Source organism: Liolophura sinensis, chromosome 9 (genome assembly GCF_032854445.1).
Source record: "Liolophura sinensis isolate JHLJ2023 chromosome 9, CUHK_Ljap_v2, whole genome shotgun sequence".
In the NCBI taxonomy this organism is placed as follows: Eukaryota; Metazoa; Mollusca; class Polyplacophora; order Chitonida; family Chitonidae; genus Liolophura; species Liolophura sinensis.
Window position 1 is genome coordinate 22,386,425 of NC_088303.1, and position 144,179 is coordinate 22,530,603.

At 39.7% G+C, this 144,179-nt stretch overlaps 6 protein-coding genes across 7 annotated transcripts; 2 read left to right on the top strand and 4 right to left on the bottom strand.

The window, feature by feature from the left end:
• Positions 1-5,187: 5,187 nt before the first annotated feature.
• Positions 5,188-7,044, bottom strand: LOC135475706 (vitelline envelope sperm lysin receptor-like). Its single transcript, XM_064755638.1, has 4 exons — positions 7,016-7,044; positions 6,144-6,295; positions 5,565-5,640; positions 5,188-5,353 (listed from the first exon to the last, which is right to left on the bottom strand). The coding sequence occupies exons 1-4, from the start codon at positions 7,042-7,044 to the stop codon at positions 5,188-5,190; spliced, it is 423 nt and encodes a 140-aa protein (XP_064611708.1).
• A 25,563-nt stretch (positions 7,045-32,607) lies between these two features.
• Positions 32,608-36,686, top strand: LOC135475707 (sialin-like). Its single transcript, XM_064755640.1, has 6 exons — positions 32,608-32,661; positions 33,270-33,419; positions 33,786-33,915; positions 34,452-34,602; positions 35,773-35,863; positions 36,249-36,686. The coding sequence occupies exons 1-6, from the start codon at positions 32,608-32,610 to the stop codon at positions 36,684-36,686; spliced, it is 1,014 nt and encodes a 337-aa protein (XP_064611710.1).
• A 3,381-nt stretch (positions 36,687-40,067) lies between these two features.
• Positions 40,068-49,079, bottom strand: LOC135475269 (snRNA-activating protein complex subunit 5-like). The gene is made up of 7 exons (XM_064755105.1): positions 48,931-49,079; positions 48,548-48,643; positions 46,636-46,714; positions 45,864-45,959; positions 42,454-42,542; positions 40,826-40,873; positions 40,068-40,177 (listed from the first exon to the last, which is right to left on the bottom strand). The coding sequence occupies exons 1-6, from the start codon at positions 49,024-49,026 to the stop codon at positions 40,856-40,858; spliced, it is 474 nt and encodes a 157-aa protein (XP_064611175.1). The 5' UTR covers positions 49,027-49,079; the 3' UTR covers positions 40,068-40,177; positions 40,826-40,855.
• A 746-nt stretch (positions 49,080-49,825) lies between these two features.
• LOC135475380 (60S ribosome subunit biogenesis protein NIP7 homolog) lies at positions 49,826-56,747 on the bottom strand. 2 transcript variants are annotated; one of them, XR_010445041.1, is made up of 6 exons: positions 56,647-56,747; positions 54,743-54,829; positions 53,794-53,932; positions 52,554-52,694; positions 50,482-51,175; positions 49,826-50,448 (listed from the first exon to the last, which is right to left on the bottom strand). XR_010445041.1 is itself a non-coding variant. In XM_064755252.1 (5 exons), exons 1-5 carry the CDS (start codon positions 56,700-56,702, stop codon positions 51,056-51,058), a joined length of 543 nt encoding a protein of 180 aa, XP_064611322.1. In that variant the 5' UTR covers positions 56,703-56,747; the 3' UTR covers positions 49,826-51,055. The 2 variants fall into 2 exon arrangements, 1 of the variants encoding a protein (XP_064611322.1); XM_064755252.1 differs by having other exon boundaries at positions 49,826-51,175.
• A 318-nt stretch (positions 56,748-57,065) lies between these two features.
• LOC135475859 (uncharacterized) lies at positions 57,066-61,660 on the top strand. The gene is made up of 5 exons (XM_064755804.1): positions 57,066-57,764; positions 58,346-58,969; positions 59,186-59,232; positions 59,732-59,878; positions 61,036-61,660. The coding sequence occupies exons 1-5, from the start codon at positions 57,128-57,130 to the stop codon at positions 61,120-61,122; spliced, it is 1,542 nt and encodes a 513-aa protein (XP_064611874.1). The 5' UTR covers positions 57,066-57,127; the 3' UTR covers positions 61,123-61,660.
• Positions 61,661-65,553: 3,893 nt separating this feature from the next.
• On the bottom strand, positions 65,554-80,070 carry LOC135475708 (sialin-like). The gene is made up of 10 exons (XM_064755641.1): positions 80,028-80,070; positions 78,284-78,549; positions 76,875-77,108; positions 74,783-74,870; positions 72,080-72,210; positions 71,062-71,211; positions 70,307-70,439; positions 69,518-69,668; positions 69,065-69,155; positions 65,554-65,835 (listed from the first exon to the last, which is right to left on the bottom strand). The coding sequence occupies exons 1-10, from the start codon at positions 80,068-80,070 to the stop codon at positions 65,554-65,556; spliced, it is 1,569 nt and encodes a 522-aa protein (XP_064611711.1).
• Between the last annotated feature and the right edge of the window lie 64,109 nt (positions 80,071-144,179).

The window sequence follows — 144,179 nt, forward strand, 5'->3', positions numbered from 1 at the left end:
CCATGCTGGCTTCCTCTCATGTCGTACGTTGGAAAGTCTGCCAGCAACCTGTTTAATGCTTGTGGGTTTCCCTACTATAATGCTGAGCGCTGAGGTATAAGTGCAATATTCTCGTAAAACACCAATGGAATGAAATATATGTAGATCCGTAATTCTCGTTGACATGGTTCTCACATCCTAGAATGACGATCAGTTCCATTGTCGAGCGCTGGTTGTGAAAAGTTCGACGTTGTACAAGGGATGCAATACTGGACCTACACATCGATTGTCTTTGGCCAGATCTGTTGGGAAGCGTTTCATTTGCGGTTTGGCGAATTAAAGAGCACCCTCAGATGTGAAGTTAGAATTGATTGTATATAGTATTATTAAACTCCGAAATTGAGGTGTATGAAAATTTTACATTAAAAGAATTTAAAACAGAAATGTAGTAGGTATTGAAAACCTCCAGGGTTGCGCTGTGGCCATTTTTATACACATGCGATTAATGTGCTGTATCAAAAGGGTGAAAAATGTGATTGGTTGTGAACCGTGTTACTCTTTGGCTAATGAAAAAGGACAAAATGATGGGCATCTGTGTTTTAATGATAACACACGTCATCACTGGTTTTGATGTGAAATAATGACTTTACAAGTATGGTTCAGGAGTGAGCAATGATGAAGCAGTGGTTGAAGAACAAAAAAAAAACGTATCCCTTACAGCGTTTTACATCAATATCGGATGTATCCGCCGTGTGCCTGGATGACAGCCTGAATTCTTCTCCTCAGACCGCCTGTCAGCCTGCGGATACTCTTAAGGCGAAGTCGCTGCTATTTCTCTTGCAAGGCAGCTTACAACTGAGCCATACGGTCGTCGTGTGCAAGCAAAGGATCCACCTGTACATGATCTGGCCGAAACCGAAGGCTTTGGAACAGGAAAAACTTCTAAAAGCATTGTTTCACATCAAAATCAATGATCATAGAAATGCATCTATGTTATCATTAAGATACATGGATTCCAATCATTTTGTGTACTTTTTCATTAGGCAAAGGGTCTTACGGTTCACAACCAATCACATTTTACACTCTTTTGGTACAGAGCATTAATCGCATGTGCACAAAATCGCCACAGTGAAAACCAGGGCGATTCGTAAAGGACAATACCGTACCGGGCTAAAATATTTTTCAATTGAAAGCAGGATACTCAAGCTTTCTAAAAAGTATCAGACGTGATTATTTTAGTGAAATTTCACCGAATAACATGTAGAACAAAATGACAGTACTTCACAAATGGCTGGTGTGAGTCGAGGCAGCTATCTTGAGAATTTTATCCATTCAAACACGTTGCTATCAGATTGCACAGCCTAAGCTAGCCTTTACCCATTTACTCCATGAAGTGACGTGATAACATAGAAATACTGCATATTCCCTAGTACAAATCGATCTCAACCGAATGGTCCCAATTATCAACAAATCTTTTCTGATTCTCTTTTGGTTCGTTGAGACTCAGAACGGGTTAGCTGATTATGGGGCCATTCGGTTGACATCGATTTAGGCTAGGGAAGACTTAATGAAGATGCGGTAAATGTGACTTACCGTCGGTCAGACCTATTAGAAGCAGTTATTCCCCGTAACTTTCCCGAGTTACATTCTGCAACTAGGAAATGAGAAAACGACATCTCACTGGACAACGTTTAAACAAATCTTACGATATATTTTATTCTCTGAATATATTACAACCGATGAATTTAAATTTTACTGTTGTCTTCTTCGAATACAATTCTTTTATATAATACAGTAAAATTATTTATTTTTTTTTTTTTTGATTGGTGTTTTACGCCGTACTCAAGAATATTTCACTTATACGACGGCGGCCAGCATTATGGTGGGTGGAAACCGGGCAGAGCCCGGTGGAAACCCACGACCATCCGCAGGTTGCTGGCAGACCTTCCCACGTACGGCCGGAGAGGAAGCCATCATGAGCTGGATTTGAACTCACAGCGACCGTATTGGTAAGAGGTTCATCGTAGAAGACCGCTACAAAATTGAAGCATGAAATCCAGCGACAGTCGAATGCCTAGACCAGCATCAGCGCTTAGTGCTTAGATTTATTTCCATTTGTTTCAGAATTGAGCACGAATCCAGTTGCACAACAATCCTGTTGTAATTTTGTATTACATTTAACCGAGGTCAAAATCGCCAGCATAACCACTCCAGAGGCTACAACCTGGACCAGGACAACCCCGGCTGTGCATTTGCATCTAGGCTATGGAAGACTCGAGGACGAGCTTCACAGAAGGCCTAAGGGATAGTAGAACGCGTAGTTTTTTTTTTGTTTTGTTTTTTTATAACGTTGCAGTGCGTGTGTACTTACGCATACATATTTTTTATGAACGCACGTACACCGATAATTGTGACGTAATAAAGCAAACAAGTGAGTTCGCAGCTTTGGACCGTTTAGATAAAAGCGGGAAGTTTTACGAGAATCCCCATTGAAACTGGGTCGCTGGAGTTCCTCGTAAATTACATAAAAGGCCTGCTGTATCAACTGTTCAAACAGAGGAAGAAGTCTTCCAGTATGTCCAATATCGGAGAAAATTATATTTATCTCTTGGGCCTTCCTCGCCTAAGTCGACAACTTTATCTGCCATAGGCTACTGCTTAGACTGTTATACGGAAAATGCCTCAAGACATTAGAGAGCGAAAGTAAACGTTACGTCACCATGCCCTTGATAATGGAGACGTGCTGGTACAGTGTCAAGTTTTACTGAGCTTTTAATGGGTTGAAAATTAAATGTCAAAAATATATATTTAATGCCGGTTTAAGATACTTTGAACGGTAGTTTTTCAGTGGACAAACATTAGCCAGGTGCTGTCTTTCACTTTAATCAAGTTCTTTTACGTGTAGGATCAGGGTGTACATTTCTCGTATTAAGTCCGAATTTATCCAAGCAAATTCCGCATGGAGGTGGAGGAAAGGGTATGATGTGGGATTCAAACAATGCAGGGTAGGGGTTGTGTGTGGTCAAAGAATTAGGCCCTCTGCCATAGGCCGACCTGAGGCTGTAAACTGCATGTACTCTGCCTATACCTTCAGCAGGTTCCCGGTCCATACCAAAAACTTACATCTGTAGTACAAAGCCGAGCCCTAAATCTTGCGCATTCAGGTAGGTCCAATCCCCGCTTTACAGGCAAGCAGTCATAATCACCCAGGTTGGCTATCCGTATTCTAGCTGGGTTTATGCACTAGGTCTAATCCCTACTTCATATGTGTCTATCGCCACGTTTGACTAGTCCTTTTGTAGACCTCCTCGACCAAAACAGGATCATAAGGAAACCTTATTTTCTCAAATGTGGCTTTATCGACACCAAAAAGGGACCGAAAAACATTTCTAACCTACCTTTAACATAAAAACCTAAGAAAAATAAGTATTATTTGAAAGAGCGATAACACTTTAGTCTACAAAATCTGAACATATTTAACCTTGGCCCATTTCGGGAGATGGGTGGAAACGGACCTTAAACGGCCACCGTAATTTTGTTTGGATGTTCTTGATAGTTCTATGAATTAAATTTTAATAGCTATGAGATACACCATTCATTTTAGCCGTTTGTTTGGCTTTAATGTATTTATGAAACTAGATGTCTGTTTACAAGAAGACTAGGCGGCCCTCTTGCACCATCAAATCCAGTGCTTACACTTTCGATTAGAACTAACAATGTTATAACCAAGTTAGGTTACCTTTACGCACGCGGACGCGCGCGCACACACTAAAAATGGCAACGAAAGCTCAATTGGCACTGGAATTTAAATGAAAAATAAAACACCAGTTCAGAATTGTGTCGATGGGTTCTTGAAGATGCCAGATTCAGAAGTTTGAAGGCTTTTAGATTCAAATGTTAACAATCCAATATGGCCTGGATCAATGGATATTTGAAACTGAAGTTGTTCAGTGAATCAATCCGGTCTTCTAAAAAAGACCGACTGCAGGGCCGCGACACATTTGATGGATACGGCTTCAGGCGTTTCAGGACAACACCTAATAGCTATTGTTTCAGACAAATCACTGGGTTTACCTGAATTGTTTTTTAAAAAAAAAATACTAAAGTTAAAATATAATCCGGTATATTCAAGGAATTTTCCTTGAATTTAATTAAAGACAAAGTTCTGTTCTATTGCAGGAATTGATGGCCCAGGGTGTAATCAGCACTCCTATAGTGGCAAGCAGTGGAATGCAACGTCGGCCATACTGGCATCTTAGACATGGACAGACCCAGGATAGACTTGGGGAGTCTTGTTTCACTTTGAAAACCTGTTTGTAAATGGTGTGGAGCTGAAGCCTGATGCATATATACTACATTTTCTTCACCTAAGTTGAAGTACACTGGTTTCGAATCCGCAATGTTCAGATTTACTCATTTGAACATTCCATGTACTTTTAGTACCAAATTGCCATCGTATATGGTGTATACCCTGTAGGTGAGGAAGGTGGTCTTCAATACAAGAACTTCCGGTAGTTCTGGTACCCATGCAGACATGGTTCAGTGGAACACGAATTATACACAAGTAAAGACAAAGAAATTGAAGTTTCATGGAAAATTTAATAGTGCAATAACGAGAAAACACTAAATGGCAGATGTAACCAAAAAGAAAATTAACGAGTTTTAAATTTCCCGGATTTGGCAAATATGGATGGCTGCCCCAGAACTGCTGCAATGAACAAATACATGTATATGTATAAAGTGCGATTGTGGATAATGTTAATTATGGCAAAAAAGTGGAAATTTTAAAGTTATGCATATAAAAAAGGAGAAATGTGAAAAATAAAAATAGGTTGTTTCATGGTAGACTTCATTTTGTCTGAAATGGACTTACTTTGAAGTGAACGTCTACGCCGTGCCGATGTTTCAACAGTACACGAATCCTTAAAGAAAAATACAAATGGGATTCCATGTTAAAGCCTTAAGCATTAAGGAAATAAAAACATTTTCGATAACTTAATAAATTAACTTTCCTGTATTCATGTAACATACAAAAAGTGCAAGAGAGGGTATGTTCGAAAATATAGAACCGGAGTAAAATCCACATGGTTGGATACCAGAATAACCTGTTCATATATTTGAGACGTCACCTGTACACACTAAAAATTTATTCGATAAAGCTTTTACATAAATGAACTGGTTGAAACGACATGGGAAGGAGTGAAAATGCTATCTTACTCCATTACAAGTCTCTTCGCACTGTGTAAACCTGCACTCAAATTCGATGGTGTCTCTGCCGCCGGCTAGCTTGAAGGCTTCAAAGTATGGGCTCAATACCACATTTCCCGTAGTTTCGAAACCGTCACTTTTCTTGAAGACCAGTCCATCACCACATCTGAAAATAAATCGTGGACGATTAACTTCCCGAAGTTAAATCGAGAGTGCATTTTCAGAATTCAGTTCTGTCAATCAGAGCGTATGCAAAAAAAAGTCTTGTAAACAGGAAGGAATGTATTCTTGCCTTGTATGCAATACTGTGAAAATCATTACTTCATTTAATTATTTTTCCCTCCCCCACAATCGTGAGGTACACTCGTGGTAATTACCCAGCTCTTAATATGTAGTATCTGCTAACTCCGTTCTGTGCTGCACAGCTCAATGCCCTAAATGCTATGATGGAACCTGGAAAGTTAAAATATGAAAAACGATTTAAGTCATTAACAGGTTAACAGATCTGCGTGCTTTCTAGGAGATTTCCATTTCAAATATCCAGGCATGAGGAAAATAGCGCATACAGAGTCCTATGGATACTATTCGTATCTACTTAATTTCCATACATAGCATAGCCATCAGTTACCCTTAGGTGACCAGCGTAAACCACCATCCTTTGCTAAATGTGAATAACTTGCCGACCTGGAAAAACAAAAAAAAAAACAAAACAAAAAAAGTGGAGTTTTGATGACGCACTGCACAAGACAATCACCAAGACCTTGCTAACAGCGATTCGACAAATTCCCGGCCTGAAAACCAGGTTTGAACTCACAGCTGTGCCTCACTTAAACTGAAAGCCCTGTGTTCTAATCTGAAGTTCTATTATAGGATTTGTCCAAATATAGACGTTTTGTGGTTGAGATTATAAACCTGTAAGTTGCATGATCAGAAATGTGCCATAAAATGTATATTACCAGATGTATCTTCTGCCATCAGACGGATCTTCCTGCCGATGGAAATATGGTCACTGGTGATTTCATTGCCCAGTACATCAACGACCTTTAACCGGAAATCGGCTGAGGAATTGCCACCGAGCAGACTCTGGGCTTCCCAGGGTGCCAAATACCTAATAAAAAAAACAAGAAACAAGTCTAAAAAGGGACATATGGGACACTAAAAATAAATTGTTAATTTTTAATCACACATATATACATATATACATATATACACATACACACAGCCATTTCTGCAGCCATTTCGACGTCGGCATATTAAAATGTCTGTCAATCTTGATTCTGAGTAGTACCATGGAGATAGTTTATGGTTTCAGTCGACAAAACTGAGCTTAGATTTAAAATGGGCTGGATCACTGAGTTGTTCAACACGAGGGGGAGAACATTCCCAACTCTAACAGTGCGAGGGAAGAATGAATTTCTGAACTGTTCTGTTCGGCAGAAGAAAGGGGTAATTGCTCCAACAGAGCGCAACGGATAGGGATTTCTATTACAAAAAAAATCTGGATAAGACCATATTAAGATTATCAACCTTAAGATTCTATTACACTAACAAGATATGTTTAATATGACTATTCTGTTATAAACAATACAGTCTAGAATCACTGTCTCAGTTTAAGATGAAGATTTTATGAGTTCACCAGTTGCGGTGTATCATTTGCTCAATGGGGAAAGCGTGTACTTTCTTCATTGCTTAAATATGTGGACAGATTTTTTTGTGTGGAAAAACAATTATCTTGAGGGGCTAAATTTGCCACCCTTGACGTCCATGCCACTAATAAGACAGACTCGATTTTGTACATATACGAATGCATGGGTTTTCGTCTACTCACCAGTCTCCAATGGTTTCCGATTCGGACATTGCGTCACCATGGTCATCATAGGCACAGGTAATGGTGTGAATCTTCCGTTGTTGGACAATCTGGCTGATGCGCTCACCCCAGCCGACTTCACGTCCACCGTGTAAGTGTTACTGCCCTTTTTTTTCTAAATATAAAATAAAATTATATATATAATATGAAGTTGGCTGTTGTCGTCGTAAACTGGTTTGGAAAAAAAACATCTAAACCTTAAAAAAAAAAATATATATATATATATATATATATATATATATAAAATACCCACTTAGAACTGAACGTACGTAAAACTGGCAGACTCCAACATGGGCGGTCACCTGATCAAATGACCCCAGCAGGGAGAAGTTCACTTCGTTCGTTTCGGCCAGCGGAAGATCGTGGTTCCGGCACCTTGCCATGGCGAAGGCCGGCACGTCGGTGGTCAGATGTAGAGTCGGAGCGCTTGTATTCTTTGACGGACACTGAGCAAACACTGAAAAAATACAATACAAATAGGAGTTTCGTGAAACCAGTTCAGCCGTTTACTAGTTCTATTTTAGTCAATGACAACTGTTTTGTTTTAGTGCTATTAGACTACATGTAGTTTGAATTGTAGCATTGGATAGAGCTGGGAGTGGGTTAAGGTTGGGAGAAAGTTGGCGGGTGGATGGGGTCGAATTCAGACAAAGACGTTAAAACTGAAAACTAAAATAGCACGTTAAAACTGGAATTCAAGTAGCCTGCAGTCAAGACGGTAATGACAAGAGCTTTAGTCGTTAAAAAAGTACTAGGATGGTGTGGGGGAGGTGTTGGGGGGAGGTGTGGGTGGGTGCGGCTGCTGCTGAGAATTTTTGGAAAAATGTATAATAATGTAGTTTTACTGGGTACACAAATAGGCAACACTCACGATGAACTATGGGCTCATCCGCCAAACCCATGGACACCTAAGATAAAAATGGAATTATTAAAAACACCGGTACATACGTCAGGTCCTATAATACTTGTATTAAATATTTAGTACGGATAGGACTTCTAGCTTTCACGCTTCTGGGGTACTACATGTTGTCCAATGCACTAGAACGTTTTCTTGGTTTTCCTGTAATTTAACTTTCTTCCACAAGTATACGGCATACAGATTTAGTTTTACATGTGAACATTTGTCGGAGGCTTGTGGAAAACTGGACTAGCCAGCCAAAGGCGATTTTACACTCTTTTTGAAACGTCCCCATGCCCCGGCCCAAACACCGGTTTAAAAACCCACCCCTTTAAACTACAATCGACAGTCACGGAGTGAACTCTCCAAGTACACTACTTACCAAACAAAGGAGTGTGAAAGTAACCAACATGCTTGGTTTTTTGGAACTGCAAATAAACAAAAACGAAAATAAAAATGGATTTTATAGCCGGATAAATTTTGGAAAATGTTAGTTTTACAGAGAATTGCAACAATGTAGCAACTGTATACAAGACTTTCGAAATTGCAGAGACTCTCTAATCATCCGCGTGTAGCCACACTTAGTATCGAACTTTTGTAGCTCCTACCCTAGATCCACATCAACACCGGCATAGCGTAGAAGAGGGAGAGAGAAGATCCCAAGTGGAAAACAAAAAAGTCGAACATGTCTTATGGATATGCCCAAATCTTTAATTTGTGAAAGACGGACTTGAACTTACCTTAAATATCCAGACAACCGAAAAAATATAGGACTGGAAATAAAAATAGGACAGAAAAAAACAAAACAGTACAGAAAAACAAAATAGGGCAGAGAAAAACAAAATAGGACAAAAAAAGAAAGAAAAGTGAAAATAAATGACAAAATACTACATGAAAAAAGAAAATAAAATAAAACTAAGGAAACTGAAAATAAACTTGAACGGAAGAAAACTAAATCATCTGCAAAATGCAGGGACGTGACCGAGTTTTTATACTATCCACGTGTCGCCTCGTTCTCATTAGTCCAATCAAAATGGTCAAGTATAATGATGACTAACAAAAAATCGTGGGTTCGTGTAGAACGACACCTCAGTGAAATTGATCTTAATATGAATATAGCAGTATGACAGCCAAGAGAGCGATCAGTGTTCCATGCATGTCAACAACTGACACATGAAGCCACTGCTGCCTCCAGTATTAAAACTTTGCATCGTCTTACACGAAGGAAGGATGTCGACTTCATCATCACTCTGTGCACCGTGTCGGGTTGTAAGAAAATGATTTCAAAACATAATTTCAAGCCAGACGAATTAAAAACTCTTTCACAGTAAATATTTATTATACATCTGCGAAGTAATTTATGTGGTGTACTTTATTCTCTAATAACAGAAATATTATTATTTCTATATATTTTGTGTATAGGTTGTATTCATGCACACATATGGCTATTCCGGGAGCATGTGTGAAAATATATTCCGAAGTCAGAAATCTGAGATTGTCTTAAGTTACACAACCTTAGAGTTCAGGATATACAGAATTCTGCTGTTATCATCTACCGTTTTACTGTTGCCATTAAAATTTATACTTGCACTCCTGCATTTACGATCACAGAAAACTTTAGCTAACAACTTAGTATTTGTGGGTTAGCAAAGCGTGTTGGTAAATAAAATGAATGAATGGTTAAATAAGGTGGCTTATTAGTGCCATACAATTTCATTTGCTCTGTGTTTTAAAACGATTGATGTACTCAAGAATATTACACCAGCATCATGGTGGGAGGAGGCTTTGAACTCACAACGACTGCATTGGTGGAAGCAAGCATGCTAAAAGTTCGGTCACGAAGGTTCCCTGCTGTTTCATGTGAATTCTTTCTATGTTTTCTATATATATTTATTAGGCTTATCAAATAGTGTATTAGTAAAGCTTGCCAGTACATTTGAACATACTCTTTTTATACAGAAATTGATTTTTTCAGTAAGAACAAGATTCTTTACAAAATAAGGCTTTTTTTTTACAAGAAAATATATTTTTTGTCACTTGTTTCACATAACATTATGCAGTTGAAATTATTTCCACCGAGGTGCAAACTTATTTTTATCACGGTAGAAACTACTTTTACCGCGGTAGAAACTATTTTCACCGAGGTGGAAATAATCAACCGTGGAGAAAATTATTTCCACCACGGTGAAAATATTTCCATATGAAAAAATACTTTCCGTGTGAAACAAAACTTCTGTGAAAGAAAGTAATTTTCTGTATAAAACAATGATTTCTCTGAATATTGATTGACAACCTTTCCCTATAAACCATTTATGAAATGCAATGTCATACTAACACATACATGTATGTGTAGAAACATGCAAAACTACTAATGGTTAGAAGTCGGGAGTCGGGTGATACCAAAGATTTAAAAAATGATACTTGTTGCCGCGTGGAGCTCAGAAATGGGATGTTAGCGCAAGGAAACAGGACTGCATGCTTCACCCGATGTCATTATATGATGTGATTGGGTGGGGTGTCATGTCTGGTGTCTTCGGCACGATACTTCAGTGGCGGCAGCACTTTGGCGGCATGCACTCACACTGTCACAAGAATACACAATACATATGCACATATGTTCAAAAGCGTGAAAAATTGATAAGTACTACGCAAAAACCCTATCACAGGCATATGCATTTGAAAACAACTTTATAATGGTTGTAATTTATTTCTTTCATTCATGTTTCACGTCAAGAATTTTTAATTTTATAAGATGGCGGTCAGTTTTTAGGAAACCGAAATGACCTGGTGAAACCTGGGATCTTTGTCAATTCACTTACGACATTCGTCATCTGTGGCGAACTGATATACACACCACCATATTGGTAAAAGACGAGTGATTTTAACCGAACGTTAGCTTGTGCACTTCAACCACCACTTATTATCAACAAGGCTTTACGAACATTAGTGCGGGGGATTCTGCAAATTCCCATAAGGCTGGTCCAGTAGCGGTGGTAGACCGGATGTTCAGAATGTTCGTTCGAACTTTTTTTTATTATACTCGGAAGCCTCTGCTAAAATATTTAACTTCCTTTAACCAAATCCGTCTGACAATGGAATAGTACGCATGCGCCAGAATGTGCCTGAAAAGAAACAACAGGAACTCAGCACTGTCGGACAATTGGTGGTAATAGTTGTGTTGCTGTTGTTGTATTTGTTTGCTTGGGGGTTAACACAGCTTTTACATTACCTTTGTTATTTCATGACATTGTAGCGAGCTACTTCCCGTTCAGACACATTTTTCTTTTTTATTTACTTAATTGTTCTTTAACGCTATATTCAAGAATATTTCACTTTAACGATGGTGATCAGCTTTTTAGGTGGAGGAGGTTGGATTACTCGTGGTAGACCACCGACCTTTGACGAACTCCGTCACATGTGACATACAGACATGAACACTATTTTGATGAGACAGCCAGCGGCTTCACGAGCGTCGTCTAGCGCGTTCAGTCACCATGCTTCCCGACTTACTTATATTGCGGTTCTCCTGTAAATGTTTATTAAATGTTACATGACAACAAATCACTTTGAGTAATTCTGGACACGTGGCGTCTGATACATCGCTATTGACATCACTGCATTTCCTTTGACCTAGTTTTACTTAAAGCCATATACAGGATCGTTTCAATATCGTTGAATCAATATTTAGTCTGAAACCCAACGTCACCATGGACGGATCGATTGATTTAGCCATTGTCATAACACTTTCAAGTCTAACGATAGGGCAGAAAAAGCGTGGAAGGTGAACGAAACGGTGATTTATCCAGCATGAAAAATTTGGCCACACCAGCCTACTTCGGGAAATTCGACAAAACCGACCAACAGATTATAAAATCTATTTTGGTCTACTATAGCCTTACGATTTGATAATTCATATAAGCAGCGTAGCTCACGGTGTGGTTCAGTACCTTGTGATCTTGTGGGTAAGGCGTGAATTCTGGTGTTATGATGTATTTATTTATATATTGATTTATTTGTTTGTTTGAAACGGGTCGTGGTCTGTTGGTTAGAGATGCCTTTCAATGTGCCAGAAAACACGAGGAGCGGGTTCAAAACCGGCCTTGAATAGGGAGTTTGTAGATTCTCACGTCTTAGCACCAATAAGAGGTCGACGACGCTCGTGTGGCAATTTGAACAGTCTAATGTTTCTGGAAGAACACCTGTCTTCCATAAATATGGTGTGCATATTGACGTCATATATGGGAAAGTTTGTCTGTGACGTGACCAAGTTCTGTGGTTTATCCCGGGCTCTCCGGTTTCTTGAGTACTGCGTTAAACAACAACCGAATATATTAGTTTTTTATTGTTTTACGCCAAGCTCAAGAATTTTTCACTTATACGATGGCAGTATAAGATTTTGTGGAAAACTACGTGTCTATAAATATGACAGTACGAGTCTGCACATAAGTTATACCAGGTTGTTACGTGGGTATATGGCTTGATATTTTGTCTCGAAAATCAATATTTCCATTCGCTCGAATTTATGTGAATGAAACGACAAATCGGACGACTTTTATTGAATTAATACCGGTATTTCGACCGACGCTTGCTGTGTTCTCACAGACTCACTTATTCACTGACGTTTCGCCGCTGACAGACCGTCGTCACAGCACACCCGATGAGGAGAACTCTACTGGGGACCTTGGTTGAGCGAAGAGAAAAATACTAGACTTAGACAAACTGCAGGTTAGTCGTTTTCTATTAAATTTGGAAGGGTGTGCAATTTAATTGTTTCAAAAGATCTTACCGGCATTTTTTCCACGTGAACTGTCGTGAAAAGGAAGGCAAGAAAAGTTGTTGACTCGTACATTGTCGACCTGCGTTGCTGCCTGCGAGCTTGTGCCTTATTAATTCCTCAGGTATATAGAAAAAATATCCTCGGCGAGTACGGTAACTTATCCAAGGCGGATTGACCAATTGCAAGTCTAGAATTTCCTCTGAATTGTGATAAGTATATATAAATGCCATAATTCTTCAACGTTTTCCACCGCCTCTGCGCCCAGTATTTTGAAGCATTCTGAGAGAACTATAGGGTGTATAGAAATAATTTGCTCAGTTTTATGAAGCTTGCATCTTTAGTGACATAAAAAAGTCATTTTAGCGTCAATTTCGTATGTATGAATAAATTTCACTGAAAAAAGTGTGCTAGAGCGTGAAAAGGTTGAACTTTTCAAAAGAGAATAGAATACCAGTAGGATCGTTGTAGAACTTACATATTTCATTCCAGGGAAAAGCACGTGCACAGATTTCATCTACGGTGGGTGAACCGTACGAAAAGCCAGTCAGTCGAACTTCAAACCCAGTTTTAAGTAATAACCTTTGTCTGGTGAATAGCCAATTGCAGGGTCAAATAACACCAATCAATTATATCTAAACAGCAATAGAAAGGTGTTAAACGTTTTTAACAATCAACGTACGATGTTCATCACGACGAACTCAAACACGCTTTTCACCCAGAATCATACATACGTGTACATACACAATGCATATGGTTTTGCTTAATTGTACAGTGTTCCTTGTGAATCATTTGTTACGCCAAATTGTGTGACAATATTTCATCAGGAATAATTATGTATTTTCAAATTCACCTTGCAGGAAATGTGAATGGGGTCTTTTATCACCTTTAACTTTTTCTTCGTTGTTCTCTAGGTCTACATGCAGATATGTAAACCGAAATGCACCTTTAATTCCAGCTGTCTGAGTCAAGTTTTCATTTTTATAAAATTGTCTTTGGACAATAACATAAAAGTTTTCTGTCGGCTATGGAGTATGTTGGCGTGACGGAGACATGTTCAAACATGTGGTACATAAGCAAGTACACGATCGTATGGTATCCGGTAAACAAAACGAATTTCGTTGATCCTGGTCCTAGCAGGCTGGAGTGCTGTTCAACAGCTGTGACCGTCACGGTGTGGAGCGTTGTGTCGTGCACAGGTTTCACAACTGAGAGACGTCGGGCTAGTAGCTATATAGAAATGAGCGCATGAGAAGCATTCATTCCAACTGGATTATTCCTAATCACTCTTAAGATAAAATCGAGGCTAAATTTTGCGAAGAGACCAAGATGGAAAATTCGCCCGTCCAGAAAGTGCAGTCGTTCGTCAAGAGCGGTATGACCACGGAAAATATATACAAGGCCTACGACGACTGGGCGCGGAATGGAGCCTACGATGAAGTGAGTTGAGGGTTTACATTTAGATTGTTTGAATTCATTCACCCATGAAAACATTTGTTCAGTCTTAAGAACGAGTATTAAGTAGTTATCAGATATGGATCAAATCATTCAAATACTTTTGAAGTTTTAACTGTGGCTTTGTCCAGGTGTTTCTGTCTAAACGATAGACGTTTAATGTAAAACTCTCAGAACACAACTCAACCTGCGGATGGTCGTGGGTTTCCCCCGGGCTCTGCCCGGTTTCCTCCCACCATAATGCTGGCCACCGTGGTATAAGTGAAATATTCTTGAGTACGGCGTAAACAATCAAATAAATAAATAAATCAGAACGCAAGTCGTAGGCCTGCGACACATATGTTAGCGATGTTTTGACCAAAAAGAAAAAAAACACATGTACAGCGATTGTGTTTTATTTCTTTACTATTTTATTCAGTTTGATAACCAGTTTAATGTCTTGTGCTTTTTTCAATGTATATTTGACTGTTACCACGATAACACGGAGTGGATTTGCTTTGAGTGTCAGGGTGAGTGAATAGACAACCTGACTAAATCTGTCCCAAGAGAGAGTCGAGCACCTTGAAATTGTGCATGTTAAGGCCTTTTGAGGTAAAGGCAGAAACTCTAGGCTTGCTGGGTTGATACAATAGACCTCGTGCTAATGGCCAAAGGCGATTTAAACCTGTCAAAACCTGTCATGCAACAAGGATGGAGGCATTTAAAACTCCCATTCTCTTTGTGAACGTGTGCAGCCATGCACTGATCAGCTAAACATAACATCCACACATCAGCCGACTGCCTATAGTTACATGTATGTGTTGGATGAAACTCACTCGTCCTTATTATCTTGATTATCCGGACATTATAACTGAGAAGAGCATTGGTTTGGGGTTATTCACCTCGATGAAATCATCGGTTTATATGTATGACATTGTTGCTATAAACAAACAACTATTGCACGACTACTCGCTATACTGAAACACAGCGGGTGGCATTGTACCCGTTCGCGGCTGGAAAACTGTGCGCAAACCATTTTACGTCCAGCCGGTGAAGTGATGGAAATTTTCCATACTCCTTACAGCGAATGCTTGGTTTTCTATCTTTTGCTTTACATCACTGCTACCAACAGACAAACTTGACCTTTGCAGCCTGTGCGACGCACGAATGCTTGTTTAGGCTTAGCCCCATCACTTGTCTTCTCTCGCGGAACTAATTAATCGGCATTCATCCATACAATTGTTTCAGGTTTTGGTTGGAACGATGTTGTACACACCTTGGATAAAGAGAGTGCATGTGTATAAAGAATTGTAATAGAGACAAAGGTTGAGACAAATTTTTTTCTGACATCACTTGCTGCCTCATCACCATGACCCCAGTGACCTCGGCGTTGTTCAATATTTCTGTACAAAATTTGCTATTGGTGGCAATGATGTAAAGCGAACGGTAGAGAGCGACGCATTCGCTGCAAGGAGTATGGAAATTTCCGCGTTTTTTAGACAATATTTCGTCACATGTTTGCAGAATATGACAACTGCACCGTTATGACAGCGTTGTCTGACTCAGAATGACAAAAATGAAAACAACGAGATACAACATTACATGCTATTACAAGTGTGTGAGCCCACCATGCGTGTACAAGAACTCGTACTGTGTCTTGGACGCACTGAAAGCTATTCTAGTTTTATTGTAACCAATGTAACTTACAAACTGTTTTTTTTAAGACAAGCGAGTGTAAAGGGGGCGGGGGCGGGGGTAGACTTAACTACACTGCCTTTAATAAACAATGTCAATAGAGGCACATAAGTAACGAAATTACTGTGTATGTCTGTTTAACACTTTCTTGGTTTACTTTGGTTTTATAGCAAATGGCCGCCGTGGGCAGCAAAGGTCCAGTTATCTTGGCTAATGTTTTCTCAAGCTTGTACCAGGAGAACAAAAGAGATATATCTATAATGGACGTGGCGGCCGGAACCGGAAGGGCTGGAGAACAGGTGTGTAGGAGCCTTGTTATGATCTCGTTTTGTCATGTAATGCTTGTACTTCCAGGCGTCTAACCGACAGCGCTTGAAAGAACAAAAATTGTGTTGGACACTTGATATTCGTTAGATGTTGCCAAAAGTATTACTGGATCGGGGTGGAGAAGAGAGGCAGGCGGATGTCTGGGGTGGGGGTGGTGTGGTGTGGGGTGGTGTGATGCATGTGGTATGGTTTGACAGTAAAGTAAACAGACACATATTTCTATGGATTCTTTTGAATGTAGAAGGATATTCCATCTTGTTTTCAAATTTATCCTCCCAACCTTTAAAACATGTCAAGATACGGTGAATCGGTCTTGCTGTTTTTTAAGAATTTACATAAACAGAACAAAATCATAACTGAGGTACGTGTAAACTGACGTGGGGCTACATGGGACATGTAAACTATTACTCTGTCGTCGCTGCTTTAGTTATACCGTTCATGCTGATAACTTTTGTATTGTATATCTGCATAAACTAGGATTCTACTAGTGGACCAGTAATCCTCCAGACCCCTCGCTTTGCATTGTTTTCCTGCAAATATTTATTAAATGTGATACTACACAAAATTTTGAGTAATTGTTCACCAGCGCATGATAAATTGCAATGAACATCGCTGAATTATTTTAACCTAATTGTGCGCAAACCATGGAGCTACAAGTTGCTATACTTTTAGAGTTGCTAAACTTTTTAAGTATTTGCATCAACGGTTAGAATAAAACTAATTGCTGTAGTTTTACTATCCTTATGCTAATTTTTTTTTTATTAACAACTGCACCGTTAATCTGTTAAGTGTAAAAAAAGTCTGTTAAGTGTAAAAAAAGTCTGTTGTCTGAGTGATGCTGGAATGTATTTTGCAATATAGCGGAATACATTTTAGAACCACTCAGACAACAGACTTTCTGTGAAAATTAACAGATTATTTTTTTTGAGTGTAGTGTTTGTTGCAAACTTTATATTAATATTGATCACTTATATTTAGTAAAAACGAGGAGCGACGCGAGGGTCAGTGGTAAGATGCAAGAAAACCACGAGATATGGGTTCAATAACGGCCTTGATTGGACAGGTAATATGTTGATTGCCTCATAGGGCTGCTCATAACATGCGGTCAATAGCACTGGTGTGGCCCTTGTTCTTCATTTCGCGTTATTTGATGATCATTTGTACGCCACCAATGACATGTTCGTCACACACACGAGGTTCCTCTGTAACTTTTCAAACTTTGGTGGATTACCCCGAACTCTCCGGTTTCTTACACCCACAAAATTGACTGCCATCGTGTACAGCAACAATTCTTGAGTGTGCATGGTGTTGGACAACTTTAAAATGTAAAATGATGAAAAAGACCAAACAATGCGCCAGAAAATTTACGACAGATTGCACACATGTTTATCTGGAACATTTAGGCCGACATGTTCAACTGAACCTGATTGTATATCCTCTAAAGTTTCGTGGCTGCAGTCGTCCTGGTACATCCTCTCAGAGCTAATTTTTTAAACAGGTTTGTCCAGAATGTCTAAACATGCCACTGGGAGAAAAAATGGCATCACATCAGTTCCACGTTGCTTGAAATTCAGGCAGAATTCAAAAGGACAAATATATTTATTTGTTTATTTATATGATTGGAGTTTTATGGCGTATTCCATAATATTTCACTTAGGCCTATACACCAGTGGTCAGCATTATGGTGAACCTGACAGAGCCCAGGGGAAACCCACGATCATGCGCATGCAGGTTGACAAATAAACATGTTTCATATATATTATGGTTCCAATGATATTAAAGTTATATTTTTCTTTCCAGTTGTCAAAAAAGGGATTCACTACCATAGACGCAGTCGATCCTTCCAAAAACATGCTCGAGCAAGCCAAACTTAAAGGTGTCTACAGGAACTTCTTCTGTGCCCCAGTTGGTTATAACCCACTGGAGATAAAGGAAGGTAAGTGTGGAACGCTTGATCGTATGGTAGGCCGTAAACAGTAGACACAGGAAATATGGCTCAAAGGTTAAGGAATCTGTTCATTTCAACCATACACCTTATCCAACTCCAGAAATCCTGACCTAACCTCTTTATATTTTTCAAAAAGCGAAGCGGAAGTTAAATGAAGAGGTGATAAGCGGTTTGTATGTACTTGACACCATTGACAAGAAGAAACGGCTCAAATAAATATACTTTGGCAGAGTAAAGCTTCATGTCGTTCATTTCAGCACAGATTTGGTGGGTCGAAAACAGTTTTAGGTCATGATGAAGTGGTAAAAATGACGTTTATGTAACATCTACTGTTGTAAGGCATCTTTTCCTATATAATGTCAAATCACAAACACGCAGAACTGATGTAAGCGAAACACAATGCTTGAAGATCTCTCACAATATGTCTCAACTGCTTAAACGAACATAACATTTCTATTTCATTATAACCTACAGGATACCATAATTTGGGGGTTCATAATGTCCAGGTGGTGCAAGGAATCGCCATGATTACGATTTGTTCCAGGAAAATAGTCGTAAATTGCCCACTCCATTTAAAGAGAATTCCATTTAGCGCCCTAGAAAGGCACCCTTTGAGAATAAGATTTTCCTATTTTTATCACACGAGATTCCCGTTGTCCATCTGATAATTAAGCAGCTTTTAAAGTAATTTTATCAGTCTATGTGTCGGTTGGTCAATTTTATAAATCCTCTTTCTGTTACTGCCTCTGCTATTCACTTAACTACATGTCTGGGCGCAAGACGACATAGTTTTTTTGTGGGTTTTCGTGGCTACATTACGAATTTGGACTTGTCAAACGAATGTTTTAGGAGCATCGTCTATTACATTATATATAGGGTACAAAAAGCAGAAACTGATAGATGAACTTTCAAGATATAAATCTACTTTAGTTCAAAGTATACTGTAATTAGCTTATTGTCTACGCTATCATTACCCACCAAGACACAAAATAAGAACGTCAGAACGTCTGTCAACATAAAACAAAACAACAGAAACTCATTCAGCCATGACACCAGGTCATACATACTCCTTACAGCGCGCTTTACATCACTGCCACCACTAGACAAGCTTCCATGACCTTTGGAGCCTGTGAGACGCACGTAGGCTTGTTCAGGCTTGGCCTCATCATTTTTCTCCTTCCGCGTAACTATTTAATCAGCATTCATTAATAAAATTGTTTAAAGTATTGGTTAGAATCATGCTGTACATACTCTAGATAAGGAGAATGTATGTGTATAGAGTAATATTAGAGACAAAAAATGAGGTGGATTGTTTGTTTTTTCTGACATCACTGACATCGGCGTTGCTCAAGATTTCTGTATAAAAGTGGTAGTGGTGGTAGTAGTGATGTAAAGCGAAAGGTAGAGAACGACGCATGCGCTGTAAGGAGTATGCAGGTCACACGTTGACGCTCATCTCAGTATCTGGTGTTACCATTGTTACCACGTTCTGACACCAACATCAACGTGCCTTGTCAATGGTTTGTCTGCCAGATAGCTGGTCACAAAAGGTTATAGGTTATCTGTTATGTCAAATATCAATAAACACAAACTATTTTGAAACAATATCAAACCGAACATCAGTCAGAGCTAACAATCCAAAGTCCTCATAAACGTGATTCAAATGAGGAAGAGAAACATCACTGCCCGTTCCTCAACATGAAGAGCCAGACTGTTGACATGCTTACATTTACGGATTATTAATATTCAGAAAAGCCTCCCGAAGATGGCGCCCTTTTTTTCAGAAGTTTGTTTGCTATTAGTATGTTTCATCTCCATCTCCAGGTGAATTTTTGTGGTTTGTTTCAGTCTTTGATAATACTGCTAGTTATGGCCTCAAAAAGAGGCACTCAGAGCTGAAAATACCTACGTCTGTATTTAGAAGACTTGCCATTGTTACGTATTCCCAGACACACACTGTAAGCTGGTTAAACAAAATTCCTAGTGAATGTTGGCCGAACAATTATTGCGATTTATAACATCGGTTAAAATCACGGGATTTATACAGTTAAATTTTGGAATGAAGTCAAATGCCTCACCATGTTTCTGTCACCTACTTTCGTACAGGCACATTCATATCAAAGAGGCAAGGAAATGGTCGTGGGTTTCCTCCGGGCTCTTTTCCTCCCACCATAATGCTAGCCGCTGTCGTATGAGTGAAATATTCTTGGGTACGGCGCAAAACATCAATCAAATAAATAAATTGCAAAGAGTGTATGTAAGTTGACACTGCTTGCATGTAACTACGATAGAAGCGAGATGTACGTCAGTAATGGTAATTATGTCCACGCGGCTTTCCAATACCAAGGGGTCGTGGGGCTCCCCAGGTGCCTCTGTTGTGGGGAGGTCGTGGAGCTTCCGAACAGCACTTGCTACATTCTGTCAGAGAACGTCACAGTGTGAACACAACTTTTGTACGTGATCCATCTTCCACCTTATTCGTGCAAACCATGCAGGTGCCTTATTTCATGACTGGCATTGTCTGACCGTTCCATAGTGGCCGATGCTGTCCAATTACGCACTTCTAAATTCTCTATTTTGTCAGGAACTTATGACGCGGTGTCGTGCGTTGGGGGACTAGCTGAGGGACATCTTCCGGCCGAGTCACTGCTGGAAATGATACGTCTCGTTAAAATAAGTAAGTCACTCCCTTGCAGAGCGAAAGTGTCGTTTCTGTTTACTTTGACAACTCTATTATTACTGAGCAACTTCATCGAGAGTTAAACTGGATGAAGAACTTTTTGTCTGAAGTTTGTCTCATTTTTTTGGCCACGTACAAGACCTAATTACCGCTAAATATCATGTCGATAGCGAGTAGCCGCAACCGGCTTCCATAGAATAGACTATATTATTCGCCATGACTTTGTTTCAGACGGCCTTGTCGTGATGGTTTCCAACGCCAACACATGGAAAGGTTTCCCAGAATACAGCGTCAAAATGGCGAACATGATTGACGATCTGGTGGATGAGGGGAAGATTTCTGTCCTGAAGAGAGAGTTTTTGGAAGGTTACCGAATGTGTTCCGAAAGTGAATTTGCTAAAGCAATTGTGTTAGTCTTCCAAAAGCAATACTGAAATATATGAAAAAGCTATTCTGTGATTACGTTTGTCTTACATACACACTGTGGAACAGAGGGATTTCTAAAAGAGGTAACCAGTCGGGGATTTTTTGGTTTTATGTTTTCCTTTTGACACATGTTCGCCTTTTTACAAGATATTCCAAGTAACTTTCGTTGAGCCCAGATAATAAGTAAGAGCACGTTGCTTCAAGCGCTGAGAAGTCAGAGAGAGAGAGAGACAGAGAGAGAGAGAGAGAGACCAGTGCTGAATCTCAGAGCACTATAGGGAACGTGTGGACAGCTTAATGGCACTTACAGGAACAAGCATATTGGGACGTTTTTAAGCTGCTCGACAAGTTTCACTTACGACACCCGTTTTTCAGATATCTACGGACAACTGGCGGACATTCATACTCTTCTGTCATATAGAGCCATCCTGCGTTTAGTTTAAATCTGCTCAAGTACAGATACTCACTGATGTACATGAACTCGAACTATATTGTTGTTTTGCTATTTTCATTTGTATTAAACGCTGTTTGTTGACATACATGTGTTTGATTAAACATCACGTTTGTCCACCAAATGTCTAAACATGCGGGGCCCGTGCAGGTCCGTGTGTTCTGGTATGCGGGTGTGGTATGCGGGCATGCAGTGCAGGCCTAGCTTATTTTTTGCTCTACAGGAATATATCAGGCTTGATATAGAACACAGTTACCTGGTAGTGTTACACTGTTTCGAGAAATTTAATAAGTTTTAGGCTTAGTTGGAATAAGTTTATCTAGAATTATCTTCAGTTGGATTACGCTTTCATTACACTCAAATATTGGCAAAATACCAACTCATTTCATAAACAACACGTGTGTATAAGACTGTTTAGAGAGAATATCCTATCTTATGTCTCAGTTCTGAACGCCAAGCGTGACAGCAACAAACACCATTTTTAAAGTATTTTGTATGACTCCACCCAGTTTGATCCCTGTCCTATACCGACTTCTGTTCAGTAAATGTATGAATCTATACACCAACACGTAAGCAGTAAAATACATGTGTTTAGGGCTGCGTCCAATGAGATTATCCTGCTAGTGTAGTCAAGTAATGCGTGAATAGACCAGCATAGTGTCTAATACTTATTCAGTGAGATTAACCTATCAACCTTGCATGCGCAGGCCAGCATGTATGTGTAAAGCACGTGTGTATATATGACTTATCTAGTAAGATTATCCAGTCAGTATATTCAAGTAATGGATGGATAGATAAACACGTAATCTGTACAGTATCTGTGTTTGGCGCTGTAGTAAATGTGTTCAAGTCACATATGCATAAACAGGTTAAAAAGTTATACTTGTAAAAAAAAAATAAATTTGGCGAAATATGAATGACGTATTGTAAGTATCATTTACACAATATCTATAAAACTTTTACAACCTTTTTACCAGACATTCTAACAGTGTGGGCTGAAGCCACCATGGCAATATTGCGGCAGTGATGTAGTGGCTAGAACGCTGAACAGCAGTGAACTTACACCGAACAGCAGTGAACCTACACTGAAGAGCAGCAGTGATGGATGGATGGATGTATGGCTGTCTTGTTTATCAGTTATATACAATCACAAAGTGCCATCACTCGTGTCTGATATCGAATCGCCTCTGATAAATTCACAATTCAAAGGAGCTAGCTTATCTTATTTATTGCGAACAAGCATCAATCAGATGTCATCTGCCCTCTCACTTCCCCTTAACACAGAGCAACAAACACTTTCAAAGCACGATAATTCTGCTTTGGGTCAAAACGGAATAATTAATTTAACAAGCTAGGTTATACAATGCGATAGTATAAACAAGAACGCGGGTAATCATATGTAATAAGCAACTTAAGCTTATATACTCAGATATATTCATCAATGACACAAGATCAGGCACTGGAAGTTCATCTCGACATCTCGCGTCACCACAAAGTGTCACCTATGCGTTACTTTTGGGGAGAATATGTTTTGGCTTCTTGTATTAATATAACCCATGCCTGACAAGTATGTACACATAGATTGATTTCGTCATTGTATTGGTGTTGTTTTACGATTAGTAGCAAATGAGAACTTTCACTTAAAGCAAGTATCAGGTTTATTTAGGAGATCCCCAAACCTTTCCAAATACCAAGTGTTTTGATTGAAAACAGCTGGGTTCGCCCAAACACCATGAATTTAGTGCAAAACCAGATACCTAAGGCATCGATTCATATCAGATTTTCTCGAGTCAGGCACACAAGCTCCGTTCAGTTCGGCCTTAGACAGGGGATTTTTATATTCCCCACATTCATCATTGTGAAGCCTTGGTGTCAAGCGGTCAGCGCGTTCGTACAACTTGGCATTAGTTGAAGCCTACTTGTCTTTCACCAGTGACCTACAGTGAGGAAGCTCGCCAGCAATGGTCAAAAATGGGTGGTTTACCGCTTTCCCTAACACATAAAATTGACCGCCATCGAACAAGAGCAAAAAATCTTCAGTGAGAACGGTAAACAACAATCAAATAAATGGATGACCTTTACTAAACTGATTTGCTTGCTGATCGATTTACTCAAATGTTCAGTTAAGTAAAACAGTACAAAATGAAAGGTATGTGATAAGTCAAGTGAAAACGGGAAGCTAAAAGACCTACCTTTGCTTATTTTATAGGGCATTTTATTTAATCATAATACATATAAAAATTAAATGAAAAAAAGTTTTGGATGTAGTTTTTAGTGTAGCTTCTAATGTGGCTTAATGCATTTTGTGGGAGTATTTTATCGAAATTCACCTCGTGTCTGCAAAAAAGTGGTAAGAATGTCAATTTTGTTTCGATATTTGGTGTCATAGTAGTAGTTTGTACCCATGACAGCACGAACCCATTGTTGAGCCAAAACATACATGACATGCGCAGTGGCCATGTCGACCGTGTATGAATCTACTGTGAACCTGAAACACACGCAGTGATCAAGAATGAATGTACTGTGAAACGGACGCAATGATCGTGCAGTAATCCACTGTGAAACCGACGCGCGCTATGGTCGCGCATGAACATGTTCGTGCACACATCCACTTTGAAGCCGACTCGCATGCACTGACCGTGCATGAATATACTGTGAAGCCGACACACACGCACACTGCGTGACGACACTGTTAGCTTCTCACATTTGTACCTCATATCAAAAAGTCTCATTCCAGTCCAGCAAACTCTTCCCATGAAATCTTTTTGTAACTTAGGATTCTAGGACTGATTTGTGCTACTGTAAATCGAATTTATTTACATTCTAAGGATTCGTCCGGTTTTCAAGAATGTACAATTTATAACTCTTAATATCAGTTCAAATGAACGATGTGTCCAAAAAGCAGGCCACTGGACAACTACCGTACATCATCTCAGATAACATTTTTGCTGTCCCATAAGCCTCCATACTTCTTCACTATAGTTTGTCGTGCTGCACAGTGTAAAAAGGCTTGACATGAATGTCACATGGGTTATCTGTCAACTCGGATAGATATATATATATAAGGACGTTATTGGTTCCCCCGGCTTCGTGTGCACACTTTGACACAAAGCACCTTCGATAAGGTGAGACTGTGGATAGCTTGAAGTCGAGCAAAAGCCTCAACCAATATGACAGACGGAGAATCCAAAGTGACTCCTGGTGGAAAGTCGACCAAGAAAGGTAATCAGAGCCGTATTCTTTTCGTTACATAAAACTTGTTAAAGTTATTATATTCCATGGTAATAAAATTTCAGAATGTCTTAAGCTGCGCTCATAGCTGTATAATTGCTCAAGAAGGAAATGGATGACAATAATAATAATAAAAAATAATATAAACGAACGCGGATGGAAAAATTACAGGAACGTTACATAAAGAAAGAAAAGGTTCACATTACTGTAGCCTACACATATCAGGTATTTACTAATTTATAGAATCCACTGAATTACTGTAAAAATTGTCTGCAACTTTACAGTATGTTTGTGTGTCACAGCATTCCACTGTGAACAACACAAAACCCATCCATCAGCTCAATTATTACAAAAACTAAAGCAAATCTATAAGGCAAACCGACTTGAAAATGTAGACTAAAAGGTGTTGGCAACAAACTTGCCTGCAGATTTTGTTGTAAAATTACATCATCATCATTTGTTGACAGTTCGTAGCCGAATATGCATCAACAAACGGGGAAATAAAAAAGTCATCAATGAGTTGTTTTAAAGGATAACGTTATCCTAAATATTACTGTTTTTTTTATAAAGAGAAAACATAAATGTCCAACAGAAAGCTTAATTATCAGGTAAGGACATCAAATAATGTAAACGCTCTCATAACAAGCGTTTCTTAATGCGACCACGTGTATCCATGAGTAGAAGGAAGGATTACGGTGTGATTTAAGGTACGATCAAACTTGCTGATCTAACAATTCTCTATCTAGTGTCCGTTAAATTGACAGAGAATGTAGTCGCTTTAGCCCAAATTACATACAAGAGATATGTAAATTGACAATCTATAGTTTTTAGGTCACTGAATGTGAATTTATACCAGTTTTTTTCCCGTTTCAATAACGAGACATTTATTTCAAAAGTTCTATACATATTAATATTAATATATGAATATTAGAACCACGAAGGAATAATATAAAGTAAATACTCTAATCTGCTAAGGTTGCCTTTGTCTGCATCTTGAGAAAGTTTTAGCTTTTTTAATGTTTAGTAGACTAAAAAAGTCAGGGTATTCTCCATTGTAAGATAGCCGATCTGAACAGACACGCCCACATTTTCTGGCAAATTCCCGGGAAACACTCTGATTAACCAAATAAAGAAATGACAAAAACTAAGGCTAAAAACTAGAATCTAAGTGTCAAATTCGACATTCGTGTCTCACTCTTAGACCACGCAGGGGAGTTTCAATACAAACAGGCATTCCGAGAGCGCAATGCGCCAAAACCAACGGTACAAATACCGCATTACTGACAAAGGAACATTGTGACGTATTTCAAAACAGTGATGAATCGTTCAAAGAAATTTGTCGTTGTATAAGTGAAATATTCTTGAGTACGGCGTAAAACACCAATCAAATGAATCAATGAAACAATTCCTGCCATGACATGTATTGGAGATTGTACCAAAGTAAGGGGTGCATGCACCAAGTTTCATTAAAGCCCGTGCATATTTTTAGCCGTAAAGTTAACATTTGACAATTGTGAAGAATAACTTTTAGAGTTGAGTTGGATAACATAACAAATATGTTATCACAATTTCTATTTATTCAGTGGTACGTGGGAAGATCTATCATCAACCTGCGGATGGTCGTGGGTTTTCCCCAGGCTCTTCCCGGTTCCCCCCAATATAATGCTTACCTCCGTCGTAGAAGTGAAATACTCTTAAGTACGGCGTAAAATACCAATAAAATATATAAATAAATTTATTCAATGAGCGACATTTCTTTATACGTATACTAATACCGTTATCAAGCATAATGATGAATTAAAGACAACAATAGGTATTTAAAGAGAGGCTAAGTTGTTGATTTCAACATACGAACAATAGATAAACTTACAATAGATGGACAAAATTGACAAGAGAGAGTGTTGATTAAACAGATGCACAATAGAACATACAATAGACGAAATATACGTCAGATAAACGATAGACGTTAACAACTGTGTGTGAAGGTGTGAGTCAGAAATACTGGTGTCTGTCTGCTGAGATGAGATCACTGCAGGCTGGATACTTTTAGTTTGGTCTTAACAATCTAGGTCACTTATGGTCAGCCACAGGCGTGTTTGTTGACCGCGGCAGTTTGATTGACATGCGGCTGCGGCGATTGTTTGAGGTGAATCAGCGACGCTGAGGCAAGTAGGACAAAATTCAAGTCCCCCGCCCATTACTAGATTGCTGATTGGCCTCATTTCATCCAATTTTATACAAAGCCGCCCGTAGCGTTTTCAGTAAAGTTGCTGATAGAGGGAAAGAGAGACAAACGGCCAGAGACACAGGCAGACAGAACGATAAATACATACCAAAACATAACGGTTACCATCATTGGCGATAAATGATGCAATAAAATCCATGAGCGCTGAATTACAAACAAGTAGCGCTGTAATTAAAGCTTGGAGTGTGACATGGAGTTTTGCATCATGACCAGGGTGTGACATCATAATCAGAGTGTGACATCATAACCAGAGTATGACATCATAACCAGAGTGTTGCATCATAATCTAGAAATGTGACGTTACACAATCAAGGTATTCGTCAAGTGTGCAGTATCAAAAATCACACCATCCCATTACGGAAAATTTTGAATTGATTTCTGTCAATTTGACTTTGCCTTCATTCAGTACGAACATATTTCTCATCAGAGCTGCTCTACACCAATTTTAAATAACTCCTTATCAACGATAACATGATTTTATAACATATTTAACTGGCCTGTTATCTGGACGGAAAGCTGCACGGGAAAAATGCTTAAGACAACGAAGATATTCATTTATTTGATTGCTGTTTTACGCCGTACTCAAGAATATTTCACTTATACGACGGCGACCAGCATTATGGTGAGTAGAAACCGGTCACAGCCCGGGGGACACCCACGACCATCCGCAGGTTGCTGGCAGACCTTCCCACGTACGGTAAAAGAGGAAGCCAGCATGAGCTGGACTTGAACTCACAGCGACCGCATTGGTGAGAGGCTCCTGGGTCATTACGCTGCGCAAGCGCGCTAACCAACTGAGCCACCAAGACAACGAAGAAGTAACGGGAACTTCATTTCCTATTGTTCTACATGTTGAGTGTACCATACGTTTATTTATTTATTTTATTGGAGTTGCACGCAGTATACTCAAGAATATTTCACTTATATGATGGTGGCCAGCACTATATGGAAAGAAGAAACCGAACAGAGCCTTGGGGACACCCACGACCATCCGCAGGTTGCTGGAAGACCCTCGTAACCCAGCTGTACTCGAAACAGGCATCAGCTTTAATTTTCATGATATACTGTGATACAACACACGTGCCGTGAATTTGTACAAGTTACTGGTCACTTTTGACTTGTTACAATTAGGTCTACCAGATACGAGCAAGGTATTTCTTCACAAGCATCCATGTGACGTTTACTTCTACAGTAAATTAATTAGGCCTAATCACACTTTGTCTCCCACAGTTGTCAGCTAAAAAACATGTGAGTGGCACATGAATGTTTATTTATCTTTTATTTATTTGATTGGTGTTTTACGCCGTACTCAAGAATATTTCAGCTATACGACGGCGGCAAGCATTATGGTGGGAGGTAACCTGGCGGAGCCCAGAGAAAACCACGACCATCCGCAGGTTGCCGACAGACCTTCCCACTTACGGCCGGAGAGGTAGCCAGCATGAGGTGGACTTGAACTCACAGCGACCGCATTGGTGAGGTTCCTGGGCCATTACGCTGCGTTAGCGCGCTAACCGAGCCAAGTACACATGAATGTTAAATATTGCCAGAACAAGAACTGAGAATTTGTATTCTGTCACATTCACCTATAATTGACCAGCATAAAGGACAATAAGCATAATTTGAGGTTTGTCTTATGACCTGTTGACCAACTTAAACTTTTGGAAGTTCTTGTTATACATTACTTCAGCACTGGGAAAATGAATCACACTCTTTTTTTTATTTTGTTGGCTCAGGCAGTTTCTCTCTGTTATCTGCAGATAAAAAGAACTTGGTGGAGCAGACGACGAAAGTCCCTGTTCTGACGTCGTGTCGCCTCGTGACGTCATACATGTGTTTTGGTGGCATGGTGCTGGTGTTTGCAGCGCGTGCAAACATCGTCATGGCTCTCGTCTGTATGTTCCCGAAAGAACCTGATGTCGAAATTGATGATATTCTGACCAAGCACTACAATCTGAGCAAACACATCCACGAGAATGAAACGTATGAGGAGGACACCTTTAACGAAACATTGGTTGGTTTTGGTTTTATTTGTTGTGCGCGACTCTTGCTTAAGATCGCTCGATCAGTGAGATCGAGAGTTAAGACTAATCCCTCGGTCGACCATGGGGCGACGGGTTTTTCTCTAACATTGGGTTTGTAAAAATTCATAATTAAAAGCTGATGTAGAGAGTGACAAAAAAACGCGTTAGAAAAAGGTCGTTTAGGTCAGTTTCCACCTTCTTCCTAAATAACTCAGGTCGTATTATTTGTTGTCTTTTCCTTTAAAATAACATCACAAATACAACGCTGGCCTCCCTGTTTCTAGTTGGCTCACTGGAATGACAAGACTCAGGGCCTGGCTTTGGCCGCGTACAACTACGGCTACCTGATTTCCCCCATCCTGGGAGGTTATATCGCCACGAAGAGTGCCAAGTACGTGCTGTTCCTCAGCATGCTGGTGTCGGCTGCAGCTACCGTGGTCACCCCATGGGCTATGACCACTCACGCCTACATCACCATAGCCCTGAGGGTCGTCATCGGTATATGTGGGGTGAGTACCTGAGTACTGTCTTTGTCATTTGTGGTCATCTCGTTGAATTGGCCTTCTTAGAAGATACTGTTGAGTAAAGCGGTTGCAATAATGCAGTTATATATTGTGAGTAAGAAATTTGAAAATGCTTCTATTATATAGCATTACTTTTTTGAACCAATAAAACAGGGCACATTAATCAGAGTAAGATGCCACTTAAAATCACAAGATAATGAGGCTGGTTTTATGCATTTTTTCCCGCCAATACTGGGTAGTTTCCACCGAATTACGTCATACAAGTCCAACCTCAAATTCAGTTATTGAAAACAATGCAGTCTATTCGCTTAGACAGTTAGGGTAGGCTGTGTTACTGCGTGGAATTTGTTCTAACCACATGTCGGTACACCTATTGTGAAACAAATTACTCGCCACGCCAACTGGCGACCATGCCACTTCTTTTTTAAATAATTATGACGTCAACCAAGGTAATGACTTATTGCCGTCGAAACCAGGCTGATGGAGTTTAATATTATGAATGTCGTGCTTAACAATTTTTCAATCACATGACGGCGAAAACCGTTACTGTTTTGGCAGGGAGTGTATGAGCCTTCCATGCAACACTTGGTATCTCGCTGGGCCCCGAAACAAGAAAGGGGGAAGCTAACTGCCTTAACTCAGTCGGGTAAGATGACTGCATTGAAGTTAAGGAATCAAATTTTCCACAAATTCCATGATACTGATCATTCGTATGTATTTAGTTGGGCTTCAGCTCTTCACGTAAGGCACATACACTCTTCAAAAAAAAGAAAAGCAAAATGAAATTCAAAAATGATACTTACAATTTTGTACACATATGTTAACTCAAACAGTTTTGTAGGGTTGCACATTGTTACTGGAATGTTTCAGAAGATCATCCTTGACCAAACGCAACCAAAAATGATTTTGAACGGTTTTATCAATTAGGATTGTTATGATGTGCGTTGATGTCGTGCAGGACGAAGTTCAGGCACAATGATTGTTTGTCATGTGCAAAACATGAGTACAGCATGTGACTATAAAAGACCCAAACGAATCTCACAATTTTATCCAATATCTTTGCAAGAGTGAGGTGGCAAGGATCTTCAACGTTCATCCCAGCACAATAACTCGGTTGTGGCACCGATTTCGTCAAACAAATTTGACAAATGACCGTCCAAGATCAGGAAGACCTAGAGTCACCACACCTGCCCAAGATCGGTACATCCGGGTAACCCACCTACGTGACCGCCATCGTACCGCCCGGGACACAGCACAAGAACAGTTTGGAGCCCAATCAGACAATCAGGAACCGTCTCCGAGAAGTAGGAATACGTGCCAAACGTCCAACAGTTGCCCCCTCCTTGACACGACTACATCGACGTTGACGAGTGAGATGGTGTACCACGGTGCTGCCATGGAACCTAGCAAACTGGAGGCGCATATGGTTTAGCGATGAATCCCGTTATCTCCTCGGGCGACGTGATGGTAGAGACCGTGTCTACAGACGACGTCATGAACGTTTTGCTCCTCACTGCATCAGACAGGTGGACAGATTCGGTGGAGGGAGTGTTATGGTGTGGGGAGCGATCTCATACTCCCTCAGATCGGAGCTTGTGCTTGTCCAAGGCAATCTGACGGCCAATCGATACATCGACTAGATTCTCCGCCCACACGTCCTTCGCCTTGTTGACCTTCAAGGGCAGCTCTTCCAACAGGACAACGCCAGGCCCCACACAGCACGTGCCACCGTGGACTACCTGGCCAATAACAACATCAGTACCCTTCCCTGGACCTCCAAATCCCCGGATCTAAACCCAATCGAACACCTTTGGGATCAGATCGATAGACTGGTGCGTCGACGTCGTATTCCACCATAGAATCTTCAACAGTTGTTCCACATGCTGCAGGAGGAATGGAGAAGGATTCCACAACAAAACAATCCAACGACTGATTCGATCTGTACCCAGGAGGTGTCGGGCGGTGGTACCAGCTGGAGGTGGTCACACGAGGTACTGACTTCAACACCACCTGGTGGACAGCAGTAATGACAGTGATGACTGTTATTCTCATGAAATATGGACAACATAGCAATGCATTGCTCCACAAAATTTCATTCTTTGTATCTTGTATCTTTGTTTTCCGCTGATCTACACGTCCTTGGATAACATCAAATTTACATTGGTATTTGGGTTTTGCGTTGGTTTTTTTGAAGAGTGTATGTTATGGATGGGCGGCCTTGTGGCTGGCTGATACAACTGCTGCATTTGTGGATTAGTGATTGCCAGCTGAGTCAAAAATAAGCACTAAGTGAAATAACCTAATATGATATTTTTAGACGAAGATTAAAAATCGTTATAATACCTTGTACTAACCTAAACGATGTACTATAGAGGTGTTCTGCGACTAATCAGCCAACGTCCTTTTTCGTCAGGTAAAGTTGTTGGCAACGTAATCTCATTCGCCTTGTCTGGTGTTCTCTGCACTATCACATTCCTTGGGGGGTGGCCGTTACCCTTCTACGGGACAGGTGAGATAGTCTTGGTCATTGGCATCATCGTCATCATCACCGTTGTCGGTATCTCTATCACCATCATAACAGTCGTAGTCATTACCATCACTACCGTCGTCATCATCGTCATCATCAATGTCATGGCCATTGTCGTCATCACCATCATCATAGTCATCATTATCATTGCAATTATCATTGTCATTGTTCGCCATGATCATCTTTAAACTCTGATTAAACACTAATGTCGATTCGTTGACGATGTTGCTGTAAAATCACTTTTAACATCTTCACTAAGAGATGGCTTAGCTCATACTTTATAGTCTCAAATCAAAGACGGTTACCTGTTTTTCGTTCATGAGGTGTGGGAGTCTCAAGGCGGTACAACTTTAACTCGGCCAAATTGTTATGCATATCGATGTATATTTCTTCGCTGTCAGACAAGAGTTCAGGGTACCTCTGGTAAGCGTAATTTTATATTTGCAGGGGTTCTGTGTGTCCTTTGGTCCGTTCTTGTGTTGTTTCTCATATACGATTCTCCGGAAAAGCATCCAAGAATTTCAGAAGTTGAGAGAAAGTACGTCATCGATGGTTTGCCCAGCCTAAAAATTCCATCTGGTGAAAAGGTGAATACAAGAGCACGAGTTTCACGGAAGACAATATACAGCATTCCACAAATGTAAACATCTGCTTATCAAGATGAGATTGTACAAAATGACATTGTTTCATGCAAGAAAAACTAGCCTAAACTTGAAAACCCACATTTATTTATTTCGCTTGATGATCTGCATTTTAGAACAAGAATCTGTGGGTAATGACTTAGGATTGTCTTCACCATTCAATACTGAACACGAAATACTGCATACACGTCCAAGCATGTAAAACCTGTTCCCATGTAAATAGGAGAGCAAGGCAAAAAAAAAAAAAAGAAATCTGAGCTGGCAAGCCGGTAGTTTCCGAATAAGACATCTTTGAATAAGTCAATCTTCAACGATCAAATATGACGTTAATTAATGCAATGAATCGCAGTGTCAACCATTAACAATACGCTGTTTGTTTTCTTTTCACAGACACCCAGGACACCATGGTTTCAGATCATGACGTCATTACCTTTCATTGCCTGCCTCGTGATTAAATTCGCAGGTGCATGGGTGTTCAATGTCCAGACACTTAACCAGCCGATGTGGTTACGAGATGTCCTTATGTTTGACGTCACAAATGTACGTGGTCTTAGCAGATAAGCAAAATACATAAAGTTGTTTTTATGTTTCCTTAACAATTTAAGCACCGTAGTAAGCGACTTGCGTATTGTTGACGGTTTCACAGATTCAAATTATGACAGATTTAGGTCTAAATTTTATTATGAGTTTCCAGTTTTTAATCCAGGAATGAAAAGCGTACATGTTACCTTTCAAATTTTGACCAAAGTCAAAGTCTGGTTTTGTGGAATCGGGAGTGGTTTTGTACAGAAAGTTTCACTCACATAAACTTCTAATATAAGCTACTATATTCCTACTGCTGATTTAAGTTTTCTGAAGGAAAAGTAAAATAAACACATGATAAATGCTTATGTTTTTTCGATGCAGAATGGCATTTTCTCCGCCTTGCCGTACATTGGCCAGTTTGTGGGATCTCTGTTGTCCGGCGTAATCCTGGACGCTGCCAGTAAAACAGTCTGCTCAGCTACAAGAGTCAGAAAAATCACCTTTTGTGTCTGTAAGTATAAACGCTACAGCCTGCGTCATTTAGGCTCCGTGGATCATAATAGCCACAGCAGGGAACGTATGGGCCACAGCAGGGATTACATATAAGCCACAGCCTGGATCATGTAGGTCAGAGCCTGGATCATAAAGGCCACAGCCTGGAGCATATGGGTCACAGCCTGGATCATGTAGACCACAGCCTGGATCCTGTAGACCACAGCCTGGATCCTATAGTCCACAACCTAGATCATAAAGGCCACAACATGGATAAAGTAGGCCGTAAAATGCCTAAATGATAGTCATGATACAAGCAGCAAAACGTGTCAAAGAAATTAGAAAGGGAAGACGAGCACAGCTTTTTGTACATATTCGAACATGTTGTAACCATTTGCCATTAGGCTAGACCAGGGGAGGGTGGAAGTGTGTTAAATCCCATCCTAAAACAATTTCCTTTGATTCAATAGATAGATTAACGAAGACAATTTCATTTTCTCAGAAAAGTCACATTTCATGTATGGAACTGACATTCCTGTGTGGGATCTGTTGCAGGTTTGATCTTTCCCGGAGCCGCCATTTTCTCTCTAGCATTTCTCACGCACGAAGAGCGGGTGTTGGCCATTTGTCTCACGATCTTCACCACGACCATCTACTCGGCAGTTCCTGTCTCTCTCCGGCTGGTTGTCATAGAGATAGCTCCAAGGTAGCGGAATATTAGCAAAGCAACTCAAGACGTTGTCTTCAGTTACCTTCTTTATATACATCTAGATTAAACAGGGTGTCACTATGTGGTCAGTTGAATCAGATGCTTTTGTCAAAGGTAAACTTTGTTGGTAAACTCCCTAGTTGATGGGCAGCATGTTGTGTACCTTTACAGGCACATGTGTTGTCCCTGTTTGGATGCATATTCCTTACTGCAAATGTGCCACTCTCGACGATCGCTAAACATCACTGCCACCACTACAAACTTGATCTTCAGAGCCACTGCGACCCACGTAGGTTTTTTAATCTTAGCCTAAATGTGGGTGCCCTTGGGCGGAACTATTTAATCAGTATTCATCAATAAAATTGGTTTAGGTGTTGGTTAGCGTCATGTTGCAAATATTTTAAATAAATAGAATCATGTGAGCAAACTACTATTAGAAACAGAGGTTGAGGAAGAGTTTTTGCGCTTTCTGACATCACCTCCTGTCTCATCACCGTGGTTCAATATTTCTGTACAAAATTTGCTAGTGATGGCAGTGATATAAACCGATCGTAGAGAGCGATCCAAGTATCTTAAGGAGTATGGTTTGGATTAAGTGAATAAAATTCAATTCGGTTCGCAACCCCCCCCCCCCCCCCAGCGGTATTTATTTATTTATTTGATTGGTGTTTTACGGCGCACTCAAGAAGATTTCACAATATTTCAGACGTGCAGCTGAAATTCAACCGCTGGTGCACAAGGTACAGCATCAACTGCATTAAATACATAATTTCCATATTCCACTCTCTCTCATTGTTGTTGGTGCTTTGGTGGAAATAAGCTGTCAACGGAAATCGTAGGGTGGCTTGCGCAGGCTTACCAAATTTCTAAATCACACGTGGGACAGTTTGTCAGTAATCTGCCAAAGGGTTCTGGTTGAATCCGGGACTCTGGCTTACTCTACCAATAAAACAGACCGCCATAGTATAAATAAAAAAAACCCTGGTGCTAATCAACAATCAGATAAATAAATTACCAAATGAAGAATTAAAGCATCAATCGTAACTATTTGCTTTCTGGCTCAAAAGATGAAGTAAAAATCAAATCACTAAAATAAATAAATCAAACGGCAAGGTGACAGCATTTCAACTTCAGATGTTTTCATGCGTGCAACGACTAATACTTCAGGTATACGGGCATCTTGATGGGCATTGTAACCACACTGGGCAGTGTACCGGGCATGGTGGCTCCTTTGATTACATCTGTACTTACATACAAGGTAAGTCTTCCGTTCGTTGGGAAGTGAACTCGGCTCTAAATTTCACTTCATTTCAAACATTTGTGTTTTGTATATAAACGGCCATTTTATTGGTGCTTACGTTTGACCTTTCCATTCAAAGCAGGGTTATATATTGTACGAGCTTGAAGCAAGAGTAACTTCGGATTTAGTTACCCACTTAAATCAGCCTAGAGTGAACTATATCTGTCCTCAGTGAGATTAGGTAGGCTACCTTAATGGTAAGGATTTGGCACTAAATAAGCTTCATCGGCTCCTTCGACATAGGGCCTGTCGATTATAGATTCATGTACACGAACTTTTCAAATGCTTGATCAATTTGGATGGTTTTCAATCAATAAATCGGACACTGTTGAAATTGTTACAGGGGTCGGTTGATGAATGGGACGAGGTGTTCTTCATGTGTTCCGGGATGTACGTTGGGGCAGCACTCTTATTCTTGTTTTTGGGCAGTTCCAAAGAGCAGTCATGGGCCGGAAACTCTCAGAACACCAAGGTGACCACTGATGCTAAGAGTGACCTTAAAGAAGGCGAAGTCAAAAACTCGAAATCTGACAAATTCTGCACTGAAGATGAAGGCGGGAAAGGCGGTGTGAGAACAGAGAGTCTCAATTCTCAAAACAGTGACTTAACCTCGGATACCGAGTCCGCTCTAGCTTTGAAAGTAATAGACGATCCATGCTCTACAATCCACGGGCTTGAAAACCCGGGATTCACCAGCACGGAGGACGATGTGAGTTCTGCCAGTGAGCAGACGCCGAGAGACACTCTCTCTAACACAGCCGTAGCCACTACAAATCTCTGAGATCATTCTCTACCATGTTACATCTGTACATACACCTATATTTGTATAGGCTCTAAGCCGTTGTACATAATTTGTGACATTATCAGAAGCTAAAATAAGAAGGCACTTTATAATTTCATCTTCATGTTCTTGGCCTATCAGCCCTGAAATAACCTTCAGCCACTATGATACATGGTATCTATATATTATTGTTACTGTGCCTATCGTTTGATCAGTGTTATAAAAGAGCTGTACGTGGCAGGCCATGCAAGGGATGTTCAAGGTGGAACCACCCAAAACGTACAGGGGCTGACCTGCCAGTCTGCCTCACTGGTTGTTGCCAGTGTAAAGAACCTAAGGTTTAAAAAAACAATTTAATATGCAAATTTAGCAGCTAAATAAATATATTTTCCAGTGGCTTTTTTTCCTTTTTATACAGCCTTTTATCTCAACAATAAATTCACTGGTTTGTGATTGCACAAAATGGCAGCTTTTACACGTGTACAATGTTTTTGTAGGACCCAGTCTACTTGCCAGGTCTGTTATAATTACATTCTCTGTATCATAAACATTCTTCCTTAGTTCGTTACGTCGATGTTAATTTGAAACACGCCATGAACTTGTCAATGTGTTGCATTTTCGTACGCAATGGCGACTCGTGTCCATTTAATTTATTCATAAAATGTTATCGCTATGGCAGGAACTATGGACAAACTACATAGCTTTGGTCAGAATGACTTTAGACGTGTAGGGTTTCTAACTGGTGCATGACCTGTGTTTTACTCTGATCACAGCATCAGTGTTTATTTGCACACAATCAGTATTATTTCTGATTGTACTGAAACTGTTTGCTCGGAGTTTAACGTTTCCTTTCACATTATTTCGGTGATTTCAGACGAAGACATGAGACAAAAAGATTCTCTCAGTCACAGTACTCTTAACACCAAACACCAGACCAGTTACTGATCTATATCATTATATCCGTCAGTTAAAACGTCTTATATGGTCTATCTTGGAGCTGTGTCCATCTTACGACGTTATATGACACCAAGTAGGCATCTGGGGTTTTATGGCCTCCAACTGTATTGAAAGTAACATCAATAAATAATACCACCACAACCAGATTTAGAGGTCATGCTTTCTATATAATGCAAAACGCGTGTGGGACACCAAAAAGACTCCCCGATAAAAAAAATTACATGTCAAAGGCAAAAAACCGCTTCTGGAGTGGAACCTGAATATATTATCGTGACACGACAGCACACTTGGATACGTCACTGAGATATCGGTTACCCATATTTCGATCGTAAGCTGTGGATGGTCGTGGGCTTCTTCACACCATAATGCCGGCCGCCGTCGTAGATGTGAAATATTCCTGAGTACGGCGTGAAATACCAATCAAATAAATAAATAAGTCATATTTCTATCGAGTTTCGCTTTCACGTCAACGTAACACTGTGTTCTCCAGCTTCGCTGTGAGGGATGAAACTGATCTCAGACCAAATCGCAGAATACAGAAGGCATTTTTATGTAAGACAAGTCGTATAGGACTGGCATGCTTTGAAACAAACTGGACAGTATGCCATTACTTGCCTCCACCCAACATGTTACTTTAAGTTCCAAATGAGCTATTACGAGGGAACTGGCCGACAGATAAATCACGAACAGATAAATCAGCCCTGTTAAACTTGTTTTCACTTTGAAGTCATTTTGGTGATTTCTCTGTAAACATGAATAACTACATCAATATTTGGCAGCTTTTGATCGGTCTTCACAGTGTCAATTTAAGTGATGTGATATATGAACTTTGTCTTGGGTTTCCAACCTATTTACCAATATTTTGTGCTGCGCTAATCGAGCACCTTCTTACTGAACTTTATCTTGATTCCTCAGTCAACACGACGCCATCAGCCTACATCATGAAGTGTGGTAATGGCGAGGACCCCTGTGCTAAGATCACAGGGTGAAATGTCTCACCCCTATCTGAACCTTATACAAGTACCAGGAGGGCTCCTGTATGCTTTGGTCTTTCACCATTGCCTACGTCATGTCATGATGAATACAGAGTTTCATTACAGCAAACAGTCCCAAAATGTCATATCTGCAGTGTTGCCTCAAAGAAAAATAGTACCAAAAACACCACACTTCCACACAGGCGTGCCGGTCACAGCATATATATGTAATAATGGACATAGAAACCTTGCTATTTACAACAACAGCATGTTCCACTTTGAAAGCCTTGGCCGAATCAAAGTTTACTGGAGTATAAAAACAGACACTTTAACTCACTCTAAAGCAAAAGTCTACATTTTATCAACAATTCTGATTACACTCTGAAACATCCTGGATACATACTGATTATTTCCATGAAATAAGAAATCTCTGGGCAGTGTCACACAAAATTTTTACATAAACCAGCACTACAGAAGATGCAGCCAGGAACCATCACACAAAGATCTACCACAGGCTAGTTTTACACTAGCACACACTTCAAAGTTCATCCAGGTCAAAAGCTAAAGGTGGAAGGCTTATGACCTTTGTGGAGTTAACCTCGAAATATCTCAATGCCTCGAATTAAAAAGATTACGCGCTTTGTGAAATAAATACTCTAGGTCTATTGTGGTGATTTTGATGATTCTGCTGTGTCTGTAACCTGCAAGACAAAGAAAACAATTTGTTTGAGAAACAGTAACTCATTCAAATGCAAGATTTAAATGTTTCACTTAAACAGTAGATCAGAGACTTCTATGCGGGAAACTTGACTGTCTCATTTGCTTCACAAACTGTCAGACATCTTTTCTGTATCAGAGGACAGCTCATTCATTCCTATTAATTCCATCAATAGTAAGAACTTCAATTCACACCTCAAACATAATGACAGCTATCCTTGGAAAAGGTATGGATGTAACCAAGGCCGAGCTATTCAAGAGTGTATTAAAATTAATTTGAAACTAGCCTCAAACTTTCACAAACTTTTCCATGGTTATGGAAGTAATGGGGTGGTAACTGGAACGTATTACCACACACACCTTTGGCTAACTGTAATAAGTGAATAATATTTCCATAATGTTACTAAAAATACCTCTGTCATTGTAACAATATGCTAAATCACATGAAAAAAAGTTTCAAAAATACACTAATTCTTCTAAAATTTGGGACAGATATTAATAGTGTTGATTGGATAATATTACATTCCTTTACCAGCATTTTGGAAAAGTAAAGATCTGAGTATGTTGTTCATTAGATGGTCAAACCATGTGAGGAAAAAGAAACTCAATATTCCTGCTAGAATTACATATACATATTGGCTACAATGAGCAGACCTGGCATCCCAAATTTAGAAGAAATAGGGTACTCAAATATATGTTTTCTGAGATATCGGTTTCAGATAAACAACCTGACCTTCTTTCTGGTACCATGTAGTAGATAGGGACTCTGAAAGTCATGCTGACAATTTGAATAGCCCATGCCTAATCCCACACCAGCCCCAAACCCAACAGGCCAGGGTCTCCCTGAAAACAATTAACGATTGAAAAGGTGTGTCACACATGCACTAAGTCTACCTTCACAAAGGCCACCACTTCGACTGAAAGATAGTAACAAATTAAACAGTGTTTCATGTAAACATCAGTCTACCTTTAAACCTGAATCAATAAAATATTTATAGAGAGCTTTGTCCTGTTTTACTTTTAATTCCATTTCCAGAATCCAAGGCACAACCTTAGTACCGAGAGATGCATACACTAGCATACCAGCGTATTGCTATGAACCACACTCCACGTGACTATTTCTGATAGGGTTGCCTTCTTGTCTTTTATTGTTAGACAACATTTACCAAATTAACTTTCGATGTAGCTTAACAAGGGCCCGTCAAACACCAGGCTGCAGGGCCGTGACGCAATTTTACTGATGTCTCATCATGATGACATCACATTAAAGATAGATCCAGATGTACAGGTACATTACAATTGAAAGTGATACAATGTAACATTATAGACATTATGCCACAATGGAATGTTGACGTAATAATGGCTCCTGCTTCACACTAGCGCCATCTCATGGGATTGAAATCATTTATTTGATTGGAGTACATGTATATTTCACACATATGTAAATGTTGCCAGCATCATGGTGGGAGAAACCAAATATAAAATACTTACTCCTGAAGAAGACAACAGAAAACACGATTCCTAAACCCAAACCACTTGCTGTAAGAAAACAAAAAGCATAAATATCAACAAAAAGAACAGCTTCCTTTTTTGATAAAACTTAAAAACTGATTGAAAGTTAGTATTTACAGCATTTTAACACTGGTTCGATTACTTAGATACTACAGCTGTAATGGATCAATTAGCCTTAGAATGCTTTGCTGGTCCGGCTTTTCAGGTTAGTATATATCTAAAAATTTTTCAACCATTGATGGAAAATTTGTATAGAATGGAATGGATATTATGAGAAATATACATACAATAATGTCCCAGGTAAAATTCATGTCTTCAAACGAGCAAGTCGAAGGAATAAAAATACCTGCAAAACCTTTTGTGCCACGGCAAAGTCCGGTGAAATACATTCGCCAACAGCTTCAAGGTCATTTGCAAAATTTTTATCCCATCATGTGGCGTATATGAAAGATAATTCCACGATACTGTATCTCGTTTTTGTGCCCTACTTGAAGCTATTGTTTTCACGCTCTATAATGTCATTTTCAAAGCATCTGCTACTTCATACTTCTCCTTCACTCTAGAACAAGCATTCAAAACAACATTGTTGTTCACCTTTGTTAAATAAGCTTGTAAAAACAAGTAAGGTTGTAAAATATCTTTGGATGATGTCGTTTTCACAAACATGACTGATGTAAAAAGATTTATTTATTTATTTGATTGGTGTTTTACGCTGTACTCAAGAATATTTCATTTATATGATGGCATTATGGTTGGAGGAAACCGGGCACAGCCCGGGGAAACCCACAACCACCCACAGGTTGCTGCAGATCTTCCCACGTACGGCCGGAGGGGAAGCCAGCGACCGCATTGGTGAGTCTCCTGGATCATTACGCTACACTAGCGAGCTAACCAACTGAGCCACAGAGGCCCCGGATGTAAAAAGAGGTCAAACGAGTAGACATGGTGTCAAACGTGAGTAGCTCTAAACAGACCTTATTCCAAGTCTGACTGTTATTTTCTGAAGACCTATCAAATAAAGGATAGGGGCAATCGTTGAAAAATGTGAGCAAAACTCTCAACCTCCGGACTGACAATGTATTAATACTAAGTAATACACTAGGGATTTAGGCATTGTGTATGCGCATGCAGCCAGCTTTACACCTGGGGAGTCTGAACACTCATACTTTCAATGTGATAATTGGGCACACAAGATCTTCGGCGTGTTTGGGCTAAGGAAGGCATACATAAGCCATCCTTAGCTCTAGCGAACAGAAAAGGACTGAATGATTCACGCCAGATTTATGAACATGAAGCCGTGTCAAAGGATTAGTGAACATAAGAAAATAGCCAAACAGAGGTCAACTCCTTGCGAGGTGTTAACTATTTTTCCTAGGGTGTAAATATTACTTACATACAGAGAAAAACGTTGTTTTCAAAATAAGAAAGTGAGATGCAGATTTTATTTCAGCTTTCCAAATACCGGCAGCGAAATCTGGACCTCCGACTGTTTGAAAGTCACAGACTTGTCATCATGTGCATTACATCATTTTTTCTTTTGGACTTGTTAAAGACTGACATCCGTATTACGCTCAGTCACCAAAAACTGTCAATACGTTTGCACTTACCAACTTTAATTGCTGTGTCCGAAAGGCATCGGTCCCATTTTTCTCCGGGAATGTCTTCGGAACGAACTTTCTCTGCCGCCATCTTGTCGCTGGATAGTCAAAAACCCTGACTTAACAAAACGCCCTTAGTTCTATTCACAAACATGACAACGGACTTCATATTGCAATATCATGTTAAGTTATTTAGAACATACGTTTCCATAACAAAGATTCATGACTACCTTCATCAAAGTTAGTTATAATAAGGCTCCCATTTCATATAAAACATACAGAGCCTTGTTAAAACCAAATGTCAAATACGGTTTAGCAAATGCAAAGCCGGCCTGCTCAGAAATGAAGGTTGAAGGTATAGGGATTCTACCTATGTACGTATGTATGCATGATGTTATACGTCGTACTCGTGTAATTTTTCAGTCATATGACGACCAGGAGTCAGTAGGTGCATATATCAGGTGGCAGAGTTCCCTTGCTTCCTTGCCTTAACACCTCAGCGCTGAGTGTCCAGCGATTCAGCAACAAGTAGGCCTACCATACGTGCCATTTTACCAAGGTTTATTGGTATGACCTGGGACTAATATAACTTATCCACGGTAAGACGTATAATTGGCCTTGTGAATTTTAACCTGGAACGTCCACATTCGTTGAAGGCTCTTATACAAATGTCTGTTTCGGCTCATTTATTTATTGATTTATTTATACGACGACAACCAGTATTATGATGGGAGGAAACCAGGCAGAGCCCGGAGGAAACCCACGACCATCCGCAGGTTGTTAACAGACCTTCCCATTTACGATCGGAGAGGCGCCAGCATGAGCTAGATTTGAACTCACAGCGACCACATTAGTGAGATGCCCCTGTGTCATTACGCTGCGCTGGTGTTTCAGCTCATAGATTCATGATTGATTGTATGCATGTGTATGGTACTTGTAGTTTTTTCAATGCTTCATTTGGTTTCATGGTTAATCCACAATAAAACAAGATGATCTAATCCTACGAACATAATGTCCATTGTTGCTTGCTCATTGTTGGTAATGCTCTCACACATATACTCTGCCGTCTCTCCTTGCAGAAGTCCCTGTCCAATGTTGACCTATTTATGGTGTTGCCTCATTGAAGTCATGCTGAAGGCAGCAGGCAATATTATACTGACACCGGGCGGGCTAGCATCAGACCTATGTACTAGCCCGTGCGTGCTGAAGCAAGGTAATGCCAAGACTTGAGTCAGGTTCTCTGCGACTCGTTTTGGGATTGTGCCTCGGACCAACCCTCAACGAGACAGAGGGTTTGATCCAGTATATGCCAACGCAACAGATTGTTTATAAAGTTATCCACAATATCTACAGTTATACCCCCACTACCTGCCCAACACTGTCGAGCTTCATCTAAAAAGATGCACGTATAATCGACCTACATGCATGATAATCTAACCAGATGTTGTTGGTAGCGTACATTTTAAGTATACCCAATGGGATAACTTCGTGTTCTCTTTTAAAAAACACAAGCCCTCAAATAATCAAGCTGCTCGAGTTTGGCTCAAACATACCTAGTTAGATTATTATTTGATTTGTGTTTAACGCTGTGTTAAAAAAGTTTTTCACTTTATCGACGGATGAAACCAGAATGCCTCCATAGTAAACCACCAAGCTCCGCCAGGTACCTCCACTACAGCGAGACCTGGATTAGCAAACCTGGTCAGTGTGAAATCCTACATCGGTATTTTGTATATTTCAAGCGTAGTACATGTACCTGATTTGGACCTCATTTGGATATTAAAGTAAGCGCTTGCATCACCTCCTACATACACTGCGATGTTGAATTTTGAAGACACAAATCCGACATTTTTTTCGCGAAGTGCCTGTTTGAAACTCGATACATGTCAAGGTGTTTTCAGCGAGATTTAATGCTCAACTTGCTCATAGGTAGGGTAAGATTGGATACGTCAAATTTGAACAAAATATTTTGGTATTTATTTTTGATTGGTGTACTCAAGAATATTTCGCTTATATGACGACGGCCAGTATTATATTTTTGAGAAAACAGGGCATAGCCCGGGAGAAACCCATGACCATCCAAAGGTTCCTGGATTTTGCCTTCCCATGTTTGACAAAAGAGGAAGCCAGTATATGCTGGACTTGAACTGACAGCCCCTGGGTCACCATGCTGCGCTAGGACACTAACCACCAAGCCATGGAGGCCCCCTCCAAACAATACTTCCACTCCATTTAAAACCTGTTACAGGACTCCAAAAACACTGCCCAGAGCACAGTTCTGGCTCTGTAAACTTATCCTCACAAGAAGTATGATTCAATGGACTCTTCCTACTCATTGAAAGAAAACAAACTCTGCTTCATATTTCTATTTTCATTTTTCTTTTTCTGTATTTAATTTGCATACACTACTTTCATTTTCTGTTTGTGTAAGCTATTTATTTTCATAGAAAATTTAAACATCAACAAAAATAGGCCAATTCAATACATTCCAGTTTTTGTCCAGGTTATGTGACACCCTCAGTGGGACTCTCCCTTCAAATAAGATGGACTTATGATGACGGCCAAAGCTGTCAACACGTCACTGTAGAGTATCTTAAGCCATCATATCCTATTCAGTGGGTTTCTATCTTAAACATATGGCTTTAATATTGCACCTCTTTATATGCATTGAGTGATATATCAGTAATCTGGTGTTTAACGCCATACTTTTCGTTACAGGTGGATGACACTGAATTGCCCTGTCTAATATTAGTCACTGGCCTACAGTAACAAGAGTAGCAGCGACTTTCACCCATAGAGCACCAGTGGACAGAGTGTGCAGGTCATATTGGTGGCAGGCCAAGGACGTTTTTGTACAAACATAATGTATGATAAATATGAAGGCCCTACAAAGACTCTCCACAGTTTAATATTGTCATCTACATGTCGGCCCTCAGAAGAGTATGGAGTAGGGAAATTGTGCAAGTTGCCTGTCCAAAGCTGGTACTGAACCAACACTTTCGTTGTCTGATGATTCAAAGAGATGCATTTCAATCAAGCAGCCATTATATGTCCCTTTTTTTTTCCCAAATTAATGCAAATGGGATTTGTTTGATGATTTCCTTGGAGACAAATTGACTGTATGCCTTTATTGTTATAATAAGGTGCTAAAAAAGGATCTTCAATTTCACCAAGTTCTGACTGACTCAGCATAAAATGCAACCCGACTACAACAGCCCAGGCATCTCTACAAGCACAGACCAAGTTATCAGTTACAGTGTGTTACACATCCTGATCATTCACAGTCAGATAGGTCTGGATACATCAGCTCGGCTACAATCGTACATCAGAGCGAGTTACAGTGCTTTGTACCAGTCACATTGCCTTGTACATTATTGCCTGGTAGAACAAGCCAAATAGAGTTCAGCTGCTACATGTACCTTGTGTTGTCCTATGAGCTAAATCATTCATGAACATTGTCAACTCATCAGGCTCTTCTTCTGACTCTTCTTCTTCTTCTTCTTCTACTTGCATGTCTGGTAAAAGTTAAAAACCGTTATAATGACAGCTGAAAACCACAGTATTATTTGAATAGAATGCTACTTGAAATGCAGTAATAATTTCCACAAGGTAGCAAATGGACAAAGTGTGAAATCAGTTTTATTTATTTATTTACTAATTTATTTATTTATTTAATGGTGACCAGTAGGACTGTGACTCCATTTTACTGATGTCAAACATTCATTTTCAAGCTCATCTTTACTATGTCACAATAAAGACAGAAAGACCTTACTGCAGAAACTGTTGCACTGCAACAATGTACACGTTGTGCAGCATTCATTCTTTGACGTAAGAATATATCCTGCTTCACACAAGTGTCACCTTACGTCTTCCCATTGGTGTTTTAAGCCGTATTTTAAAGTTACTTCTCTAGAAATACATGTTACAAACATTGCACTTTAGTTTGCTTACCTGTCTGATCATTGCTTAGCATAACAAGATAATAATTTTTCATATATATAAAGGAGGTCAGTTTTACGGGTGTGGGACAATGAAGCGCCCAGGACAAACCACTGACCTCTGGCAAGTCAATAACAAACTTCCCTACGCCTGACATACAGATATGCACACCACATTGGTGGAAAGCAAGTGGTCTTGCAGACAATAAATAATTATTAATTATAATAATCAAGTAATAACAGATGTAAGTACCTTGAGTCTGTGTGACAGAGAGATCCAAAGTTTCTAGCTCTGTGTTATCTTCTGTGTTCTCATCCCCCTGTGATTGGCACTAAAACACAAAAACACTCAATGTTAGATCCTGTGTTCTCATCCCCCTGTGACTGGCACTAGAACACAAAAACACTCAAGGTTAGACCCTGTGTTCTCATCCCACTGTGACTGGCACTAGAACACAAAAACACTCAAGGTAAGATTCTGCATTCTCATCACTCTGTGACTGGCACTAGAACACAAAAACACTCAAGGTAAGATTCTGCATTCTCATCACTCTGTGACTGGCACTAGAACACAAAAACACTCAAGGTAAGATTCTGCATTCTCATCACTGTGACTGGCACTAGAACACAAAAACACTCAATGTTAGATCTTGTGTTCTCACAACAATTCTTATCTCACTGGCACTACAACACAAATGTGTCATTTTCTGTGTCCTCAACCTCTCACCATTCTGTGGTGACAAAAGTAATCTTTACCTAATGTTAGACAGTGCCATTGGCCACACAAGAATATTTCAACATTTGCAATGATATATAAATAATACAAGCGAACTGCAATAATAAAAAAATGAGACGAGATTTGCGTTTCTCAGGTACACATGCAGGTAGATGCTGAACAGATAAAAACCACTCATTTGCTCATGATTGTCATTACAATCCTGTATATGTATAATACACTACTCAAGGCATTCAAAAAATCCTCCATGAACACAAGTCAGTGGATGTATGATTAACATAAAAAAAACAAGTAAGACAATATTCTCTCAGCTGAAAACACACTATAGATCATCACATGGAAGTAACATTTGCTTGCTGTTTAAGCACCAGACTTCTTTTTTGCTGGTGTATCATAATACTGCACAGTGTTCTCTAGCACAATTCTAGACTTACCTTTACCAATTCGCTATGATTTAACCTGGCACAAGACAAGATTGCACTGAAGCATTTGCAGCACTCCATTAAAGTTATGCTCTGACTTTTAATACATGTATTCTTTGTAAAACCCACACATTTTGGTCACTGGCCTATCTTGTTATAAAGAAACCTGAATATAAATATCAAAACTCAATGTTTTCTTTCACTCCCATGTTTGGCTTCATTCTGACATCGGCATATCTACTTCAGAAAAATGCTGAATTCTATACCACTACCCATCCAGCACCCTTCACAAAATGTCAATTGTTGCTACTAAACCAGGCTGTCATATGTCCTGTCATCATCAGAATTCTATGGAAAATCATGAGGACAGCAAAACTTGCTACTGTAAGTTGTGCTGTATACTGGAAACCTTTATTTCAGGGGCTAATATTCAGCGTTTTCCTGGGGTAGATGGTCCAGCCTCCTAAAGAAGCCAAATGTCGCAGTGGAGAAAAATGTCCAGTCAGAAGTTTGATCTTTGGGTTTATTTCTAATAAGGTAGGCCTTTACAGTCTAGTCATAGAATTGTGCTGTTCTACAGAATCATTTTCACAAAACAAGCATATACACTTGCCAAGTTAAAGGATACAATCACATTTTATGGCAATGGTGGCAATCATGTTTATATAACATCTATCACTTCACAAAGATAGTGACATCAATTACAGTCAGGATGTTCTTACAGATTTAGCATATTTGTGACTTAAGAAGATGATCATCTTCTGCGACATAACTTATGATATCCAATAGTTCATGCATGGCTGCTTGTTAACCTCCCACATTAGTACATGAACACAGCTCTTTAATTCAACAATGTTAAATGTACTACTTCCATATTTTATATTTCAGACATTCATTTGGTTGGTCAATCGACATGGTAAATGTCACAATGTTAAATAAGGAGGCATGTCATTTAGCTCACTGTATTTACAGCGTCAATGTTCAGTTGTACTTACAGGTTTACATACCTTAGCCACAGCTGTTAATTCTGCATATCCTTCCTCTCCAGCCCGAGACCTCTCCTCATCTAACTTTGCCAGACTCATCAGAGCTAATTCTTCAATCTGACAAATTTTAGGACATATTATTGCACACAAAGACAAAAAAAAAAAAGATGATATCTCCATCATTAACGTGGTATGCTAATTGGTTGCAGGTTCATCAAATTTGGCTGCTACATTCATTGTTATAAGAATACATAGGGTTTCATCCCTACAAATTTTACTGAGAAAAGTAGTAAAACGATTTATTACAGAGCACACAACTTATTTCTTGAGCTTGTGACGAAGTTTAGGATCTCTATGATGGGCAGCTATTCAAATTTCATAATTTTTACAGGAGGGGAAAATACCTTTAATCTCTGTAGCTGGGCATTCAACTCACTGGCTATAGAGAGAAGTGTTTTTCTCTCTTCCTGTAGAGCCTTTATTTCCGAAAACGCCGCCATCGACTATTTTTGAATCAGTCAGCCACTGACTTTACGCTACACATTGCTTTGCTCCTTCCGCACGCTGAAGAATTCTGTTCAAGGGAAGTAACTTCTTCCAGCCCATTGTCCAACCTCAGGTACAAATATCTGGGAAGACATTGCTCCTGGTCAAGTCTGGTGTACAATATAAGACCCAATGTCAAGCTTATCCGAGTCTCGTCAAGCAGTTCTACAAGCCATCATAAATACTGATATATCGCCGAACGAACCATACTCATCTCCCTCTGTTAGGAGCATTGTCATAGTTTTCAGGTAACTGTAATACGAACCAAGCACATAACAAGTAGGTCCTATCAATCCAATGGATCACAATTAATGAAATTGAATGTGACGTCTGGTGGAATCCCGACTGGAAGTTCACACTTGAATCCTGGCATAGATGGAACAGCGATATTTTTCTTCTGTAGTTTTAACTTTTTGTACTCCTTTTGACCAAGTCCACATAAACAACATATCTTGCTTGTAAGCCTACCTTTCAGCTATTAAACAAAAAGTTATCACAGTGGAATTTATTGAGACATGATATGATAATTCTTTCATTCATTACCCAAATCCATTTGAGGTTATAGGCTGTACACATGTATTGATGTAATGCCATACCATTTATGAACAAAGGATCCAAAAAGACAGGAGGACAAAATTCTTAGGCCTAATTGACAGAAATAGAAACACAACACAGTTGTAATGTAATGTTAAATGTTTATTACATGAATGACATTGTAAACAATGTTACCAATGAATATTATGCCATGTGAAAATTACAGTCTGCACTACAGAGTTTTTTTTTGACAAGGTGGCCTGTTTTTTCAGAGCATGTTTTAATGAAATCAACCACAACAAAGGGCCTGGCCTTTATCCCAAAAGAGAGGCAAAATGGCTATGATAGACAGGATGATGCTTAAAGCTCTGATGGATAGGATGGTGCCTAGGGCTCCAACAGAAAGAATGGCACCTAGACTGTAACAGGCATGATGCTACCTAAGGCTGTGACAGATAGGATGCTGCACAAGGCGCTGACAGATAGGACGCTGCACAAGGCGCTGACAGATAGGATGCTGCATAACGTTCTGACAGACAGGATCGTGTCTCTGACAGATAGGATGGTGCCTTGGGCTCGAACGGAAAGAATGGCACCTAGACTGTAGCAGGCATGATGCTACCTAAGGCTGTGACAGATAGGATGCTGCATAACGTTCTGACAGACAGGATTGTGTCAAAAGCTCTGACAGATAGGATGGTGCCTAAGGTTCAGATAAATAGTATGCTGCATACGACTCTGACAAACAGGATGATGCCTTAGGCTCCAACAGGTAAGTGACAGGTGACTTAGGTTCTGACAGATTGGATGGTGGCTTGAGGTTCTGGCAAACAGGATGATGCCTAAGGCTCTGGTAGATACCTGCAGGATTCTGCCTAAGGCTCTGACAGATAAGGTGGTGCCTAATACCTTTCTGCCTAATGCTCTTTACATAAAGGTAATGAATTTGTGCTTCACTGATGATGACTTGATGATAATGTTTATTATGGTGTACATGAAGTAGTGAACAGTCTTGTTGATGTTGGTAATTATCCTGCAGTTACTCGGGGCAATCACACATGATAACAACTTTATAGTTGTCACTAACTTCTGGTGACAATGCCCAGATCCTGCACAGTCCCCATCCTGGCAAAATCACAATCATTGTCTCGCGTTCATCTTCTAACAACTACACCTCCAGATGTCCACATGCCCAGAGCTCGCATTCACCTTGTAACAACTACACCTCCAGATGTCCACATGCCCAGAGCTAGCATTCATCTTGTAACAACTACACCTCCAGATGTCCACATGCCCAGAGCTCGCGTTCATCTTCTAACAACTACACCTCCAGATGTCCACATGCCCAGAGATCATTAGTGAAACACAAGCTACCAGGAACTGTGTACATGTAGTTGTATTTACTGCTCCAGCAGTAAGCTTGAAGCGTCCTACGAGTTGAAAATACCCTCACACAAGGGTGTCCTCACTCCTGATGTACTCCCCTATATCAGCTTGATGGAAGGCTACTATTGTCATGGGATCTGCATGGCGACAGTCCTGAGTCGATCTCGCAGCAACGCCAAAACCCTGGAAGAACATCATAAAAGACAATTTTAATACCACAATAATAATAATAACAATGCTTTATTTCAGACAAAAAGAAAAGCTAAATTCCTTTCTATAACTTCATTCATTTAATATATATTAGTACCATCAGTGCTATACATACCATTTTGCCAAATTATATCTTTAATTAATATTCTTGAGTAGGGTGTAGAACAGAAAGCAAAAAAATATCCTTCCTCAAACAAGGTTCAACACTGTGCTCACTAGTATTTCACTCACAGGTTTATCAGATTTGTGAGTGGAGGAAACCCTGATAGTAACTATCACACTGGAGTGTGATCAATTTAGACAAAGTTGTATTCATGAATATTACTCAATCACATTTGTCACCAGATACCGCCCCTCAAGCATTCTAGTCGACCAATTCTTCACACCAACTGTGAAATTGCACTTTGTCCAGAGAAAAACTTCACAGAATTACCCTGAAGAATTTTAAAACTAATTTGCTGATTTTATTTAAGTGATATTAACCGAGCTATTCTATCCAGGTGATATGAAGACCAACCCAGCCGTTCTATCCAGGTGTTATTAGGATCAACCTCTCAACTCTAATCAGGTGATAGTAGGACTAACCAATCCTTTTTATTCAAGTGATATTTGAATCAACCCAGCTATTCTATGTAGGAGACATCAGGCCATCCATACCATTCATGTGATATCAGGCCTAACCCATCCATGCCATTCAAGTGCTCATTATATTTAGAGGATATTAGAGCTTGCCCTCTCATTCCATTCAGGTGATATTAGACTTAGCTTGCTCATTTTACTCAGAAAATATGAACTTTTATACCATTTTATCATATTTTAAAATATAACTAGCCTGCTCATTATATGCAGGAGACATTAGAACTAGCCTACTCATTCTATTCAGGTGATATTAAAAATAGCCTGCTCATTCTATTCAGGTGATATCAGAAGTAGCCTGCTCATCTTATTCAGGTGATATCAGAACTAGCCTGCTCATTCTATTCAGGTGATATTAGAAGTGGCTCTCACAATCTGCCTGCCCAATCTGCTCAGGTGATATTAGATCTATTTATTTGGTTCACGTTTCACAACGTTTTCAAGAGTATTTCACATATACACTGGCGGTCAGCATTACGGTGGGAAGAAACCAGGCAGAGTCCAGGGGGAACTTATGACCATCCACAGGTTGCTGGGAGACCTTGGCCAATCCAGGTAATATTAGAGCATCCATTTTCTTTCTATTCATGTGATATTTGAACTAGCTTGCCCATTATATTCAGGTGATGCTTTTCCTGTAATATGTGAAGAGAATAAGAGAAGACACTGTAAATCGCTGTAATGTTCCAGTCTGTATGTAAAGCTTTACCCTTACCAAAGGCAAATCCCCCATAGAGTAGACCACAATTCCCTGGTACTTGTTTGTGTTCTCTGTGATTCTACCCAAACCTGACTTCATCACATGGTGGCCATACAAAAACTGCTGCTCAGCACTGGGCTTCAACCAGATCTTGTACTGCAACAAAGAAAACAATACGTCTCCAGCCTCTGTACACATCAGCATACAGTATTGTGGATATTCGTTGTTATAAAGTGTGAAGGACACAGTAAAGTACGTACCCTAATTCTTCAACCTTTTCGCAAATAAAATTGCAATTTATGCTCATTTTTAATCTAATTTTGGGGACAGAACTACTCTGGTTGGATTTACCAGTTTCAAGGCTTCACAAAAAGTGTACACACTGTATTTCTCAGTCTACACAGAATAATGCCTTCACAATATGCTTGAATAAACGCCTTGCAAACATGCAAAAAGGTCGAAGAATTACAGTTTGCATGGTTTAATGTACTTAACAACTTTTCAGTCATATGATAAAGTGGAGTCATTAGGTGTGTGTACATGTACTTCTTGTGGCAGGGCATCCATGCCGCCAAAGGGATGTCACCACTGAAGTATCATCCGAAGACCAAAGACATGACACCCCTCCCAGCCACATTATACTGATACCGAGCCAACCAGTCCTGTTTCCTTGCTCTAACCTCTTGGTGCTGTGTTAAGCATGACGTTAAACCCCAAGCACTCACTCTCAGTGCTTAGCAGCAAGTGAGGCAGCAGCAAGTGCCCTTTTTGAAGTCCTTGGTATGACTCCACTTGGGTTTAATCCCAAAGCCTCCTAACTTCAACCATAAGACCACAGAAGCGGTCTACACAGATTTTCTGATGAACTTTTATCTGATTTAATATAATGGGTAATTTCTTCCACTTAAAGACATTCAGCCACAAGTCGACCGTGTGTAATCTGTATTATTCATCCCTGCCTTTGCAATAATACCTTGTTAGTATACTAGTAAAACAGTTATTCATCATGGAAAATACACCAATTATTAAACACAGTGTTGTACAACAGTGATATGGTTACATTTTATGTAAGAAAAAAATGATACAAAGCAGTTTTCAAGTGTTATTATTAAAAAGCAAAATCATTCAGTTTTAGGTCTGCCATATGAAGACTTTAAAAACTTAGGTTTTTCTTGTACTGACTTTTGGCTGATAAATGCATAATCACTCTCAAAACAAGATAACCTATTAATAGATCAAACTTCATAATCAGTACCTTTGCATATGGAGCCAAATAGTCTAATGCAGTGATGTGAAGCCTAAACTTGCCAGTTTTTGTAAATTTGCCATAACAGGTCCCCAAACTTAGAAGGTTTTCTCTAGAAACATTCCCAGCTTTCTTCATGATATCCTCCCTGAAAAACACATACAAATGGAGATTGGCGTGTGCTTCAACAAACAAATAACAATAAGCTACATTTTCTCTGGATTTACAGCTAGATATCTTTATTTAATTTGATGATTGCCATACTCAAGATTTATTTACTCATATCATGGTGTCAGAAATGGCTGTTGTAAACCACTGACCTTTGGCCAAGTAACTGATAAACTTTCGCACATGTGATGTAAAGATATACACACCATATTGTTGAGAGACTTGAAAGCTACTGGTCAGCGTCATCAACAACTTATTGTCAACTTAAGGCCCAACAAGTAGTGACAGCCACGCGATTTAGAAATTCCCTGCCCAAGGCCAATTTTGAACCCACATGGCGTGTGCACCCAGCCACTGAAATGTAAACGTCCTAGCCCACGCCTTTAGATTTTTAGCATGCTTGTATTCTGACTACACTGTACTAAATGTGAAGGTAATAAAATTTCTGTGATAGCCAAGGCCTTAAAATGGACTACAAAAAGCATATCACTAATGGTACATCAAATCATTTGCATTATACTTAATTCTTAAACATATACATATACATTTTCAACAGTTTTCTTCCCAAACAAATCTCTCTCTATTAATCTTGAATTTTTCCTCATATTCTCAGTCTACACACATAACAGTCCAGGTACATGAATACATGTAAAAAACATTGTCTTAGATGATTGTGGTGTTTTCTAATAAGATCTTTTTTAGTAAATGTAAACACAGACAACACTGTTTCTGTCTCATCTGGTCTACAGGCACTGTGCATGTAAACTTACCTCACACATGAATGCATTACCTGACATAGAAGACTCTGTCTCGGTGCAGTCGGAAGCAATAGGTTCCATCTGGCCTGTCTAATAGCAACTTTATATTCTCCCCAATGCTAAACAGAACAAACACACACTACAGATCATTTCCATGTACATATAAAACAGGTACCACCAGAATGAAGAATATATGCTGCAAAGTCATGCATTCTTTCGTGAAGCAAATTTCTCCTTTTGGAATTTGAAATCCATGGCTTTTGTATGTATGTACGTATGCTTGGAGTTTTACATCGTTATTTGTGTGTATATATAGTGTCTGCTTGTGGCAGGGCGAGTCCACACCACCAAAGTTCTGCCGCCACTGAAGTATCATGCTGAAGACACCAGGCGTGACACCCTAACCAGTCACAATACACTGAAACCGGATCAATGATGTTTCCTAGCCCTTACTCTGACGTCTTAGTGCTAAGAACCAAGTGAGGCAGCAGCAAGTACCATTTCTACAGTCCTTGAAATGATTCAACCCAATTTGAACCCAAGGTCTCTCGACTTTGAGGCGGACCCTCTAACCTTTAGGTCACTGACGCAGTAGAATAGTGTTTGAAAATTTGTCTAAATTTGACAAAAAAGCATTTAGAGCCAATTACATTTCAAAAATCAAAGATACATCCAACATGCTGGACAAGAGTGGTATACACAAGTTTGCAAAAAATATTTCACTGCATTTGTAATCAAAATAAACAATGTTTATTTTTTTCTTACACTTTTGTACTACACCATAAGCATTTTCCCCATCATAAACTTCAGAGCCCTCTTCACGTCAAAGGCTGATGCATTTACCTGACCTTGTCAAATTTGCTGAAGCTGATAGCTACCTTGTTCTAAGGTAAATCGACAGACAAATATGTAAGGAATATGTGTGACTACAAACTTAATGCCATAAGGGCATGCAGAGGTGTCTGACCGAAAATTTTTTTCTCCAACCCCGTGACACACTACCATGGCAACTGCAGTAGTTGTAAAGACTACAGTGATATTTACGTGTTGATTTCCATGTGTATTCGGACGTCATTTTTTCCCACCGTCACATACTATTATTGATCTTTCACTGGTTAAAATTGAATGGGGAGATGTTCAATTTGGATGCAAAGGAAAACACAATAAATAGGACGTTTATCATTCTAGTTTCTGTCACGTCACCATTACATATGAGATTTCTATGATTTATTATTCGCCATTCATACATTTTAGAAAAGATTTCCTTAGTTTGTTGTGATACTCTCTGAATTCAAACTTCCATCAGACAGCATGTCGGGTCCATAGCCATTTGCTTATATCACTACACCACTCCAGTTGATGTGCTAGAACATGGTTCTTAGACGTCTTGATGACAGATAAATATGTTAATGGTAGCATGCACATGTGCGTGTGCCACATGCTTTTGTCATGTGGACTACATCTGAAATATTCGGCCAGCCTCATTCAGGGAAGCATGAATGTATGGACGTAAGTAGTTACGTAGAAATTTACAAGTAAATATTACCCTAGTCTTCACAACTGCTGTATGTTTTTGAGAATTTAATGTTCAAGTTGCTCTCACGTTGTAGAGTAGCATTAAGAACCAGATTTTCACCATAGACATATCAGAAGGGGCTCACTGACTGACAAAAGGACCAACTTAGTCTTTCAAACTGTCGAATGTACAAACTTCAATCTTTGTCATGTCACACATAATCACTTCTTGTGGAATTGTTTGACAAGGGTACATGTACAAATGTAGGTAGCCTAATGAAAAGGGCCAAGGTACTGGACTATGGTGGCAAAGCGACAGAGCTGCACATGTAAACAATCCTAAAGCTGATACCCGATGGCGATTTCATAATGTCTCGAAATGAATTATCCCTGTAAAACCGCTCCTGCTTAAAGTTCTTACTATTTTGACAGTTTTTCAAAAAAGGTTCTCGTTTCTTCTTCTGTTAAAGGTCTCATCTTTTAAGAAAGGTACCGCCGGAAGTGTGCTCCACGTGTAATCTGTCAGCATGTGCGCATGCGTGAAATTTACTCGCTCCAACACCATAGGTTGAGCTAAAAGTTTAAACCTGGTAGAGGTCTTTACGGTTTATTAATGAGACATTATATTCTGAAAAGTATTTAAGCATATTTATTAGATCAAAATCATATCAAATATTATTTATTTTACAGACTCGTTGATTTGCTTTAGTTTTGTCAAGGTTTTATCACGATAAATGTGACCCAACCTTCCACTTAATTTCTAATTCTCAATTGGGCCATACTGGTAGCCATGACGACCGTTGTAGTTTACACATGGTGAAGAATGCAGGTGTCGACGAAGGAGGACGGAGTTTCGTTTAGTAATGAAAATTCAGCGATTTACTTAACTAAATCGCTGTAGGATGCCATCTGGTGTTGCTGTGGAACCAGGGGTGCCTGATTTGTATTTAAGTGGAGCAAAAGCGCAGATTCTGATCACTAATCAACGGCCTGACAGTGCCCAACTCCACACGGAGTTCACCAGTTACACTGTGGCTGAACCCCATCAGCAGCAATCTGTTCACAAAGCTAATGGTGCGTATCGATTACATTTTGGCCGAGATGTTTCCTGTCCGAAAACCTTCAGAACAGAAAACACTCAAGTGAAAGATAGGGGTTGTGATAATGGGTCTCTGCCAAACGTAAACTCGTCACAGAAAGCACTCTCCGTCAGCGGTCACTGCAGCGTGTCATCCAGGCCTGCTGACAAAACAGCTCCTCATGTCAACGATGGTCAATATTTGAGCCAAGTAACCAGTTTTCCGCCAGCGAGAAATTCGGCATATTTAGTGACGAATGACATCGACACAAACTCGAACCACAGCGGGAAAACTGGCAAGGTTTCATGTGGACCAGCAGATACTGAGGGTGTAGAGAAGGAAGATGGCAGGTGTCCGACTGACCAGGCTGAAGGGCAGTGGTCAGGACATCCGACACAAACATCAGCAGCGTCGTCTTGTTCAAGGAGTAACAAGGAAAACAGATCACCAAAACCGCCAGGTGTGTTTAAGATTAAAGTGTCTTCACTGTAGTCTGTGTTCAGTACCATGCAGTGACACAGAGCAGTATTGTTTATATCATATGATATTCACATGACGGTATACTGAAAAGCCATCATTGCAGTTATGTGGTACTCTTTATTAGATAAAATCATATAATATTATGATTATGGTAATTAATATATTATTTGATGTGCACTGTAGGCCCTATATTGGCTGCGCTAATGTCTCCTGTTTACAATGGTGGCTTGATTGTACCATAGGCTACATGGGTACTCCACATCTGGCTTGATATAATGTACAAAATCTTTTATTCTGTTTTAGAGTCATAACAATGTACATTCTACAATGTATATATATATATATTTTTGTGCTTTTTTTGTTTCACATCGGTACAGCAGTTTGGAGTAATATTGTACAAGGTAATGAAGTGTGGTTTTAACGTGTATTGTATGTATCTTGCAGTTTCAAATATATCCAGTAGGTTGTGTATAATTCATTTTCAGGTATAGCGTTCTAAAGAATTATTATTGTTATTTCTCTTCACTAATATTTCCTTTCATTCATTATCTTTTCTTTCAGAAACCAAAAAGAAAAAAGTGAAGCAGAAACAAAGAAAACTGAAAAAATCATTATCAAGAAGAAACAGTGTAATAAAAAAAGCAGTTATGAGACAAAATTTAGCAAAGCCATCACCAGGTCTACCCTCCACTGCCCCTGCAACTTCATCCACTCAAAACAGAACATTGAGATTATCATGTGCTCCAGTCATGATCTACACCAAGAAACCCATGACTGCTCATTCGGTGCCAGAGATTGCCACGAGCAGCCTCAAACAGCGACAAGATGCAAGCAGAGGCGTATACAATCGCCAAGGCGGCCAGAGCTGTGTCATGCCCTCAAGATCTCGCACTCTGCCATCTGTAGAATCTTGTGTGTCCTCACGCTATATCAACTCCGATCTGCCCCGGCAGTCCACTAGTATGAACTCTACCTCTGCAAATCAATCCAGCAATGTGCTGCACAGCTCCAAGCAGCTGGCCAGACTTAGCGACTCCCCCACCCAGACTCGCTCTTCCTCAGCAGCTGCTCAGTACTGGGGGAGACTAGTAAACGTCTACTTATCTGAGAAACATTCAGGATCACTTAAAGATAAAGAAAGTGGAACAGAATACCCCTGTGCTCCTCCTGCAACTCCAACCCCAGGTGAGACAAATGAGAACTCATATATGATCAGTACATGAAACTTTACATTGACCGAAGTGGACCAAATTTGATTTCTTTACAGGCACAATCACCAGCAGATCAGTACATTTTGAGGACATAGCTTTTGTAAACACTTTCCTGTGCTCTACCAGATGCTGTGTTCATGAAATATGCAATGGTCTGCTGCAATAATCAACATTTAATTTGTACTTTCAGATCAACTTCAGAAGTATAGATACATCCCCAGCATGAATGATGTCAAGGTACATAACCTTCTAGTTACACTACAGTACACTGATATGAAACTTATAAATTATGCTAACTGACCTATTTTTTTAAGTTCTGAGCGTTGCTTGGCATATAATGGAGAATGAACAGGAATTGGAAAATGCAGCCAATAAGTTAAGCGTCATTAGCTGACAGGTTTGGAATGAAATCATTCCAGTGGATAAATTCCAGTGGGCAAGGATGGTGTGAAAGGCATCATCATAGTATCTATCATCACACGTGTAAACGTTTACAAATCACAGAGGTAAAAAAAGTTAAACAGGATCGATTGCCAAACGTAAGCACATATGCTGCTCAGTGTTTGTCAAATACGAATTTAAAATAGAAATATGAGATCATGAAACGAGACAGGTTATAGAAAATCCCAAAGTGATAAAACATTAATGTAATCGTACACAGAATAGTTATATGGCATCTTAGTACATGAAGCTGTTTTGTTTTAGTGTGCACTGAAAACCTGCTCTTCTTTGTTAGTCACAGAGAGCCGTCAAAAATAAACTACAAGCGCTTGAAAAAGCTGAGCAAAAACGACAAGAAAAACAGCACGGGAAGAAAGCAAAAGCAGAGCAGCAGGTGCTGAAGGAGAACGAAAAAGTGCTGAAACATCGACAGCGACAGGAGGTAAAATCAACTCGTTTCATCTCCGGAATTATCTTTGCATTTTCATTTTTCCTTCCTGTCATTGTCTTGGACCTGCCGACTGATGCATTGATTGATTGTAATTGATGTTGCTCTTCCAGTGGAAAACATTCTTAGTGTCGCTTAGGACAGAGGAGAAGGAAGAGCAACGCTATAAGAAAAGAAACGATGTAATTTATGAATCAGAACTGCCAGATGTTTGCTTGAAAACTTTAATAGTTTATATATATATATATATATATATATATATATATATATATATATATATATATATATATATATATATATATATGTGGCTAGTTAGCACCATCAATAAAGTCTTTTCAATACAGAAGCCTCGATTAAAAATGAGTTATGTGATTCAAGATTTTAAGAGCCAAATTCCATCCAAAAATCAGTACGAATGTTTAAATGAATGAGAATGTATTTAAACCTTATTTACTTTTGCTGTTAATTTGAAAATTATATGAGGGACATTCATTTTTATTTTATCAATTACGACACGTTTCGATAACTTGTGAATTTTAATAAATACAGTATCCAATGAAATATTAGTGTCTTTATTGATGGACGGCAAAGTCGAAACAACAAAATGCATTTGTTGTTCTCATTCACGGTGGATAATAGGAAAATTCTGATAGCACAAGCACTTCACTCCCTCAAAAGCAACGGCCAAAACAACAGAAACGGATAGCTACTGGATTCCGGTCATACCGTATACATAATGTGCAAACACTCCTTGGCGTTCGATCTCCTCCTCAATTTATTCCGTTGTGTAGGTGTGTAAGTGGTTTCATGTATAGTACAAAGCATTTTGTTTGGAAATTTTCTATTGGCATAAACCCGTTGCCAATTGATTGGATACCGACGGCGGCCTGTAAAATTCGGGTGGGAAGACGTTCGCGCAGCGGTGTGAATATAGCGATATTCCATCTCACGTGATTTAATGGTGATGTTAATTCCGTGAGTGGCGCAGATTTATGGTGATCGTTTGTGAGATGTGATTTGATCCTGGTATGAAACCTATCAAGAATATGCAGCATATTTTCCCGAAACTAGAGTATGGCATAGAAATGTTATTAGGATGATTTTTTTGAAGTTTTTTTATTGTTTTTCTATTTCTTTTTTCTCTCTGACAGATTTACGCACTGAACGCAGTGATGACGGAACTAGAGTACAACCGCTTTGTGTTATTCTGTCTCAGTAATAACATTCAGCCCAGCTGATGACAGCCTTTCCCGAGAGTTGCTGAGGGAATAACAGAGAAGGTTTCTTCACATCACATCACCGGCGCATACAAATCTCAGTCTTAGTATAAACTTAGCGCTCACGTTTGATCTTATTGATATTGCCCTCACTGATATTACCCTGCCCTTGTAGGGTAAGGTGTCATTTTAAGATATACAGAGCATCATCCCCAAGCTGATTTGTGAGATATTTTATAGTTTCTCATAAAACTGGAAGAATCAGCATGGAAAAACCATATAACCAAAGAATATTGTGTCGAACACAATAAAGAGAAAGACAAGTTACCAAAACTAATTATGTTAGAGAATGAGAATGAATCAGTGCATGCCATGTAGTCTAATAATTTATTTTGCTTGTTACATTAAGGTATGTAACGCTAACTTGAGCTTATATGTAAACGCTCTATAGCGCCTATATCATTAAAGGACATAGTTAATGCAGTATGTGATGGTTTTGTCGGTTGCGTGACGTTACTGTATCTCATCACATTCACAGATTAATGGTGTTATTCTCCTCGCCTCAAGTCACGTCATCCCCCTTTTTTTAGTTTTTTTTATTACTGTTATTATTATTTATTATGGCATTTGCCTAAAGTCACATGTTTATTGCAATATTGATCTCACTCCACAAGGAAAAACTCTCAGGGTTAGGAACGATCCAACAAAGTTATATATACTTTTATTGTTTTGTCATCTGAGATTTTGAGTCATGATGGACTGACATTAGAAGTGATTCTTTTTGCGATTCTTTTTGTGATTTTCGGTGAAAAGATCAATAAGTAACCTTTACTTGAAATACAAGTGGATGCATGCGTACAGGTCACTTACCATCATGGATTCTAAGTCCTCTGTGATGATCAATAAAATCGACTCTGCAAGTGATCAGTTCTGTAATTTAAGCCCTATGCTGATGACGGAGTTGTGGTAAATTACATTCTTCACTTCACGTTACTGTTCACCATCATTAGTATGGGAGAAACTACTGATAACGAGTACTTATGAGGAGTTGGGCGTGAGCAGATTATCTGTATTTCACGGTCTTTAGTTTGTACAATAACATATGATTGACGCTGATTATCTCAGTTTATAACGAAATTGCTCTTTAGAAAATGGTTACGTGGATTTGTTCTACAGACGCTGTGCTCCGAAGGCAATGGCAAGTCTGTTATAGGTGTAAGTATTTGTAGGTAGGGTAATATACAAAAAGGTTGGGTGAATATCGATCGATTAAAGTAAAGGCGCATTAAAACTGACTTGTGATGCTAGGTAAATTCTATTGCCGAAAGTATTGAAGTATCAGATAAATAATACTACTCTGGAACATTGTACCGGTATTCATTAACCATTAAAAAGATGAGATAACGAACCTGTTTTTCAGACGAATGTGTCGTGTATAAAATGAGGAATTTAGCTAACAAGTCATGTAGTACAGGAATAATGTTTCTGTATAAATGTTTCTGAAGTATTGTTTGTTGACGAATGCTTGGCTGTGTGGTACAGGGCATACTAAGAGTGAAAACGACTCATGATTTTGTTGTTTTGAGTAGGTTTTTTGTTTTCTTCTTGTGTTTTATTCATAATGTAATTGTACACATGTTTATACGATATACACATTTTCATTACAAAATCATTTTATTCTTTGTAAGTGAGTTTATTACACTGATGACAGGACAATGGTCCTGTTTCCAGATCGCGGTAGGCAAGTCCGCAAACTGTCCGGAATAGACCCTCACTCCCTGGGATCAAAGATATTCCGGGAAGGGGGGGGGGGATCATACCAAAGACTTTAAAAATGGTACTTCTTGCTGCCATGTATGGTGCTCAGCACTGAGAGGCTAGAGCAAGGAAACGGGACTGGTTGACCCTGTGACATATAATGTGAATAGCTGAGATGTCATATCTGGTGTCTTCGACATGATACTTCAGTGGTAGCAGCACTTTGGCGACATGAACTCGCCTTGCCACAAGACAACACGACGAATAACTCCTCGTCGTCATGTGACTGATCAATTGTTAAGTACGACGTAAAACCCAAAGCTTACATACATGTACATTTTCTTCTGACTCGACTCTGTGGATAACTGTGTATATAGTGCATGCACATAATCGAGCCACAGAGAAGAACAAAGTCTATAGTCAGCAGTTGTTTTTGATTTGATTATCTTTGTTAAGCAGCATTGAATTTGTAGGCTTTGGTTCAGTCTCGCCAAAAAGCCATGCCGAAGAGGCCAGAAATAATGCCCCACCCAGTCAGAGTGAGAAGCATGGCGTTTCCGTCATGGATTATTCTAGTCAGTCAAACCTTAGCTGGTCAATGAATTCAAGGGGTTCGTGGCTACGGTAAAGTTTATCACCACTTGTTGAACTGTGGGTTTCCTCCACGTGTTTCGATCACTGTAGGTGTTAAATGTATTGCACACAATACATACACAGAGAATACAAGCTGTATACATGAATGTCATAGAAACTCTTACCTGAAGTACCACGAAGCCACCAAGACAGGCTCATATCTCATAACACTAATTCCTATGTAATAATTCGCTATCAAGAGAGCTTCTGTCTGCGTAATGCCTCTTTTGCATTCTGTTGTAGCACCAGAAAGATGCCAACTGCATCCGTGCAAAATGATATAAGCGCAGTAAAAATTCGAACAACATGCAGACAACCCAGTGGCAAAATTACTTTGTCTGAGGCAGCATGGTATTCATTCGATGAGCTCCAAAACTCAACACTAACTTTGGTCAAGTTCAAAATTAAAACGATACCTGCGCTCTGGACATCAGGCAGCAGTTTGACTTTGATATTGTTTTTACCGGCTGACGGTCAGAAATTTAGATACTTCACTTAGTAGGGTGGCTGACAGCGCCCTATTTCACAGCGACCTTTGCGGCATTGTGTAGGGTGTCAGGTGGAAAATGCGGAGAGCCCATGCGTGGTCCGCGGACGGCGCGGATTGGGGATCTTTTGGCGGGGCCGCGAAGGTCACCGAGGGTTCGGTTTTGTAGGGATGAATACGCACCTTCGGCGCGTTTGCAGGGGCACATTCAGAAATTCACATAATGCACACTTTTCAGAACACATTAAGTTCTAGCAGAGTTCCCTGAAGTATTTTAAGGAAGTGTTCCCCGTGCTTCATGCGAAAAGAGAATGACGGGGGCATAAGGAGCTATCCATCTTTTTTGTTGTCTGTGTTACTCTCTGTTAGTTTTTTCAGTAAAATGAAACAGCTTGTTCATCTCACAGAATGCATATATCAGAAATTGTCAGCTGCGTACACTGTGATCTTCTATCACATGCGATCCTGAAACTGTACCACTACACATTCAAAACTTAAAAACCGGACAATCCACTGAAGTACGTAATTTTATGGGATACTAGTATTCTAAAATAATACCGAAAATCGCCCGGCGCAAATTAATAATCTCCAATATAGCTTCTTTCAGTCGCTCTACCTTAACATACACGCTGTATTGAAGGTTCCGTCTACGCTTAATGGCGGACTTCAGAATACAGCTTTTCACAATCTGACTCCTATTATCTTTTTTTTTTTTTTCTTTTTTGATTGGTGTTTTACGCCGTCCTCAAGAATATTTCACTTATAGGACGGCGACCAGCATTATGGTGGGTGGAAACCGGGCACAGCCCGGGGGAAACCCACGACCATCCGCAGGTTGCTGACAGACCTTCCCACTTACGGCCGGAGAGGAAGCCAGCATGAGCTGGACTTGAACTCACAGCGACCGCATTGGTGAGAGGCTCGTGGGTCATTACGAAGCGCTAGCGCGCTAACCGACTGAGCCACGGAGGCCCCACTCCTGTTATCATTATACTGTGCAATTTACTGGAATATACATGTTACATTGTCTTCAGAGCGCAATAACAACGCGATTGACCGCAATACTGGTTTGTAAAATCTCCGGAAACCTAACTTGCGTGATGTCAATAAAACACATAGTTTCACATAAAGCACATATAATTACTGGCCTCGCTACTCTTTATGGTTCTTTATTCCTCCAGTGACATGCAAACTCGAGTTTCTTGTTACCGTTTGGAAGGCTTTCTAAAATTTTTTTTCAAGCTTAACTGGCGTCCGTTATCCAAAGTACTTAGTTTATATCGCCTTGAACTAGAGCAAGCACGAGTGCGCAATTCAAACCGTACAATAACTAATTAAGTTACACCCCAGTTGCAAGTATTATGCCACCCTTAATTCTTGTCTTCCTGGTGTCAAAATGGTCACGCCCACACTGTACAAGTAACATATACTATTTATTTATATATACATCACAAACGTCTTCCAGCTAACAACCATATACAAATGTGTTTTGACGTGTCATGACCATCCAGCTAGGTTCTTCTATACCAACTAACCACTGGTTGAATTATACTGAACTAGGGATTTTCAAAAAATCATGAAACTGACTCTAAAAACGTCTGTCCTTTTGGCTGACCGTTATCGAAAGAACGACGTGAATTTGACCCCGGATTAGGTACAATCAGCTGATTGGTCACCACATAGCCATTTCGATAGTGACTGCCCCTAGCCTGTTCTCCCAACAGCGCCACACTGTCCTCGGTTTCAGACGACCACCATTGTTCGTCAGACGAACCGAAGGGCACAAACACCAATGTGCCGAAGATATACAATCCAGTGCACATAAAAAACACGACCCTCCACTCCTCTTGTGTCCCCTGCAACATAAATAATGAAAACAGATATTGAAGTGGTTATATTTCAACTTCTTTACTTTTAATCCCCGGGACACACGAGAAGCGGGTTCAAATCCGGCCTTTGACCGGGAATTTGTAAATTTCCCCGCTTGTTCAGCCTAATTGGTAGATCACGTCCATGTGACCCAGTCTAACGTTAGCGTTGTTGAAGACCATCTGTCTTCCACCAGTATGAAGCATATCTATATGCCACACGTCGTGAAGTGGGTCAATAACTTGCCAAAGGGTCGGTGGTTTACAAAAGACACTCCGGTTTCCTCCTTCCATGAAACTGATCGTCCTCCAACATGTACAAAAATTGTTAATATGTCGTTAAGTAACAATCAAATAAAAAAAAAAAATAAACATACATGTAGGACATTTAAATTCATTCGCACCTACACCGTAAGTATACACGTACATACAGTGCATGTAGGATTTAACACAAATAATCATCGTTACGGTAGGCCTACATTCATTTAATGGGCAATACATGATATTGCACAGTGAAGGCTGCATATAAATCGCGTTTGGTCTTCGGTTTACTACGGTACTTTCTGGAGTGTGGGAGTCAACAAATAATGAAATTCTTTCCTCCGTCAACATATCCCCGTCAATGATTACGAGGAGCGTGGACAGCAGACAATGAACAACAGCCCTAGCGCTCCCAAATGCGTTTAGAATTAAATTAAAAATTACCTCTTCTGCCGTACAATACGGAAAAACCCGCTCTTTGAGATTCGTTATCGGTCCAAGTACAGGACGATTATGGGGTGCAATCCGACTGGTTTCAATGGACCACATATATGGGTATATAATAGAATTATTTATTAGAATTATGCCCCTTTAAATTCAGGCATGCAGATTTCCATCCCAGTTAAAAGCAAGCTCGCTGTGCAGGTCATATTACTTGATAACAATTGATCCCCAAGGACCTTCTTATTTACATCATCACCTATAAACAGCCTTAAGACCGCTGCAAGGTTCCGGCAACAGTGGCGGGGGAGGAATAGTGGGGATTTCTCCGGGAACAGTGGAGGCGAGGGAATACTGAGGATTTTTCCGGGAACAGTGGAGGCGGGGGAATACTGAGGATTTTTCCGGGAACAGTGGAGGCGGGGGAATACTGAGGATTTTTCCGGGAACAGTGGAGGCGGGGGAATACTGAGGATTTTTCCGGGAACAGTGGAGGCGGGGGAATACTTAGGATTTCTCCGCGAACAGTGGAGGCGGGGGAATACTTAGAATTTCTTCCCCGAAGCTCGAAATGAGCATTTCATTACCGCGCACACCCTTCTTCCAACGTATCGGATAATTAATTTGTCTTTTCACTGAATACATTAAAATAAAGCTTTGACATTGCACTGCTTCACATTTGGATGCTGGCTGATGTTAAAGTAAAACGTAAATGGAATGTGTATGTATGAATTTTCACATCAGAGGACAATATTTAATGTCGCCGTATTTTTTATAACGTAACAACTCAAGAGTATAGGCTAAAGGTTGGTGAGGGGCGATAAATGTTTTAATTTACTTACACCGTATCCTTACTCTAACCACATGTAGATATAGTAACATCAGTACATATTTATTCGTCTCCCCACTGAATCAATCATCTATTCTACCCCCTACACCCAGATTTATTCTGTTGAAATAAACGAGAGAGTGTTAAGCGGTAGGCCGCATGGTGTTCTTTTACACTTTAACACACTTACACTGTGATCTTAACAGAGTATCCCGTGCGCAGGAAGGTCTGCCAGAAACCTGCGGATGGTCGCGAGTTTTACCCGGGTTCTGTCTGGTTTCCTCCCACCATAATGCTGGCCGCCGTCATGAAATTCGTGAAATTCGTGAAATATTATGGAGTACGGCGTAAAACACCAATCAAATAAATAAACCAATAAATTACAGAATGTGTACTCCACACATAACATTGTTCGTTAAACCCCAAGCATACATATATAACATTGTTTATCAAAAACCATATCCATTGTTAATAATTCTTGGCACAGCCTATTTGATTTAAACCATACACTCCGTGCAGTGGTACCCAGGACATTGCCCCCAAGTGTCTATTTTGTGTTAAGTCCAGTTGGGCCTCAAACATATCCTATTTGATTGAGCAGATTTTGCTCGTGTTCAGCAAAGGCTCTACACCGTCGACTATATGTTTGAATTGTTTGACAGCGTCCATTGGTCTATATCATAAATATGATTATTAACACATTTCTATAATCACCTTTTTCAGATTATATATGTATACATTTCTGGATTGTGTTTTTAAAGATACAAATTGGTTTTTGACTATTACCTGACGTTTTTAATTATGTCCAATTATTTAGTTTGATTTTGAACGTTTTCAATTTCGTGTCGAAACCATTTTTCTGAGATGGCTCCATGTTTAAACATGTTCTCGCCACAATATGGCCCCTGTGTTGCCCACATGGCTATAAGCCTTAATCATACATTCAGTCATTCGTTCAGTGGTACATTAAAATTGATGCCCTCCAGTTTCCTTATCATCTCATCTGGTATAACGGCGACATATCTAACAAACACCATTGTCAGCAAAGGTGATATTTTTAAAAGCTACCGGTACTCAAAAGAAAGTCAACCTCTATCACTATGCGATTTATCCCGACCTGTGACCCATCCACATTCATGATCAATCCCAATCCGTTGACAACACAATTCCGTCATCATTTCCAATCGTTGTCTAATCGCTTTCTCTGATCTGCCCAATCCATTGTCAATACCATTCTGTTCTCAAGTCCCATTCCGTGATCAACTCCTATTTGTTAACCCCATTCCATGATCAAATCCGTTGTCAACCTCAATCCCGCCCCATGATCATTCCCATTCCGTATTCAAAACAGATTCGTGATGAATTCATATGGGTCCCATTTCTTAATGAATCCCAAAAAAAACCTCTTACCCCAGGTCACTGATCTATCCCAATCTGTTGTTATTCCCATTCCGTTCTTAAACTCAGTTTGTTGTCAGTATCGATTCATGATTAACCATGATTTAGGAATCAGTGATCTCCACGTTATACTACGAAGGAAAGATTAGGAAATAGTATTTTTAGTCATATTCATCACCTCTCCCACTGATCGGTTAGTTCATTCTTCCTTTCACTCAGTCATTTTTTCACTCCTTCAATTCCTTCATTCGCCTGTTAAGTTTAAAAAGAAGAGGTCATATAGCATACCTGGGTCGTGAGGACTGTGACCAGTACTGGCGTAATCATACCCACGAGCCCCGTTACTGTCATCAAGATACCCAGTAGTATACTGGCGTGTCTGAAACACGTCATTTATTTGAATATCACCCATAGATTGTTTATATCTGACTTGCTACTGATGGCATTCACAGGCTTCAAAATGTATCGGCTGCATTTGTCGATTTAGTTGTACTGTCAAAACAGAAAAAATGTGTTGATGAGCGAATACTGCATTGCTTTACATAAAACTAATGCTTACTTGTTGAGAAGCTATTTGGACTGAGAATGAAAGTGTTAACGCCATCAAAAACCACATCAGGATGTTCTCCATTGAGGTGATTAATAAATCGATCGACCTATATTCGACCGGAATATTGGGTTCTGTAGTCTACAAACACTAGTCTAAACCAATCTGGATTAAAGAACCAAGTAAATACTCACCTTGGAGCTATGTCGGTGAGGTTCACCCGGATAGTTAGCATTCCGGCTGAGGAGGAGGTACCAGCGATCACCAGCAGGACTACGGCGTACAGGCGCTGGTCACTGGTTAGGTAGGCTAGACCAAACAGCGCTCCGCCCGGCACTACAAACCCTGTAGAGAGAATCGTACGCCCACAAAAGATGGAAGTGATGTATTGAGTTACTGATTCATGCTTACACTAACTGAAGGATTGCAGAATGGTTTGGTAGACGAACTGAAGGACACACTGACATCTTGTCAAAATAATCCATTTACGATATCTTTAGGTCATTTATTCGTGTTGGCCTTGCTGATTTACTGGAAAATTTCACTAAAGATCGTTTGAGGGAGCGAATGGTTTAGCCACAGCGACAATATTGGGGTCTAATTATAAAGGCGAAAGATCGATTCTGGTGGCTATGTGTTTGCTAATCCATTGTAAGATGATTAAACAGCTGATAGATCCACTGACTGGGAAATTGGGTTGTACATAATTCATTTATATACACAAAAACAGAGGAGGATTCATTTTACTAGTACAGGCGTATTAACATCGTTTAAAGCTACCTGTACGCTTGCTACTTATCTCTCTTACAATTGATTGCTGTTTTATCCGGTGAAAGGGATCCGGAAACCTTTGCTCGATTAGGTCTACCTCACAGCTTGAGGATCCTTTTACGTGCTCGTATACCCTTGATTAAATCGATAGCTGATGTGATCGATCTGTGCACTCTTGCCTGTGCCCAAGGAGAATCAAGAATTAGCCGTACCTATACAAAAGAATAACTTTCTGGTAGCTGACACGGACAGGTATTTCTTCCTGATAAACATATCAGACACAAACCCGCACAAAATCGCACCAAGTAGTCGTCCAAAGGCGGGCAATGTGGACAGAAGACCATTCTGAAAACAACAGGATCACCAAAAAGTCAACCTGGCCTTACACAGTTCCATGACACATGCAGGTGTCCAGCTGTTTACATCGTGTAAATCAGACAGTCAAAAAGCAGGCCCCTTGCACAGTTGACAGTAACTGATTTATTTATTTATTTGATTGGTGTTTTGCACCAGACTCGAGAATATTTCACCAATACGACGGCGAGATTAGTTCACACTTGAATTGTGTATGAATGTAATACACAAAAGTACACGTCAGTTTTCAAAATACCCTAATAATACTTTTCAAAATTAGGGTGCAAGCTAAGATATTAAGCACTTTCTAACAATGTAGATGTACGACCAACATAAAAAATTTTGAAACCGGCTCCCCGTGGTTTGCGACCATTGGTAAAGCCGAGAAGCGATTTTCACTGGAATAGCTTTTCTTATACAGACCATTTTACGATAACGCAAGGCAAATGTATGCCAGCATGAACAACTCTATGCCAAATTATTAACTGTGCTTTAAATTTCTCCTTGGAAATTTTGCGTTATCCTTTGTAGAAAAAGGCTATGTTCAAGCAAATCGTTTTCGTGAAAATTGAGCACGGGAAGCGATAATATATTGGTCATGCGCGTTACACACCTGCTCTATGGAGAAACGCAGGACATCCCTCATGTACATAGGCACGTTAAGTTGTTGGACGAGCTGACAGAAGACGTTGACAAACTGACTGACGATGCAAGCCCAAAGCGGAAGTGACTTCATCATGTGAATCCACGGTAACCGCCTGATCTGAAAAAAAAAAGAAAATAAAAAAAGACGAAACACATTGCTTACACAGTAAAGCTAATGGGAACATTTTTCACTTCTGTGATACTGATAATGTCTTTGCCATTTTAAGAAGCCCAAAGAATATAGTTGTAGAGGGCTGGAAACCTCTGTTGCCTCAAACAAAGCATGGAAGTCACTTACGGAAAGGTACACATGGAAGTTATAAAGTGCTATAAAAGGTCGGACTTGACACTTAAATTCTACCAAAGTCATTCACTATATATACGAAACGTGATAAAATAAGCGTAGGGGAGGTGTTGGGGAGTGGGGTGGGAGTTGGGGTGGGTGTGGTCATGCCCGAGTGGTGAGGATGGTTCTAGGACAATCGCAAGAACGGTCAATTTGTGGATGCCTCCGCTTTTGCTGATTGTGAGGCCTTGACACATTCAAAAAATAATCTGTTAAATTGCCCACAAAGTCAATTGTCTGAGTGATGCTAGAATGCATTCTGCTATTTCAAAAGGTTATTCACTTAAATATAACAAACATATTCCATTAATTCAACATACAGATTATATTACAGGATATTATGTGACTCAGTATTATGTTATAACAACAGCTTCACTCATGTTACAATTAACAGATTAATTTTGAGAGTACTCGGTTATGTTGTCATAGTACTGCAGATGGTTGTGGGTTGCCCGGTTCCTCCCACAATAATGCTGGCCGCTGTCGTATAAGCGAAATATTCTTGAGTATACGGCGTAAAACACCAATGAAATAAATAAATAAATTTAGCAATAAAATTAGCAGTTCCCATTTGAAATCATTTTATAACCATGCTTAAGTTCAAACTATGGTATATAACATACGAGTGTCGCTCAGGTACCTCTTTCTTGTGAGACCGTGTCATGCCAGACAATATGTAATGGCGCTCAATCTCGGAAACTCTCGGGTGTTTCTCGGGCGAGTCGTAGACACAAAGCAGAATCCAGAGTATCCAGAGCAATGCTACCCCGCCTGAAACAAGAAAAGGTTTTCCATGTTAAATTTTAGTGAACTAAAGATTCAAACGTGACCAGTTTAGGGTTGGGTGAGGGATGTGTGTGGATGGGTGTAATGCTGGAAAGAGGTAAACGGCGGTTAGATTATTCAAGTATAGCCATTAGACGCGGGACGGACAAAGGCTCCAGCGGACAAAAAAAACCCAAAAAAAAAGCCGCTGACAAAGCCGTGCAATCCTCCCCTTCCTCCGGCGGACATAAACCCCGGTTGACAAAAGCCTCTCGATCAGTATTAAGTGTAGGTGGGAAATAACTTAAGTTGTTTGTTTGTTTGAGAAAACTTAAAACATTCCTCCTGAAATGACGTTTCAGATTTCAATACATGTTTGCGATCATTAAAACCTCTTCACACTCGTTTAGTCTCCTTGTATTCTAACCGTTTTTGAATACATCGGAAAGAGATATATCTCTCGGCGGTATACCGACCTCCATAGTCGACCTCCATTCCAGGCTTATCTGAAACCTAAAGCTGGTGTTAGGCTTTTTCCTATTGTTATTGTTATTGTTATTTCCTAACACAAATCTCAGACAACCAAAAGAGACAAAACATGCTTGTTTCGATCTTTTCGGAGTGTAGTTTCATTTTTCCGGATTTCGGGGAATAATACATAAATTTTAATTTACGCAATTAAAGTGGAATGCTGCCGATTTAACGTTAAGATCAATGATTCGTTTTATTTATCATATGCACCAATGCAGGGTATATGCAATAGGGAAAAATACACAGTAGCCTACAAAAAAATTATTATTTCTTATTCCTTTTAAGAGTATTCAAAACTAATATTTTTCTTGTGAACTACGATAATCAAATGTTTTAAATACATCTGTTCAAAAAGACAACATAAGATGCCTAACATAACAAAAGATGTAAACCGACTCAAAATGCATACATGATGGCAGGCGTGAGGTGATACTGTGAGTCGTAGTAAGTTATAACCTGTATGCCAAGCAATCTAGTATAGTGGTAGTGTGTAGAATAAACTTATATTTGCTCGATGGAAAACATTCGATAATAATATTAGAGACATCAGAGACAGTCATTTTGGCGATATTGTTTTGAAAACGTACGTGTACAACGCTTATGAGAGGAAAGCTGTTGAACCCGAGAGACAGATAAGCGTTGATCACAAATATTGGGGCCTCCGTGGCTCAGTTGGTTAGCGCGCTTGCGCAGCGTAATGATCCAGGAGCCTCTCACCAATGCCGTCGCTGTGAGTTCAAGTCTCATGCTGGCTTCCTCTCCGGACATACATGGAAAGATATGCCAGCAACCTGCGGATGGTGGTGGATTTCCCCCGGGCTGTGCCCGGTTTCCTCCCACCATAATGCTGGCCGCCATTCGTATAAGTGAAATATTATTGAGTTCGGCGTAAAACATCAATCAAATAAATAAATAAATAAATCACAAATTTTTGGATGAAAAAAAAAAACAAAGTTACACTGTATGAATTCCCGCCAACAAATATTTGATATCATGTTTGTTAGACTGTCGGATATGATTTGTCGGTTAATTAAGACGACGGATCTTTTGTCCGCCGAGGCTTTTGTCCCCCGGGGCTTTTGTCCTGGATTCTCCTTGACTGCAGTACTGGTTTATGTTTAAGATGACTGACTAAGTGACTGAGTGACTGACTGAGGAAGCTTACTGAAGATGTAGAAGACGAGGGGCCATCCTCCCGCCAGCGGTATATCACACAGCAGGCCCGGGACAGCATATGATATCACGTTACCTAAGTTTGCACCTGGCGGAGAAAACAGACACGCATTATCCTAAGTAGAGGTCATCGTAAAGAAATGAAACAGAAGAAGAAACTTTTTGAATGTGAAAACACTATGTGAGATGGAGCATATACTCGAAGGAATAAATTTATTTTTTTTTATCTATTTATTTATTTGATTGGTACTCAAGAATATTTCATTCATTAGACGGCGGCCAGGATTATGATGGAAACCTGGGAGAGCCCGAGAGAAACCCACGGACCATCTGCATGATGCTGTAAGCATCAGTAGGAAGGAAAACAAAACTACATCTGCAGATATCATTTATTTTAATCTTTTTTTCACTGAATACAGTCAACTGTATAAATTTTAATTTTGGTCGTATGAACCATATTGAAAACGTATTTGACCTGAGAACTTTTTCGACACCTTAATGTCCAGGTGTGAATAAAATTCTAATGAACCTTACTCATGTAGTGTGTGTGTGTGTGTGCACAAAAAGAGAACCTTACATTGAACACTCTTTTTCAAACCAGACAAAGGTCGGTGTGGGGTCATTGGTGACACAGACTATCAACACTGTTTACTGATCCCGCCTTACAAACTAATCACGTCGCAGTATATAATTTACTGCGAAAATAGGCTCATCAAAAAGAAGATATAGTTTCATTCCACTGATTCTTAAGAGTTGATTTTCTTTCTCTGCAAGCAAAAACTCTCAAAAGAATCCTGAGTAACAATTTCGTGCATCAGGTCATCCACACAAATGTTGCATGATTACAAGTAGAGGAAGCACTCGTACATCTTACCTGAAAAGCAGAAGGCAATCATCTTCGCCCTGTCGAACACCGGGGCCCACTTCGTCAACAGAGCCTGAACAGCAGGGTTGAACATGCCCTTATCAACAAGAAAAACAACCAACATGGCAAGGTTAAAAAATAATAGATGTGGATCAAATTAAAAGCTTACAATTCTTACGTATTCAGCCTGTAGCTGACCCACAGAAATTACCCTGTAGTGCCACTGCAAACTTTGTCCATAATACACAAGTAGTGTAACTGTGACTAGTAGTACACAGGTAGTATAACTGTGACTAGTAATACACAGGTAGTATAACTGTGACTAGTAATACACAGGTAGTATAACTGTGACTAGTAATACACAGGTAGTGTAACTGTGACTAGTAATACACAAGTAGTGTGTAACTGTGACTAGTAATACACAGGTAGTGTAACTGTGACTAGTAATACACAGGTAGTGTAACTGTGACTAGTAATACACAGGTAGTATAACTGTGACTAGTAATACACAAGTAGTGTGTAACTGTGACTGGTAATACACAAGTAGTGTAATTGTGACTAGTAACACACAAGTAGTGTAACTGTGACTAGTAATACACAAGTAGTGTGTAACTGTGACTAGTAATAAACAAGTAGTGTAACCGTGACTAGTAGTACACAAGTAGTGTAACTGTGACTAGTAATACACAAGTAGTGTGTAACTGTGACTAGTAATACACAAGTAGTGTAACCGTGACTAGTAATACACAAGTCGTGTAACTGTGACTAGTGATACACAGGTAGTATAACTGTGACTAGTAATACACAAGTAGTGTTACTGTGACTAGTAATACACAAGTAGTGTGTAACTGTGACTAGTAATACACAAGTAGTGTAACTGTGACTAGTAATACACAAGTAGTGTGTAACTGTGACTAGTAATACACAGGTAGTGTAACTGTGACTAGTAATACACAGGTAGTGTAACTGTGACTAGTAATACACAGGTAGTATAACTGTGACTAGTAATACACAAGTAGTGTGTAACTGTGACTGGTAATACACAAGTAGTGTAATTGTGACTAGTAACACACAAGTAGTGTAACTGTGACTAGTAATACACAAGTAGTGTGTAACTGTGACTGGTAATAAACAAGTAGTGTAACCGTGACTAGTAGTACACAAGTAGTGTAACTGTGACTAGTAATACACAAGTAGTGTGTAACTGTGACTAGTAATACACAAGTAGTGTAACCGTGACTAGTAATACACAAGTCGTGTAACTGTGACTAGTGATACACAGGTAGTATAACTGTGACTAGTAATACACAAGTAGTGTTACTGTGACTAGTAATACACAAGTAGTGTGTAACTGTGACTAGTAATACACAAGTAGTGTAACCGTGACTAGTAATACACAAGTCGTGTAACTGTGACTAGTAATACACAAGTAGTGTGTAACTGTGACTAGTAATACAAAAGTCTAGAAACTGTGACTAGTGATACACAAGTAGTGTAACTATGACCAGTGATACACATGTAGTTTCAATGTGACTAGTATTTCGGCATTTTATTTTGCCATTCCATCATCAAATGTGAGTCTCCTCATAATAGCAAAATAAAGTGCCGAATTATTGAGTCACAATGCATGGAATCCCTGCATATAAAATAAAATGCCAGGAACAGGAATGTCTCGTTCTTTTTTAATTTTGAATGAATTTCTACCCAAGCTCAAGATCTACCCAAGATCTTAATGGCGATGTTAATGCCGAGATTGTTGGACATATACAACAATCAACATACATTGTTGTTTACCTCTGAACATTGATTTATTTATTTATTTGATTGGTGTTTTATGCCGCGTACTCAGGAATATATCAGGCTGATCGACGGCGATCAGCATGATAGTGAGAGGATACCGGACAGTAGCTGGCAGACCTTCCCACGTATGACCGGAAAGGAAGCCAGCATGAGCTGGACTTGAACTCACAGCGATGGGATTAGTGAGAGGCCTCGGAAGGCTTTGCCTGATTTCCTCTCTAAACAATGCTGGCCGCCTTCGTATAAGTGAAATATTCTTCAGTATGGCATAAGAAAAATAAATAAATAAATAAATTCTTACCAAAGCAAACCCCAATATAACACGGAGTGTGAAGACCAGCCAGGGACTCTCCCAGGCTAAGGGAGGTGTCGTGGCCGTGGACAAAACCGCACATGACGTGGCAACCACCAGGACCCATTTTCCACCATAACGTGTAGACAAGTAGCCACCTATTATAGGGGATACCAGTCCGCCATAAAACTGGGCGGAGAGGATGAAACCTTGGGTTTCTTCGCTCCAGTCTAAGGACGTGGTCTGAAAATTATCAGTATAGACCATTGAATGAAGTGAGGTTAAATTTTATGCCTACTGATTACCAAAGCACAAAGTCGTACAGCCACGTTAATTAATATTCACAGAACTGCCCAGTTATGATTGCCTCTTTTTTGTTTAGTTTAGGGACTGAATGCTTTTCCCCAACTGAGTTTTATTTAGAACTGTCTACACTAACACAAGTACGAGGATTTACTTAAAGCAGCCATTAAATCTCAGAAGTTTGTTTACTGGTGTATTGACAAAGTGTGTATGTACGTACGCATGTAGATATGTATGTATGTGTGTACGTACCTATGTATATATGTATGTATGTATGTATGTATGTATGTATGTATGTATGTATGTATGTATGTATGTATGTATGTATGTATGTATGTATGTATGTATGTATGTATGTATGTATGTATGTATGTATGTGTTTGGTATGTGCACATGCACTATGTCTTCTTGTGGAAGGGTAAGCCCATTCCACCAAAGTGCTGCTGCAACTAAAGTATCATGCCGAAGACACCAGGCATGACACCCATCCAATCACATTTTACTGATACTTGGGGTTTAACGTCGTGCTTAACAAGGTCACAAAGGTCAGCTGAGGTAACATTATCGAAACATTCGGCAAACCTATTGGTGTTGGATAATGCTTGATTTTTAACTAAATATGATGATACTGTAATGATATTGGGTGCTGATAAGAAAGTTTGGACAACAATATATAGAGTTATATAACGATTGTCCCTCTGTGTTACAAATATAGCCCAAAGTTACGGTCTACGGTCAGTGCGTTGAATATGCTGTTGACGCGCCGCAAGGTCACTCTTTCGGAGTAAAGTATATTTTCTGTTTTTATGATCAACAAATTCTAACATTTTTACAATGTTTTCTGAAATTCAACCGGGGAACATCAAACTATATATCTGCAGTTTGTTAGGCGAAGTGATAAGATCTGCTTTAAGGTACGTTTGCACATGCAAGGTCTACCTTAAATTGAACTTGTTTATTTTATTCATAGTAGATTTTCATTTAAGGTTGCTACAGAAGGGGTCATGAACGTTATACAGATATCTTGTATAATGAGCAGAATGTCTCCGTCATCGCATAACTGACATATTCTTCAGTATGACATTAATTCATCTAAACATGTTCATTGTCTTTACATGTGGAGTTGTGGAGTTGGTTGGTGGACTGGAGGCTATGTCCACCCAGTGCAGCGCTGTACTGTTTGTTGGCGGCTCTACTCGCGGGAACATACACACTAGAGCCATACTCATGTCTTGCTGGAGGGAGAGGGTGACCACAGAGCCAGTGAAGCACGCGTAGGCGATCATCCACCGACACGACGTCCACACGGGCACGGATCTGGCGCCCAGAGCCGACTTCTGTCCGGAGCGCTGCTGAGTGTGCTCCAGAACTGATGCGTAGTCTGTGAAGAATGGAATATTGTTATTGGAAACCCTTCATAGACACTTCTTTATTTCAGAAAGAACTGTGTTCGATGAAATATCGTACATCAGTACTTCATCATTTCCGGCAGAAATGACACATAGTCTGTGTAGAATCGAAAATCGTTCCACATTACTTCCACATTACAACTCAGTTAATATTGAAGAAATGACCTATTGCGGTTAGACAATGATTAGACCCAGTTTGATTAAGACATAATGAACTCAGTTGTTATTTTAACAAGAGCCACAGAAATAACTATAAATAGAGAAGAGATATCACTGTTTCATATTGCCAGAGAAGAAATAACCGATAAACGGTCATAAGGTGAGGGGCACGCATATTTAAAAAAAATGTTCACCCATCACTTTCTCAAAATTGGGTAAAAGGGGATCAAAAGCAAAATTTTGTGCTCTCTGCAAACTTGGTTCTGGTTCCAGCAGTCACACTCTGTAACGATTAAACATGTTCTTCTTTCTTATGCATTTGAACGGACCTGGTATGGTAAGGCGGGGAGACTTGTGAGACTACTTCTTTTACAGTTTACTTTTACTCTTCTTTTCTTGTTATATGGCAAGCATGCGACTTATAAAGCTCCAAACATATACTGAAGCAATGTATAGGTGATAAAATCGAAAAATTATAGACAGCTCTAGTCGCACTGAAATATCTTTTTATCTGTAGAGTGGGAAAAATAACCGCACCACAAAAGTAACTTTCTGAAAAATTAACTAATACGCAGTTATGCACCAATCAGTTAAATCCATATATAACAGATGCTCACCCTGATACTTTTAACATGTTAAAGTTAATGATAGCTAGAGAACAGAACAACAAAAATTCGAACTCTTTGCCGAAATGCAACCTGCTCTCCATGGTGACTTTGTTAGTTCATTGTACTATGAAGGGCGCCTGACAAATTATGGCCGAATCTGATCACATTATATAGTTTATTTTTCAACACATGAAGACGTTAACCAGAATGAAACTTTGACAGCACGTAAAAATACACACATTAAAGATTCAGTAAACATTTTTTCTGGTTATGGTTAATCTTCATGTTGTAAATTAAAGACACAGTGCCACGTTTGAACGCAAAATTGGCGTTTTTGTTCAGGAATGCAGTTTTGGCGGGCTATAACTAAGCAACCATCTCTTTTATGGCCATATAACTTTTACGGGTGATTCCACCAGGTTTTATACATCTGATTTGGAAATTTACAGAACTGTGATGGGATTTTGAAAATTGCACTTTCTTATCTCCCTCGGGCCGATTCTCCGCCCTTACCGTACCAGGTGCAGAGTAACCTCTAGTAGTAGTCAGGTTGATCCTCATTGTGTGTGACGATACAACGATATGATACAACCTATTACCCCCCCCCCCCCCATTGATTCGGGGGGGGGGGGGGTAATACAATTTTCTGGCAAAGATCTCTTGTACAAATATATACCCATTACCTGTCCAACTGGCGCTGTCAATAGCGCCATAACTTCCTGACATTTCTACTGATGTAAATATACCAAGGCACTGTACAGATTCGTATTGAGATATCAGTGAGACATCGAGTCGATGGCCTACGCACAGGACTAGAGTGAAGAGTGTGATGAATAGTCATGCGCCATTGCGGACATTGAGTCCACCGTTCGCGTGATCCCGCATATTTTTACACTCAGCCGTTTGGGCAGACTACTTTCTGTATGAAACTGTCCCATATACTGATAACGATGATGAGAAAGACGGTTTTTTTCAAGCACCATAACTGCCGGGTCTAACAGAAGAAAGTGACTCGTATCAAAACATTATTACAGAAAAGTTCTTTGGATTAGCGCTCAAAGTACGTGTCAATACACTGTCAATGACCTGTGTGGCATGAAGTTTGGTGACTCTCACATGTGATTTGAGTGAGTGAGTGTGTGCTTGGGTTTAACGTCGTACCCAACAATTTTTTGGTCATATAACCACGAAGGAGTCCTTAGAGTTCATGTAATGTGCCGTCTTGTTGCAGGACGGATTCCCACCCCTCTTTTATCTGGCGCTGCTTCACTGAGACGACTTACCGAAGACAAGTAAGTCGCTCCACCAGAGCCATTATACTGAGACGGGTCAACGCCAAGCGATTAAGCTACAACTTCCTCTTTTAAGGTCTTAGGTGTAACCTGACCCAGGATTAACACTGGATCTACCGCCCCCACCCAATCCCCTCAACTGAGCCATCGGGACTAGTTAGATGTCGTTTGAGAGAGGCAGCGCTATAAATCCGCCTTCAGTGATTGATTAGTTGATTTAATTGCTTGTTGACATAAGACTATTCCACTTACACGATGAGGGTCAGTTTTATAGGTGAATGAAACCGAAGAGCCCGGGATAAACCACTAACCTTTGGCAAGTTAATAACGAGCTTTCTCATATACAGATATACACACCAAATAAGTGGTTTTAATGAACATTATGGTACGCAAACCGTCACAAGAGCATTCTCGATCGCTTCTTGCTATTTTAACCGCTAGACTTCATCACCATACTGACGGGTTCGCTATGTTAGAGTTAGCTATGGTACCAGGGGTCTTTCAAAAATCACACACGGGCACTCATTTTTATGTAACTAGCGAGATTTGTTTTTTTACTTTTTCGATTAACAAGCCTCGGGATGTGATTGGTTTAATAATCCCAATATCCTAAACACAGTATCAAACAGGTTTTATTGGTGATAGGATGTTCTAGATTCGGGAAAAGTTCCAACCGATGGATATGGATAGACATATTTGAGATATGGATGAAAGAAACCGGGGTACCTGAGGTACGCTATAAATGACAAACTTTTCCCATATATACGTACATATAGGCATACCATTTTGCTGGAATTGGTCTTCAGGACATCGCCGATGGCTTATTGCCATCAAGGCTCCAAGGACATTGAGATCGGGGGAATCTGCAAATTCCTTTTCTAATGTCTGTATTCAACCCGCAACTAGTGTGTCTTTGTGATTTAAAGATCAGCGTCTTAACCATTCGGCCAGAGGCCCTTGATAAAGCTGTGAGGAGAGCTTTCATGTCTAAGGGGTGGCGTGGCTATTGTTAATTTGCATTGGTATGTTTTATGCTGTGGTATGACCCGTTTAACATTATGGTTTAGTGTCGGTTTTGTCTGGATCATGGTGGGCTAAAGTCTAATATTATGATTTGTGGTTTGGACCGTTTCTTGCATGGTAAAGCCATGAAGGACTGATGTATCGTACTATGCCTTGGCCTGGATCTTTACAATGGTCGACTGATGTATAATATTGTGGTTCGGACTGTCTCGTGGTAAAACCATAATGGACTGATGTATCATATTGTGGTTCAAACTTGCGTCTGGTAAAGCCATGATGGACTGATGTATCATATTGTGGTTCAAACTTGCGTCTGGTAAAGCCATGATGGACTGATATATCATATTGTGGTTCGGACTTGCAATTAGAAAACACATGATGGACTGATGTATCTTATTGTGGCTTTTCCTGGTTCGGACTTGCGTCTGGTAAAGCCATGATGGACTGATGTCTCATATTGTGATTTGAACTGGTTCTTGGAAAACTAGCGTATGGTTCCATACTGTGTTTGGTCGGCATGACCTTTGTTAAAACTGTCTAATATTATGATTTGATCTAGACCTTGGTAAAGCCATGGCGGGCTGAATATCTGACGGAATAACTGATATTTTGCAGTATTTTGAAACTACTTATTTGGCCAACTCGATGAAAATGGCGTTCATACGCTGTGTACTACATCGCCAAATCACACGGAACAACTGTTTCCCTGTTATCTTCCGCTACGACATAGTAACATTTGATTTGTTTGTTGTTTAACGCCATACTAAAAGGAAAAAAAACGGTTTAATGGGGAGCAAAAAGGATTCTAACCTGACAATAAATACAACTGGAATTATCTTAATCAGCACAGAAAGCCTGAATGATGCTTAAAGATCAGTCCTATTCTGTGACGTATATCTCTTGTACAAAGACCTTTCCCATGTGTGTGCAAAAAGATATTAGCAGGCATACACGTTAGTACAGAAACGAATGCTATGTGGTAGTTTTAAATTATTCAGCCATGAATTGCGAGAAAATCATTCCAATACCACATTCCAACTTTTTGGTTTCTAAAATTTACTAAATTTCTGATAAAAAATTGAACGAAAAATTTATTTCAAATCAAAAGTGGCGCCTGGAGACAGAAACAGCCCAACAGAAGTTTCGTTTTGAAAGCAAACGACAGTTATCACCTTGGTATCCGTTTGTGTATACGTACGTATCTACTTGCTTGTGACCGTGCCTCCTTGCGACGTGATGATATCTGCGACCTGTGGCCAAACATACAAATATATATGTTTGTGTATGGCCCTACAATCCTAATCGTTGCTATGTTCTTGGCAAGAGTTGTCAAGAAAATAAGAGATTGCACAAATACCATTATTAAATCTTCTTAATAAACTACTTAAATTTAAGCATTTATATGAACAATTAGAATTAACCCCTAACTGAGGTAAATTTGACAAGAGGCTGTATTTCACCGGTTACGTGTGACCATCTGCCAGCTATTACACTGTCGTCGCTGTTCTGGTTTTATTCTCTATGCTCAACGTTTTTCACGGCATTCAACATTGTCCATCAGTCTGGTCCCCAAGCTCTGAATTATTATGGAGGTTATAAGGAATTTTTTTTTTGCGGTTCATCCCGCAGAGCACCCAAATGAAATAAAATGCAACGAACTAACTATAATAAATTTTAGTGACGAGCGACGAAGTGTTTTCTTCCATGATTTCAGTATAAGAAAATTGTCGATAATACCCTGTTAACATTTCCCAAAGGTGCAGCTGGGCTGCATCGGATTCAGTTACAGTCTAAACATGTAGTCTTCATTCATGCATGCTGCAGTAGACCTATATGTGTATTTGCTTTAGGAAATCAGTGGTATAATATACATAAGTTAAGCAACACAAGCTTCTTACATGACCAAATGTAAACGTTCAGCTATTCGGTGGAGAGTGGGATGTACCCGTACCTGAACATGTACATGTTTACTGACTGTTAATTACGCATTGTAATACATTACTATTTCAAATCGAAAATACCTAATTCCACGTTATAAATGTGGAATGTTTACTGTAAAAGGTAAACATTTACAAAATATGTGTAAAACTTATACAGTCACCTGAAAGTTTATTAGAAATTCTTACAGTGTAGGTTATAGACCTATTAAAATGCCTGGATAGCAAGAGTATTTAACCTTGCAACGTTCTTTGATGGGGCTGGCACATTTCATGTTACATTCTATTAGGACATTCCCGAGGATACTAATGTGTGGAAAGACAAGTCACTTTAAGCGAATAAAACGAAATTTACTCCCGAGCCATTGATTTATACCGCAGAAATGCCTTGGTGGCGGTGTACAAACGCTTAGGGGCTGCATGATAAAATCAATGTTATTCAATAGAAACAAAGACGGGAGAAGGGGAGGGGTGTTCTAAGACATGTTTTGTTATATGCCCGGCAGAAAAACGACCTAAGTACAGCTACAAATAAAAACTTTTCCCACAAGACAGGAAGTAAAAAGACTGTACAAAGACAAATCTCAAGCCACCCAGGAAGTGGACGTGTCTTTTTATTTTTCATCTCAAACATCAATCTCTTCTAAGGAACAATCGTTGGCTAGACTAAATACTGCCTGAAGAGTCAATTCAATTGTTGTTCCCATCATAGACAATAAAACAAATATGTTGGTGTAAATATCTTTGTTTTAACTGCGTTTCATCTCCAGGAATTATATCCGCTACCCCTGCTAAGCAAACCGGAAGTCCAAACCAATAGTTCGATGTGATGACGCCCAGTTTTCAAGCCTTCCTTTGTGTACACTTTATCTGCTATACGCTTTTGTTAAACCGCGAAACCCACCGTGTCAAATACAAACTTTAGCGTGGGAAGTCCAGTGTCTTTTGGTTTTTTATGTCGTTAACTGCAGAATCTGATCATAACTTTAAAGGGAACAATGTCTGCTTGTACAAATATATGTCATATCTGTCCTTCGATTTCATCCTAAATCGTTCATCCGGTGTTTTACTGGGGACCCAGACAGTGCAGTGTAGAGTAACGAAAAATTGCATTTGTAGATTGGGCAATGGTGACAAATCTATTTAACAGGCCCCGGCATCGACACGATTTGTTTTGTAAATGAAACCTACATTCTTCAGATTTCCAATTTTCCTTATAACTGTTGAATGAATGTGCAGCTGAGTGGTTTTTTTTTTTTTTTTTTTTGAATGCTGATGACAGATCTCTGGAGTTCGACGGTGCTTCTTCTATAGAATGGTAACAGTAAATAAGCATATAACTAAGTAAATGGTACATGGTGTCACTTTTAGTTATTAAAAATAGACCAGGGCTAGGAATTATTATTGCTGACGGAGTATTTTTTTTGTGTGTGTTTTTTGCTGTCTTTGGGTGACTGAAGTTTACGGGTGATTTATTAATTACTGATCAATGATTGATGCATGATATAATGATTAATTTGGACGACAAAGCTTTTAAAAGGTCCTTAAGTAGCAATGTAATATATGTGCGGAATCTATGGCATATTAAGAGAAATATCCGTCTGGGTTTGAGGGTATACTGACCCACTGTGATATAGCCTGCGCCTCTGCATTATGCAACACTTGCTTGACTTACATTGTGAAATGCGATATACGACGTGTAAAATTAATTCTTTTGGGCAGGGCGCATGCCTCGATGAAAAAGAAACAATAGTAACGGCTATGTCCGTATCGAATAGTTCCGCGCATGAAATAAAGGCATACGGCAATCCAAATTCAAATATATACTTAAGTGTTATTTCCGACACAATCCTTATCCCAAATTCCCATACATAACCATGTCCCATTTCCACATAACCGTTATCTGAAATTCCTATACATATCCAAGTCCCATTTCCACACAACCCTTATCTGAAATTCCTATACATATCCAAGTCCCATTTCCACACAACCCTTATCTGAAATTCCCATACATACCCAAGTCCCATTTCCACACAACCCTTATCTGAAATTCCTATACATATCCAAGTCCCATTTCCACACAACCCTTATCTGAAATTCCTATACATACCCAAGTCCCATTTCCAACACAACCCTTATCTGAGATTCCTGTACATACCCAAGTCCCATTTCCACACAACCCTTATCTGAAATTCCTGTACATACCCAAGTCCCATTTCCACACAACCCTTATCTGAAATTCCTGTACATACCCAAGTCCCATTTCCACACAACCCTTATCTGAAATTCCTGTACATACCCAAGTCCCATTTCCACACAACCCTTATCTGAAATTCCTGTACATACCAATTCCATTTCACACAACCCTTATCTGAAATTTCCTGTTTACATACCCAAGTCCCATTTCCACACAACCCTTATCTGAAATTCCTGTACATACCCAAGTCCCATTTCCACACAACCCTTATCTGAAATTCCTATACATACCCAAGTCCCATTTCCCACAACCCTTATCTGAAATTCCTGTACATACCCAAGGTCCCAATTTCCACATAACCCTTATCTGAAATTCCTGTACATACCCAAGTCCCATTTCCACACACACCCTTATCTGAAATCCTATACATACCCAAGTCCCATTCCCACATAACCCTTATCTGAATTCCTGTACATATCAAGTCCCATTTCCACACAACCCTTATCTGAAATTCCTGTACATACCCAAGTCCCATTTCCACACAACCCTTATCTGAAATTCCTATACATACCCAAGTCCCATTCCCACATAACCCTTATCTGAAATTCCTATACATATCCAAGTCCCATTTCCACACAACCCTTATCTGAAATTCCTATACATACCCAAGTCCCATTTCCAACACAACCCTTATCTGAGATTCCTGTACATACCCAAGTCCCATTTCCACACAACCCTTATCTGAAATTCCTGTACATACCCAAGTCCCATTTCCACACAACCCTTATCTGAAATTCCTGTACATACCCAAGTCCCATTTCCACACAACCCTTATCTGAAATTCCTGTACATACCCAAGTCCCATTTCCACACAACCCTTATCTGAAATTCCTGTACATACCCAAGTCCCATTTCCACACAACCCTTATCTGAAATTCCTGTACATACCCAAGTCCCATTTCCACACAACCCTTATCTGAAATTCCTGTACATACCAAGTCCCATTTCCACACAACCCTTATCTGAAATTCCTATACATACCCAAGTCCCATTTCCACACAACCCTTATCTGAAATTCCTGTACATACCCAAGTCCCATTTCCACACAACCCTTATCTGAAATTCTTATACATACCCAAGTCCCATTTCCAACACAATCTTTACTTCCAGTTCTTGTATGGATACCTAATTCCCCATTCCAACATAATCCTTACCTCCAATTTCATACAAACTCAGTTCGCATTTCCAACACAGTATTTCTCTCAAATTCTTATACCTAATCAAATTCCAAATCCATGACAGTCCTTACCTCACATTTGCATACCAACTCGTCACATTTCCAACACAGCCTTGATAATGGCAAAATAAAATGCAGAAATTTTGAGAGAAAATGAAGCTTTCGTTTCTCCAAGTTATACTACTTGTGTGTAACTTCAAGAAAGACTTTATATCTGAATAACGAATTTTTTTTAGACAAATCTTATACTAGACCGTCTGTGTTATTATACTTGACTGTTGCTTAAAGCTATAAGAATGTTTTGTACATACGATGGCGGCTAGCATTACGAGTGGATGAAAACGGAGTGCCCGGGGAAAACCACCTGCCTTTGGCAAGATGCTGACGTTGCTTTTCACATAAGCAGGACAAGTGGTCTTGAATGAGCGATACCCAAGTGTCTACACAGGAGTCATAGCCCCCTTACTGTCACCATGACCTCACAAGCCAGTGAAGCTACACATTTTCTGTTCAAGCAGGTTTTGAACGACACCTTATGTGTCCCATTTCCAACATATTCATTGCAATGGAGAGACAAGCAGTTTTAAGCCCTGGACAACGGCCACTATCAGAGAACTGCCTTTATGCGTTTTATACGACTCTAACTGGTAATATACGGAAATCCTTCTCATTTAGCCTTTTCGGATATCATTTCTAAAACAGGAGAGGGTCTTGGCCACGCACATGGGTAAGGGATATAAAGAGTTAAAGATTCGTCTGCTTCCCTTAAAGTGATTCACGGGGAACTCTTAAGTGGTCTTCTAAGATGGTGGCGCTTTTCAAGGTGGTTTACTTCCGTTATTTCGGTTCCCCCACCCATAAAACTGACCACCATGTCATGTGAAAGATTTTTGAGCCTGACTTACAAAATCAAATAAGTAAATCGATAAATACTAAACAAGTTTGCATAGCCCGTTGCTGTCTTCAGTCTAAAACGTGGTGACCGATTTAAAGTTATCCATACAGCGAACATTGTGACATAAAGTAAAGTTTATGCCATAATGTTCGCGTTTCTTCTAACAAAATCAGTTGCTGCTACATGTAGAATAACTGGGTGCAATCGAGGTGAGTGCATGCGCCCTAGTTTACTAGTCCTCGCGGCACACTTACAAATAAAATGGTGTATTATCATGTTGTGTTGCTGGGCGTATTTCAATGTTACCTTAGCTTAGTCCGCCAGGATCGTTTGGATCTATAAAAAACCGTTTGATCTGTAAACTTATCCGTTCTTTGATCAAATACATATGCACAATAACACAGCTGGGTTGAATGAGAGCGCCGCACAGTAGACTGGGGTCAATAATAGAAGCCAACTTGTCCAGTTTCAACACCACTACTGTATTGCGGTAACCGGAAGGTTGTCCAGGTCCTTCCCATTTGGGATTGAAAGCAAAAGCCATCTAAGGATGCAACCGTCGATTACTTTGCTCGATTCATCACGTCCTCGAGACTAAAGTTTGTATCAAAATATTGATGTTCTGTCTCCTATGGAACCACTTGTCACCTTCTCGGGCAACAGGAGTACTGCGTATCAGATCAGTCATTCCATTTTTTTTAAGTTGCAGCTAAAATTCCAGGCTGCGAAAGACACAATTCGTCTCTGCTTGGCGCACAATGGTTGCTGTCCCCGCGGCTCTGGGCATCGATGTTCAGGTATAAAGCTGCAGTAAACTCCTTTATAGCAACTGGGGGATTATCGACTATGGTCTACATACATCCCAGTTTACGGAGGCGGGAGAAGAATACCGGCTCGGTTCTTGTTTGTGCCGTGGTTTAATAATATTATGTTTCACTTGGTCTACCACTCGGCAGAAGTGTATCTGTTCTTATTGGAGTGATCTCGGTTACGTCTCTGGTACATCTAGTAATCCCTACCTCACTATCCACACCTAGGAATCCACACCTGGTAATCCAGATCACTCTGACAGTGCTAAACTGCGCTCATGTCCCTTCTCCAACAACATAAATATTGTGCAGAAAAATGGTTGACCATGGCCGTCTTGTCAGCCTCCCTTCTCTTTGGATGTTCAACAAGAACAGGTAAGTTCTGTAAGTCTTACTTTCTTACATGGTCAGGGCCTGGACTGGACTCCGGGGTTGCCGACAATTCAGGCAATGGACAAAAAAGTCTTCTGCTAAGAGTCGTGTTGATGCAACTTGTCTACTGCGGTTAGCGAGGTAACACATCGCCTGTAACGTTGAACAACACGCTAGACACTCTATTTAAAAATACCTTCAATAAGCATAAAGTATTCCGAAACTCAGATTGAAGATTATGTTGTACTGAGATACATTTTCGTGGGTAATGTCAAACGTTAACATCTGCAATAATTCCAAACAAGAAAAGAATGTAAAAGTAGATCTACAGTGTATTTTCTTACCATAAAACTCATGTTTTTGATATTAATTCAAATGAAGCGAAAAAGCGTGAATCTGAAAATTGTTCCAACAGTTGTAACAACTGATTATGCTCAAGTAAATAGATGGATAGGTGAATTAACCATAAAACAAAAACTTATATTCTGAAGATCTCAATCAATGAATATTCTATTCGTATACATTTTACATTTTGGAAAACAGAATGTTGATTACACCAGCAGCGCACAGAATCAGAAATTTGAAATCTATGCAGTGATACACCTTTTTATATCGGCCAAATTTTGAACCTAATTTGGTCTTCCTGATCAGTGGTTTCTTTTGGCCTGTTCACTGCTCACCGGAACTGACCTTAAGGACTGACCCATTTTTGGGTAGATGTACGAACATTGAAAACATCATGAAACTTTTTTTTTTCAATTTGTTGGGTTCAGATATACCAAAATGTTTCAGTGTAAGGAGAGTTTTAGTTTTTTATTGTTTCGTGACAGAATACTGGAGAAACGTGGCGGTGAATAAGCCCTCTAACATGAGCTCCAGAAATGATTGGGAAGGCAACCTGATGGAAGCTAAGTTGGCCAATGATGGAAACCCCAATCCGGACTACACAAAACTGTCCTGTTCGGAGTCACGTACAGAACATGCCCCTTGGTGGATGGTGGATTTACAACAGCGGTATCTTATATCGGGAGTACGTCTGACAAGCAGGAATAAAAATGGTACATAATCAAACCTTTTCTCTTGTTTTATGTTCTGAGATGTTTAAAATACACCAGGTGACATGTTCATTGTCAAGTGACGCAGCAAAAACCAGATCATCAAAAATTTCTTCCTCTGCTGCTGTGTGAATGAAAATCTTCTCGATGGCTTGTGGAATATTTCTAATTACGCATATATTCCAGATGGTAGACGTAAGAACATGTGCATCCCATTGGTATATCTTACACAGATGTGGTCAGTAGCGTTTTTGTTGGAATGCTGTTATATGTGGGGAAGATTTTCAGGTCATACGCCGATCATACGGTGAAGATCGATGTACCATCCGCGATTGAATATCGAAAGATCTGACCGTCATCCTAGTAAAGTTTCACGACATTCATAACAAAAATAACGCGCACTGATCGACCCGCTTTGGTTTTTCCCGCCATTTTGCAATGTTCAGCAATTCATACCATTGAATATATCTTTCAGTTATAACATAAATGGGACATGGTTAACCAGACAATCATGACAGGCTAATTCATGACAGTATAGTGAAGATTTTGGCGAGAACCAGCAGGAATTCTGGGAGTGCTGTAACGATTTTACATTTCCACAAGCAACAACACCGTCAGGCAGAGTTGAGAACATCAAAATATGTCGGTACTTAGACTGTGGCGGCAGAAGTCACCTTTACTTCCGTTTTGCTGGTTTTATGGGTGAGATGAAGACAAAATCAGCATTATCCTAAAATTCTCTTTGCTTCGTGAAACTACACAGAATTACAAACAGCTCGATCAGAATATATCATTGGATATAACATAAGATGCGTTTAAGGTTAACAACCAAAACTGCGATTTTAATGAAGGTTTGGCTTGTAACACGGGAGTTTTACGCTTGTACACCTAATAAACAGATCAAAACTGCACTAAGACAAAGTTTGGGTTAACTGACTCAAACAGCTGAGGTGTACAACTGAGTCAATACAACATCATCTCAGTCATCCGACCAGATCAGCTTAAATAGTAGCAAATTACACGCCTCTAGCACCATGGCTTAAGCACAGTATGCAGTGATGATAAGTGGTGATGGTCATTCCATCGAGGTTTAAACTGTATGTATATACTTTAATATTGATTGTGTTTTACAGCGCATAGACTGTCAAACTTTACTGTGGAACTGTCAGAATTTTCTACCGAATGGGGCAAGCTGCTGAGTGCGAGCCTGTGTCATTATGAGCCACGGGCTCAACCTAGCGAAACCACCGTGTTCTACCCTTGTTCCACCACGATAGTCGCCAGATACATGAAACTCACTCTTCATGACGACACAGGTGAAAAGATATGCGTCTGTGAAGTGGAGGTTATGGCAACTGATTACGGTAAATACACGTATATTATTATATTATTACCTTTAGAATGAATAAATGAATGCTTGGGATTTAACATCATACTTGACAATTTTTCATACATATGACAACGAGGAGTCATCAGGTGTGTGTATATATGATGTGTCTTCTTGTGGAAGGGAGTCTATCCCGCCCATTCCTGAAGTATCATGTCGAAAACTTCAGACATGATACCTCATCCAGTCACATTAAGCTGACACCGGGCCAACAAGTCCTCTTTCCTCGCTCTTATCTCTCAGTACTGGGCATTTTTAAAGTCTTTGATCTGGTTTTGATCCCGGGTCTCTGCGAACGCTCTCTGACTATCAGGTCACTGAAACGCTCGGTATCTTTAGATGTCACCATATAAAACGATTCACATGCCATACTGTGAAAATTCGTGAAAGAGAGCAATCCGACACGTCTGCTTTTACCACGTGTGTGATGTCAAAACATATACAGGACTAAAGCATACAGAGTAAAACCAGAGTGGGGACGATGGTGTGAAGTTTGGGAAATATTGGGTCACACGGAACGTGTAAAACCCGGCCTCTTGTCAGTTTACCCATGGGCTTTATTCCAACTATGCAAGGAAATAACTAAATAGTAGCAACCTCCGTACCCCCGTATGTAGCACCATGGCATGTAAACTGTAAGACAAAAAACAAACAAACTGTATGATGCGTTCTGATCAGGACTCAATTACTGCTTTCAGAGATGCACTACCACATGCGAGGATTGAAAGATCACAGGTCAAAGAAGGAGGTGCTGGAGACTGTGACTACATCAGGAGTGATCATGTGCCAAGCCCATTGCCTTAGGGTGAAGCGCTGTACGTCATTCAACGCGATCCAGACAGGGCGGCGGAAAATCTTGTGCGAAATGATCAACGACCCTTCTCCCTGGTTACGAAACAATGACGTCAGAGAACAGGGGTGGACATATTACGTACCTTCCCTATACTGGTAAACGGCCAGTAATATTAAAGCGCCGCATGCCCTGGTCTGCGGTGTAGAAGCAGACACCCTAAGTTAGCCTACATAGTCATTTATTTCAGAGCTATAAATAAGTTGCCCATTTAATAACTTATTTGATTGGGGTTTTACCTAAGACTATTTCATTTATACCGTCTTGGTGGGAGGAAAGTGAGCAGAGCTCGAGGGAAATTCGCTGACATCTGCAGGTTGATGGCAGACGTTTCCAAATACGGCCGGAGAGGAAACCAGAGACCTCATTGGTGAGAGGCTTCTGAGTCATTGTTCTATGGTAGCATTCTATATAATTTCCAGAAGTTACGAACATCCCAAGTGTGTGCTTTATATACCACTGGAATATATGAGAATCTCAGTCTGGTCACGCAAAGAGATGTGTGAGGAAATGATGGCCAACACAGTACAAATATCTGCTAATTCCCCAGGAGTTGTGAGGAAATGACAGCCGACACAGTACAAATGTCTGCTAAATCCCCAGGAGTTGTAGGGAAATGACGGCCAACACAGTACAAATGTCTGCTAATTCCCCAGGAGTTGTGAGGAAATGACGGCCAACACAGTACAAATGTCTGCTAATTCTCCAGGAGTTGTGAGGAAATGACGGCCAACACAGTACAAATGTCTGCTAATTCCCCAGGAGTTGTGAGGAAATGACGGCCAACTCTGTTCAAATGTCTGCTAATTCCCCAGGAGTTGTGAGGAAATGACGGACAACTCAGTTCAAATGTCTGCTAATTCCCCAGGAGTTGTGAGGAAATGAAGGCCAACTCAGTTCAAATGTCTGCTAATTCCCCATGAGTTGTGAGGAAATGACGGCTAACTCAGTTCAGATGTCTGCTAATTCCCCAGGAGTCAACTCAGTGACGGTCAACTACGTCAAAATGTCTGTTGAATGCCCTGGAGTTGTGAGGAAATGACGGCAAACTTAGTTCAAATGTTTGTTGAATGGCCTTGAGTAGTGAGGAAATGACGGCCAACTCAGTGCAAATGTCTGTTGAATGCCCTGGAGTTGTGAGGAAATGACGGCCAGCTCATTGCAAATGTCTGATGATTGCCCTGGAGTAGTGAGGAAATGACGGCCAGCTCAGTGCAAATGTCTGATGATTGCCCTGGAGTAGTGAGGAAATGACGGCCAGCTCAGTGCAAATGTCTGATGAATGCCCTGGAGTAGTGAGGAAATGACGGCCAACTCAGTCCAAATGTCTGATGAATGCCCTGGAATAGTGAGGAAATGACGGCCAGCTCAGTGCAAATGTCTGATGAATGCCCTGGAGTAGTGAGGAAATGACGGCCAACTCAGTCGAAATATCTGTTGAATGCCCTGGAGTAGTGAGGAAATGACGGCCACCTCAGTGCAAATGTCTGATGAATGCCCTGGAGTAGTGAGGAAATGACGGCCAGCTCAGTGCAAATGTCTGATGAATGCCCTGGAGTAGTGAGGAAATGACGGCCAGCTCAGTGCAAATGTCTGATGAATGCCCTGGAGTAGTGAGGAAATGACGGCCAGCTCAGTGCAAATGTCTGATGAATGCCCTGGAGTAGTGAGGAAATGACGGCCAGCTCAGTGCAAATGTCTGATGAATGCCCTGGAGTAGTGAGGAAATGACGGCCAGCTCAGTGCAAATGTCTGTTGAATGCCCTGGAGTAGTGAGGAAATGACGGCCAAATCAGCGCAAATGTCTGTTGAATGCCCTAGAGTTGTGAGGAAATGACGGCCACCTCAGACAAGTGGTCACCCCTTTTGTGGAATCATATTAAGTTAGAAAATGGTTAAAGTTAGAAAGTCGATGTTTTTAAATTTCTGTTCTAAAACATACTGCACGTACTGAACGAAACTTTAAGTTAGTGCTATTAAAATTCAGTCATCAGGCAGAGACTACAAATGCTGACCGTAATGTGAAGAGTCGCCGTTTTTAAAATCCAATCATCAGACAGAGACTACACCTACTGAACTTAACATTAAGGGCCGATGTTTTTAAAATCCAATCATCAGACAGAAACTACACGTACTGAACTTAACTTAAAGAGCCGATGTTTCTAAAATCCAGCCATGAAGCAAAAAGTGGACGTACTGAACTTAACGTGAAGAGCTGGTGTTTTTCAAATCCAGTCATCAGACAGAGGCTACACGTACTGAACATAACGTGAAGGGCCTATGTTTTTAAAATCCAGTCATCAGCCAGAGACTACATGTACTGAACTTAACGTGAAGAGCTTATGTTCTTAAAAACAGTCCAACAGGGACTATGCACACTGAAAATTCACTCTTACTGGAAATACAGTGGAATGTTGATGTCTTCAAATATTAGGAGTATTTGAGCACCACTCAAACAATGAATAAAATACCGTACACCAGGACTGTCGTTATCAGTGTATCTTTTATGCATTTAGTGCGTTTCCACTCAAAATCGTAACCTTTGTTCGGTAGAGGTTAACCTCCCCCCCCCCTTCAAGAGTATCGTATATCCAGTAGAGTTAAATCAAAAAACCTCACCCAACAGATGTGCCGTGTATCCAGTAGACATTAAAAATCACCCCACTAATGTGACACGTATCCATTACACATTAAAACCCACCTCACAAATGTGCCGTATATCCAGGAGACATTAAAACCCACCCCACAGATGTGCAGTGTATCCAGCAAATAGTAAAACCCACCTCACAGATGTGCCGTGTATCCAGGAGACATTAAAGCTCACCCAACAGATGTGCCGTGTATCCATGAGACATTAAAACCCACCCCACAGATGTGCCGTGTATCCAGTAAACATTAAACCCACCTCACAGTGGTCTTTCAAGATGGCGACGGTGTCAGACGGTTGTTTTGTAACCTCTAGTTTGATGATCGGCAAATGGCCAATATCATCACCGTATTTATGTGCATGAGATGCTGAAACGAGTTTCTGAATGGTACTGTAAGATAACCAGCCCAGACATTGTGTTTATTTATACCGCTAAAAGTCATTTGTCTACTTAGATGTTGAAGTAACTCCAGTAGGACAGAATCAAGTCTGTGCACGGGAGATCAGTCCGCAGAGTCGGCCTAGTCAGTACGTTCGTTCGCATTGACCTGTGCGTCCAACTCCCCATGTGAACAGTGACACAGGCATACAGTTAGTATTCGTACAGTTTTGTCGCTGACTGGATGGGGAAACAGAAAGCAGAAAACAAACGAAAAACATCAGTGCTGACTCTACATCTGAAGAAGCTGGGGGAGACAAAAAGTCACATAAGAAGGTAGAGTGATTGGGGTCAGACCAAACATATCCAGTCATTAATAAATCTTCGACAACTTATCCAGTTATTAAGAGATCTTCGACAACTTGTGATGAGACCAGCTGATGAAAGTTGGCGTGTAAGCACCCCTTCAAACACTAGGAGATACAACCGATCTGTCAATCTAAACAGACACTGATAAGACAGTTTGAAGCCAGTGGAATTGTGAGTGACTTCAGAAGCGAAAGTTAATAGCTAAACGAAATGCCTGTAAAACTTTGTATCTGACAATTTTTTGTCTTTTTTTCGTTTCGTTTGTATTTGTCTATCATGTCTGGAAAAAAATTGAACCCCTCTGTAGGCTCATCATATATAATACTGTATCACAGAAAATAAAAATAACCCACAACGAGTATACATCTACCAGGATATTTTTTCTTCTAAACAAGCCATTACTCTGTAAAATGAAATTTGTATGTTGCTTTCATTGAAAGTTTAATTATATGTAATGTTGTTTATGATTGCTGGAAGGGCAATACTCAAACGTCTACGGCATTGTTTGTTGCACAGAATTAGTCTGTCCATTTACAGTTATTTCCATATTATCTTAGATGTCATCTTTCAAAAACATGACTGCTAATACGTTTAAGAGAAATTCATTTCTTAAGAGGTTTTCCATCTGTATAATATTAATACTATAAGGAGAAGAGTTTACATATCTTTATCTGAATTATAAATAGGGTTAATAACACATACAGGTGTGTCTCTACAGTCATTTGAATACAAAGATCATGTTTTTATGGCATTATACTTTGCACTATATACTTAATCTTAAAATTAACAGCAAACGTAATACAGTCTACCAAAAGATCATGAGAACATCCAAACTTCGAAAACAGGGCATGGTTGAAATCGCTCTTCATAATTCTTTTTTTAAATGGAAAGTACTGTTAAAAACGTTTCAATGAACTGTCAGGGTTTGGCTGACAGAGAAAAGGCGAGATGTGTTCTATTACTTTCGAAAGAAGAAATTTTCCAATATACGCTTGCAAGATATACATATTGATAAAAAAAGATATTAATATGGTAAAAAAAAGAATGTGGACTAGATGCCTATGTTAGCACTTATAAATCAAATTCACGTGGAGTAATGATTTTTTTTAACAATAATTTAGATTACTAAATAAAACATGTTTAAAAAGATACTGAAGGAAAATATTTAATTTTAGACCTAGAAATCAATGAAAGCCCGTTTACACTGGTAAGCATGTATGGACCAAACACAGATAAATTGTCCTTTTATAATAACACAAATAGAAAACTAGGCGATAAAGGAAACTCCTCAGTTATAATTTGTGGCGACAGGAATCTTGTCTTAAATCGTAAAATAGACAGAGAAAATCACTGACAAGTCAGTAATCCTGCGTCTAGAAATACAGTGCTAAGGATATACATCTATTAGACAACGAAAAAATTTCTACCATGATCTGTATTAAAAAAACAAGATGGCGAAGAGAATGCTTCTGAATTTCTGTCCATTATTAATGTACACAAGTTGAAGAGGAAAGTGAGCTGGAAGGGTACATAGCATACGAAGAACTAAAATAAACCTTAAGTAGTACAAAAATCGACAAAAGTCCAGGCCTCGATGGGTTCCCAGCAGAATTTTACACAATATATTGGAGCAAATTAGGAGGATTTTTGGTTTGTATTGCTAATTCAAGCCTCCAAAATGGAGAGTTAACATTGTTTTTTCAGGCAAGGCGTCATCACCTGTCTACCAAAACCCAACAAACCACGTCATGTGATAAACAATTGGGGGCCAGTATCACTTTTAAATGTAAAATACAAACTAATCTCAAATTGCATTTCAAACAAAATTAAATGTGCTGTAAACAAACTTATTCACGAAGAACAAAATGGATTTATCCCAGGAAAGTATATTGTGAAAATATTCGTGTTAAGACAAACAAATCACCGGACTTTAATTATCTATTGATTTTGAAAAGACATTTGATTCAATGTCGTGGACCTTTATTAACGAAGTTTTAAAAACTTATTTTGGTGAAATGATTCAAAATTGAGTTAATGTACCATATAAGGATAAAAGCAGTTGCATTATTCAAAACGGGTATTTGTCATCATTTTTCGAGGTGTCGCGTGGATGTAGACAAGGCGATCCCATTTCACCATACCTATTTTTACTTTGCGGGGAAGTGTTAGGAACAATGATGAGAGAAAATAAATATATCAGATTTATTTCTTTATTTATTTATTCCATTGTTGTTTTACGCCATACTCAAGTATATTTCACTGATACGACGGCGACCAGCATTACGGTTGGAGGAAACCGGTCAGAACCCAAGGGAAACCAACGACCATCCGCAGAATCTATTAGAAGAATAATTTATAATGATACTCAGTTTAAGATAAGTCCATACGCTGATGATACACAGTTAACCTTTGATGGTTCAGAATTATCCCTTAGAACCTCATTAGAATGCATGTAGACCTATTTTATCGACACTCGGGGTAAAAATAAATATTGACAAAGCAAAGGCAGTTTGGATAGGCTCTATGAGCGATTCGCAAATAAAGCTATGCAGGAAGATAACACTTGACTGATGCAATGAATTTACAATACTTGGTCTCCACCTCAGATTTTCCGAATATTTGAAAAATAAATTACATTAAGAAAATATATGAAATAAAGTCAGGTTTGTACAGATGGAGATTTAGAAATTTAACGCTCTTAGGCAAAGTCCTAATCAACGTCAACACTGATACATCTTTTCTAGCGTTACCAAACTCCATCAGGAAAAATTATGAAGGATATAAGCAGAATTATGCTTTATTTGAATTGACAATAAAGACGCTTCCTCTTTGAAGGTCTTAGGTGTGATTCGGCCCCGATTGACTCTAGATCTACCACTTCCGAATCTGACGCTCTACCAACTGTGCTGTCGGGACTGGTACAGGGATTAGAAAACTACTTGTGAAGAGGAAAAAATGGCATAGTCTGTTACCTAACTATGTATATGACAAGCAGTTTAACGTCGGTCATCTGCATATGAATACGACTATCGCAAATACTAATAACACATTTTGGAAAGATTGCTTCAAAGCATGTTTGATTCAATTAAAAATGAAAACCAAATGTGTATTTGAAATACATAATGAGCGTCTGTGGTATAATCCGTTTTTCACAAGGCGTCAACCTTTTATAAAACACTGGTATGATCACCAAATTAGATATATAAGGAATATAACGGATACAAATGGAGATTTCCTCCCGTTGCAATACATAAAGCAAAAATCTAAAGTACACGGAACATTTTTAGGCTACAGGAAATTGATATACCCCACAACACTGGAAAAATGCAGCACTGCCCAGCAGCAGCTAGAGATATGGTCAGGTCAACCGACGCTTTCTCGATATATTAAACTTCTGCTGTATCCAAAAATGATATCCTAGGTGATGGCAGTGTAGAAATGAAATCATGCGCCAAATGGGGGAATTATCGAGGAATTTCCGATATTAATTAGGAACAGGTCTTTTCTACCTCCTTTAAGTCTACTAATTCTGTTTATCTACAACACTTTAATTATAGATTTTTACGCAGAATAATAACTACGAATGCTTTTCTTAACAGAATTGGTAAAACTGACATTGATATATGTGAATTCTGCCATGCACCGAGCACCGGATGATTGACTACAAGGAGGTTAAGGCTCTGTGGCATAAACTAGGGATTTGGTTGGAAAATCCAAACTTACGATATACCATAACAGCTGACAATATCATAACAGGATGGCGGGAGGGAAACAAATGTATAGAAACAGTCATGCTAATATCATAACAGGACTGGAAGAGGGAAACCAATGTATAGAAACAGAAATGCTGCTTACAAAACGATATATATCCTCCTCATAATTTAATCGAACAAAACTTTGTTTAAACCGGATTACTGAAAATCTTTCAAAGTCATTACTTAACTGAAAAATATGCTTCTACAATTTCTAACAGAATAATATATTTTGAAGACGAATGGAATGAATTGAAGACCTTTGTCGAACGTGCCTGACAAATAAATGTACGATAAGTCTGAATTTATGTTATGTTTCTGTCTCCTTGTTCAATGTTTGTATGGGTGTATTCCTATCTGTGTGTTATATATGTGTTTGTTTATAAATGTGCTTGCGCTAAGTAAGAAAAAAAACACCTCACAGATGTGTGGTGTATCCAGTAAAGATTAAAACTACTCCACAGATATGCCGTGTATCCGGGAGACAATAAAACCCATCCCATAAATGTGTTGTGTATCCAGTAAAGATTAAAAACCACTCCACAGATGTGCCGTGTATCCAGTAAACATTAAATCCACTCCACAGATGTGCCGTGTATCCAGTAGACATTAAATCCACTCCACAGGTGTTCGGTGTATCCAGTAAACATTAAAACCCACTCCACAGATGTGCGGTGTATACAGAAGACATTAAATCCTCTCCACAGATGTGCCGTGTATCTAGTAGACATTAGTAGTAGAGAATCTTGCAAACCTGACCGATCGAGGAGGCGCAACTGAGGAGGCGCATGTGTGTCGTTTAGTCCGCGCTCCTGCAAAGTATTGTACAGCATTGTATAGTACAACATTGTATAGTATAACATTGTGTAGTATAACATTGTAACAGTGTGTATAGTATTACATCATTTCGCGCCAAAACTGATGTCGCGCGAGAGAGCGGCACCTTCAGCTCTATTTTGCGCCAAAACTGATGTCACGCACGAGTTTGTGTCTGATTTAGGAGAGGAAAACGGGGAAGGGCAGGTGTGTCGTTGAGTCCGCGCTCTGCGCGAGTCGTCAGCCGCGTGACCTCACACTTTCCGTGTCGCGCCAAAATGTCACGCTCGAGAACACCAACGCCATATCGCGCCAAAACTAACCAATGGTTGAGCTCCATGTCGTTCACAACAAAACTGGGTAAGCTCCATTTTCGCGCCAAATCTGATGTCACGCGCGAGAGCAGCTCCTTCAGCCCCATGTCGCACCAAAACCTACCCATGGGTGATCACGTGGTCGGTCTTGCCCCTGAATTTTGTTGACAAATGCATGTACACTGGATAATATATATCCGCTGCCTGGGATAGATATTTCCATGGAAGAGCTCCATTCTGCGCCAAAACTGACCAATGGGGGCGACCGCGCGATTTTGGCGCCTGAATTCCCTTGCTCAAGGCAGCCCGGCAACATGGACTCAAAGTGAGTCTGGTCCACGTGTCGGCTTGGCTGTTCCAGCAGGACACGTATGCGCTGCACCGTCCCTCGTAATGGGTAGGCTTGTAAAGTTTGCGTGTTGAGCTGCGTGGCGCCAAAACGGACCATTGAGGTGATTGGGTTAGGTGTGTGTCTTTTCCCGCCCCGTTATTTCGTTGAGGCATTTTCTTATATAATATATATATATATATATATATTTTTTGGCGGGACGAATTTCTTCACCCTGTTTGCAAGCAGGGAAATCACTAGCTTCTGGATTGTCGTATAGAATAGCTTGTCATGTCACACAATTATCTGTTGGTATCACCAGTCACACCTTTTCATGTATGTGCAGAAGCAAATAGCGGCCGGTGAGCATGATGACATGTGGGCTTAGACTAGCCATACAAGCAGCCTCGCCCGTTAGACAAAGAAAAAATCAAAAACGTCATCGGTAAGCCCCCAATGCACGCCGGCTGTGCTTTCTTTTGAACTCCTGGAATTAGGATCATGTTAATGAGAATGTCATTATTTTGCTTAGTGTCTACGCGGCGATGCCCCCGTCTAGTGTGGACATATCACCACAAAAAAGGACTTTTCTTTCTCAGTAGGTATACCGGTACCCGAACACTCGCCGTAGTATAAACACATGCCGTATTTGGTACTATAAATGGTCCAATTTTCAATGCTTGAGATTTACTGGTGAACTGCTTTCGAAGTGAAACAGCGAGTGTTACATAACCGTAAGTTATCAGCTTATTTCTCTTGGTCCGCAATTGTTTTGTTGTGTGGTTGAATCTTAAAGCATTGATGACAAGGCTCAAACATGTTTGGTATGGAGCGAAACATTTTAGGACGGTTTCAACAAGGGGAATAAATCTGGGGGTGTATTATTATTGTATAATGAGTTACTTCCCCTTTTATATTTTTATGTTTTATGGAGAGGAACATATCACCCACCGCTATTCGCTTCTGCACATACATGAAAAGGTATGACTGCCGATACCAACAGATAATTATGTGGCTGACAAGCTATTCTATAAGAGAATCCAGCAGCTAGAGACCACATGAAAAAAATTCGTCCCGCAAAAAAAATATTACACAGGACTATGCCTGTTGTCAAATCGATGTCAGCGATAGTGTATTCCTTGGATTTTTGTCATTTTTAGCTTTCAAGATAGCCTAGGTGTTTTTTGTCTTTTTGTGATGTTTTTGTACAACATAACGCTAGACCTGAAGGCCGTCGACTAAAACTGACATATTTATCATACGATCATGCAGTATAATCACATGCTGCAGTTCGTACAGAGAATTTCAGGGGGGGAATAACTCTGGGTCGCTTGTTGACACGGCTATAGCCGGGGACAAGCCTTTGGCGCTGTATGGGTTATCTAAGCTCACCTATTTAAACTGATTTATGTAAAACTGAGTAAAACAATAATTATTGGACATCATAGATGGCGCTGTAGGGCTACTCTAAGCCCACTTGTCATCATGCTCGCTAGGTCATCGCCCGCCGCTATTCGCGTCTGCACGTACATGAAAAGGCATGACTGCCGATACCAACAGATAATTGTGTGACATGACAAGTTATTCTATCAGGCAATCCAGAAGCTAGAGACCACATGAAGAAATTCGTCCCGCCAAAAAAATATTACACAGGAATATGCCTGTTGTCAAATCGATGTCAGCGATAGTGTATTCGTTGGATTTGTGTCATTTTCAGCCTTTTTTCAGCAATACCATTTGTGAGAGAGAATTTCAGGGGGGATAACTCTAGGCCCTTGTTGACGCACCTAGACGGGGACCAGCCTTTGGCGCTGTATGGCTCATCTAAGCTCACATGTTTAAACGGAGTGTGACTCTACTATAGTTATATTCTACTCTACTATAGTTGTACATACAACAATGAAATAAATAAATAAATATAGTATACTATATACTTATGCTCTACTCTACGATAGTGACACAGCGAGTGTTACATAACCGTATGCTTCCAAGTTGTAAGCTTATTTTTTTTACCTATATGTTTCTGTGGTCAGATTTGGTGTCTTTTTTATGTAAAATTGAATAAAACAATAATTATTGGACATCATAGATGGCGCATTCAGAGAGTGTGAAGATGTCCTCTTTAGAAATGAGTCAGTTTGACTTTATGAATTATGGAGTATCTCCAGGATTCAAGCATGTTTGATGAGGACAGGAAATACTGGATCTTTCTTCCGTTAGGGTAACCGGGGGGCTGGAGACCGTCTTGTCTCCCCTGAAAAACATATATATATTTAAAACAAAACACACTCAGAGCACATGTTTCGCTCTCTGCATTCAATTTTACATCACTGCCACCACTAGCAAATTTTGTAGAGAAATCTTGAACCATGCCGAGGTCACGGGGTTTGCGATGATGAGGCCTGAAGTGATGTCAGAATATATAAAAACTCTGTTTAAACCGTTGTTTCTAATAATACTTTATACACATGGATTCTCTTCATCTAAAGTATGCACAACAAGATTCTAAGCCATACGGGAACCAGTTTTATTGTTATTTATTTCCACGCATGAGCATCAGTGGCACGGCTAAGCCTAAACACGCCTGTGTGCGTCACACCGGCTCCAAAGGTCAAGGTTGTCCATTGGTGAAAGTGATGTAAAGCGTGCATAGAGAGCCGCACGTGCGCTGTAAGGAGTCTGTGAAGACATATGTTTATTCATTCTTTCGCGCCATAACGTCACCATTGGTTTCGCTTGAAATGACATGAAAAGTAACGCTGTCACAAGAGGGGGTGAGGGTGGGACATCAGATGTGATGTATCCAACCATATCCCTAACCAACCAGCCATAATGGTCGTGTTCATGTATCCAAATTTGGCGACACTTTCATGATGAGCGACAGCTTCTGTTGACACAGTTTCAAGTTTTCTTCATCATTTCAAGTGATAGCTAAGAACATGGAATGGGTAAATGTGGGGAAAACATGTAATTTCATACAAGCAAAAGTTGGAGTACACTGTACAACAATGAAATGTGATCCTATGACATGCTGTTTACAAGTCTCTGTAGTTTAGATTTCTTCGTCCTCTTAATATTTGGGTAGAGGTGACGCCATAATTTCCAAATTGTCTAAGTCATTCTCTGTGCTTTTGAACATATTTCCGCTTCACAAGAACAAATTTTGTTGCCCAATTTGTTCTACTTCTGTTCTTATACGTCATATTGAAGGTGTATTGTGGGTCTGTCTATCCTTTCCCTGACTCTCACCAGTTAAGTGCTAAAGTTATAGGGTTTGTTCACTTTTGTTTCTTGTCAACAGAGCGGAAGCCCAATGGAAACGAGTCGGATCGCCTTAAAATTTATGTTATGGTCGTTCTGTAATATATTGATTTTTATGTCAACACTGTATTTGTAGGGCTGCCTTACTATCAAATAGGAGGATCCTGTAACTTTTGATGATTAACACCACTCCTGTTGGTATTGTCTGTTATTTACTGCCATAAGAGGCATATTTTCAGGTTCCAGAAGACTGAAGATTTGTTCACCATGATATTTTGTGTTCACCATGTTGTTTTTTCCATTAATGATATACCATGAAGAATATGATGTTTTCCGGCATTTTATGTACATACATATATGTTAGGCTAAAGTCTAAAGCAATGAAACTTCCGATGAAATTACCTTAAAGCTACAACAATTATCCCATAGAACATCGTATGTATTATTTGATGATTCAAACCGTTCATGTTATCATTAGACTGTAGATACTTCACATACAAAGAAACATTGGTGTGCAATTATTCAGATGTGCGGTTTTGAGAATTCTTGATGGTTGGACGGCCATTCCTTTAACCTGAGTGTATACATGAAAAGGTATGCTGGGTGTGTCATCTTGAGAAGCAGTGTACTCTACATGTATATGGATAAATAGAGAACTGCGTTAAAGATGGGTTTGTAATTATTTGGTACCTGTGTTCTCTGGCTATTCACGTAGCAGTTTACATAACATGAAGAATTAAACAATGGTATAAAACTGTTTACTTTTGTTGCTAACAAATGAATTGACTGTATACATGCTTGATTTTTGTGATTCTTCCTTCAAGAATGAAAAAAAGGGGTAGGCAGTAATTGCTAAACACTTTTGAAATCGCAAACACACTTTGGAACAACTGGGGACCAGAAGCCTACCTTGCACACATAAGACAGGAAGCCCGATTGGTCACAGTAGCTCGATGACACTGACAATTGTTAGTCGAAACGTGTTACGTATATTTGAGCTGATTACGTACCAAGTGTACCAGAGTCCCTCCTGTATAGGGATTACTCCTGGTACAGCGAGAATGCAAAGGATGGGCTGTCAGATCATATGATAATATGGGCGAGATTAAGGTCATATTGATGCAAGCGATCTATTTCATTGTATAAACACCCCATGGATGATAACAAATATCATGTGAATATACATTTAATCGCAAAGGATAGGTCAGTGGGTAAAACAAAATGAGATTAGTGCAAAGGACCCACAGACAGATGACCCCATCAACGTCTTGTATAAACCCAATACATGCTTGATATATAACGGCAATTTGCATTGATGCTGCCCAATTTACCTCGTGCTGGACGCCTACCTAGGTAGAGACAGCCAGGTTCTGCTGCATGCTGTCGCTTTTCTTTCACAGATGACAACGTTCGATCCTCCTGCACGGTTGCTTTGGTAAGAGTAAGTTGGGAAATTAACTTAGAAACATTCCACATATTTGTCAGAGAATATTTCCCTCCGTTCACAAGCGCAATATAAGTTTCCCATCAACTAATCAGTGTTCAAGTGTTTCGGGCAGAAATCTGTTGTTAATTTCTGCATTGGAAAGGGTAAAAATTCTTCCTTTTTATTTTGTTCCTATGGCATATAAGCCCTTCTATTTTTCCTAGTTCTAATCATATTATCTCCACGGTCATCTCTGAGGATATTCGGGTCAAGCGGCTGAGATGTGCTCAGCACTTTCAATCGCTCAACTGACCAGTGTGCGCCCAGGTATGTTGACCAATCAGTTCTGACACCTGACGCAGACCTAGCAGCATCAAGCTATAACCAACAAACACAGTTCTTTCAGAAATTCACACCGAAAGTGCTTTTGTTGACTTCTGCATTCTGTGTTCGTCGATGCCAATCTTCCAATGCTGGAATCAAAGATGATAATTCAGGTCACCTCATCAATTTCACTTTTTGAGGTAAATGTTGAAAAGTCTTGTTGATGTGGAAACAATGAAACAACTTGATATTATCCTATTGTAGTTATTAATATATGTAACCCCCATTATGAATTATTATATTATCTATTGGGGTTACATACTTGTCCAACTTTTTTATTAGAATCAAGAGAAAATATTCAATTTTTCCTTAAGATATGTTCAATTTAGTTCTATAATTAAAAATCTGCTTTGTGCGAAATATTTGTTTGTCTGTTGAACTCAAGAATTTTCCAGTTATACACGAAGCGGGGCCAAATTTGTGGAGGGAAGAAACCAGTGTGCTCGGAATAAACTACCGACCTTCGGCAAGTTACTGACAAACTTTCCCACATACACAAATTACAATGACTTACTTAATAATGACAATGTTTCAATTCTGCGGTAAAGATTTTCGCCTTACTATGTGGATGTCTTGTCTGTTTTCCTTCTTCCACAGAATTTCCACAATGGCCGGTACCAGTGTCATTTCTGACGTGTTGGGTAATGTACCACAAAGGGCCTGTACTCCACACGAACAAAATCTACAAGGATGGAGGAAGTATTTAATCATACCAGTAGGTTTCCTCTACTTCTCCAGCTATTACATGGGGACAACAATGACGGAAAAGTATACAGAGTTCAGAAACACTGAAGACATAAGGCAAGAAATGGACATAAAAAATTACGTGGATTTATCGACAACTTAGTCCGAACAGGAATCATTTGGCCCTGGTGTGGTTTTACACGCGTATGATGATATTCGTTACCGCTAGTCTACGGTCGTCAGACTTTTGAGCCGGTGGTCTCGGATGTCCCGCCACTCTGCTGGAATATGGCCTACAGCGGAAATTTCGTCGTTTTCAGGACTATAGGTCAGTGTCTTGCTGTTGTTGTGTTCGTCAAGGTACTGCAAGCGTTCCTTCCAGACGCCGGCATCGCCGTTCTGGCAGTGATCCTGCAAATGGCCGGCTTCATCGTAGAAGGTTTCGGTACGTCCACATGGATAATGTGTATAGGTAAGTAATCCACACAGCAGCCACCGAGTCACCAAGGGTATACTATATCTACAGTGAGGTGGATGAGAAAATCTTGCAGTTATGATTTTTAACGAATGATAGCAAACAATATTCATGAATTCATGGCTATGTGCTTTCCAACAAACGGGATTCAAACAAATACATATAGCTGGATTCATTGTGGGTTTTGGGGTCGGACGAACTTTGGCGTAAATATACAGCAGTTCATCTCGGAGGAAATTTAATATACAAGTGAAAAGGAGAGTGTTTCCTTTCTACATGGAAAATTACACCTCCAGGCTCTGTTTTAGAAGGCCCAGTTCTCCTAGTATCATGTCTTATTTTGATCCCTCTTCCCTAGAATCAAGATATTTTCATGTTACACTACAGACATATTCCGCAAGCTCCGTCATTCGCAGCAGGACACCATTGTTTCTGTGATAAATATGCAACATTTCAGAGCAACGATGACTACGAAGACGTATCATCATACTTTTCTGTTTCTGTTTGAATCACAGCGGCTGGGTTAGATCTAGCGTCTGGGGCACAACTCTCAATGGTGAGAGCCATATTGTCCAAACTACCATCCGCCAAGGCTTACGGTACGTACAGTCAACTGAGAAATTTCACAACCCGATCGGAAATAGCCATTGTTATTAGTTTACTTTTATTTATTCTAGTGATTGAGCAGATTTAAAAAGATGATGTGTCTATTGTCACTTCTGGGAATAGCTCTAAGTAGAGACTGTAGGCCTACTTCAAATGGCTTGACTCGTGCATTAGTCTTAATATGGGCGACTATAACTTTGGCGCACGAGTTACGGGCTCAGTCCCGGATTAGAACAGGAAATTTTGTAAACACACTGTTCGCTCTTCGTCCAGGGCCTTGGAGGCAATAAACAACGCTCGAGTGGCCGTCTGCGCAAACTAGCGTTTACAGAAAACTATTTGTCTCTCACTAATAAGCGTGGGAAAGTTCATCAGTAACTTGCCAAAGGTCGCACGTTTACCCCGAGCATGGCTGTTTTATCAGCCCTTAAGATATACCGCTATCGTCTAAGAAAAACATTCATTAGAATTTAACAAACAAAATGGCGCTGTAAAAATTGGGAAAAATTATTGCTGCTCAACTCTATATGAATATTCACTAGTTATTTGATTGATGTTTTATTCCGAACTTTATGTTGGAATTTTGCGTCTGGTGTTGCATTTTAGCAATTGTTAATGAGCATCTTACTTCTGGCTTCATAACTATTGTAAAGTCTAACTTTCGCCTTTCACATTTAAACATGATTGCATGTTAACAGCGTCTAATTCCGAATCACATTCACATTATACTAACGAAACAGAAGTAATAAACATGTTACTTCTGGCTTCATAGCTATTGTCAATTCGCCTTTCACATTTAAACATGATTTTATGTTAACAGCGTTTAATTCTGCATCACATTCACATTATACTAACGAAACAGAAGTAATAAACATCTTACTTCTGGCTTCATAGCTATTGTCAATTCGCCTTTCACATTTAAACATGATTTTATGTTAACAGCGTTTAATTCTGCTTCGCATTCACATCATGCTAACGATACAGAAGTAATAAACATCTTACTTCTGGCTTCATAGCTATTGTCAATTCGCCTTCCACATTTAAACATGATTTTATGTTAACAGCGTTTAATTCTGCTTCGCATTCACATTATACTAACGAAACAGAAGTAATAAACATCTTACTTCTGGCTTCATAGCTATTGTCAATTCGCCTTTCACATTTAAACATGATTACATGTTAACAGCGTTTAATTCTGCTTCGCATTCACATTATGCTAACGATGCAGAAGTAATAAACATCTTACTTCTGGTTTCATAACTATTGCCAAGTCTAACTTTCGCCTTTCACATTTTAAACATGATTACATGTTAATAGCGTGTAATTCTGCATCGCATTCACATTATACTTACCATACAGAAGTACTACATTTACATGCATTTGAGGGGAATAAAACGTAAGATAAGCATTGTTGTGTGGCGTGGCTCTTAAACAAAGCGACCACGTGCGCACGTGCGAGTTGACCGTTGTGTAGGTCATTGTGCTTTGTGATAAGAACTAAGGCACACTAATCGGTTTACCTCTTTCTGCTGTCTAAGAGTGACAAGTTCAAAACTGACAAACAAAGCCAGATTTCCCGATAAACTAATATCGTGAACACCAAAGTTCATCATCCATCAGTTGAAACACTTTTTCGGGCATAACACATGTATAACGACGCGTGTCCCAGATCTCCGCGAATTCAATGTCAAGATCACGTATTTTCTGAGGGTGTCACTGCTTAGTGCCACCGTTTGTAATGCCGTATCAGTGCCATCTCTGTGTAAATTCAAGCTCAAGACCACTTATAGTCTGAGGGCGTCTGTTCTTAGTACCGTACATTGTAATCTGTGTGAATTCATGGTTAGGTCCACTTTTTTTCTGAGGGGGTTGGTGCTTAGCAGGCCCACCGCACTTTGTAATGCCTGGGACTAATATATCTGTTATATAAGCCCCAGGTTATTCTGAGTCAGATTTGTGTGAATTCACCGTTTGAGTTCTGAGGGCATCACTGGTTTAAAAAAAGTCCTACTGTATGACCCGTCAAAATGTTAGGCAGCTATTATCGATAACACTTACTCTAAAATGAGTATGTGCAAAAAGCTCACGAACAGTTACTTAGAGTAGAGGAACGATAGAGACAGCTGAGGAGCTGAACGTTGTCAACTTGATAAGCTTCTAAAGGAAAGAAGTGTTTACTGTGTCTCTGGAACACCATAAGATAAGTGTTTGGTAAATTAAAGTCAACAAAAATCGCCTAACGTTTTTCAAAAGTCACATAATATCGTAGGACAGTTTTCACCTCTAACAACAAAATAGAACTCCCTTATTCGTGCTGTAAATCTGCGTGAATTCATGACCAAGGTCACTTGCTCAGATAAGTGTTCAAAGAAATTTTTGAGGCGATGTTTTTATTCGTTAACTGCTTAGAGGGTGGCAGGTAATTGCAATCAAATAATTAATTTTTCAACCCAATATTGGTGTATTTCATGGTCATAGGGGATAAGGCAACTGGTGGTGTAAATGGGGGCTGGTTACTTTTATTTCTCTTGTTTCAGATACGTCTGAAATTGGGAGGGCTGGAAAATTTGGGCACTTTATTAAGGCTCAAAATCAAAATTTGAAATACGATCTTAAGGCTTAATTTCTGGTTTTAGAAATTAACATTTTCTCCACGCTATCAATTTTATCTTAAGACAAATGTGTCTAAATTTTAGTACCAAAAGCTAAGCTCTGTGGAGAGGTTTTAGATTTTGACTTACCCGATAAGTCAGAAGCAACTTGTGAAATCGGCCCTTAACAAAGGTAGTTAACTGTGTAGCTATTATCACACGTGCGAGTTGGGCATAGTCCAATCATTAAGGCCTTCCATTCGCTATTTCACACGGCCCATGGATCACGAAGCGGTCTAAGACTTGCGTCTAAATTTCAAATCACTTTAAAATTATTATTCAAGGTCAAAATATTGCTTGACAACGTTAATTGTGAGTATGTTATTGAACAACAAATTTTAGCTAAAACAACGGAAAGGAGCATACGAAATTTAATGATTAAAATTTTGACTTGCTGCGTGATAAGATTACTTTGTGATTGTGGGGCCATTACATACGCGGACAAGGAGTTTCAAAATCCCCTGCTTTTATTTTTCTTGGGGCGTTTGTGGCAATAAACGGTCGGCGGCGCCCTCTTGTGCAGTCTTACATGATTATCGGGAGTGTACATATCTCACCTTGTAGCATTTGTCAGATCTTGTGTGTTATGTGACAACCAACGTCACAAATTATTACTACAAAACCTAGTGTGTCAAGGTTATTCCATCACACGCTTTCAGTCTAAGTTTCTTAAGTTTTACAATGAGAATAATTCTCTTGTAAGTAAATATGGGCAGAGCGTCCAGAATCTCGCATTCCGCTTCATGATTGCGTCTAATTCCGCTTGACGCTGAGCTGGGGACAGCACATTCATCGCGTTGAATTAGATCGACCCGTTGAATATATGACTGATTGAGTTGATTTGATTGGTGTTTTTGACGCCGTACTTAGTGCACGAATATTTTGTTTATACGACGACGGCCAGCATTATGTTGGTAGGAAACCGGGCAGGACTTGGGGGAAACACCCTGGCCGACCTTCCCACGTACGGCCGGAGAGGAGGCCCGCATTGGTGAGAGGTTGATGGGTCATCGCGCTGTACTAGCGCGTAGGGTATATGAACAGTTATAATCAGCATGCAACCGAGATACTTGTTTTATTATCAATAACTTTTATTCAAGCATGGTAGACGATTTGAATACTAATTTCACTCATTCTCTTAGAACATTACTTGCACCTTTCCAACATAAATGAAAACTATTGACTGCTTTTCTTTGCACCATTGCGCCCTAATCTCGTACTTTCTTAGTTCTTTGATGGTGTCATTTCGTCATTTCTGGAACTGTCTTTACGATTGTTGACCTGGAACGTGCATATTGGTTGACAGTGGGTATATACGAATGTCTGTTTCGACACATTGATTCTGGAGATCACCAGTCTTGGGACACTAAGACATACTCACAAGTGCAAAAGTTTGCCAGTAACGTGCTAAATATCGGTGGTTTTACATCGCACACTGCGGTTTCCTCGACCCCTAAAACCGATCGCCATCTCTACTGTAAGTGAATTATTCTTGACTATGACGACTAAAAGGAAAAGAACATTGCTCGTACATTGCTTGAATTGTCTTTCTGGTTTTGTCACTACAGGGGCCTTGTTTGCTAGCATCGCCTGTATCGAGAGCCTAACCAGTAGCCTGTCTAGTGCGGCCTTTGTCACGTTCTACAACCACTTCTTCGCTCTCCAGCAACCTGGGGCTGTCTTCTTTTTCATGGCCTCACTCACGGCTCTTGTGCTTGTCTTGTACGGGTGAGTCAGTTTAGCGACTTAGACCACTGTACAACACAAAGTAATGAGCTTTGAATCAATTGCTGATTCATCACAAACATAGCTACTGCATCTTTCAAATTATTGTACATGTAAATTTATTATGTATATCGTTATATATTTGACGCTTTATTTATTTTAAGGTGACTTGAAAAGATCCATACTGCATATTACTAAAAAAAACATGCCGTCTGTGCGCGAGAAGCTTACTTATACAATTAGACGGGTTTCCTAAAACAGAGAGATGCGAAATCTCATGAAACAGGAAGACATGAAACCTCTCCTAAAATAGGGAGATGCGAAAAATTTCCGAAAACAGGGAGACCTGAAAAATTTCCTGAAACAGCCAGATGCAAGAAGTATTCCGAAAGAGGGACACGCGAAAAATCTCTTTAAAAGGGAAGACGTGAAGATGCCTCTGTATCAGGGAGATGCGAAAAGTGGTCCGAAACAAGGAGGCGATAAAAATCTCGTGACACAAGGAGACGTGAAAATCCCACTGAAACAGGGAGACGCGAACATTTACCTGTGACTAAAAACATAAGGTTATTTGTGAGAAGAATATAACGTTGTAAGATGTGGTGAAAAAAGAAAAAATACGGATCAAACTCAATTGTACGTTGCCCCATTTATCTTTTGCCTCGTCCTGCCATTATGGTCGTAGTCAGGCCCATGTATGAGTAGGTGATGTGTAAAAGATACCTAAGAGCATGTCTGCACATTCTCTCTAGATAATCTTAAAGCTTGTGTAACACCATGATACACTACTTCCATATTGTACAGCACAATACCACACTATCTCCATACCATATAACACTATCGTATAAGTGAAACATTCTTGAGTGTGGCGTAAAACACTAATCAAATAAATAAAAAAAATAAATTTTTCCATGTTATATAACACTACGAAACACTTTTTTCCATGTTATATAACACTAGGACACTTTTTCTTCCATGTTATATAACACAATGACACATTTTCTCCGTGTTGTATGACACAATGACACATTATCTCCGTGTTGTATGACATTATGACACATTATCTTCGTGTTGTATGACACAATGACACATTATCTCCGTGTTGTATGACATTATGACACATTATCTTCGTCTTGTATAACACTGTGACAAGCTATCTCCGTGCTGTATAACACTGTGACACACTACCTCTGTGTTGTATAACACTATTACACGCTATCGCTGTGTTGTATAACACTATGACAAGCTATCTCTGTGTTGTATGACACTGTGACACAGTATCTCCGTGTTGTATAACACTGTGACACACTACCTCTGTGTTGTATAACACTATGACACACTACCTCTGTGTTGTATAACACTATGACAAGCTATCTCTGTGTTGTATGACACTGTGACACATTATCTCCGTGTTGTATGACATTATGACACATTATCTCCGTGTTGTATGACACTATGACACATTATCTTCGTGTTGTATAACACTGTGACACACTACCTCTGTGTTGTATAACACTATGACACACTACCTCTATGTTGTATAACACTATGACAAGCTATCTCTGTGTTGTATGACACTGTGACACAGTATCTCCGTGTTGTATAACACTATGTCACACTATCTCCGTGTTGTATGACACTATGACACTATCTCCGTGTTGTATAACACTATGACACATTATCTCCGTGTTGTATGACACAATGACACATTAACTCCGTGATATATGACATTATGACACATTATCTTCGTCTTGTATAACACTGTGACAAGCTATCTCCGTGCTGTATAACACTATAACACACTACCTCTGTGTTGTATAACACTATGACACACTACCTCTGTGTTGTATAACACTATGACACGCTATCGCTGTGTTGTATAACACTATGACACACTACCTCTGTGTTGTATAACACTATGACACACTACCTCTGTGTTGTATAACACTATGACACACTACCTCCGTGTTGTATAACACTATGACACGCTATCTCTTTGTTGTATGACACTATGACACACTATCTCCGTGTTGTATAACACTATGTCACACTATCTCCGTGTTGTGTAACACTATGACAAGCTATCTCCATGTTGTGTAACACTATGACACTATCTCCATGTTGTATAACACTATGTCGCTCTATCTCGCCACGATATGGCTGAAATATTGCCGTTGTGACGTTAAGCCATAATCATTCATTCCTTCAAAACACACTACCTCCTTACGTAACTGTATAACACTATGACACACTTTCTTCCATATTATATAACACTGTGACACACTTTCTTTCATATTGTGTAAAACTATATCACACTATCTCCATACTGTATAACACTATGACACACTTTCTTCCATATTGTGTAAAACTATATCACACTATCTCCATACTGTATAACACTATGACACACTTTCTTCCATATTGTGTAAAACTATATCACACTATCTCCATACTGTATAACTCTATGACTAACTTTTATTCCATATTGTGTAACACTATATCACACTATCTCCATACTGTATAACACTATGACACACTTTCTTCCATATTGTGTAACACTATATCACACTATCTCCATACTGCATAACACCATGACACACTTTCTTCCATATTGCAAGATTTGTTACTATTTATACTTTTCGAAAGAAATTTGCCATAATATTTATATATTTGTTTATATTTATCTGTTTGTGCATTTATTTATCTGACTGGTGTCATGGTCTAATTTTCAGCCTTGTACAGTGAATTTTTGGATTCCCTCACCCTCACTGCTTGTTGGCCCTTGGTGACAATTCAAGAGGTCGACGGCGCTCTTGTAGGCGTTTGTCCAGTCTATCGTTCGTTGAGGTCAGCTTGTCTTCCACCAATACGGTGTACACGACGGAAAACTAGTCAGTAACTGTCAACGGTTTATGCTGGCAACTCCGTCTGCCTCCATCAATAAAACTGAACGCCATCATTTAACTGAAACATTCTTCAGTGTGGCGGTAAACAACGACTAAACGTGTTTTTGAACAGCTTTACTTCCGTAACGGCGCTCATGCTTGTGGCGGATTGATAAGAGTTGTATGAGCGAGTAGACTCCAGATCCCGTCAAGTACCTGTCAAACCTCATCACCAAGTTTCAATTCTATGCCACTGGGGCTTTAACAAGATTCGAAGACGTGACCTCTGACGTGGACACTTGTTTTCTCCAGTAAGGACGTTTATAGTCCTTGAATAAAGAAGCGTTCATCAGTTTTGATTAAAACAGTATAATTATTATTGTTATTTAAATGCCAGAGGTTTATCACCAATGATCTTTAGCCTAAGATTTGTGTTCAAGCTTATGCAGGATATCACAGGGGGTGTTCATTTTATTGCAGTGGATATACTGTAATGTATGTAGATATAAGCAAATTATGAAATTTAAAGACAATTTAGAAACTTGACAAATATTATAGTATTTTTATCTGCACTGCTCTCAGGATTTAACTTATTTATTTGTTTATTTGATTGGTGTTTTAAGCCGTACTCAAGAATTTTTTACCTATTCGACGGCGGTCAGCATTATGGTGGGAGAAAGCCGGGCAGAATCCGGGGAAACCCATGTTTGCTGCAGACCTTTCCACGCACGACCGGAGAGAAAGCCAGCATAAGCTAGACTTGAACTCACATTGATGAGACTCTCCTGGGTCATTTCGCCGCGCTGGCGTGCCCCTCGGCTCCGTGGCTGAGGGGGTTTTGCTGCTGCTCACAATGGTGGAAGGGAGCTACAAGCATTTTCTAACTTAAAGGAATTGATTAAACTTAGTTATCTCGATGAGGGGTAGAAACAGACCTAGCGGTTACAACTGTTTTACCCTGATGTTGCTGCACATCTGTATTAATAAACTTGTAATGTGGAATTCAAACCAGGCCATGGGATAAGCCATGTTAGAGAAACCGAACGCAGGATGTCGATTTGCTCGTATCCCACGCCCATATGGTTAATATATGGAAACAAGTGCGTTCTCGGGCTATGTAAATAGCTCGCGCCTCATTGGTTAATGTTGATAGCATGGCGGCGTTGTCAGTTTTTCTTAATGTGTTGGCATTCGTTTACTTTGAACTGATATCAGGGTATAAGCAACATCACAAAAACAGAAATGAGTTGTTTTAAACTTTCTGTGGGGTAATTTATCGATGCATATATATATTTGATCTAGTGTTGTCTTTTCTTTTAAGATGGCCCCATATAAGGGTTGATCTTAGATTTCTCATAACTCTCAATGGTTCAGCACAGACAAGCAGGAAGTGTTTGTAATACTCTTAAAAGTTCCTTTGACCGAGCAGATATTTGGACTGTTGATCGAAATTTCCTTACAAATCTGGGTTGATCAAAGATTCTTCATAACTCTCAGGAGATCAAAAGACATTCGGGACTGAGTTGGTCGAAGGCCTTTCATAACTCTAAAGGGGTTCAAAAGACATTTGAACTGAACTGGTCGAAGTTTCTTTATAACTTTCAGGAGATCAGAGGACATACGGACTGGGTTGGTCGAAGATTCTTCATAACTCTCAGGAGATCAGAATTTAAGCGTCATGTCCGACATTCATATACCATTCGTAATCCGTAAAGGGCGATGCAAGTCTACAGTCGCAAGATCCATTTCCAAAACAACGTTTAACATTAGCTCCCAAAGACAAGAGTATGTAAGACATTATACAAATAGCAAATAAAGCCGGTAACACACAAGAGAGAAGCGGTCACCAGTTTTCAATGATGCCGGGCAGACAGTGGATATTCCAAGCATGAATTCCATATCAAAGTTCAAATTCGTAGTCCGTGAATGAGTTCCAGGTCAAATAACAATTAAACAAGGTATCTCAGTCGCGGTTTGATTGCAACTGTTCATAAAGGCATCTTGCACATGTAATGAGCATGGCTACCTTTACGGCCCCTAACCCCAGGTTAAGCGGTATAAGATGCAGTTCGAAAATGACGAGCGTTACAGACCTTAACCGAACTTATTGTGATTTAAATGTAAAGGACGATTACGTCTTTCCCGTTAATATGTAAGGATCTCATACTACAAGAGGCGCCATCTATGATGTTACACATGACATGCTGGCCTGTATAAAAACTGTTTACAAGATAGACGGTTACGCTCGGCAACCAGCGCCATCTATGTTGTTAAATACCATGTACGCGATAGATATGTACATAAGGATAACAGCGCCGTCTATGTGGTTGATCACAATGCAGATCGCCACAGATTCTGAACGCTTTTTCCGTACCTCCCAACGAGAGTGTTATACTCATTGTAAAATTTGAGAAACTTAGAATGAAGGCGTTTGATGGAGTATCCTTGACAAACTAGTTTTTCAACTAACAACTTGTGGTGCAGATTAAAGTCATCACAATTTACGCAAGATCTGACAAATGCTACAAGGCGAGATATGTATACGCCATATGCAGGACCCTTTGGTATATTGCTATCCATATAAAAATAATTTACAGTATCAAAATTGAAATTATTCCTTTTGTCGTAAAGGCGGCGTGAAAGGAGACCTTCTTCGTCTTTGTACAGATATAGATCCAAATAAGATGTGCCATCAGGACTACGTGTTGTCTCCTTTAAATCCAGCAATAAATCGAGCTTTGTATGGGGGATTTATGCATTTTAGGAATCCAGTAAAGTTGTCGTATTTCTGTAAGACGGGTAGGTATATTTATGCGCCTTTCTTTAAGAAAGGTTTTGTGTTCATTAAATAGTTCCTCCAGAATACCTGTAGTAGCAGAATACGTGTTGTTGTACATGTACATAGCTCTTGAACAAGAATTTGATCATAATAATTCTTGCAAATAAAGATGACATTATTCGGAGCCTTGTCTGTTACAGTGATGACAAATTTACTATGAAGGTCAGCGAGTGTTTCTTGCACAGTGGGATCCTTCAGAACCTGTTTAACTTTAGGTAAAGCATCAATGTCTATACGGTGTATAGCTGAACTAACCTTCCTTTTGACATGCTCAAGCCAATCGTTAAGTACCGAAGAATCCACTTTCTCCCGTTTTGACCATTTCTTAACATATTCCTCAAGCGCCGAGATGATATTTTTTGTTAGATCGAATGTTGACATTTCTCTTTTCTCTACACTTAGGACCTCTCACAGAGATTCCTTAGATCATGATTCTTAATAATATTAAGGTCGCCAGTCAGGGCATGTTTATATTTGTCGTAGGTAAAAACTGAGGATTCACAATCACAGTTATAGCCGCCAGAAGTATACGTCGCCAAATCGAACTCCTTGATGGCCTGGGAATAACTGAAAATTTTGGAAGTCATTCCAGGTGAATGACGTACAGCGATTCACCGTGAGCAATGGGCACATGATCACTCGTGATGTAGTCATAGTCTCCAGCGCCTCGTTCTTTCACCTCTGATCTTTCAATCCTCGCATTTGGTAGCGCATCTCTGAAACATTAATTAAGGCCTGATCATAACGTATTAGAGAGATTTTATCAATTGAAGTATTCGTCGCTGCAAGCTTTTTGACGTTATATACATAAAAAGACATGTATCAGATAATAGTTTTTTAAGAAACACCAAATTACGGAATTTGAATCCCATTATATGGCGACATCTGAAGATATCTAATAAACGTGTATTCACCGAAATCTGTTGCCAGAACATCCACCTCACAGACGCACATCTTCACACCTGTATCCTAATGATGAGCCGTCAGCTTTATGTATCTGGCGATGATTGCGGTAGAACAGGGGTAGAACACTGTGGCACTGACATCCGGACCCCCGGGCTCAAAATGACACAGGCTTGCAACCACACGACTCCCTACACTAGTAGAATATTCTGACAGTTCCACAGTAGAGTTTGACAGTCTATGAGCTGTAAAACACAGTCAGTGTAGGCATGTATATAAACAGAGAAATAAACATTCTTTGCTGTGTATTGTTTATTTTACTATGCTGTACGCCCCGTCGTATAAGTGAAATATTCTTGAGTACTGAGTAAAACACCAGTCAAATAAAAAATAAATAAACTATGCTGTACGTGTAAGCCTGAGATAACATTTAATGTCACTATAGCACTTCCTGTGCAATGCTGTCTAAACCAGCCAATGTATTGTTAAATTTAAAACTAACTGCTCCCGATATATGAATATATAATTGTCTAATGAACTAGTCACCTGATGGTACATTGAATGATCACTGCTTTGCGACGTCTAGATATCTAAAGCATGTCTTTTTCCAGTGTTCACCGGTGAGACAGAGATAACAAACAACTTAGATTTTGTACACTTCTCATGTTTTAGAACAACTGCACGGAGACCAACGGAGGTATTGTTTATCTTTCGTTTATGCTCCATTATAAGCGACTGACAAAGTTAAAATACATACTTTTTCGTCACATTTATTAGTTTTCAACTACCCGCTGAACCGACTGATCCAGTCAGGGGTGTTGAATCTTTGTAAGCTGAAAAAAAGCCTGTGCTGAACTGTATACGGAATTGAGTGCAAATCTAATATAGAATGTATTAAATCGATTTCATAATCGGGTCATTTACAGTTTTAACCCATTTGAAATATAACCGCATATTGCAGATGTGAAAACTCTGGAATGTTCCATTATTCAGTTAGAGGTTTAGAGTTTTTGCGTGTTTACATTTTATATAAAAGTGTCTACTTTGTTTGTGAGGCTATTGCCTAAATCGTAGTTTTCAGAATGAGAGAAATTTTTTTTTTAAATGTGTTGATTTATGACGGCTTTGGTCGATGGTATTTTATGAACAGCCAATATACTTATACTGTATGTATGTATTGCATTTAGGTGTGAATTAATTAGTATTCCGTTCATTACTTGATTGTAAAGTTTGGATGTTAACTCTAGAGCAGAGATAAATGCATTTCTATATATCTTTCATATGCACTGAAATTCTCTAATTACTGTCTGATGTTGTATTTTAGAGTGACAAGTTTGTTCATACCTTTATTGTGTTATACTTATATCAGAAACCGTGAAAGGTGTTCAGTCAAAGTGCACGTAGTTGTATTTTAGTGTAGAGCTGATATTTAGCAAGTATCTAGTTTTATTGTGATATTTATGATATATAAAAAAATAATGGTTTATTAATCCATGATATGTAATTCCTTTAATGTGCTGTAAATTTGTATACATTGTTTGTCATTTTCTAGGCAAATTCTTAATGTGTCTGTTTCTGTGTATTTTTCAGAACGCCGTGTTTATCTAATGAAGATAAGAACTCTCCGTGACCGAGTTGTATTATCTGTCGCTCGAATCATACCTGTACTGGCGAATGTATAAACAAAGGAGGAGAGTGGGGGGTTTTAAGGAGTAGGGGCGGTGGAGGTGGAGGGGAAGTGATGGGAGGGAAGGTAGTTGGGAGGGATTTGAGGGGAGGGATTTGAGGGGAGGGGACGACAGCAGAGGGTATTTGACGGCAGGACAGTGAATGTGATGTGAGGGAAGGGCAGTGGAGAGGCTATGAGGGGAGGGGAGGGCAGAGGAGGGAATGTGATGGCGAAGGGGTGGGGAGAATTGCTTAAACAAATTGTCATTCACATGGCGAGGAAAAGATGTGTGTATATATACTGTACGTGTACTGTATACGCCTTCATACAGCAGGGAGAGTCCATGCCGTAAAAGTGGTGCAGCCGCTGTGGTATCATGCCGAAGACACCAGACATGACACCTCACCCATGCAGTAACAGTATACAGCAAGTCCCGTTTCCTTGCTCTAAGCTCTCAGTGCTGTGCCCAAATCGGAAAGCAACAAGTTGACCTTGTCCCAGGTTTGATAGCAGATATTCCGACACAGAGGCGGACGCTCCAACCAGATTCAGTGTGAATGGCGCTCCTTGTAAGATCATGGACGGTAATGGTTCTCATGTATGACCTCTGTCATCTTGCATCCCAGGTGAAATGGACAACGGGACCCCTTTTACGATTAGACAAGTTAATGGTTTTAAAGTATCAAATGGACAATGGAGCACCTCGTACGATTAAGCTAGTTAATGGTTTTAATGTATGAATGGACAGCTTAGCTCCTTCTACGATTAAGGTGGTTAATGGTTTTAATGTATGAGTGGACAACTTAGCTCCTTCTACGATTAAGCTGGTTAATGGTTTAAATGTATGAATGGACAGCTTAGCTCCTTCTACGATTAAGCTGGTTAATGGTTTTAATGTATGAATGAACTTCTACGATTAAGCTGGTTAATGGTTCTAATGAGCAAAACAGACAATGGAGTTCCTTGTACGATTAGGTAAGTTAATGATATCAAACATAAAAAGGTAAACTTTTAAATTCTTTGTAGGATACTTCCTCGATGCATACATACATTAGGTGTAGCGTTGTCCTTTATTGTGAACACCATACATCTATAGCTTTCTGACTGCCACTTTTGTGCCACACATCATATTTAATACGTACACTCTTGGGTTGCCCATTTTATATTAATTATATTAATTTCATTGCGTATATCCAGACAAGTTAATAGTCTTAATGTATGCAACAGACAACGGAGCTCCTTGTACGATTAGGCTAGTTAATGGTTCAAATGTGTAAAATGGACACGCTGAACGCTTAAAGCAAGTTAATTGTTTTAATGTATGAAACAGACAACTTAGCTCCTTGTACTATTAGGCTAGTTAATGGTTCAAATGTGTGAATTGAACGCGCTGAACGCTTAAACTAAGTCAAATGACTTAATGTGTAAAACGGACAAGGGAGCTCCTTGTACGATTAGCTAAGCTAATTATTCTGATGTGTGAAGCATACAGGGTAGGTCCTTGTACGATAAGGTAAGTTTATGATTTTGATGTGTGAAGCAGACAAGGGGGCTCCTTGTACGATAAGGTAAGTTAATGATTTTGATGTATGAAGCAGACGAGGGAGCTCCTTGTACGATAAGGTAAGTTAATGATTCTGATGTACAAAGCAGACAAGAGAGCTCCTTGTACGTTTAGGTAAGTTAATGATTCTGATGTATGAAGCAGACAAGAGAGCTCCTTGTACGTTTAGGTAAGTTAATGATTCTGATGTATGAAGCAGACAAGGGAGCTCCTTGTACGATTAGGTAAGTTAATGATTCTGATGTATGAAACAGACAACTTAGCTCCTTGTACGATTAGGTAAGTTAATGATTCTGATGTATGAAGCAGACAACTTAGCTCCTTGTACGATTAGGTAAGTTAATGATTCTGATGTATGAAGCAGACGAGGGAGCTTCCTGTGCGATTAGGCAAGTTAATGATTCTGATGTATAAAGCAGACGAGGAAGCTCCTTGTACGTTTAGGTAAGTTAATGATTCTGATGTATGAAGCAGACAAGGGAGCTTCCTGTACGATTAGGTAAGTTAATGATTCTGATGTATGAAACAGACAAGCGAGCTCCTTGTATGTTTAGGTAAGTTAATGATTCTGATGTATGAAGCAGACAAGGGAGCTCCTTGTACGATTAGCTAAGCTAATTATTCTGATGTGTGAAGCATACAGGGTAGGTCCTTGTACGATAAGGTAAGTTTATGATTTTGATGTGTGAAGCAGACAAGGGGGCTCCTTGTACGATAAGGTAAGTTAATGATTTTGATGTATGAAGCAGACGAGGGAGCTCCTTGTACGATAAGGTAAGTTAATGATTCTGATGTACAAAGCAGACAAGAGAGCTCCTTGTACGTTTAGGTAAGTTAATGATTCTGATGTATGAAGCAGACAAGAGAGCTCCTTGTACGTTTAGGTAAGTTAATGATTCTGATGTATGAAGCAGACAAGGGAGCTCCTTGTACGATTAGGTAAGTTAATGATTCTGATGTATGAAACAGACAACTTAGCTCCTTGTACGATTAGGTAAGTTAATGATTCTGATGTATGAAGCAGACAACTTAGCTCCTTGTACGATTAGGTAAGTTAATGATTCTGATGTATGAAGCAGACGAGGGAGCTTCCTGTGCGATTAGGCAAGTTAATGATTCTGATGTATAAAGCAGACGAGGAAGCTCCTTGTACGTTTAGGTAAGTTAATGATTCTGATGTATGAAGCAGACAAGGGAGCTTCCTGTACGATTAGGTAAGTTAATGATTCTGATGTATGAAACAGACAAGCGAGCTCCTTGTATGTTTAGGTAAGTTAATGATTCTGATGTATGAAGCAGACAAGGGAGCTCCTTGTACGATTAGCTAAGCTAATGATTCTGATGTATGAAGCAGACGAGGGAGCTTCCTGTACGATTAGGCAAGTCAATGATTCTGATGTATGAAGCAGACAAGGGAGCTCCTTGTACGTTTAGGTAAGTTAATGATTCTGATGTATGAAGCAGACAAGGGAGCTCCTTGTACGATTAGGTAAGTTAATGATTCTGATGTATGAAGCAGACAAGGGAGCTCCTTGTACGATTAGGTAAGTTAATGATTCTGATGTATGAAGCAGACAAGGGAGGTCATTGTACGATAAGGCAAGTTAATGATTCTGATATATGAAGCAGACAAGGGAGCTCCTTGTACGTTTAGGTAAGTTAATGATTCTGATGTATGAAGCAGACGAGGGAGCTCCGTGTACGATTAGGTAAGTTAATGATTCTGATGTATGAAGCAGACAAGGGAGCTCCTTGTACGATTAGGTAAGTTAATGATTCTGATGTATGAAGCAGACAACTTAGCTCCTTGTACGATTAGGTAAGTTAATGATTCTGATGTATGAAGCAGACAAGGGAGCTCCTTGTACGATTAGGTAAGTTAATGATTCTGATGTATGAAGCAGACAAGGGAGCTCCTTGTACGATTAGGCAAGTTAATGATTCTGATGTATGAAGCAGACAAGGGAGCTCCTTGTGCGATTAGGTAAGTTAATGATTCTGATGTATGAAGCAGACACGGGAGCTCCTTGTACGTTTAGGTAAGTTAATGATTCTGATGTATGAAGCAGACGAGGGAGCTCCTTGTACGTTTAGGTAAGTTAATGATTCTGATGTATGAAGCAGACAACTTAGCTCCTTGTACGTTTAGGTAAGTTAATGATTCTGATGTATGAAGCAGACAAGGGAGCTCCTTGTACGTTTAGGTAAGTTAATGATTCTGATGTATGAAGCAGACGAGGGAGCTCCTTGTACGATTAGGTAAGTTAATGATTCTGATGTATGAAGCAGACAAGGGAGCTCCTTGTACGATAAGGCAAGTTAATGATTCTGATGTATGAAGCAGACAAGGGAGCTCCTTGTACGATTAGGTAAGTTAATGATTCTGATGTATGAAGCAGACAAGCGAGCTCCTTGTACGATTAGGTAAGTTAATGATTCTGATGTATGAAGCAGACAAGGGAGCTCCTTGTACGATTAGGTAAGTTAATGATTCTGATGTATGAAGTAGACGAGGGAGCTTCCTGTACGATTAGGTAAGTTAATGATTCTTATGTATGAAGCAGACAAAGGAGCTCCTTGTACGATTAGGCAAGTTAATGATTCTGATGTATGAAGCAGACAAGGGAGCTCCTTGTACGATTAGGTAAGTTAATGATTCTTATGTATGAAGCAGACAAGGGAGCTTCCTGTATGGTTAGGTAAGTTAATGATTCTGATGTATGAAATGCATGTACACGATGGAAATCCTTGCACATTCAGGCAAGCACGAACGCAACCTTTGTGAGCCCTTTGTCACAAACGAACAGCGGCTTTCACAGCCACTAAGTTTTAAGTGCCACTGAGAATGGTGAGAATGTTTTGTTATACAGTTCTCCTCTTTTCCGGGAAGCTGAAAATCGGTGTCTAAGATGACAGAACATCAATATTTGATAATAGCTTTGTCAAATAATGGGCTCTCGAAGTTGCAAATGGTTCTTGCCATCAATTCAAAGTGGGAAGTGGGCCTCCGTGGCTCAGTTGGTTAGCGCGCTAGCACAGCGTGAAGACCCACGAGTTTCTCACCAATGCGGTCGCTATGAGTTTAAGTCCAGCTCATGCTGGCTTCCTCTTCGGCCGTGAGTGGGAAGGTCGTCCAGCAACCTGCGGATGGTCGTGGGTTTCCCCCGGGCACTGCCCGGTTTCCTGTCACCATGATGCTGGCCGCCGTCGTATAAGTGAAATATCCTTGAGTACGTCGTAAAACACCAATCAAATAAATAATAAAATAAATAAATAAAAGTGGAAAAGATCTGAGGGCGTGAGGACCAATCCAAAGTACTAAATCTCTTACAGTTAGCGACAGCTGCAAAGGCATTTACCTAAGAACACACAGAGATAAATGTCTATGTAGACAAATGCAGACTTCCTCTATAGGTGCTCTCACAGACTTTTCCCTTGGGACCAGGAAGAGGAAGACACAAAACTATCTCCTAGCATCTAAAGGATTGTCCCTGACAACAGTTAAAATCAAATACAAATGAATAAGATACAAACAGATCAAGAAACGCAAATAAACTATATCTCAACAACAACTACTGCGTTGTAAAGCAAGGAAATACTCTGAGATTTATCGACCTGATTTATGACTGTAATTAATAAAAGAAACATTACCACATTCACAACTGACTGTCGATGAAGGAAAACTCTACTTTTTCATTACTGATGAATGTTATCTCTGTCTTTTGAACTGCCTGTTGGTTGAAAAGCGCACAGCAGTTGCGTAACATTTGCACACAAACATCCAAACTATAACAGAAATTGGAAGAATTTCGCCCTACACATAAGATTACATTGACATTTAAAATGAAAACAGTTTCCAAATCAAGTGAGGAGCGTCATGTGTCTAGGCCTCTGGATATTGTGACTTATTTGCATCTACAGCTAGCGGCAGACTGCACTGGAAGGTAATTGCTATATAATCATGAATAGAAACACAAGAGGACATTTTTCTCTCCTGTAACTGTTGAATGGAATTGATTTTTACGCCTTTTATGATTTTTACCCGCACAAAGGCATGTACTTATGTCATGGATTTATCAATTGCTCATTGTCCGGTCTACTATTGATTTTCAGGCTTTTCGACGAAAAAAAGATATTTCCTTTCACAGGCTACACTCACAAACCGTATGCATATGTACATGACCTTTTATCCGTTCACAATTTCTGCTCATGGAAGAATATAGTTTTTGTGTGAGATGAATTGCCTTTTTTTATGGGCCCTGGGAAGCTTATCGGACTTGAAAGCAGCTCAGAAATGAAAGATTGGATGCTGTTGATTTACTAGCATCCTCATTAGAAATAAAACATAATTAAGATTCCCTAAGCGACCATGTTTTTTAATTCTAATTACCGGTATGTTTTATTTAATTTTTTTTTCGATATGATAAATAAAGTAGCGGTATGCTTGTAACTTTTAATCAGTAGCCACTCAAAATTTATGTCCGAACATTATATTATACTGTACCATCTCAAATGGACAAAAAATTAAATTCACTTATTTATTTGGTTTTCGCTTAACGCCATACTCAAGAATATTTCTCTTATACGATGGCAATCAGTTTTATGGCTGGAAGAAACGCGAAAGCGAGGGATACACCACCAACGTTTGGCAAGTTGCTAGTGAACATTTCCACAGGAAACGTATATGTTATATGTTGGTCGTCTTCAACGACCGTTAGACTGGCCAAACGGTCACACAAGTACCGCTGAATGCTTATTCTCACCAAAGCCCGGTAAGTAGAGCGATAGGTGAATCTACAATTCCTTGCTCAGAGCCCGGTTTGATCCCACACCTCCTGTGCGCTATAGGGATTGAAAGGCAAGAGCATGTAATCACTAGACCAAAGACCGCTTCCGAATTATAAAAAAGGCAATATAGAACATTTAGTGTTAACGATAGCAATTGCTGATGGCAGGAGCGCTGACGGTAAAATCATTGAATTGGTGTAACTGTAATATACGAAGTATCAAAAAAACTCTTTTAAATTGTAATCGTAAAGCTCACCATGCACGACTCAAAACTTTAGCAGTTGGTTCCCGTCGTTGATGGCCATACGACTTTAGATTGAACCGACATACACATAACGGCTGGAGTACAACTGTATTTGAGTCCCGTCGTCATTTTGCATAAACGGGCGCTTAGGACCCGAAACGACAGTCGGCGTGTATTGAGTGTATGTCCATCTTTACATGTATCATTCACCAAATGCTAAATTTGACCATATTTATGGCAAAGTCTGGTCATAGATATTTCAGCTGTTCCTGGTGGAATCAAATAAGGCAGTGATTTAAACATTTCGTTCCTTACTTGATCAAACTATTGTAAACTGAGCTACCTATACTTTGGAGAAACTATGACATTACCAAGGAACAATGCGCACTTTTTCAGTGCAATGTGAAAAATAAGCAACTTTATTATATTCACCTACCTGTGCCAAGATGCTGACGTTGCTTTTCACATGAGCACAACATGATGCAGGACAATTGGTCTTGAATGAGCGATACCCAAGTGTCTACACAAGCGTCATAGTCCCCTTATTGTCACCAAGGCCTCACAAGCCAGTGAAGCTACACATTCCCTGTTCAAGCAGGTTTTGAACGACACGTTGTGTGTCCCCTTTCCAACAAATCATGGTAATGGAGAAACAAGCAGTTTTAAGCACTGGACCACGGCCTCTATCAGAGAACTGCCTTTATGCGTCTAACTGGTGTTACAAGAACGTTTTTATACGTCTCTAAATAGTTGCTTACGGAAAGCCTTCTCATTTAGCCTTTCTAAAACAGGAGAGGGTAGTGGCCACGTGCATTAGAAAGGATATAAAAATTTAAAGACTCGTCTGCTTCCATTAAAGTGATTAACGGGGCACTCTTAAATGGTCTTCTATGATGGTGGCGCTTTTCCGCCATTCAAGGTGGTTTACTTCCGTTATTTCGGTTTACTCCGTCCATAAAACTAACTACCATGCCATGTGAAAAATTTTTGAGCCTGACTTACAAAATCAAATAAGTAAATCAATAAATACTAAACAAGTTTGCATATCTCGTTGCTGTCTTCAGTCTAAAGCGTGGTGACCGATTTAAAATTAAAGTAAAGTTTATGCCACAATGTTTGCTTTTTCCTACTCCTTATGCTGCGGAATGAGCGTTTCTTCTAACAGAATCAGTTGCTGCTATATGTAGAATAATTGGGTGCAATTGAGATGAGTGCATGTGCCCTAGTTTACTAGTCCTTGCGGCACACTTACAAATAAAATGGTGTATTATCATGTTGTGTTGCTGGGCGTATTTCAATGTTACCTTAGCTTAGTCCGCCAGGATCGTTTGGATCTATAAAAAGCCGTTTGATCTGTAAACTTATCCGTTCTTTGATCAAATACCTATGCACTGTAACACAGCTGGGTTGAATGAGATGACCGCGCAGTAGACTGGGGTTAATAATAGAAGCCAACGTGTCCTTTCAACACCACTACTGTATTGCTGTAACCGGAAGGTTGTCCGGGTCCTTCCCAGTTGGGATTGAGAGCAAAAGCCATTTAAGGACGCCACCGTCGATTGCTTTGCTCGGTTCATCACGTTCTCCAGACCTAAGTTTGTCTCAAAATATTGATGTTCTGTCTCCTTTGGAACCACTTGTTACCTTCTCAGTCAACAGGAATACTGCGTAACAGATCATTCATTCCATTTTTTTCAAGTTGCAGCTAAACTTCCAGGCTGCGAAAGACACAATTCGTCTCTGCTTGGCGCTCAATGGTTGCTGTCCCCGCGGCTCTGGGCCTCCACGTTCAGGTATAAAGCTGCAGTAAACCCCTTTATAGCAACTGGGAAACTATCGACTATGGTCTACATGCATCCCAGGTTACGGAGGCGGGAGAAGAATACAGGCTCGGTCCTTTTTTGTGCCCTGGTGTAATAATATTATATTTCAATTGGTCTACCACTCGGCAGAAGTGTGTCTGATATTATTGGAGTGATCTCTGTTACGTCTGTGGTACATGTAGTAATCCCTACCTCATTATCCACACCTGGTAATCCAGATCACTGTGAACGTCGATACCCAGAGCTGCGCTCATGTCCCTTCTCCAACAACGTAAAGATTGTGCAGCGAAATGGTTGACCATGGTCGTCTTGTCAGCCACCCTTCTCTGTGGATGTTCAACAAGAACAGGTAAGTTCTGTAATTCTTACTTTTAATACATGGTCAGGACTTGGACTGGACTCCGGGGTTGCCGACTATTAAGTCCTTTGAAAAAAGTCTTGCTAAAAGTCGTGTTGATTGCACTTGTCCACCACAGTTAGCGAGGTAACACATCGCCTAGACAAGCTATTTAAAAAGCGAAAAATACCTTCAATAAGCAAAAGGTATTCCGAAACTTAAACTGAAGATTTTGTAGTTTTGAAATACATTTTCGTGGGTAATATCAAACATTAACATCTACAATTGATCCAGACAAGAAATGAGTGTAAAGTAGATCTATGTTGTATTTTCTTGGCATAAAAACTTCTATTTATGAAATTATTTCAAATGAAGCGAAAAAGCGTGAATCTGAAAATTGTTCCAACAGCTGTAACAACTGATTATCCTCCGGTAAATAGATGGATGGGGGAATTAACCATAAAACAAAAACTTATATTTTGAAGATCTCAATCAATGAATATCCTATTCGTATACATTTAACATTTTGGAAAACAAAATATTCATTACATCAGCAGCACACAGAATCAGAAATTTGAAATTTGTGAAATGATACACCTTTTTATATCGGCCAAATTTTGAACCTAATTTGGCCTTCCTGATCAGTGCTTTCTTTTGGCCTGTTCACTGCTCACCGGAACTGGCCTAAAGGGCTGACCCATTCTTGGTTAGATGTACGAACATTGTTAACATCATGAAACATTTTTTTTTTCAATTTGTTGGGTTCAAATGTACCAAAATGTTTCAGTGTAAGGAGAGTTTTAGTTTTTTATTGTTTCGTGACAGAATACTGGAGAAATGTGGCGGTGAATAAGCCGTCTAGGATGAGCTCCACACTTACATGGGAAGGCAACCTAATGGAAGCTAAGTTCGCCAATGATGGAAACCACAGTCCGGACTACACAAAACTGTCCTGTTCGGAGTCAAAAAAACAGTATGCCCCTTGGTGGATGGTGGATTTACAACAACGGTATCTTATATCGGGAGTACGTCTGACAAGCAGGAATAAAAACGGTATGTAGTGAAACGTTTTGTCTTCTTTGATGTTCTGAGACGTTAAAATACACCAGGTATTAGGCAGTGAAATCGTGTGCCCACGGGCTATTTCCATTACATAATGTAGTATTTTGTCATGTTCATTGTCAACTGAGGCAGCAAAAACCAGATCATCAAAAATTACTTCCACTGCTGCTATGTGAACGAAAATCTTCTCCATGGCTTGTAGAATATTTCTGCTTACGCATATATTCCAGATGGTAGACGTAAGAACAAGTGCATGTTCAGCAAATGCAAAGTTATACCTGGCTTTTTTTTTCAAGAAATTCAATTTAAGCGTTGAATATATCTTTCAGTTATAACATAACCAGGAAATGGTTAACCAGACCACCATGACAGGCTAATTTTTGACAGTAAGGATTTTGAATTCCTGGAGTGCTGTAACGATTTTACATTTTCACCAGATGCGTTTAAGGTTAACAACCAAAACTGCGATTTCAATGAAGGTTTGGCTTGTAACACGGGAGTTTTACGCTTGTACACCTAATAAACAGATCAAAACTGCACTAAGACAAAGTTTGGGTCAACTGACTCAAACAGCTGAGGTGTACAACTAGGTCAATACAACATCATCTCAGTCAGCCGACCAGATCAGCTTAAATAGTAGCAAATTACACGCCTCTAGCACCATGGCTTAAGCACAGTATGCAGTGATGATAAGTGGTGATGGTCATTCCATCGAGGTTTAAACTGTATGTACATACTTTAATATTGATTGTGTTTTACAGCGCACAGACTGTCAAACTTTACTGTGGAACTGTCAGAATTTTCTACCGAATCGGGCAAGCTGCTGAGTGCGAGCCTGTGTCATTATGAGCCACGGGCTCAGCCTATCGAAACCACCGTGTTCTACCCTTGTTCCACCACGATAGTCGCCAGATACATGAAACTCACTCTTCATGACGACACAGGTGAAAAGATATGCGTCTGTGAAGTGGAGGTTATGGCAACTGATTACGGTAAATACACGTATATTATTATATTATTATCTTTAGAATGAATAAATGAATGCTTGGGATTTAACATCATACTTGACAATTTTTCATACATATGACAACGAGGAGTCATCACGTGTGTGTACATATGATGTGTCTTCTTATGGAAGGGGAGTCTATCCCGCCCATTCCTGAAGTATCATGTCGAAAACTTCAGACATGACACCTCACCCAGTCACATTAAGCTGACACCGGGCCAACAAGTCCTCTTTCCTCGCTCTTATCTCTCAGTGCTGGGCATTTTTAAAGTCTTTGATCTGGTTTTGATCCCAGGTCTCTGCGAACGCTCTCTGACTATCAGGTCACTGAAACGCTCGGTATCTTTAGATGTCACCATATAAAACGATTCACATGCCGTACTGTGAAAATTCGTGAAAGAGAGCAATCCGACACGTCTGCTTTTCCCACGTGTGTGATGTGAAAACATATACAGGACTAAAGCATACAGAGTAAAACCAGAGTGGGGACGATGGTGTGAAGTTTGGGAAATATTGGGTCACACGGAACCTGTAAAACCCGGCCTCTTGTCAGTTTACCCATGGGCTTTATTCCAACTATGCAAGGAAATAACTAAATAGTAGCAACCTCCGTACCGCCGTATGTAGCACCATGGCATGTAAACTGTAAGACAAAAAACAAACAAACTGTATGATGCGTTCTGATCAGGACTCAATTACTGCTTTCAGAGATGCACTACCACATGCGAGGATTGAAAGATCACAGGTCAAAGAAGGAGGTGCTGGAGACTGTGACTACATCAGGAGTGATCATGTGCCAAGCCCATTGCCTTAAGGTGAAGCGCTGTACGTCATTCAACGCGATCCAGACAGGGCGGCGGAAAATCTTGTGCGAAATGATCAACGACCCTTCTCCCTGGTTACGAAACAATGACGTCAGAGAACAGGGGTGGACATATTACGTACCTTCCCTATACTGGTAAACGGCCAGTAATATTAAAGCGCCGCATGCCCTGGTCTGCGGTGTAGAAGCAGACACCCTAAGTTAGCCTACATAGTCATTTATTTCAGAGCTATATATAAGTTGCCCATTTAATAACTTATTTGATTGGGGTTTTACCTAAGACTATTTCATTTATACCGTCTTGGTGGGAGGAAAGCGAGCAGAACTCGAAGGAAATTCACTGACATCTGCAGGTTGATGGCAGACGTTTCCAAATACGGCCGGAGAGGAAAGCAGAGACCTCATTGGTGAGAGGCTTCTGAGTCATTGTTCTATGGTAGCATTCTATATAATTTCCAGAAGTTACGAACATCCCAAGTGTGTGCTTTATATACCACTGGAATATATGAGAATCTCAGTCTGGTGACGCAAAGAGATGTGTGAGGAAATGATGGCCAACACAGTACAAATATCTGCTAATTCCCCAGGAGTTGTGAGGAAATGACAGCCGACACAGTACAAATGTCTGCTAAATCCCCAGGAGTTGTAGGGAAATGACGGACAACACAGTACAAATGTCTGCTAATTCCCCAGGAGTTGTGAGGAAATGACGGACAACACAGTACAAATGTCTGCTAATTCTCCAGGAGTTGTGAGGAAATGACGGCCAACACAGTACGAATGTCTGCTAATTCCCCAGGAGTTGTGAGGAAATGACGGCCAACTCAGTTCAAACGCCTGCTAATTCCCCAGGAGTTGTGAGGAAATGAAGGCCAGTTCAGTACAAATGTCTGCTAATTCCCCAGGAGTTGTGAGGAAATGACGGACAACTCAGTTCAAATGTCTGCTAATTCCCCAGGAGTTGTGAGGAAATGAAGGCCAACTCAGTTCAAATGTCTGCTATTTCCCCAGGAGTTGTGAGGAAATGACGGCTAACTCAGTTCAGATGTCTGCTAATTCCCCAGGAGTCAACTCAGTGACGGTCAACTACGTCAAAATGTCTGTTGAATGCCCTGGAGTTGTGAGGAAATGACGGCAAACTTAGTTCAAATGTTTGTTGAATGGCCTTGAGTAGTGAGGTAATGACGGCCAACTCAGTGCAAATGTCTGTTGAATGCCCTGGAGTAGTGAGGAAATGACGGCCAACTCAGTGCAAATGTCTGATGAATGCCCTGGAGTAGTGAGGAAATGATGGCCAGCTCAGTGCAAATGTCTGATGAATGCCCTGGAGTAGTGAGGAAATGACGGCCAGCTCAGTGCAAATGTCTGATGAATGCCCTGGAGTAGTGAGGAAATGACGGCCAAATCAGCGCAAATGTCTGTTGAATGCCCTAGAGTTGTGAGGAAATGACGGCCACCTCAGACAAGTGGTCACCCCTTTTGTGGAATCATATTAAGTTAGAAAATGGTTAAAGTTAGAAAGTCGATGTTTTTAAATTTCTGTTCTAAAACATACTGCACGTACTGAACGAAACTTTAAGTTAGTGCTATTAAAATCCAGTCATCAGGCAGAGACTACACATGCTGACCGTAATGTGAAGAGTCGCCGTTTTTAAAATCCAATCATCAGACAGAGACTACACCTACTGAACTTAACATTAAGGGCCGATGTTTTTAAAATCCAATCATCAGACAGAAACTACACGTACTGAACTTAACTTAAAGAGCCGGTGTTTCTAAAATCCAGCCATCAAGCAAAAAGTGGACGTACTGAACTTAACGTGAAGAGCTGGTGTTTTTCAAATCCGGTCATCAGACAGAGGCTACACGTACTGAACATAATGTGAAGGGCCTATGTTTTTAAAATCCAGTCATCAGCCAGAGACTAGATGTACTGAACTTAACGTGAAGGGCTTATGTTCTTAAAAACAGTCCAACAGGGACTATGCACATTGAAAATTCACTCTTACTGGAAATACAGTGGAATGTTGATGTCTTCAAATATTAGGAGTATTAGAGCACCACTCAAACAATGAATAAAATACCGTACACCAGAACTGTCGTTATCAGTGTATATTTTATGCATTTAGTGCGTTTCCACTCAAAATCGTAACCTTTGTTCGGTAGAGGTTAACCCCCCCCCCTCCCTTCAAGCGTATCGTATATCCAGTAGAGTTATATCAAAAAACCTCACCCAACAGATGTGCCGTGTATCCAGTAAACATTATAAATCACCCCACTAATGTGACACGTATCCATTAAACATTAAAACCCACCTACAAATGTGCCGTGTATCCAGGAGACATTAAAACCCACCCCACAGATGTGCAGTGTATCCAGCAAATAGTAAAACCCACCTCACAGATGTGCCGTGTATCCAGGAGACATTAAAGCTCACCCAACAGATGTGCCGTGTATCCATGAGACATTAAAACCCACCCCACAGATGTGCCGTGTATCCAGTAAACATTAAACCCACCTCACAGTGGTCTTTTAAGATGGCGACGGTGTCAGACGGTTGGGTTCTAACCTCTAGTTTGATGATCGGCAAATGGCCAATATCATCACCGTATTTATGTGCATGAGATGCTGAAACGAGTTTCTGAATGGTACTGTAAGATAACCAGCCCAGACATTGTGTTTATTTATACCGCTAAAAGTCATTTGTCTACTTAGATGTTGAAGTAACTCCAGTAGGACAGAATCAAGTCTGTGCACGGGAGATCAGTCCGCAGAGTCGGCCTAGCCAGTACGTTCGTTCGCATTGACCTGTGCGTCCAACTCCCCATGTGAACAGTGACACAGGCATACAGCTAGTATTCGTACAGTTTTGTCGCTGACTGGATGGGGAAACAGAAAGCAGAAAACAAACGAAAAACATCAGTGCTGACTCTACATCTGAAGAAGCTGGGGGAGACAAAAAGTCACATAAGAAGGTAGAGTGATTGGGGTCAGACCAAACATATCCAGTCATTAATAAATCTTCGACAACTTATCCAGTTATTAAGAGATCTTCGACAACTTGTGATGAGACCAGCCGATGAAAGTTGGCGTGTAGGCACCCCTTCAAACACTAGGAGATACAACCGATCTGTCAATCTAAACAGACACTGATAAGACAGTTTGAAGCCAGTGGAATTGTGAGTGACTTCAGAAGCGAAAGTTAATAGCTAAACGAAATGCCTGTAAAACTTTGTATCTGACAATTTTTTGTCTTTTTTTTTCTTTCTTTCGTTTCGTTTGTTTTTGTCTATCATGTCTGGAAAAAAATTGGACCCCTCTGTAGGCTTATCATATATAATACTGTATCACAGAAAATAAAAATAACCCACAACGAGTATACATCTACCAGGATATTTTTTCTTCTAAACAAGCCATTACTCTGTAAAATGAAATTTGTATGTTGCTTTCATTGAAAGTTTAATTATATGTAATGTTGTTTATGATTGCTGGAAGGGCAATACTCAAACGTCTACGGCATTGTTTGATGCACAGAATTAGTCTGTCCGTTTACAGTTATTTCCATATTATCTCAGATGTCATCTTTCAAAAACATGACTGCTAATACGTTTAAGAGAAATTCATTTCTTAAGAGGTTTTCCATCTGTATAATATTAATACTATAAGGAGAAGAGTTTACATATCTTTATCTGGATCATATATAGGGTTAATAACACATACAGGTGTGTCTCTACAGTCATTTGAATACAAAGATCATGTTTTTATGGCATTATACTTTGCACTATATACTTAATCTTCAAATTAACAGCAAACGTAATACAGTCTACCAAAAGATCATGAGAACATTCAAACTTCGAAAACAGGGCATGGTTGAAATCGCTCTTCGTAATTCTTTTTTGAAATGGAAAGTACTGTTAAAAACGTTTCAATGAACTGTCAGGGTTTGGCTGACAGAGAAAAGGCGAGATGTGTTCTATTACTTTCGAAAGAAGAAATTTTCCAATATACGCTTGCAAGATATACATATTGATAAAAAAAAGATATTAATATGGTAAAAAAAGAATGTGAACTAGATGCCTATGTTAGCACTTATAAATCAAATTCACGTGGAGTAATGATTTTTTTTAACAATAATTTAGATTACTAAATAAAACATGTTTAAAAAGATAGTGAAGGAAAATATTTAATTTTAGACCTAGAAATCAATGAAAGCCCGTTTACACTGGTAAGTATGTATGGACCAAACACAGATAAATTGTCCTTTTATAATAACATAAATAGAAAACTAGGCGATAAAGGAAACTCCTCAGTTATAATTTGTGGCGACAGGAATCTTGTCTTAAATCGTAAAATAGACAGAGAAAATCACTGACAAGTCAGTAATCCTGCTTCTAGAAATACAGTGCTAAGGATATATATCTATTAGACAACGAAAAAATTTCTACCATGATCTGTATTAAAAAAACAAGATGGCGAAGAGAATACTTCTGAATTTCTGTCCATTATTAATGTACACAAATTACCAGATGAAGAGGGAAGTGAGCTGGAAGGGTACATAGAAAGCGAAGAACTAAAATAAACCTTAAGAAGTACAAAAAACCACAAAAAACCACGATGGGTTCCCAACATAATTTTACACAATATATTGGAGCAAATTAGGAGGATTTTTAGTTTGTATTGCTAATTCAAACCCCCAAATTGGAGAGTTAACTTTTTTTTTCAGGCAAGGCGTCATCACCTGTCTGCCAAAACCCAACAAACCACGTCATGTGATTATCATTTGGGGGCCAGTATCACTTTTAAATGTAAAATACAAACTGATCTCAAATTGCATTTCAAACAAAATTAAATGTGCTGTAAACAAACTTATTCACGAAGAACAAAATGGATTTATCCCAGGAAAGTATATTGTGAAAATATTCGTGTTAAAACAAACAAATCACCGGACTTTCATTATCTATTGATTTTGAAAAGGCATTTGATTCAATTTCGTGGACCTTTATTAACGAAGTTTTAAAAACTTATTTTGGTGAAATGATTCAAAATTGAGCTAATGTACCATATAAGGATATAAGCAGTTGCATTATTCAAAACGGGCATTTGTCATCATTTTTCGAGGTGTCGCGTGGATGTAGACAAGGCGATCCCATTTCACCATACCCATTTTTACTTTGCGGGGAAGTGTTAGGAACAATGATTAGAGAAAATAAATATATCAGATTTCTTTATTTATTTATTTATTTATTTATTTATTTATTCCATTGGTGTTTTACGCCATACTCAAGTATATTTCACTGATACGACGGCGACCAGCATTACGGTTGGAGGAAACCGGTCAGAACCCGGGAAAAACCCACGACCATCCACAGAATCTATCAGAGGAATAATTTATAATGATACTTTATGATATTTAGAATGATAATTTAAGATAAGCCAATACGCTGATGATACACAGTTAACCTTTGATGGTTCAGAATCATCCCTTAGAACCTCATTAGAATGCATGTAGACCTATTTTAGCGACGCTCGGGGTAAAAATAAATATTGACAAAGCAAAGGCAGTTTGGATAGGCTCTATGAGCGATTCGCAAATAAAGTTATGCAGAAAGATAACACTTGACTGGTGCAATGAATTTACAAATCTTGGTATTAATGTCTCCACCTCAGATTTTCCGAATATTTGACAAAATAAATTACATTAGGAAAATATATGAAATAAAGTCAGGTTTGTACAGATGGAGATTTAGATATTTAACGCTCTTAAGCAAAGTCCTAATCAACGTCAACACTGATACATCTTTTCTAGCGTTACCAAACTCCATCAGGAAAAATTATAAACGATATATGCAGAATTATGTTTAAATTTATTTGAATTGACAATAAAGACGCTTCCTTTTTGAAGGTCTTAGGTGTGATTCGGACTGGTACAGGGATTAGAAAACTACTTGTGAAGAGGGAAAAATGGCATAGTCTGTTACCTAACTATGTATATGACAAGCAGGTTAATGTCGGTCATCTGTATATGAATACGGCTATCGCAAATACTAATAACACATTTTGGAAAGATTGCTTCAAAGCATGGCTGAGCATCCAATTAAAAATGAGAACCAAATGTGCATTTGAAATATATAATGAACTTCTGTGGTATAATCCGTTTTTCACAAGGCGTCAACCTTTTATAAAACACTGGTATGATCACCAAATTAGATATATAAGGGATATAACGGATACAAATGGAGATTTTCTCCCATTGCAATACATAAAGCAAAAATATAAAGTATACGGAACATTTTTAGGCTACAAAAGATTACAAAAATGCATCCCACAACATTGGAAAAAAGCACTTGCCCAACAACAGCTAAAGATATGGTTAGGTCAACCGACGCTTTCTCGATATATCAAACTTCTGCTGTACCCAAAAATGATATCCTAGATAATGGCAGTGTAGAAATGAAATCATGCGCCAAATGGGAGAGTTATCGAGGAAGGTCCGATATTAATTTGGATCAGGTCTTTTCTACCTCTTTTAAGTCTACTAATTCTGTTTATCTACAAGACTTTAATTATAGATTTTTACACGGGATAATAAATACGAATGCTTTTCTTAACAGAATTGGCAAATCTGACAATGATATATGAGACTTCTGCCATGCACCGAGCACCGGATGACTGACTGCTTGGAGGTTAAGGCTCTGTGGCAAAAACTAGGGATTTGGTTGGAAAATACAAACTAACAATATACCATAACAGTTGACAATATCATAACAGGATGGCAGGAGGGAAACAAATGTATAGAAACAGTCATGCCAGTATCATAACAGGATTGGGGGAGGGAAAGCAATGTATGGAAACAGCAATGCTACTTACAAACGATATATATCCTCCCCATAATTTAAGCAAACAAACCTTTGTTTAACCGGATTACTAAAAATATTGCAAAGTCATTACTTAACTGAAAAATATGCTTCTACAAAATCTAACAGAATAGCATATTTTGAAGACAAATGGAATGAATTGAAGACCTTTGTCGAACGTGCCTGACAAATAAATGTACGATAAGTCTGAATTTATGTTATGTTTCCATCTCCTTGTTCAATGTTTGTATGGTTGTATTCCTATCCTGTGTCTTATATATATGTTTGTTTATAAATATGCTTGTCTCAATAATATATATATATATATATATATATATATATATATATATATATATATATATATATATATATATATATATATATATATATATATAATAGGCCTACTGTACTGCCTACAACGGTTGTATATATGTTGTGAAGTCTTTACCCCCTACCCCCACCACCCTTTTGTATCTTCAATTATGTATGTTAATGTGTTTCTCTTTATTTTATATATGTGTAACATGTATGCTGTATCTGTGCTACTGGTTCTACACTTCATGTTCTGTTACCTTTGTTTATGTGATGAAAGAAGTAAATTTATATGTACAGGATGTCCCAGAAATCGTGCACCACCCTGATTTTCATTTTTTTTCTTTGTTTCAGATTTAATTACTGATTTAAATTTTTTTTCTCTTTTTCAGAATTAATTATGGCTAATAAACTAACAGTACAAGAAATAGTTGAATTGGTTTGTATGTTTGGAAGAGATGGGGCAACACACCATCTCAAGCATTCAACCTCAACCTGGATGGTGCGCCACTTCTGGGACACCCTGTATTTTGGCGCTGAAAAAGAAAAACAAAAAAAAACATCCCACAGATGTGTGGTGCATCCAGTAAACATTAAAACCCACTTCACAGATGAGCCGTGTATCCAGTACACATTATACCCCACCCCACAGATATGCCATGTATCCAGAAGACATTACAACCCACCCCGCAGATGTGCCGTGTATCCAGTAGACATTAAACACACTCCACGGATGTGCCGTGTATCCAGGAGACATTAAACCCCACCACACAGATGTGCCGTCTATCCTGCAGACATTAAATCCACCGCACAGATGTGCCGTGTATCCAGTAGACACTAAAACCCACCCCACAGATGTACCCTGTACCCAGTAGACATTAAAACTCATCCCGGAGATGTGCCGTGTATCCGGTAGACATTAAACCCACCCCACAGATGTGTCATGTACCCAGTAGACATTAAAACCCACCGCACATACGTATTGTGCGGTAAAAAAAAGAACACATTTATACAACCTATGACTTTAGTCTACCTACAATGCTTTTTATTTGAATATTTAATAGTTGAACATCGAAAGGCTGTCAGTTGAACAGATTACATACGTCATTGTGCTTAGCTTTACCCAGTAGCTATTCAGGGCACGACATTTCAGACACATTCTGGTATCCTGCAGCCACGCATGTGGGCATGATGTGGCTCTCTGGCGCATCCCAAACTCTTCCTTATTAGAGTTGACCTTCACAGACCTTAAAATTCACGATTATCGTTATATACGTACGCATTTAGCTGAGACTGGAAATACACGTTAATCATATGGTAGCAGTAAAACCTATAGCACAGGGATGTCACAAGGGGAGGGGAGGAGATTTCTCATTGACAAGCCTGAAACATGGTGGACCTTTCAATATTCCTCAAATCGGTGGATTTTGTAGAAAATGACGATGTTTAACTCCGGTTTCACCTTTTTTCCTCAGAAATTTATGTTTTCCCCGTTTTTAACTGTGTTATTCAGCGGAATCTCTCAGCATATATCTTCTCGCCATATGTTATATTCAAATAGATACTGTTGCGCAAACATGTATTAAAAGTTCAGCTAGGCTTAAATCTTAATACCAGTCCCAACCTAATACAAAACTAATGGCACTTCAGTCCAGGCGAAATATTATACGGGGCTAAAACGCTAACACACTTTTGAACAACTGGGGACCATTATCTTGAACACATAAGACAAGAACCATCCTGACAAGTGACAGTAGCTCGGTGACACTGACAATTGTTGGTGTAAACGTGTTACGTGTATTTGCGCTGATTACGTACCAAGTGTACCAGAGTCCCTCCTGTATAGGGATTACTCCTGGTACAGCGAGAATGCAAAGGATGGGCTGTCAGATCATATGATAATATGGGCGAGATTAAGGTCATATTGATGCAAGCGATCTATTTCATTGTATAAACACCCCATGGATGATAACAAATATCATGTGAATATACATTTAATCGCAAAGGATAGGTCAGTGGGTAAAACAAAATGAGATTAGTGCAAAGGCCTCACAGACAGATGACCCCATCAACGTCTTATATAAACCCAATACATGCTTGATATATAACGGCAATTTGCATTGATGCTGCCCAATTTACCTCGTGCTGGACGCCTACCTAGGTAGAGACAGCCAGGTTCTGCTGCATGCTGTCGCTTTTCTTTCACAGATGACAACGTTCGATCCTCCTGCACGGTTGCTTTGGTAAGAGTAAGTTGGGAAATTAACTTAGAAACATTCCACATATTTGTCAGAGAATATTTCCCTCCGTTCACAAGCGCAATATAAGTTTCCCATCAACTAATCAGTGTTCAAGTGTTCCGGGCAGAAACCTGTTGTTAATTTCTGCATTCGAAAGGGTAAAAATTCTTCCTTTTTATTTTGTTCCTATGGCATATAAGCCCTTCTATTTTTCATAGTTCTAATCATATTATCTCCACGGTCATCTCTGAGGATATTCGGGTCAAGCGGCTGAGATGTGCTCAGCACTTTCAATCGCTCAACTGACCAGTGTGCGCCCAGGTATGTTGACCAATCAGTTCTGACACCTGACGCAGACCTATCAGCAACAAGTTATAACCAACAAACACAATTCTTTCAGAAATTCACACCGAAAGTGCTTTCGTTGACTTCTGCATTCTGTGTTCGTCGATGGCAACCTTCTTGCTTAAAGCTCATATGCTGGAAGTAGAGATGATAAAAGTCTTGATGATGTGGAAACAATGAAACAACTTGATATTATCCTATTTTAATTATTAATATATGTAACCCCCATTAATAATTATTATATTATTAATTGGGGTTATATACTTGTCCAACATACACACATACACAAATTACAATGACTTACTTAATAATGACAATGCTTGAATTTTGCGGTCAAGATTTTCGCCTTACTATGTGGGTGTTTTGTCTGTTTTCCTTCTTCCACAGAATTTCCACAATGGCGGGTACCAGTGTCATTTCTGACGTGTTGAGCAATGTACCACAAAGGGCCTGTACTCCACACGAACAAAATCTACAAGGATGGAGGAAGTATTTAATAATACCAGTAGGTTTCCTCTACTTCTCCAGCTATTACATGGGGACAACAATGACGGAAAAGTATATAGAGTTCAGAACCACTGAAGACATAATGCAAGAAATGGACATAAAAAATTACGTGGATTTATCGGCAATTTCATTCTGTAATGTCACCAACACGGAAACACTTATGATGATGGTAGAATTGCAAATTCGTCTAAGTCCTTGGCGGGAAAACCTCGCAATGGCCAGTGTTTTGCCTGCCTTTGCTTCCTCACTCATCATCGGTCCGTTAGCAGACCGTTTTGGGAGGCGCTGGACTCTCGCTCTCCCTATCTGTGGTACATTTTTTCGCGCTGCCGGCTACGCCATTGTGAGTCAGACCAGAGCCGCTCTCCATTTCCTCTATATTGCCCACGCCATTGAAGGCGCTCTTGGGTTCTTCCCGATGGTTCTCTTGGCATCCTTTGCCATTGCCTCAGATATCACCGACAATGACAAGTCGAGGACGATGTGGTTCACAGTCATTGACGCAGTAGCTGCTATCGGACAGGTATCTTACTTAGCCCAAATCGCCCTTATTCAACGCTGGTCCTTCACAGTTCCTAACGTTATCACAATGCTCTTTGCGTTGGCATCGCTAATTCTAGTCGTCTTCATCCCGTCTACTAGACCCACAAACTTACCAGTGCCGAGTGTCGCGGGAAGCTTTAAGCAGCTGGGGGCGGTTTTTCGCTTGTTGTCCGAACAGGAACCGTTGGGCCCTGGTGTGGTTTTACACGTGTCTGATGATATTCGCTACCGCTAGTTTGACATTCTACGGTCGTCAGACCACTGAGCCGGTGGTCTCGGATGTCCCGCCACTCTGCTGGAATATGGCCTACAGCGGAAATTTCGTCGTTTTCAGGACTATAGGTCAGTGTCTTGCTGTTGTTGTGTTCGTCAAGGTACTGCAAGCGTTCCTTCCAGACGCCGGCATCGCCGTTCTGGCAGTGATCCTGCAAATGGCCGGCTTCATCGTAGAAGGTTTCGGTACGTCCACATGGATAATGTGTATAGGTAAGTAATCAACATAGCAGCCATCGAGTCACCAAGGGCATACTATATCTACAGTGAGGTGGATGAGAAAATCATTTGCAGTTATGATATTTAACGAATGAAAGCAAACAATATTCATGAATTCATGGCTGTGTGCATTTCAACAAACGGGGATTCAAACAAATACATATAGCTGGATTCATTGTGGGTTTTGGGGTCGGACGAACTTTGGCGTAAATATACAGCAGTTCATCTCGGAGGAAAGTTAATATACAAGTGAAAAGGAGAGTGTTTCCTCTCTTCATGCAAAACTACACCTTCAGACTCTGTTTTAGAACGCCCAGTCCTCCTAGTATCATGTCTTATTTTGACCCCTCTTCCCTAGAATCAAGATATTTTCATGTTACGCTGCAGACATATTCCGCAAGCTCCGTCATTCGCAGCAGAACACCATTCTTTCTGTGATAAATATGCAACATTTCAGAGCAACGATGACTACGAAGACGCATTATAATAGATCATTACTTCTCTGTTTCTGTTTGAATTACAGCGGCTGGGTTAGGTCTAGCGTCCGGGGCACAACTCTCGATGGTGAGAGCCATATTGTCCAAACTACCATCCGCCAAGGCTTACGGTACGTACAGTCAACTGAGAAATTTCACAACCCGATCGGAAATAGCCATTGTTATTAGTTTACTTTTATTTATTCTAGTGATTGAGCAGATTTAAGAAGATGGTGTATCTATTGTCACTTC

Bases quoted from the DNA above. Each gene is read 5' to 3' on its own strand.
- LOC135475269 (XM_064755105.1), bottom strand. From the start codon at position 49,026: ATGGCGGCGTTTTCGGAAATAAAGGCTCTACAGGAAGAGAGAAAAACA. The intron at 46,715-48,547 runs GTATGTAAACCT...TTTGTGTTTTAG, and splicing joins AATTAACAGCTGTGGCTAAG to TGCCAATCACAGGGGGATGA. The intron at 42,543-45,863 runs GTACATGTAGCA...TTGACTATCCAG, and splicing joins AGCTCATAGGACAACACAAG to CGACAAGATGGCGGCAGAGA.
- LOC135475708 (XM_064755641.1), bottom strand. From the start codon at position 80,070: ATGTCAGGAAGTTATGGCGCTATTGACAGCGCCAGTTGGACAG. The intron at 70,440-71,061 runs GTGTGTAACGCG...TGTTGTTTTCAG, and splicing joins TGCGTTTCTCCATAGAGCAG to AATGGTCTTCTGTCCACATT. The intron at 69,669-70,306 runs GTACGGCTAATT...TTCTCTCTACAG, and splicing joins AAAGTTATTCTTTTGTATAG to GGTTTGTAGTGCCGGGCGGA.
- LOC135475707 (XM_064755640.1), top strand. From the start codon at position 32,608: ATGCATATCGATGTATATTTCTTCGCTGTCAGACAAGAGTTCAGGGTA. The intron at 32,662-33,269 runs GTAAGCGTAATT...TTCTTTTCACAG, and splicing joins AAGAGTTCAGGGTACCTCTG to ACACCCAGGACACCATGGTT. The intron at 33,420-33,785 runs GTACGTGGTCTT...TTTTCGATGCAG, and splicing joins TTATGTTTGACGTCACAAAT to AATGGCATTTTCTCCGCCTT.
- LOC135475706 (XM_064755638.1), bottom strand. From the start codon at position 7,044: ATGTCCGAATCGGAAACCATTGGAGACTG. The intron at 6,296-7,015 runs GTGAGTAGACGA...TTTTTTTATTAG, and splicing joins TCGGAAACCATTGGAGACTG to GTATTTGGCACCCTGGGAAG. The intron at 5,354-5,564 runs GTAATTACCACG...ATTTATTTTCAG, and splicing joins TACTACATATTAAGAGCTGG to ATGTGGTGATGGACTGGTCT.
- LOC135475859 (XM_064755804.1), top strand. From the start codon at position 57,128: ATGCCATCTGGTGTTGCTGTGGAACCAGGGGTGCCTGATTTGTATTTA. The intron at 57,765-58,345 runs GTGTGTTTAAGA...CTTTTCTTTCAG, and splicing joins CAGATCACCAAAACCGCCAG to AAACCAAAAAGAAAAAAGTG. The intron at 59,233-59,731 runs GTACATAACCTT...CTTCTTTGTTAG, and splicing joins CCAGCATGAATGATGTCAAG to TCACAGAGAGCCGTCAAAAA.
- LOC135475380 (XM_064755252.1), bottom strand. From the start codon at position 56,702: ATGAGACCTTTAACAGAAGAAGAAACGAGAACCTTTTTTGAAAAACTG. The intron at 52,695-53,793 runs GTACTGATTATG...TCTTTGTTGCAG, and splicing joins ATTTGGCTCCATATGCAAAG to TACAAGATCTGGTTGAAGCC. The intron at 51,176-52,553 runs GTAAGGGTAAAG...ATGTTCTTCCAG, and splicing joins CTATGGGGGATTTGCCTTTG to GGTTTTGGCGTTGCTGCGAG.